The 144,179-nt window shown below is 39.0% G+C and overlaps 7 protein-coding genes across 7 annotated transcripts; all 7 read right to left on the reverse strand.

The window, feature by feature from the left end:
* Positions 1 to 19,042: 19,042 nt before the first annotated feature.
* Positions 19,043 to 25,526, reverse strand: LOC132709367 (vomeronasal type-2 receptor 26-like). Its single transcript, XM_087893426.1, has 4 exons — positions 25,383 to 25,526; positions 23,594 to 24,454; positions 21,131 to 21,257; positions 19,043 to 19,944 (listed from the first exon to the last, which is right to left on the reverse strand). The coding sequence occupies exons 1-4, from the start codon at positions 25,524 to 25,526 to the stop codon at positions 19,043 to 19,045; spliced, it is 2,034 nt and encodes a 677-aa protein (XP_087749552.1).
* A 6,350-nt stretch (positions 25,527 to 31,876) lies between these two features.
* On the reverse strand, positions 31,877 to 46,028 carry LOC148113827 (vomeronasal type-2 receptor 26-like). Its single transcript, XM_087893427.1, has 6 exons — positions 45,874 to 46,028; positions 44,349 to 44,640; positions 42,216 to 43,076; positions 41,188 to 41,415; positions 40,045 to 40,171; positions 31,877 to 33,119 (listed from the first exon to the last, which is right to left on the reverse strand). Exons 1-6 carry the CDS (start codon positions 46,026 to 46,028, stop codon positions 32,218 to 32,220), a joined length of 2,565 nt encoding a protein of 854 aa, XP_087749553.1. The 3' UTR covers positions 31,877 to 32,217.
* Positions 46,029 to 47,556: 1,528 nt separating this feature from the next.
* LOC148113828 (vomeronasal type-2 receptor 26-like) lies at positions 47,557 to 62,399 on the reverse strand. Its single transcript, XM_087893428.1, has 6 exons — positions 62,245 to 62,399; positions 60,724 to 61,015; positions 58,596 to 59,456; positions 55,919 to 56,146; positions 54,782 to 54,908; positions 47,557 to 50,363 (listed from the first exon to the last, which is right to left on the reverse strand). Exons 1-6 carry the CDS (start codon positions 62,397 to 62,399, stop codon positions 49,468 to 49,470), a joined length of 2,559 nt encoding a protein of 852 aa, XP_087749554.1. The 3' UTR covers positions 47,557 to 49,467.
* Positions 62,400 to 64,196: 1,797 nt separating this feature from the next.
* Positions 64,197 to 79,891, reverse strand: LOC117672991 (vomeronasal type-2 receptor 26-like). The gene is made up of 6 exons (XM_087893429.1): positions 79,674 to 79,891; positions 78,333 to 78,609; positions 74,074 to 74,919; positions 68,818 to 69,045; positions 67,641 to 67,818; positions 64,197 to 66,759 (listed from the first exon to the last, which is right to left on the reverse strand). The coding sequence occupies exons 1-6, from the start codon at positions 79,889 to 79,891 to the stop codon at positions 65,864 to 65,866; spliced, it is 2,643 nt and encodes an 880-aa protein (XP_087749555.1). The 3' UTR covers positions 64,197 to 65,863.
* A 5,060-nt stretch (positions 79,892 to 84,951) lies between these two features.
* LOC117673041 (vomeronasal type-2 receptor 26-like) lies at positions 84,952 to 92,807 on the reverse strand. The gene is made up of 7 exons (XM_087893430.1): positions 92,623 to 92,807; positions 91,936 to 92,221; positions 89,864 to 90,715; positions 87,886 to 88,113; positions 87,155 to 87,244; positions 86,880 to 87,006; positions 84,952 to 85,850 (listed from the first exon to the last, which is right to left on the reverse strand). Exons 1-7 carry the CDS (start codon positions 92,805 to 92,807, stop codon positions 84,952 to 84,954), a joined length of 2,667 nt encoding a protein of 888 aa, XP_087749556.1.
* A 32,710-nt stretch (positions 92,808 to 125,517) lies between these two features.
* Positions 125,518 to 127,856, reverse strand: LOC148113829 (vomeronasal type-2 receptor 26-like). The gene is made up of 2 exons (XM_087894456.1): positions 127,749 to 127,856; positions 125,518 to 126,658 (listed from the first exon to the last, which is right to left on the reverse strand). The coding sequence occupies exon 2, from the start codon at positions 126,654 to 126,656 to the stop codon at positions 125,757 to 125,759; it is 900 nt and encodes a 299-aa protein (XP_087750582.1). The 5' UTR covers positions 126,657 to 126,658; positions 127,749 to 127,856; the 3' UTR covers positions 125,518 to 125,756.
* Positions 127,857 to 137,034: 9,178 nt separating this feature from the next.
* On the reverse strand, positions 137,035 to 140,326 carry LOC148113830 (vomeronasal type-2 receptor 26-like). Its single transcript, XM_087893431.1, has 3 exons — positions 140,109 to 140,326; positions 139,649 to 139,934; positions 137,035 to 137,949 (listed from the first exon to the last, which is right to left on the reverse strand). The coding sequence occupies exons 1-3, from the start codon at positions 140,324 to 140,326 to the stop codon at positions 137,035 to 137,037; spliced, it is 1,419 nt and encodes a 472-aa protein (XP_087749557.1).
* Between the last annotated feature and the right edge of the window lie 3,853 nt (positions 140,327 to 144,179).

Consider the following 144,179-nt stretch of genomic DNA (forward strand, 5'->3'; position numbering starts at 1 on the left):
GCACAGCCAAACCCCCAACCAATCAGAACACACCTCCACCCAATCAGAACACAGCCAAGCTCCTACCCAATCAGTTCACACCCCCACTGCCAGTTAAAAGGAAGAAACAGCTGCGATCACACATTGCTCCTAGAAGCACAAAGCTGAAAACCCCAGCCTGAAGATGACGAATGAGACTTCATCAAAACGTCGCCAAATACTTCAAATTTTACGCGGGAGAAAACCAGGTGTCTCGGTAAACACTATATACATACATATAGTGTTTACAGAGATACCTGGTCTACCCCAAAATGTGGGAGGGGGCATTCTGCTCCCCTTTGCCTTTCAGCTCCAATCCAGGAGCCCTCAAGCAGTCGCATTCATGAGAAACCATTTTTATACCAAATATATTTTTCTGATAAAGAAATAAAGGGAGACTAGTATAGATCTATTTCAAGCTTTTTAGTTTTCATCAGCCAGCCAGAATGGGAGCAGAATGCCCCCTCCCACATGTTGGGGTAGAGCAGGTGTCTCGGTAAACACTTAATCTTTCCCCTGGCTCAAGCTGATGAAGGGAGGAGAACTTGTGGCTCAGTGGTTAATACAACTGCCTAAGATGCAAGCAGCCCAAGTTCGAATCCAAGTAATTGTATGGCTGGCTGATGAAAGCTAAAAAGCTTGAAATAGATCTATACTAGTCTCCCTTTATTTCTTTATCAGAAAAATATATTTGGTATATATATATATTTCTCATAAACATACTTAAATGTACAGTCTCTTATCCATAATTAATTGCCAGGATCATACTATCATATGTGGTGGTCATGTAAGGAAGCAAAGAATTATTGGGTTAAAATATGAACATGGTTAGAGGGAATTTTACAACAACGTATAGAGTTAAGACCAGAGATATTTTTATTGGCAATTTTACTGGAGAAATATAGTAAAGAAGGTACATATTTGATTATTCATATAATAACAGCGGCTACAATAGTATTTGCACAAAACTGGAAAGCAGAAAAAATCGCGTCAGAAGGAGAGATAATAAAGGAAAGTTTAGAATGTGCAGAAATGAACATTAAGAATAAAAGATAAAGAGGAGTCAGTGTATTTCAAGACATGGGGATGCTTTTATGATTGGTTAGAAAAGGAATATGAATAAAAGATCAGAGATAAATTGGATAGGGAGAAGGCAAATGAGAGAAAAGACAAAAAAGGAATAGAAATCCAGATGACACCTGGGTAAATGGAAAAGGGGGAAATCGGAAAAAGTGTTATTATATAAATGTACATGAATGATGATAAAGGTGTAACTATTAAATAAAAAAGAAATTGAAATGAAGATGTATGTACTGTAAATAGAAAATCGGGGCTGCTCGAATACCATTTTGAAAATATATTGAATTGAAAATGAAAACAATAATGGAGTGGGAGTGGAGAGAGGAGGAGAGGAATGGAGAGAAGGAGAGAGGAAAGGAAAGGAGAGAGGGGGTAGAATAGCAACCCTGAATATACCTTAATATATGCAATTTTTTTTAGGATGAAGAATTAACTAATATGAAAGTTAAAGGATGTATGATTAATGATGGATAAGAGACTGTACATTTAAGTATGTTTATGAGAATTTGTGCTTTATTAGTCATCAATATTCCTAATTCTATTTCATGGCAGCTGGTGCTGCTAGAGAAAGTGCACAATTTTTAAAATGCAAATGAAATATTTAACAGGATTATACATTTTCATTTCTAAACTGTATTCCATTTTTATTATAAATTTTAACTTTTTCCATTGCACCTTTAGGCCATTTGCATTCAACTTATATTGCTATCACATAGAACTTAGCTAGAGAATAGGAAAATTCTTGAGTCAGTTTGGAACTGAGTGGCTGGTCTTACCTCCAACTTTAAAGAATGATATTGTTAGACTATTTATTCCATTTATATGTTCAAAAAGCTGAAATTACTCCCAATAATTCTGTATTTATTTATTTAAAACAGTTGAGAGGACAACATCTGCATGTTGCTGTATGCTTATGTTGCTTATGTTGCTATACTAGAATCATAAACTAGTATATGTAGTTCAAGAAACTGCAGAAGGCAGAGAGGCAAAAATCAAAATTCATCTGGAAAACACTTTTTCTAAAACTAATCATTAACAGTAGTGCTATGTGCTATACAGTTCATAAGCAAAAGTAATAATTTGTTTTCTACCTCCTTCAAGCAATATATGCTTTCTATAAGACAACTCTTACCTTCCTGGTTGGCAATCTTCCCTTCTGGACACTGAAGACAATCATAGCAGCAAAATGGCTTCCCTTCTAATTTGCTTTTACTATATCCTGAATGACATTTGCTATTACAGAGAGAAAGTGGACGGGACTGTCCATAATGAAGAAAAGAACATTTATGATTGTCAGAAAATGCTTCTGAATGGACCAGACTAGATAGACTAATATTTATAAAATTACCTCATATTGCTTTCCTATTGGTCATGGCATGGTCTAATATTTAGTGTTAATTAGAGAATATTTGGTGTTAATTAGAGAAACAGAATGGTGTGTGTGTGAGAGAGATAGATAGCAAGACAGAGACAAAGAGAAAGAGTGCAGAGGAAGCATGGTGGTAGGATGTTAATGAAAACTTAAGAAATGAAAACTTAATAAAAACTAAGAAATAATGCAGCGATTTAGTAGTTTGCAAGGTTAGACAATGGTATGAACTACTCTGTTTTTGTGTTAACTTTTTATTCTCCCAAAGGTATGATATGTCTGTTAAAGCTACAATGTTATGTTTCCTTCTTCTGCATTACCAATGTCCTCTGATATTGTTATTTCAGTTGAATAATTTACTTTATTAAGTCAAAGCTGGTGTGGTGTGAGGAAGGTGGGCTGAAAACAACTCCACAAAAAGTGGAGCTGAGGATTATGATCAGCGGTGGGTTCTACTTACCTTTACTACCGGTTCGCAACAGGATCGCACACATGAGCCGAGCTTCATCACCTATGATGACATCTGGGGGTGGGTGGGCAGAGCCTCCAGCCGGTTTTACTACCGGTTCTTATGAACCGGTCCGAACCGGGGGCAACCCACCACTGATTATGGTGGAATGAAGAATCAGTGAGTAGACAGGATCTTTGATGATTCCTCTCCGGACAAGGAGAGGACTTGAGATCACCCATATTGTACTCATCAGAGACTGACTTGGATACTTTTCCCCCTGTTTCCTTGTATTTTATCTTGTTTTGAAATTTAATTAAGTTTAATTAAAATGTGAAATGATGCACCTTTATAGATTTATTACACTTGTGATGAAGAGGAAAGTCTCTTTATATATTTCTTATTTTTTCTTTACCATATATATCTTTTCATTTCTACTTCTATTGTTTCCCATGCCTTCTACTTTTTTCATCTTCTACTTTTTAGTCTACTTTTAGTTTTTATTGTTTTAACTGTGATTTTAAAAGGAAAAGATGAATACATGTGCTATAAGATGAGGAAAAAAGACACAAAACAATGTTGACAAGCATTCTAAAGAAGCTTTTTGGATTAAAAGAAGAATGCACTAGAATTTCTCACTGACCAACTTATGAAAAAACCATTTAGCATTAGACTGCATTCAACCACATATTCCTTAACCCCTTGTTCCCGTTTGACATCTGTCCACACTATAAGAAAACATGTCTAGTTATTACAACTAAATGACAAATTATGTAGGGTTATCCAAATGGGGAATAAGAAAAGTGGTTAATGATGTTGCATTAACTATTTCTACTCACATCCTAAACTTATTCTTAAATAATCAGAATGAGATATTGTATTGCAAATTCAAGTAAGAAAAACCATACCCTGATGTTTTCCTATAACTCAATCTGTCATTAACACAATATCACACTAGCTGATAATCATTAGATAGTTGGGAAAATTTTCTAAAGATAACCATATGGCCTAGATAGAAAATCAGAAACCATTTTGTTTCTCAATGTAAATATTGGTAAAATCAGTACTTCCTGTGTGGTTTTACTGTATTAATGGAATAATTATCAGACATAGTTGAATTTAACTTCCGTGGCATACCTGGTTAAACCTCCTTGGCCACACAATCGATTTCTCAGAAGATAATATTTCTCTTTTGGATATCATGGGATCTATCCCTCCAACTCTGACTCGCTGGAAAGACCGGTTTGGGAAAGTAATCCAATTTACAAGGTCAAATCCAATCTCTAACTCACCATTCTGATTGAAGGAAATCATATCTCCTGCATCATTGTTAAAGGAGATTCTTCTCACAAAGTGATTGAGCTAAGTTGAAAAACAAACAAATAAATTTAAATTAAAAAAAAAACAGATTAATATACCAAGAAGTACAAAAAATAATGTAATTTTCCCTTTGAGGAAGACAGGTAATAAATCCTTTCAAGCTTTAAGAAGGTTATCAGTGTAACAATAGTTGACAAAGCATATCATAAGTTAATTCATCTTAATTGAGTTATTTTTTAAATACAGTAAGACGTACAGTTACAAAATAATAAAAAGCCATGGGACTACCTATCTATCTTAGTCTCCCAATGGGCAGCAAAGGGTCTGCTGGCTGCCAGAAGAAAAAAAAGCCCAGAAACTAGTGAATTGTGAATTCACTGAACTAGGGCTGCATAATATCTTGGTTTACGTAGGTAGAACCTGGCTAAAGAGAAATACACATAAAACCTACGAAAAAGAAAGAAAAGCAGATATAGATATAGATAGATATAGATATAGATATAGATATAGATATAGATATAGATATAGATATAGATATAGATATAGATATAGATAGATATAGATATAGATGGATGTAAATCTGAAAAAGCTTTTGAATTCTGTTGGTTTAGGACAGTGGTGTCAAACTCAAGGTCCGGGGGCCAGATCCAGTCCATGGGGTGCTTAGATCTGGCCCATGGGGCCACTCTGAAAACAGCAAAGGACCGGCCTGCGTTGCCTATGCCAGTGAAAATGGAGCTCGGGAGGGCCGCAGGCAGCCCTTGCAAGCTCCATTTTCATTGGCAGAGGGTTGCAAGAGGCTATTGTAGCCGAAAATGGAGCTAGGGAGCCCGTTTTTGCTGGCAAAGCACTCGGGCCACCACGTGTCCCGACATGAGTGATGTCAAACTGCCCACACCCACCCTGGCCATGAACACCCCGGTCCTCCAAGGTCAAACACAATCCTGATGCAGCCCTCAATGAAATCGAGTTTGATACCTCTGGTTTAGGACTTTACCTTCCAGAATTGCTGTTTCACAAAGGAAAGTTTGGCTTTGTGGTTTTCTGTTCTGAATGTGACTGCAGATGACAGCATGGCATGCAAAGCATGTGCTACCAAGTAGACTGCATTGTAGATGCTGTAGCTGTGGCCAGTCATGTCCATTTCAAACACAGATGTCGGAAGAGTCTCCAGTTTCTCTTTTCCAGTGCACATGACTACTTCTTCTTCATCATTTATCACAGAGTTGGAGAATGAACATTCAAATGCATTTTTCCAGAAGAGCTTGACAAAGCTATCCTCTTTGTCAAAGTCAGGGTTTCTCATCTGAACAAATTCCCGGAATCCGAACACTTTGTTTGAATGAATTGCAGAAGTGAGAGCACCATGGATGAAGTCTATGTCCTCATTCCTTATGAAGGGAAGTGAAATGAAATCTATTTGTGCTGTCATAACCCAGACTTTAACTTTTGTCCATAGCTCTATTCCCTGCAATCTGGAAATAATGGGGAATGTTCTGAAAAGAATCATGTCATCAATTTCCCCGTGGATTATTACTACATTAGTGGTGCTTCTCATAATCACCTTGTATGTTTTAATTCCATCTTCCATAAAGTCAAAAATGCTATTTGAATATGTTGTTTCTGGAATGCCTTCAATGAAATCAAAGCAAATACCTCTTTGGGAAAACATGGCAACTACATCATGTACAAAATTCTCACTATTCTCATTCTTTGAAGAAATTATACCAATCCATGTCCATTTAAAGTGCAGTAGCAATTGGAGAATTCCTTTGTACTGATAGTTGATATTTGGGAACATTTGTTGGTATAAAACAGCTTCCTTTTCCCCTCTTCTCTCTGGAGTATAGCTATATATGATCTAAACACATAGAAATAATGAGTTGGGAGGATGCATGCTCAGTCTCATATTTTTTAAGTGTCCCAAGAATATAATTTAAACTCAAATTCCAATTTCAAAGTTTGAATCCAGCCATACTTTACTTAGGAATTTAGGGCATGTTAATGGACCAGAATGTTCCTACATTCTTTCTAAGCTTTGATGATTTGGAATTCACCTGGAAAACAAATGTTTTACTAGACCTAGTCTAGTTTGTTTTTGCATTGGAGAATTTACTCTACAATAGTGCATTGCTCCTTAGGCAAAACTGAATCAACAAAACTAATCTTCTAGATAGTTTGCCCCAGACAATCTATTAAATTGTCCAATATGCATTTCATGAACGTAATTTTTTTTTTGCATTATACGAATAAGGCAGAACACACACACACACACATATATATACACATACACATATACATATACATATACATATACATATACATATACATATACATATACATATACATATACATGCTCCTGGAAGCACGAAGCCAAGAACACCAGCCTGAAGATGACGAATGAGACTTCGTCGAAACGTCGCCAAGACACTTCCAATTTTACGTGGGAGAAGACCCGAATAACCAAAGACCTACATACAAACACCCGCGAAAACCTGAGAAAACATTATATATATATATATATATATATATATATATATATATATATATATATATGTAGGTCTTTGGTTATTCGGGTCTTCTCCCACGTAAAATTGGAAGTGTCTTGGCGACGTTTCGACGAAGTCTCATTCGTCATCTTCAGGCTGGTGTTCTCGGCTTCGTGCTTCCAGGAGCAATGTGAGATCGCAGCTGTCTCTTCCTTTTAACTGCTAGTGGGGGTGTGAGCTGATTGGGTGGGAACTTGGCTGTGTTCTGATTGGGTGGAGGTGTGTTCTGATTGGTTAGGGGCTTGGCTGTGCTCTGATTGGATGGGGGGTTGGTTGTGCTCTGATTGGCTGGGGGTGTGTTCTGTTTGGGTGGGGGCTTGGTTGTGCTCAGCTTAGTCTGAGTTGCAGGGGGATTTGAGCTGGTGAGCTGCATTGTTGTTTGGCTTCGTGTTTGTGGCCGTGCGAGCTCTTCGTGGTGGGTGTCAGTCTGCTTCATGTATGGATTGGAGGGGTTTAAAGTGGCTAATGATGCAGCTGCGGTCTGGCTTCTGGTCCTTGGTCGTGGCTCATTATCAGTGTGGGTTTGAGTCTGCTTTCTGCGTGGATGTGTGGTGGTGACATCCTGTGTGGCTCTCGTGAGTGTGGGTCTGGTGTCATTCATCGTGTTAGGGACTCGTTTGTCAATAAGGGCGGGTTTCCAAATGGCTGGTAGGCGGGAGGTATCGTCTCGTTTGTTCATGCTGTGTGGGCGTTTTTCTATCTCGATGGCTTCTCTGATTATTCTGTTGTTAAAGTGTTCAGTTTTGGCGATAGTTCTGGTCTTTTTAAAGTCAATATCATGTCCTGTGGCTTTAAGGTGTTGGACCAGGGAAGAAGTTGGTTCCTCTTTTCTGACTGAGTTCTTGTGTTCTTCTATGCGTGCACTTATTCGTCTATTGGTTTGTCCGATGTATGTGGTGGGGCAGGCGGTGCATGGGATTTCATATACTCCTTGATTTTCTAACTCAATTTTGTTTTTGGGGTTCCTTAGGATGGTGGATATTTTTCGGTTTGTGCAGAATGCACAATTATAATTATAGATGATGGACAGAAATACAAACAAACAGAAGGAGCATCCATGGGATCACCCCTCTCACCTGTCATTGCCAATCTCTATATGGAATACTTTGAAACCCAAGCTCTAGAAAAATCCGATCACAAACCCAAACTCTGGCTCAGATATGTGGACGACACCTTCATAATCTGGCCACATGGGAAAAAAAAACTGGACAACTTCCTCACACACCTCAACAGCCTACACCCCAAAATACAGTTCACCATGGAAACAGAAGTAAACAACCAGCTTCCCTTCCTGGATGTCTTAGTCTACAGAAAATCCAATGGCTCCCTAGGACACACTATATACCAGAAAAAAACACACACAAACCGCTATCTGCACGCACTCTCACACCACCACCCTGCCCAGATCAACTCTGTAGCCAAGACACTCATTTCTAGAACAAAACGCTTAGCTGACGAACAACACCTAAAAACCGAACTACACACCCTCACTAACGTACTCACATCCAATGGATTCCAAAGAAATAAGATCACCAACCTAATCCAAAAAGAAACCCCCACTAAAATCCAAGACAGAGAACAAGAAAACGGCAAGGCCCTCCTCCCATACATAAAAGGCACCACAGACAGAATAAGCAAAATCCTCCACAAACATAACATCAAGACAGCATTCTGCACAAACCGAAAAATATCCACCATCCTAAGGAACCCCAAAGACAAAATTGAGTTAGAAAATCAAGGAGTATATGAAATCCCATGCACCGCCTGCCCCACCACATACATCGGACAAACCAATAGACGAATAAGTGCACGCATAGAAGAACACAAGAACTCAGTCAGAAAAGAGGAACCAACTTCTTCCCTGGTCCAACACCTTAAAGCCACAGGACATGATATTGACTTTAAAAAGACCAGAACTATCGCCAAAACTGAACACTTTAACAACAGAATAATCAGAGAAGCCATCGAGATAGAAAAACGCCCACACAGCATGAACAAACGAGACGATACCTCCCGCCTACCAGCCATTTGGAAACCCGCCCTTATTGACAAACGAGTCCCTAACACGATGAATGACACCAGACCCACACTCACGAGAGCCACACAGGATGTCACCACCACACATCCACGCAGAAAGCAGACTCAAACCCACACTGATAATGAGCCACGACCAAGGACCAGAAGCCAGACCGCAGCTGCATCATTAGCCACTTTAAACCCCTCCAATCCATACATGAAGCAGACTGACACCCACCACGAAGAGCTCGCACGGCCACAAACACGAAGCCAAACAACAATGCAGCTCACCAGCTCAAATCCCCCTGCAACTCAGACTAAGCTGAGCACAACCAAGCCCCCACCCAAACAGAACACACCCCCAGCCAATCAGAGCACAACCAACCCCCCATCCAATCAGAGCACAGCCAAGCCCCTAATATCTTTTTTCTTTTTCGTAGGCTTTTATGTGCATATTCTTTCTAGCCAGGTTTTACCTACGTAAACTTAGTTGTTCTACAACCCTAGGTTCTGTGAAATCTCATTCACAAGTTTCTGGGCTTTTTTTTGCTGACAAACTGCAACTCTGTGTTGCTCTCTGGGAGACTCAGATAGCTATTTCTGCCTTTTAAGGCGTCGTCAGTGAGCCACACCCACTTCTCAGATATCCTTCCTGTAAAGGTACAATGTATCTTTTTTCTTTTTCGTAGGCTTTTATGTGCATATTCTTTCTAGCCAGGTTTTACCTACGTAAACTTAGTTGTTCTACAACCCTAGGTTCTGTGAAATCTCATTCACAAGTTTCTGGGCTTTTTTTTGCTGACAAACTGCAACTCTGTGTTGCTCTCTGGGAGACTCAGATAGTGGGTGTGGTTCACTGACGACGCCTTAAAAGGCAGAAATAGCTATCTGAGTCTCCCAGAGAGCAACACAGAGTTGCAGTTTGTCAGCAAAAAAAAGCCCAGAAACTTGTGAATGAGATTTCACAGAACCTAGGTTGTAGAACAACTAAGTTTACGTAGGTAAAACCTGGCTAGAAAGAATATGCACATAAAAGCCTACGAAAAAGAAAAAAGATATATTGTACCTTTACAGGAAGGATATCTGAGAAGTGGGTGTGGCTCACTGACGACGCCTTAAGAGGCAGAAATAGCTATCTGAGTCTCCCAGAGAGCAACACAGAGTTGCAGTTTGTCAGCAAAAAAAAGCCCAGAAACTTGTGAATGAGATTTCACAGAACCTAGGGTTGTAGAACAACTAAGTTTACGTAGGTAAAACCTGGCTAGAAAGAATATGCATATATATATATATATGTGTGTGTGTGTGTGTGTGTGTGTGTGTGTGTGTGTGTGTATGTATGTATATATGTTTTCGTAGATTTTCATGGGTACAGGTATGTTGTCCATGGCAATGTATCCCTAACCTGGTCCTTCAAGTCTTCCAATGGTGTACCTATTGCAACTGTGACAGAGTCTATTCCACTTGCTTGTGGTCATCTTATTTTTCTCTTGTCTTCCATGTTATCCAGCATTAGAATCTTCTCCAGAAAGGTAGCTCTTTATATAATGTGCCCAAAATAGGATATTTGAATCTGATCATTTGAACCCAATTTCTTTTGATGATCCATTTGTTTGTTTTCTTGACTCTCCATGTTATTCACAATATTGGCATTGGCATCCTTCAGTCTCAAAAGACTATGGTATTGTGCTCCGGAAAGAGGTCCTGAAACAGCATCTAGTGTGACTAAAAAGGCCAAATCGAGAGTGGCAATCCCTTCCACATTGAGGGCAGATACATTCTGTCCCCTGCCCAGCCCCCAGATTTCGCTGGTTCCGGGACTGCCTCTTTGCCTCAGCCTGCCAAACAAGTGTCTCTTCGAATTGGAGAAGGCTGTGCTGCGTCTTTAGCCTCCAAGCTAAACAATTGGAGGTCAAGGTTTCCCAGTTGTTAATGTCCATTCCCAGGGCCTTTAGGTCCCTCTTGCAGATATCTTTATATCGCAGCTGTGATCTCCCTCTGAGGCGCTTTCCCTGCCCTAATTCTCCATACAGGAGATCTTTTGGAATCTGACCATCAGCCATTCTCATGACATGCCCAAGCCAGCGTAGACATTGCTGTTTCAATAGTGTATACATGCTAGAGATTCCAGCATGTTCCAAGACTATGCTATTTGGAACTTTGTCCTGCCAGGTGATGCCAAGAATACGTCGGAGACAGCGCATATGAAAGATGTTAAACTTTCTCTCCTGCCATGCGTAAAGGGTCCAAGACTCACTGCAGTACAAGAGTGTGCTCAGGACACAGGCTCTATAGACCTGGATCTTGGTATGTTCCGTCAGCTTCTTATTAAGCCATACTCTCTTTGTAAGTATGGAAAATGTGGTGGCCGCTTTATCAATATGTTTATTCAGCTCAATATCTAAAGAGAGAGTGTCAGAGATAATTGAGTTGAGGTACACGAAGTCATGGATGACCTCCAGTTCTTGTGCAGAGATTGTAATACAGGGAGGTAAATCCATGTCCTGACCCATGACTTGTGTTTTTTTCAGGCTGATTGTTAGTCCAAAGTCTTGGCAGGCCATCCTAAATACACACACACATACACACACACACACACACACGCACACACATATGCAAGTCTTGGCGTATTCTGGTCTTTTCCCATGTAAGATTGAGAGTATCTTGGCAACATTTCGACGAGGTCCCACTCGTCATCTTCAGGCTGCTGTCTTCAGCTTCGTGCTTGTGCGAGCAAAGCGTGATCGGAGATGCTGTCTCTCTATAAATACTGGTGGGGTGGAGTGCTGGCTTTGTTGTTGTAAGCAGGTTGGTTGGCTGTCTACATCTTGATTAGTAGATGGAGTTGATGTTTGCAGATTAGTCAGCTGTTTCGTAACATCCTGTGTGGCCAAGGTCCTAGCTGTGTGCCCCAGAAAGGGGAGTTGGTTGTTAGCTTCTATTTCCATAGTAAATTGTATTTTGGGGTGTAGGTTGTTGAGATGTGTGAGGAAGTTGTCCAGTTTTTTCTTTCCGTGTGGCCAAATTATGAAAGTGTCATCTACATGGCTCCCTAGGACACACCATCTACCGGAAAAAAACACACACAAACTGCTACTTAAATGCTCAATTACATCACCACCCTGCACAATCCTAGGTTGCATTAACAGAGGGATAGAATCAAGATCATGTGAAGTATTAGTACCACCTTATCGAGCTTTAGTAAGACCACACTTAGAATACTGCATGCCGTTTTGGTTACCATATTTTTTTTAAAAAGGTGTAGAGACTCTGGAAAGAGAGCACAAAAGTGCAACAAGGATGATTAGGGGGCTGGAGGCTAAATCATATGAAGAACGGTTGCAGGAATTATGTGTCTAGTCTAGTCTAGGAGTAACATGATAGCAGTGTTCCAATATTTAAGGAGTAGCCACAAAGAAGAGGGGATCAAATTATTTTCCAAAGCATCAGAAGGCAAGACAAGAAACAATGGATGGAAACTAATCAAGGAGAGAAGAAACCTGGAACTAAGGAGAAATTTCCTTAGAAATTTGTGAGAACAATTAATCAGTGGAACAGCTTGCCTTCAGAAGTTGTGGGTGCTCCATCACTGGAGGGTTTTAAGAAGAAACCAGACAGCCAGTTGTGTGGAATGGTATAGGGTTTCCTGCTTGAGCAGAGGGTTGGATTAGAAGACCTCCAAGGTCCCTTCCATCTCTGTTATTCTGTTAAATTTCTTTTCAGTACATAGAGATATCACTTCTAAGAAAGGCATCCTTTTAGTTCATTCACAGCAGTATACAATATTATATTATTATTATTAATATTATATATTATATAATATTATATATAATATATAATAATAATATTATATATTATTAAAGCAATTACTATTGCTTTTTTAGATGTGCTTGTCAACAGACAAGAAAATAGAAGCCTAGAAATCACAGTTTATTGCAAGGTCATCAACATCCCATACAACAGCAACCGTCCACTGTCACACAAAAAGAGTTGCATCAGAACACTATACAGCATGTCTTGTGCTTCAGTGGTGAAATCTCCACGATTTGCCACCAGTTCACTGCCTGCGCATGCACGGTGCATGCCAAATGCGCCTTGCATGCATGTGCATGTGCAGTGCATGCCAAACACATGCTGCACGTGCATACACATGTACGTCAAATGCATGCTGTGTATGCATGCATGTACAGTGAGCACCAAACATACATTTCATGTGGAAAAAGGAGCCTTAAGAAGGTAAATAGAACAGCGAGGAGGGGTGAACAGCTGTGCTGTGCAATTTAGATTCTAAATTTAGAATATAAATTGTGCAGCACAGCTGATCATTGGAAATACCGGTTCAGACAAACCAGTAGCATTTTTTTACTACCAGTTCGCTTGAACCAATAGCTTTTATTACTACTGGTTCACCCAAACCGGTGCAAACCAGTAGCATTTCATCCCTGTTGTGCTTTGTTTCTTCCTTTCTCTCCCCACTGTGTTGCACAGACATCTTGTAACAAATGATTGTAGATACCCATTCTGCCTGAATTGTTCCTGTAGGTACTTGCTCTCCAATTGTTTGGCTTTCTGGGTGCTACAGTGGGTTCTCAGCCTGCTGTATAGTGTTCTGTTATGCCATACCCTGCCATACATCAAAAACATTTTGGAAGCAGTAGAACACAGCTTCCGATATCTGCAAGTGGGCACCACACACCGCCCGGAGGCTACCATACAAGGACAAATTATGCACTGTAATGATTGCTTGGAGGTGGGAGATACTTCCAATGTAATCTACCAGATCCCCTGCATGGATTGTGACTATGTAGGATAGACAGGGAGGAAGCTAACCACCAGACTGCAGAACACAAGGGAGCGGTTAGACAAGGAGACCCAAATTCATTGGAAGCCTCACCTTGCAATAAACAAGGGGATACATTCAATTTTGCAGCTACTAAGATTGTTGGAAGAGCAGGCACAAAAACAGCCCAAAACAGAAGTGATTGAAACCTGGGAAGCAGGCCCTTTGTCAATCAACAGGAGTGCTGCTTTACCCCCAGCTTATCAAATACTTAGGAGTGGCAGCTTTGCAGCCCAAGGAAACAACAGCCAATAACTTAATAGTCAGCAACAACTCGATCTACATCTAAAAAGCTACACACAATAGCCACCATATAAATACCACACACAGAACAGCTCAAAGCAGCCAAATAAATTCCCTGAAGATGGGCTCCAGCATGAGTCCAAAAGCTCAGAAGACAAAATCTCTGGTCCCGGTCACCAACCCAGATTGCGTCCTGCATCATAAAATAACTATATCCATTTAAATACTGAATGAATAAATAAAAGTCCAATGTTCCAAGCAAGCAGTATACCTGTGACATTTTGTAAAGGGACAGGATGGTTGACATATGAGCCCCAACTGCAGCAGTTGGTCCTCCAATGACGGCAATTGGCCTATTCTGCATGTCACAGCTGTAGTTAGGGATGAATCTGTCCTGAGTAGAGAACAGTTCCAATGAGGCACGATAGGTCCAACTTGGACTAAAATAGCCATTGTAGATATTGAAGCCCAAGGTATGGTTAGGTAAGATTTCAGGATTTTCATTGATTTCCTTGACTGCAAATTGTAAAGCCAGAAATTGCTGATAGATTGATGTGATTACTCTAAAAAGAGCAGTACATATTATTTTACAGCATTTGTAGTTTAAAATAAAATACTTGGCGTATTGATGAATGTCTGAATTAGTGAGATTAATGAATCCCATGAAACGGTTAATAAATCCCATGAATAGAAGAGAATAGAATTCTTTATTGGCCAGGTGTGATTGGACACACAAGGAATTTGTCTCCGATGCATAAGCTCCCAGTGTGCATACAAGCAACAAGGCTCATTTTAATGAACTAAAGCAGAGTTTATGAGTTTATTATCCTTATAATAATAAACTTAATCATAATAAAAATGCATTCATCATAAATCATAAGATACAACACTTAGTGATAGTCATAGGATACTAAATAAGCAATCAACATAAATCATACTAGATACAAAATAAAACAAATAATATAAATTGTAAGATACAAGCAACAAAGTTATACTCATAAGTTATACTCATAAGTTATACTCATAAGAAGATAAGGAAATAGGTAATAGTAAAGCTGAGAAAGATAATAATAATACAGCCCTCCTAGGTAGTTTGACAGTGTTGTGGGAATTAGTTGTTTAGCAGAGTGATAGCATCGGGGGGGGGGCGTGGAAGTGTCCTTGTGTCTAGTTGTCTTGGCATGCAATGTCCTATAGCAGTGATGGCTAACCTTTTTGCCATCGCGTGCCAAAAGTGGGGTGAGCCTGGGGAGGGTGAAAACAGCCTTCCCCACCCCCTTGGAGGCCCTCCGGAGGCTGGACACTGCCCATTTCCCGAGTTCTGATGAGACCAGAAGGGCCGTTTTTCACCCTCCCCAGGCTCCAGAGGCTTTCTAGAAGCCTGGGGAGGGTGAAAACAGTCTTCCCCACTCCCTGGAGGTCCTCCAGAGGATGGAAACAGTGTGTTTCCCGACTTCCGTTGGGCCCAGAAGGCCTGAAAAGCAGTTGGCCAGCATGCGCATGTGCGCTGGAGCTGAGCTAGGACAATACTCATCTGCCCACAGATATGGTTCCATGTGCCACCTGTGGCACACGTGCCATAGGTTTGTCATCACGGCCCTATAGTGTCATCTTGAAGGAAGATGTTGAAACAGTTTATGTCCAGGATGTGAGGGGTCTCTAGACATTTTCACAGCCCTCTTTTTGACTCGTGCAGTATACAGGTCCTCAATGGAAGACAGGCTGGTAGAAATTGTTTTTTCTGCAGTTCTAACTATCCATTGAAGTCTGTGGTCACTTTATTTACATTTGCACTATTTGAAGTGATATTTCTATGGAAAAATAGGGTAATTCGTTCCAGTTTCATTGAAATAGGCAATGAAGAATTTTAAGTCAAATTTTTATATTTCATTAATGAACTATTACAGTAATTCAAATTTATTGCAGTCATAGAAAACTAAATACCTGTACTGAAATTGAAACTATTACAGTAAAAGATTAAAAGACATTTACAACCTAAATTTATTTTTAACAATCACAGAGCAGTTATAGAAAGCAAAATAAAAAGAAAACTATTCCAAACATTATTCCTATCTATCTTCTCAATATATAGAACTCATAAATATTTAAAAATAAATAAAGTGAACAAAGGGCAAGTTGAAGGATAATAAACTCATAAACTCTGCTGTAGTTCTTCAAAATGAGCCTCTTCCTTTTTTTGAGCTTTCCACACATAGAAACTTCCTCTTCTCCATTTTGCAAACACAACAATTGACATCTAAAACCCCATCTGTGCCTATACTAGCCTCATACTAACTGAATTTTGACTTACATTATAAACAACTTGGTATCTGCATTAATATCACCCTGTTCAACAAGTGATTATTATCTACTTATACTGTTTTGTTCTTTTAAAAAATGTATATTAACGCAAGCAAATAGGATTCTGATTCTCATTTAAAAGCTATTTATAAATTTTGAAACATAGAGAGACACTACCTATTTTGGAGAAATCAGTGTTTTTCTTTAATGCTATTCCCTTCGGATTATGGAAATAAATTTCAGATAACATTGCAAATGTCTTATTTCTATTCTATTAGTTGCATAATTTATTTAAGATTTGACCTAATAGATTCTTCATTATACACATGACATGATTTTTTGCAGGTAAGAACCTTATTAGGAGAAAAATCTTGTTATGGGAATAAAATCAGAAATTGAGAATCAAGAGGAGAATTTTCATCACTGCTTTTTGTCAGTAGAAGTTCTAATCCTTGTTCAGAAGACTTGGTCGAATAAGATGACCATCTTACTCAACCCAGCTGTCTCCTTAACTCAATATCAGAACCAGATACATGGAGTTTTGTGATGTACAATACTACTAGTTCTATCATTCCTTCTTAGTCCAGGTTTTAGACATTTCAGCATAATATTACCCCACACTTGAGAGAGTGTGTCACTCTCTTGTCTCACTTTTCCTATGGATGTGTTGTCTTCTAAAGAAATGTTAGCATTTGTGCTAATAAAATACTTAAAAGAAAATAAAATGTTTGTTCTCGACCTATAGGTGTTTAAAATGAACTGCCTAATTAATTATTCTGAAGAAAGTGGTAGAAAAAGAACACAAATATATAGGATATCATTCAGCAAAGACTGGATAATACTCAACAATGATTTAATTTTTTTTAAATGGAATACAATTAACAGCAAACAAAGACAGGTCTGTCAATACAAATTATTATGTGACACATATGAATCATACAGAATCTTAAATTGAGCTTAACTTTTGGTGATTGCATTCATGCAGGGTTTTTTTCAAAACCTTACATGAATTGAATCTTCTTCTATGATTTTGATTTATATTTTGCTCCTCAATCTAGTCAATAGCCACAAAATTCTCAGGTTGCCCCAAATCAAGTTAGATCCTGCTTAGATTTCCAGATCAGACAAGGCTGGCTTGGTGCTGCCAGATATATTTGTTGGTATGTATGTTTGAAAGAAACTTACAGAATGTCATCAAAAAGATGACCAGACGGTGCTTCACTGAAGTCCATCATGGAATAGAATATGTAGATCTTAGATAAAATACCTACAATGATCACATCTCCTGATTGGTATTGCTTATGAAGAAAAGGCAGAGGCTCACCAATCCTGCATTTAGCACTGGGAAATTTGCATACAATTTGGGGCAAAAGCACTAAAACCAATGTTTCAAACACCACCATCCTGGATGAAACAGTTCCTTTTTAAGCCATTTCTACTGTGCCAGCATCCCCCATCAGTCAGTTTACAGAAAAGCCCAGGTGCTGACTGAGTAAATAACTCTTTGAACTAAAAACTGTCAGGTGATGAGATTTACAGAATCCTTTCTAGCTTATTCCCAACTTAGAATACTTCAGGGAATATTAATGGCACTGTATTTTTTTTAAAATACTTTTGCTTTTCTCATGTTGTGTTTCCATTCTAGTGGCTCTAGAATTCATGTGGGATATATTTCAGAATAACTCAGAAGTTATTCTGCTTAAATGAATAATTGCAATTAGTATAAGGGGGGTGGGGGGAACCCTAAATCATAAATAAGGAAATTTATTCATGTTGTTGATCACATAGGCCATTGGTCTTGTAGAAATGTTTTACACATTTTAGAAAAATAACAAGAATTATAAGGGATTATTGAAGTTGTCAGAATGAGTACAAGTGTTCCCTTTGTGTTATGAGATGTAGTGGAAATAAACCTAGTCAAATTGCTAAGTACAATGGAGAAATCAAAAAGCCGAATGGAATAGGCTGTTTACATTTATGCAAGCATTGTACCAAGAGTTTCAGAAATCGGTTGTTTACTGACAGCATGATAGTGATCCACAATCTAGTTGTAACTTCAAAAATAAAGGGAGAGGAAGGGAAAATTTCTTCAGATTTCTTTGCATGAATATTGCTTTTACTATATATTCATTATGACTTGGAAATGAGATTCTTTTGAAAATACACAAAACTGACATGAAGCAACAAGAGACAAATCAGCTTGCCCCAACCTTCACTGCCCAATAAAATATATCTACTTTTTCTAAAACCTTAGCACATCGAGCAATGAAAAGATCAAGAACACGAATATTTAAAGACAGAAATAACATTATTGATTCCTAAAATATATGGTTAATAGGTAAAAACTATAAATATTGGAACAATTTTTTTCTTATCTCTTTACTTTCCAATTTGCTTACTCACAAAATTTGACTAAGTTCAAGAATGTCAGTGTTTGGGTCAAATTTTGGAGAAATTCCAAGCACATTGTTTTGGCTTCCTTTTAAAACAAATTTTAGATTTCTTAACATTATATAAAAAATAAAGAACTACACTTTTCAGTGACACCTAAAGGGAAATTTTGCTTTCATTCATGTTTTATTCTTGAAATATGTTGAACAGGTAGAATTTTCCATAGTGCTGTTGTTTAAATAATTAAATAATTAAATAATTAATTAATTAATTAATTAATTAAATAAATAATCACTAAACATTTCAACTGAAGACAAAAGAGTTATTATCTTCTTATAGGGATTTGGCTTTAGGTCATCAGACTTTTCAAGAACTGAACAAAAATACCCCAGGCACTTGTTTTCTTTTAATTAAGAAATTATATTCCTTTTCAGTTATAGAGGATGGAAATTATTCTTATGGCAAACTGTTTAGTTTTTTCCCCCTTTTAGCTGTTCCTTTTTATTTAAATCAGGCCTCAACAGAATAATGTAACATTTTGGGAAGAAGATGAAAGCCAACAACCCCCCACTGGAGCACAAAATGGAGAAGATCTCTACAGCCACCATATATTTCCCCTTTGTGCTCAAGTAGGTTGGAACAAAGGACAGCCAGACACTGCAAAAGACCAACATGCTGAAGGTGATAAATTTGGCTTCATTAAAGGTGTCCGGTAACTTCCTGACCAGGAAAGCTACCACGAAGCTGATAATTGCCAAGAGACCCATAAAACCAAGGACACAGTAGAACATGACGGTTGACCCTTCCTTACATATCAATACAATTTCCTTTGGCATGGAATACATGTCAACATCTAGGAACGGGGGAGAGGTTGATAGCCATACTGTACAAATAATGGTTTGAATAAAAGAGCAAGAAAGGACAATAGAAAGACCCAGTCTCTTCCCCATCCATTTTCTAATTCTGGATCCTGGCTTGGTAGCCATGAAAGCAAGAATTACAATGATAGTCTTGGCCAAAATGCTAGAAACTGCTACAGAGAAGATGATACCAAAAGTAACTTGCCGAAGAAGGCATGTCCATTGACGAGGCTGACCAATATATAGCAAAGCACAGAGAAACGAGAGCAGGAGAGAGATGAGAAGAATGTAGGTGAGGGTCTCGTTGTTGGCTTTCACAATAGGGGTGTCATTGTTTTTAATGAAGAGCCAAAGCAGCAAAATAGTAATAATAGAAAAAGTAAGAATAAAGCTGATAAAAATGTTCCCCAGCATTTCTTCATAGGATAAAAATGTTACATATTTTGGAAGGCAGAAATTTTGCTCCTCGTTTGGATAATGATCTAGTGGACACTGAAAGCAGTTGTCCATGTCTGTGGGGAAAGAGAAACAGGCTTTTATTCTATACTGTATATAGTTTTCATGAAAATGATACTGGAATAATCAGATCTGTTTTAGTTGTAAATCCCTATAGACAGCTGCATGATGGACAACCTGAGTACCTCAGCAGATCATCAATCATGATCCCAGACCACAACTGGGGCACCACACCTCTGGGTAGTATCTTTTACCCTTCTGATTAGTAATCTTCTCTGTTGGACGGCAATCCGTCGGCAATCATCTGTTGGACGGCAAGGAAGGCAATCAAAGCAGCAAAATGGTTTCCCTTCCTTTTTAGCCTTCTAAATTTGATAAGAATTTGATAAGGGCCCTGTTACTTGGTTTTACTGTAAATTGGTTCATTATGAGCTGAGGTGGCACAGTGGTTAGTGTGCCAGTACTATAGACTACTTCAGCTGAGTGCTTGCTGCAGTTTGGCAGTTCAGCAATTCAAATTCCACTGGCTCAAGGTTGACTCAGCCTTCCATCCTTCCGAGATGGGTAAAACGAGGACCCAAACTGTTGGGGGCAATAGGCTGACTCTGTAAAACCACTTACAGAGTGCTGTAAAAGCACTATGAAGTGGGAAATAAGTCTAAGTGCTATTGCTATCACAGATGCTGTTTGTACTTATTTATTTTATGGATGTTTTTATTGTTTTAATGTTTTCTAACTTTTTTTAATTTTTTTTTTAATTTTAGAATTGTAAGCCACCAGAGTCACTTGGCTGAGTTGGGCAGCTATAGAAATTGACTCCATCAATCGATCTATCAATCCGAGTAACTCAACAGAAAATCAGTTGTGATCACAGCTACCAAATGGGCAACCATTCCTCTAAGTATTACCCTGTTTTACTGAAAATAAGCCTCCCTAGATAATAAGCCCAATCAGGCTTTTGAGTGCATGTGCTAAAATAAGCCACCCCTGAAAATAAGCCCTCCCTGAAAATAAACCACCACCACCCCAAAAATATTAATATGCATGCACAGATGGTCCCTGCCATTTCCTCTGGTTAGGGTTAGGGAGACAGAGCTGGAAATCAGGTAAGATGGCAAGGGGAATCCCATCTTGTTCCATGTACCCCAAAATAATAAGACTTCCCCGAAAATAAGGCCAAGTGCCTTATTCAAAAAAATATAAGACAGGGTCTTATTTTCAAGGAAACACAGTATCATTTACCCTTCTGATTAGAAATCTTCTCTGTTGGACAAGGAAGGCAATCATAGCAGCAAAATGGTTTCCCTTCCTTTTTGGCCTTCCTGTAACCTGGATGACAATTTTCATTGCAAACAGAAAAAGGCTTTGTCTACAGAGAAAAGAAAGAGAAGGTTCTCTATCTTGCAAATGTATATATCTACAAATAACCATAGGAACATGTGCTTTCATAGATGAATAATTCAGAAAAAAAAATCATATATGACAACTTATTGTGAAGACTCCTCTAGGGGAAAGTTGTTTTTCAATTTTGCTTATGTGTATCCAGAAATTCATATAGAGAGTGATAGCTAGGTAGTGAGTCAGATTAAAAGAAAAGTGACATGATGTATTTCTGCACCAATCAAATGTCATTTAAATGTCATACTTTGAATTTATTAGCATTTCACAGTGATATTTTATTTATTATTGATTTTCCTCTTACAAGTTTTCAATTAGAAATACTTCAATTTGAGATAATAACTCAAATGAATGAATATAGCTCCCAAATATATTTAAGTCATGATTTTGGATGGAAAACATGGTATAAATGAATGCAATCAAATAAATATGGTATTAACACATGAGCATATTAAGGAAGAAGAGATGACATTCTTGTCCTGGAATATATGATTCCTGAATATTGATATTCTGTGCAAAATGAAATATTTGAACATTTCATGTTTTGTTGGATTCTTTCTCCTATATCTTGTGATCTGATACTTCTTTCTACATTTTCTCTGTATTTTCTGAGGTAGTTGAAGAAAAGTTAATTCAAAACATATATATTTTTAAGTTTGAAGATGTATAGGTCCTACCTGGTTAAACCACTTTGGCCAAATTATGGTTTCCTCTGAAATAGTAAATGTGTTTTCTGCGAGAGACAAGGGTTGTATGTCTCCAACTTTGACTCTAAGGAAGGAAAGGTTTGGGAAGGTTACCCAGTTGATAATATCAAATCCAGTTTCTACTTCTCCATTTTGATTGAAGAAAATTGTTTCCCCAACACTGTTGTTAAATGAGTTTATTTTCACAAAATGGTTGAGCTGAAGAGAGGAGATGAGATTGCAATTCATCAGGATATATTTAAGGATACTGCTGTTTTCCATTTGAGTTTTTTTTTTCATGTATAACAAATAGACATAGACAGAAAACAGGAATTAGAATAGCGTTCTAGAGAAAAAGGAGAAATTAGGATGAATAGATTCATTTTCTGAGAAGGCCTCAAGTATTTGTTTGCTGGACATATGTTGCTATGCAATCTCATGCCTATTTGTAAAGGGGTGTGATCTGTGCCTGTATGGTTAGGTTTCAATACAGAGTAACTCTTAGGCAAATAGCCTATGAGAACCAGGGGTGCTATTCAGCAGGTTCTGACAGGTTCTGGAGAACCGGTAGAGGAAATTTTGAGTAGTTCAGAGAACTGGCAAATACCACTTCGGGCTGGCCCCAGAGTGTGGTAGGAATGGAGATTTTGCAATATCCTTCCCCCAGGAGTGGGGAGGGAATGTGGATTTTGCACTATCCTTCCCCAGCCATCCCACCAAGACATGCCCACCAAGCCACACCACGCCCACCAAGCCGGTAGTAAAAAAAAATTGAATTCTACCACAGATCAGAGCTCTTTGGGAAGATGTATCAGTGACTGGTCTTTCTACAACTGATCCAACATATTTCTAATTGTAAAATTGTGGTTGTTTGGAACATATAAAAATCACTATGACATAGAATAGCCATGAAAGAATTAAGTAGAAATGCAGCCTATTTAGGAAGGCACATCCCACCATTGTGAAAAAAGTGATCACTTGACAAAGGCGCTTTTTCAAGAGGCAACTGGACTTTCTGGTTTTCTTTGAAGAAGTTTCACTTCTCATCCAAGAAGCTTCTTCAGCACCTTTGGGACAAGCATGACCTAGATGACTGAGGCATTGATCACCTGACAGTTTATGAACCAATACTAGCTTTCATAGCTCACATTTTGGGGGGTAATATTAAGCTTCAGTGATTAGTAACTATGTTCAAGACAATAGAGTTCCTGGTGTTTCAACAACAACTGCTATGAATTAGACCCAACGTGCCTCTCAAGATACAGTCTATATTAGTAAACCAGCTTCCATTCTTGTTTAGCCGATATATACTTTTGAAATTTTAAACCACGTGAGCTATAGTGGTATCTTTGTACTCAACTACTTTGAAACTCATCAGATTTGGTACTCATTGCATTTTGATGCAAAAAAAAAAAAATTGTCCTGATACTCATTGTTTGTTTAGTACTCAATGCACAAACTAGAACTTCTTGTTGTCTGCTGCCTTGTGACACACTACATTATTTATTATGGGGAAAAAATTTCCCATTGATTTTGGTGCTCATCACGCCTACTGGAATCAATTAACAAAATGATTCCAGGTAAAAAAGAAATATAACACAAAGCAATATGTTGACATTACCTCCCATAGGTGTTGAGCCAGCAAGCTATGGATTGCTTCAATGACATTCTCTGTTTTTTTCAATTGAAATGAAAGCATGTTGTGCAAAGCATATGCCACAGCATAGACTGCATTGTAGATGCTGTAGCTATGGGAAGTCATGCTCATTTCAAAAATAGATGCTGGGAGATTCTCCAGTTTCTCCTTACCAGTGCAGGAGACCCTTCCTTGCCTGTCTATTGTGGACTCAGGAAAGAAACATCCAAAGGCCTCTTCCCAAAAACCCCGAATGAAGCCATCTTCTCCTTCAAAGCTAGCATTTATCAACCGAAGAAAGTCAGTGAATCTCAGGACCTCCTTTGAATGAACTGCTAAGGACAGGGCACCATGGAGCAAGTCTATGCCTTCCTTCCTTTGAAAGGGGAATGATGTGAATTCCATCTGAGCTGTCATAAGGTAAACCCTTCCTTTTGCCATTATTGATACATCCTCATATGTTGACAATGTAGAACACATTCTGAAAAATATCATGGTCTCAATTTCACCATAAACAATGGATACATTAGCAATGCTTTTAATTATAACATCATACTGATTTATTCCCTCTGTCACCATCTTATCAATTTCACTAACTGATGTCATTATTGGGAATCCTTCTATATAATCAAAGCAGATTCCTCTCTGAGAAAACATAGGAAGAGCTTCTTGAACAAATCTCTCTCCATTGTTATCATTGTCATAGAGTATCCCAATCCATGTCCACTGGAAATGCAACAGTAACTGGAGAATCCCTTTATATTGTCTGTGTACATCTGGAAACATCTGGTGATAGAAAACAGCTTGAGTTTTCCTATTCATTTCAGAAGCAGAGCCATAAGTGAACTATAGCACATAAACAAAAATTGTTTTAGAAAATTAGTAACTAGATAAATCGATTTTTTAATACTTTTTCCATGTGTGAGTAAAATATCATTTCTTTTTTACACACAGGAGTTTATGAAATCAAATTCCCTAATCCCATAGAAACAATGTGCTGAAAAGCAGATGCCTTGCTATGTAACAATGAGAACATACCACAGAAATGTGAAAATATGCTTTGGAAAAAGTTAAACAAAGAATCTCCAGTAGACTGAACTCAGTTCATGTAATGTCAGTAATGACATTTTTTGGGATGAGTTCAGTCAGTATAGCATGTGTACATGTTGGAACATCAAACAAAACTATTCCCCTACTATTTTCATTTCTCCTGAAAGGGAAATCTGTATTCTTCACAGGTTTTCATTAACAGTTCGTAGTAAGGAGAAAGGGAATTACTATATATTTTTCAAAACTATTTTTTCCCCAAAGGGAGAAACTTAAATTTAAAGGAAAACCTGGACCCATGATGGCGAAACAATGGCACGCATGCCAGAGGTGGCATGCAGTGCCCTCTCTGATGGCATACGAACCATCACCCCAGTTCAGCTCCACTGTGCATGCACACGCCCCTCCTGCTGGCCAGCTGGTCTTCAGGTCTCTGCCATGCATGCACCGGGGGTGGGGCACATGCATGCACGGGGGCGCATTCGGGGGTGCATGCAGGGGGTGCATGCACAGGGGGTGGGGCATGTGTGGGAGGCTGTGTGAGCATATGGGGGGTGGAGTGCATGCAGGGGGCTGCATGTGTATTGTATTTTGGTGGTTCGGGCATGCACATTCACACGCATTTGCACACGCATGTGCACACTTTGGGCACTCAGTCCAGAAAAGGTTAGCCATCACTGACCTAGACAGATAGCTATAGATTTAAAATCTGGGAGGAAACTCTTACTTGTGGAATCTTGTAAATAGAGAGAATAGCTGCCATGTGGATACAGACTTCAGAATTAGGTCCTCCAATGACTGACACTAGATTGTTCTCAGTTTCACACTTGTAGTTAGGGATTAACTTGCCTTCTGTTGAAAATACTTCCATTGAGGCATGATATGTCCAGCTTGCAATAAAATTGCTGTTATAGATATGGAAGCCCAGGGTGAGATTGGGCAAAATCTGGTGATTTTTATTGATTTCTTCTATAGCAAATGCCAAAGACAAAATGTGTTGGTAGAGCTGAGTCACCACCCTGAATTGAAATGAAATGTTGATTATAGCTCATTGGTTTCAGGACATTTGTTCAACTCATAGCTTTAAATATATTGTTCTCAAAGCTACCCTCAGATGAGATTGCATTGATCAGATGAGACTGTATCAAAATTGCTGCTAAGCAAAATTTTTCCTGTCCACAGAAGTCTTGCAAGACTAAAATAACTAAGCAGTATATTATTGTGAATAACTGAAGTTCTGGGAAATCAAAACTATTCATAATAACACAGAGATAATCAGTTTCTCCGTTGATATTCATTTTAGAAACAGTAAAAATAAGAACAGCTTATACAGTAGTGGCCAAAATTGTGGAAACCTTTTGAGAAAAGTATATTTTCTAAAACTAGCTAATAACACCACTTTTTTTTTTGGAGTAGTACCATAAAATTATATATCAATGGAAAGATAATTTAATCAAGAATGTAATGAAATAACTTTTATGAAGGATTTGCTATTAGAATAGAATGTACAGTATAAAGAAGAAAAGTGAAACACATAGAAAAGAACGAGATATGCAAAATTATCACCATACAAAAAATGAGATATACACAAAATTATCACCATGTCAGTTAATACTTAGTTGGGTAACCTTTAGCATGAATTATGGCCTTACAACATCTTCCAATGGAGTAAACCAAGTCTTTTAGTTCTGCAGCTATTATAATATGAAACCAAGATTGAATGATTGCTTCTATTAACTGGGTTTTATTGCTGAGTCGCGTCTGACTAACAAGTTTCTTTAGTCGGCTCCATAGATTTTCAATTGGGCTATTCCCAGGGGATTTCAGCAGTGGAATATGATTATCTTGAAACTCCAAAAACAAGTGGTGTTATTAGCCATCAAACCTCAAAAATATACTTTTCCCAAAAGGTTTCCACAATTTTGGCCACTACTGTGAATACAAATAACTAGATAATTTTTTTAAAAATGGGGAAACTCTTATCTTACATTATATACAGGCATTTTGCAATTCAAAAAAAAAAAAAAAAGATGGGTTTTTTTATGAGTTGACCAAAACAAATTTATTTTGCCATGCCATTGAATTACTCCAATTCTTTTTAAGGAATAGGGGGATCTTGAAATATAATGGGATATTTCTTTACTTAAAAACAAAGAAAAAGGAAAAAAATATTGTAGGAAAGATTTCAGGAAAGAAATTTAGCAAATGGATTTATGACTATTCTTCATGAAACTTTATTAAAAATAAATATTTCATCAACATATCATCCTCATGCAACAAGCTACAAATACAGTACAAAACAGTATTTTATTATGTGGGATTCGTAAAGCTTCCGCCAAAGTAATTTACAGATAAATTAGTTAGTAAACTGCAGAAAAGTAGATACATATAAAACATGTATCTTCCACAGAATTAACTGAGAATATGATCTGCCAAAATAATGAACTCAAAATCATGAACTCATCCATATAAATGAGATTAAGCAGAACTGTTGATTCCCAATGCATTGTTAATGGACCTTGACATCCAAGGCATCCTTGAACAATTCCAGTCTTCATGGGAAAAGGGATAGTATAATACAGACCCAGCACCAGACATCAAACTCAGTTCCGAATAATTAGTTTTAGATTCATGAGTATCTTACTCAACATCATAGAAAAGGTCAGTAGAAGGCTTTTCATGAAAGTGTATTGTGTTTGAAAATATATAGATTTGGGACAAAATAGCAGCAACAATGACATCTCCTGATTGATAGTATTTATGTAGAATTGGAACAGGATCACCAACAATGCAGTTCATGTTAGGAATCTCTGAGAGTACCCTAGACAAAAGCATTAAGACAAATACAAAAAGCTTCATCAATTTGCATGATAGAATTCCTTCTTTGCAGTCTTTCATTTGTCCTATTTTTTCTTTTAATGAATTCTTGGCTGAATAGCACAGCCTAACTTGAATGACCACTTGCTTAGCTTGTGGCACCAGCCAAGAACATTAAGAACAACACCATCAAATATATATACAGTAGTCTGCTTCTTTGCATTATAGAGCAAATAATGACTGAATTATTTCTGTCTTAGGTTTTAGTTTTGCTGGTGGTTAATGAAGCTCCCTTGAGACAGGAAGATGAAAGGAAAATAACTGGGGTTAATTTGATAATTGCCTGAAAAAATAACCACCTGTTCAGGATTACAATTTTTACTGACTTATCAAAGGAATATATTCAATATCTTTCATCAAAACTCACCTCCATCCATATACAGGCCTTTTTGCTAATAAAAAGCCTCAAGTATGTGTGTGTGTATACACACACACATACACAACAAAGGTGAAATCCAGCAGGCTCTGACAGGTTCTGGAGAACCGGTAATGGAAATTTTGGGCAGTTCAGAGAACCGGTAGTGGAAATTTTGAGTAGTTTGGAGAACCAGCAATACCACTTCTGGTTGGCCCCAGAGTGAGGTGGGAATGGAGATTTTGCAATATCCTTCCCCCAGGAGTGGGGAGGGAATGGGGATTTTGCAGTATCCTTCCCCTGGAGTGGAGTGGGAATGGAGATTTTGCAGTATTCTTCCCCTGCCATGCCCACCAAGCCACGCCCACCAAGCCACGCCACACCCACCAAGCCATGCCCACAGAACCAGTAGTAAAAAAATTTGAATTTCACCACTGATACACACACATACATAAGGTATTCCTTAGTGTTCCTTATGAAACTGTTGGAGAAAAAAATCTGGGAGAAACATTCTGTCCATTAGATGCAAGCTAACATAGGATTGAATGATTGGATTTTGTTGTCTGGTCTCTGGACGTGGGACTGACAAGGAAAGGTATTTGAAAGACTGTGACACTTCAAACTGTTGTGCGTTTGCCAAAATTTCAATTGAAATGTACAATTTTTCAAAATAAATCTGTCAGTTTTTGCATCTGTGGTCTTCGAATATACATTTTAAAATGTGGCAGGAATGGAATACCATGAACTTTGATGTGATGGACCTAATTGTGCAGTTACAATGAGCAGGATAATTAATGGATTGTGTGCCATGAAACAAAGTAATCCTCAATTTATGACACAATCTCTTCTGCTGCTAAATTATTATTTTTTTTAATTTGATTTATATGCCGCCCTTCTCCGAAGACTCAGGGCGGCTTACAATGTGCTCAGCAATAGCCTTCATCCTTTTGTATATTTATACAAAGTCAGCTTATTGCCCCCACAAACTGGGTCCTCATTTCACCTACCTTAGAAAGGATGGAAGGCTGAGTCAACCTTGAGCCTTGGCGAGATTCGAACCCTGCAGTAATTGCAGGCAGCTGGTCTTAATAACCAGCTTAATAACAGGGTGCCTTAAACCCCTGTACTACCAAGGCTGCCATGTAGCTGCCATGCTCAATTTTAAGTCCTTTTTTTTTTACCACAGTTGTTAAACAAATCACATTAATGTTTGTTTATTTATTTTATTTATTTGTCAATAATGTAGTAGGTAATATATATAAGTATAAACATGGATTGGATACATAAAATAGATACAAATAGAGGAAACATTAGGACAGGGACAGTAAGCATGCTGGTGCACTTATGCATGCCCCTTACAGACCTCTTAGGAATGGGGTGAGCTCAGGGCTGAAATGCTCCGGGTTCGGACCGGATTGCCCAATCCAGTAGCGATGGCGGCGGGTGGTTCAGAGAACTGGTAGCAAACATCCCTGCCCATCCCCCCCCTATGCCCAGCTGAGCCACACGATCATCAGAGGCTTTTTTAAAAAACATTTTTTCTACAACCTCTTCAGCTGAAAAAATGCTTTTAAAAGTAAAAAAAAAAAAAAGCCTCTGATGATTGGGCGGCTCAGCTGGGATTGTCAGAGGCTTTTAAAAGCATTTTTAAAAAATGCCTTAAAAAGCCTCTAATGATCCCAGCTGAGTTGCCTGACCATCAGAGGCTTTTAAAAGAGGTTGCAGAAAAAAATGCTTTTAAAAGCCTCTGATAATCCCAGCTGAGTTGCCTGATTGTCAGAAGCTTTTAAAAGCATTTTTTACTTCAACCTCTTCAGCCGAAGAGGTTGTAGAAAAAATTGCTTTTAAAAGGAAAAAAAGCCTCTGTTGATCAGGCAACTCAGCTGGGATCATCAGAGGCTTTTAAAAGCATTTTTTTACAACCTGTTCGGCAAAGAGGTTGTAGAAAAAAATGCTTTTAAAAGTAAAAAAGCCAAAAAGTTGGCCATGCCCACCCAGTCACATTAACCCCCCCCCCCACATCAAGCCATGCCCACAGAACCGGTAGTAACAACTTTTACATTTCACCATTGGAGGTCAATAGTAGACAGTCTTAGGTTAAAAGTTTGGGGGTTTCGGGAGAAAATCACAGAGTCAGGTAGTGCATTCCAGGCATTGACCACTCTGTTGCTCAAGTCATATTTTCTGCAATTGAGTTTGGAGCAGTTCACTTTAAGTTTGTAGCTACTGTATGCTTGTGTATTGTTGTGGTTGAAGCTGAAGTAGTCATTGACAGGTAGGACATTGTAGCAGATAATTTTATGAGCTATGCTTAGGTCATACCAAAGGCAGTGTAGTTCTAAGTTTTCTAAGCCCAGAATTTCAAGTCTGGTGGCATAAGGTATTTTGTTGCGAGCAGAGGAGTGGAGGACTCTTCTTGTGAAATATTTCTGGACACGTTCAATTGTATTAATGTCCAATACGCTAAGAAAATATGTTAAGAAATATGGTTTTTCCCATTGATTTGGCTTGTCAGAAGCCCAATGGGAAGGTTGCAAATGGCAGTCATGTGACTCTGGGATACTGCAAGTATCATAAATACATCCCAGTTGCCAAGCACCCAATTTTAATTACATGATTGTGGGGCTGCTGTTATGATTATTATGTTCAAGGACCGGTTGTAAGCCATTTTTGGAGGACTGAGAACTTTACTATTTTTACTGCTAATTATTTCAGACTGCTAAATGATAGATCTTCTGTGTTCATTTCAGTGTTCCTAATTGATAATCCTGGATAACAGGTTTGGTCAGGGTTTGCTTTTATTTTATTTTTGGAGACTTGTAATAAAGGATTGGATCCAATTCCTTTTTGCTGCTGGAGGTGCAGTTTCAGCATTAGAGCATACATTTATACAGTCCTGACTAATTCTACAATTGTAATATTTTATGCTAATGACATCATTGATTTAAAATATATGGTCTATTTTTGCTAGACCTTTGGCACTTCAAGCAATCAAAAAATCAAAAACACTAAATCTTGCAAACACAGAAATGACATTATTCATTCTTAAAGGAAAATGAATACAATTGATAGGTAAAAACTGTAAACCAGAGGTGTCAAACTCAAGACCTGAGGGCTGGATCCCACCCTCGGGGTGCTTAGATCTGGCCAACGGGGCCGCCCTGGAAAAGTAAAGGACTGGCTCGCAGTGCCTCTGCCAGCGAAAATGGAGCTTGGGAGGGCTGTGGGTGGAGGGTTTCAGGAAACCATTGTGACTTAAAACAGAGCTTGGGAGGGCTGCAGGTGGCCCTCCTGAGATCCGTTTTCGCTGGCAGAGGGTTGCAAGAGACAGTCACAGCTGAAAACGTAGATCGGGATTTCATTTTCTCTGGCAGAGCGCTCGGGCCACCACAGATGCCCCCGACATGAGTGACATTGAGCTGGCCATGCCCACCCTGGCCATGCCCACTTTGCCCCTCCCCAGGTCAAACACAGCCCTGATGCAGCCTTCAATGGAATAGAGTTTGATACTCCTGCTATAAACATTAAATTGGAGCATATTTTTTCTTAAATCCTTACCTTCCAATTTGCTTACTCACAAAAATTGACAAAGTTCAAGATTTTGAAGAAATTTCGAGAACATTGCTTTGTCTTCCTTTTTAAACAAACTAGATTTCTTAACATTATGTTTTTAAAAAAGGAACATCGAAAGTGACACCAAAACAAAAATGTTGCTTTCATTCATATTTTATTCTTGAAATATATATTGAACAGATAGAATTTACAATAGTGCTTCTGCTTAAATAAATAAATAAATATTTATTATTAAACATTTCAACCGATGACAAAAGAGATACCATGAGCCATGGTGGTGCAGTGGTTAGAGTGAAGTACTGCAGGCTATTTCTGCTGACTGCTGGCTGCCTACAATTTGGCAGTTTGAATCTCATCAGGCTCAAGGTTGACTCAGCCTTCCATCCTTCCGAGGTGGGTAAAATGAGGACCTGAAATTGTTGGGGGCAATATGCTGACTCTGTAAACTGCTTAGAGAAGGCTGTAAAGCACTGTAAAGCAGTATACAAGTCTAAGTGCTATTGCTATTGCTATCTTCTTATAAGTATTTGGCTTTAGATCATCAGACATTTCAAGGATTGAACAAAAATCTCACAGACCTAGGGTGGACAGTTTTTTATGTAATTAACAACTTTAGTTCCATTTTAGTTGTAGAGGAGTGAAATAATATAATGGGAACAAAGAAACCAAGCTGTATAAAATACAAAGTGGTTACTTGAAAATGAAAAATCTTGGTGCAAACTATTTACTTACTTACTTATGGTTAACTTTTAACTCTTCAGTTTTTCCCCCTTTTTAGCTGTTCCTTGTTATTTAAATCAGGCCTCAACAGAATAATGTAACATTTTGGGAAGAAGATGAAAGCCAGTAACCCCCCACTGGAGCACAAAATGGAGAAGATCTCTACAGCCACCATATATTTCCCCTTTGTGCTCAAGTAGGTTGGAACAAAGGACAGCCAGACACTGCAAAAGACCAACATGCTGAAGGTGATAAATTTGGCTTCATTAAAGGTGTCCGGTAACTTCCTGACCAGAAAAGCCACCACGAAGCTGATAATTGCCAAGAGACCCATAAAACCAAGGACACAGTAGAACATGACGGTTGACCCTTCCTTACATATCAATACAATTTCCTTTGGCATGGAATACATGTCAATATCTAGGAACGGGGGAGAGATTGAGAGCCATACTGTACAAATAATGGTTTGAATAAAAGAGCAAGAAAGGACAATAGAAAGACCCAGTCTCTTCCCCATCCATTTTCTAATTCTGGATCCTGGTTTGGTAGCCATGAAAGCAAGAATTACAATGATAGTCTTTGCCAAAATGCTAGAAACTGCCACGGAGAAGATGATACCAAAAGTAACTTGCCGAAGAAGGCATGTCCATTGATGAGGCTGGCCAATATATAGCAAAGCACAGAGAAACGAGAGCAGGAGGGAGATGAGAAGAATGTAGGTGAGGGTCTCATTGTTGGCTTTCACAATAGGGGTGTCATTGTGTTTAATAAAGAGCCAGAGCAGCAAAATAGTAATAATAGAAAAAGTAAGAATAAAGCTGGTAAAAATGTTCCCCAGCATTTCTTCATAGGATAAAAATGTTACAAATTTTGGAAGGCAGAAATTTTGCTCCTCGTTTGGATAATGATCTAGTGGACACTGAAAGCAGCTGTCCATGTCTGTGGGGAAAGAGAAACAGGCTTTTATTCTATATATAGCCATGATGTCAAACCTATAGCACATGTGCCCAAAGTGGCACATTGTTGTGGAATTAATAAAATCAATGAACCATGAACCTTTATCTCTATGAAATTCTACTTAAACAAATGAGCCTCTGAAGCAGTTAAAAGTAAATGTTTTTATTTACATAATAAAAACATAGCAATATCTATTCAGCTATATAGTCAGCTGGTGCCATCGCTGACTATTGGGGGTGAATCATTGGCCCCCACAGAAAGGGCTCGCAACTTGGGCGTCCTCCTGGATTCACGGCTGTCTTTAGAAGAGCATTTGACGGCCGTGACCGGGAGGATTTTTCATCAGGTTCACCTGATCCGCTAGTTGCGTCCCTTTCTAGATCAGGACTCCCTACACACAGTCACTCATGCCCTCGTCACCTCTCGTCTGGACTATTGTAACACTCTCTACGTGGGGCTCCCCTTGAGGTGCACTCGGAGGCTCTAACTGGCACAGAGTGCGGCCGCGCGGGTGGTGATGGGAGCAACGTGGAGCTTCCATGGAACAACTCCCCTGCGCGAGCTGCACTGGCTCCCGGTGGTCTTCCAAGTGCACTTCAAGGTTTTGGTTACCACCTTTAAAGCACTCCATGGCTTAGGACCTGGTTATCTACGGGACCGCCTGCTACCACCAATAGCCTCCCACCGGCCAGTACGCTCCCATAGAGAGGGGCTCCTCCGGGTGCCATCGGCCAAACAATGTCAACTGGCGGTCCCTAGGGGGAGAGCCTTCTCTGTGGGGGCACCTACGATCTGGGACGAGCTCCCCCCGGAGATACGGAGGATCCCAGATCTTCGCACCTTCCGTCACGCGCTTAAAACATTTTTATTTCATCAAGCTGGCCTGGCCTAAATCTTCTCCTTTTTTAAATTTAAATTTTAAACACAAATTTTAATCTGTTTAATTATGGGGTATTTTAAAATTCAGCCTAAATTATTTAATTTGTTTTAATCTATTTTAAATTTTGTATCTCTGTGTTTTATCCTCTGGCTGTTCACCGCCCTGAGTCCTTCGGGAGAAGGGCAGTATAGAAATTTAATAAAATAAAATATAATAAATAAATAAAATAAATTAATAAACAGCACTTAGTTACTATGATAAATTATACTGTCATCTATCTATCTATCTATCTATCTATCTATCTATCTATCTATCTATCTATCTATTCTCTCTAAGCTATTTTATCTATGACTATTCTTCCTCAGAAGAAATATTATTATATACCACAGAACTGTTTTTCTAACGAACTTCCAAACTGCTCACAGTTATCTAACGGAAGATCTTAGAATACAATACAGTATTAGACAGAAGAGTAAACTGAAGAGTAAACTGAAGATCCAGAGCCAGAGTCAGAGCAGGGGTTTCTGTTAAGAATCTCCTTTTATACTGCTAACTGTGACAGTTAGGGGAGGACCCTGGAGATTCAAACATATTAGCTGCCCTCTGATTGGCTTATATATCTGTACATTCTAAAAGCCATTAATAGGCACAGCTATAGAGAAATATTTTTTTTCTAACAATCCCCTTCTCTGTGTCTATTGATGCTAATTATATATCCTTTACATACAATGTATCATACACAAATACATTCTTTACATCACCAAACTTATTTTACCCAATAGATATTGGTGTTGTTCCCAGGGCAATGGTTTAGTTAGTATGTCTGCTATCTGTTCTTTTGTCTCACATAATAATAAAACCCAATTTGCTTAGCTGTCTCACATGCTTGTATTTAATATCAATATGGCGTGACCTTTGCCCGACAGCGTCAGCCTTTGATATTTTAATTGTGCCATATTATCTTTGTGAATTCTTACTGGATATACAGGTTCTTCCCATAAATTCATTAAAAGATCATCAAACCATACTAAATTGTTTAAAGCCTTGGATAGACATATATATTCTGCCTCAGCAGTAGAAGTGGCAATCAACTTCTGTTTCCCTCAATACCAGTGGACTGGGCTTCCATTCAGTAATATTACATACCCTGAAGTACTCTTTCTGGATTTGATGTCCCCTGCTCAATCTGCATCTGTATAACAATATAATTTAGGTTTTTCTGATACATAAGGTTCTAAAATAAGTGAGCAATTTACAGTACTCTTCAGATACCCGAGGACTCTTTCTACCCCATTCCAGTGAAATTGAGTGGGGTTTTCAGAATGTCTGGACAATACATTTACAGCTAGACTAATGTCTGGCCTTGTCCATCCGGCAATGTACAATAGTGATCCTATTACAGATTTGTAGAATGTCTTCTGATCAAATTTGGCACTTTCAATATACACATATTTGCATGTTTGCATGGGAGTGTCACAGGGCTTGGCCTCTGCCATGTTGCATCTTTCAATTAACTCTAATATTTTATCCCACTGAGAAAGCTTAAACCCCTTCTCAGTCTTAACAAATTTAACCCCCCAAAATTTGTCAATTCAGCCTAGAGGCTTTAGGGCAAAATTCTGGCCTAATTCTTCAGAGAACATCTTACATCTGCTCTCTGATTTACATACATACAAAATGTCGTCTACATAAACCAAAATGGTTTCTTTGGTGCCCTGGTTACTTCTGATAAATACACATTCATCAGCCAATGATGCAGAAAACCCCATCTGCTTTAGATGTTTGGTAAGACATTTATACCACCTTCTGTCCGATTGTTTAAGACCATAGAGGCTTTTATTTAATAGCCAAACATCACCTTCCTTATGATCTACGCCTTGAGGAGCCTTGACATATATCTCTTTGTCTAATTTAGCATGTAAATACGCAGTTTGTATATCAAACTGGTATACACTCTCCCCTTTTATGGCAGCTATGGTGAGCGCAGTTTTAATGCTCTCAGGTTTAACTGTAGGTGAGAAGGTATCAACATAGTCATCAGGGAATCTCTGAGAAGCCCTGTGCAACCAACCTTGTCTTATAAATAAATTCACCTTTTTCAACTGGCTTCTTCTTGAAGACCCATCTAGTGCCAATTACCTTTTTACCTTTTGGTAATGTTGTGGTTGTGTATACATCTAATTTCTTTAGACTTTTCAATTCTGTATCCATTGCACTACGCCAATTCTCCTGCTCTTTTTTAGATAGCTTTAACACATCCTCATATCTTTTAGGTTATATAGTCATTTGATAAATAAATAAATAAAATAAATAAATAAATAAATAAACAAACAAACAAACAAACAAACAAATAAATAAATAAATAAATAAATAAATAAATAAATAAATAAATCTGTAACCCCTCTTTTCTTGGTTACACTCAGTCTCATCATCTGATTCTGGCTTAGATTCATCATCACTATTAGAATCAGTGACCTGGTTGCTGGTATCATATTCATTATCTCTTATAATTGGTGAATAATAAGGCAGACCATTAATTTTTAAAACTTCCCCAATTACTTGGTTATCATTTGCTACAATGGCAATACCTTTTTATATAGTACCTCTATCTTAGAGTTTTCGCTTATTTTTTACTGTGCTGAGCAAATTATAATCAATTTCAGGTACATACAAAACACCATTTACTTCCCCAATCCCAGGGATTAATACCTTTCCAATTCCAGTTACCTTAGCCCTTATGCCATTTGCAACCTTGACCATAGAATTATGGTATTTTAATTCGTAAAACAGTTTTCTGTCACTCACAATGTGTTTATTAGCCCCACTGTCCAACAGCCACAGTTGTTCATGTTATTTCTTAGATATTTTTGATTCTGCAGTCTCTATTACAGTAGCAAAATTATTATTAAAGTTGAATCTGTCCCTTTTTTCATTTTTCTTTGACCATTTACCCCTTCTCTGGCTGGAAGGTTTATCTTGTGGCTGTCTATTTAATTTATTTTAATTTAATTAATTCAATTTATATGCCACCCCTCTCCGAAGACTCAGGCCATCTATGTGGTGTAGGTGATCTCCTTCTGTACCTGTCACCAGAAGGTGCCCTTTGACTTGCCCTGGCATTGACATTACGTGGGCAGTCTCTTTTGTAATGGTCCCTGGACCCACAATTAAAACATTCCCCAATAGTGTTTACCCTTTCAGGACTATTAGACCTCCTAGTTGGTCTTTCCTTCCTGTAGAAGGCTGCCCTGTCTTTTCTCAGATTGTCCTCTGCAATAAGTTTATCAGACAGGACTTCCAGGGACATACCCTCATACCTGGTGTTATCCAATTGGGAAATAAAATTATTCCAGCTAGAGTCTAATGAATTAATAATTATGCTTATTAAGCTCTGTTCTGACACAGGCTCCCCTCTTAAAATTAATTCCTCCCTCAATTTATTGAGCTCATAAAGATGCTCATTCATATTCACCCCTGCCCTCAATTTAGCGGAATGGAATTCTCTGGAAATCCTTCTAGTTGCATTATAATTCTTCCAACAAAACAAATTAAGTATTTTTTCCCATACTTCACTTATAGTTAAATTATGTGGAATACTAGGATACAATGCTGGGTCAATAGTTAGTAATAAAATACAAAAAGCCTTATGATGTAACAAATCAATTTCCAGAGTCCAGGGCTTAGGGGGAGGTTCTAATAATAAAGACAATACATTTTCCTTCATTAGTACCACCTGTACCCCTTTCACCCACTCTTGTAAATTCTTTCCGTTTAAATTTAACATTTAAAACCAGGCGGCAATACACTTGTATTTTCAGATCCTGAAAAAGATAGCTGTTGCTGTCCATGGTGCTGCAATTTCTTAAAGGAACAGAAAGGCATGTGTATAGAAGCAGCCATCTTGAATCCCATTGGCCGGCTGTTTGACAGTTGCTCCTCCCTTATGAGAGGGGTTGAGACACCGAACTGCGCAGGCACGTAGCTCATTTTCGTTGGGACTCCGAGGAGTGAGGATCTCTTCATCTGCTCCTCAGCAGAAGGCCTTGGGCCTGCCTCTGGGACCTCAGCCTCGGCTGGAGTAGTCCCAGAAATGTCCCCAAAGACTGGATACACCGCAGAAGAGTCCACCATCATGGAAGCAGTTAAGTAGTGGGCCGCAGTCATCAGAATGGTTTTAGGTTGGGCTGCTTTCGCACGATAGTTGTGAGGGAGCTGGAAGTTGGATCTGAAGGCTGCTGTCAATATTTTGACTGGTTCTTCTGTCTCAAGCTCGGTAGGTGAGCTTCTTGTCATTGTTGCTTGGGCCTCTGCGACGGGGCTGATCGTCTGGGCTCGGGTCCATTCGGCCAGTGCCGGTGTCATGCTCGGCACGGCTGGGACCAGTGGTGCTGCTGATGCCGGCAGAGCTAGCTCTTCAGCTGGCTAGTCTCTTTGTGTCACCGCAGCATTGTATGCTGACAATTGGGTGTCTTCGATGCCGGTGCCTGCTTGCCATTGTGGGTTGCCAGTAGCTGACAATTTGACAGGTGACACCATTTTATTTTGTCAAATTTCAATTGTTAACTGGCTTGGTGCCATTTTTGTTATTTGAAGTAGTGCATTTAGATCTACCACCAGGTCTTCGCTTGCTGCCTGCAAGCCGAATGCTTGTAATATTGCAGACCTCATTTCGTCCCTCTCTGCAGAATTTAAATTTGATATCAGAAGTGGCGTTCTTTTGCTCTCAACATCTGCACGTGGATTACTGTCACTAGTGACTGCGAGGCTTTCTAGTACTGGCATACATTCTTTAGGACCTGTCATTATCCAAGCCTCCTGTGTTATAGAAGCATGGTGTGCTTCAGTCAAATTCGCCCTGACCCTTGGTTCTGTTAATCTGCTTTTGGTTGCCATTCACCTGGTGAAGGCTCTGGTTGAGACTCTTGCTTTCCTAGTAGACTTTAGTGTGGGCATATTTGTTAAGTAGATAGAGATAAGGTTCAATAAACAACCATCCTCTGCTACCAATTGTTGTGGAGGTTAATAAAATCAATGAACCGTGAACCTTTATCTCTATGAAATTCTATTTAAACAAATGAGCCTCTGAAGCAGTTAAAAGTAAATGTTTTTATTTACATAATAAAAACATAACAATATCTATTCAATTAATAAACAGCACTTAGTTACTATGATAAATTATACTGTCATCTATCTATCTATCTATCTATCTATCTATCTATCTATCTATCTATTCTCTCTAAGCTATTTTATCTATGACTATTGTTCCTCAGAAGAAATATTATTATATACCACAGAACTGTTCTTCTAACGAACTTCCAAACTGCTCACAGTTATCTAACGGAAGATCTTAGAATACAATACAGTATTAGACAGAAGAGCAAACTGAAGAGTAAACTGAAGATCCAGAGCCAGAGTCAGAGCAGGGGTTTCTGTTAAGAATCTCCTTTTATAATGCTAACTGTGACAGTTAGGGGAGGACCCTGGAGATTCAAACATATTAGCTGCCCTCTGATTGGCTTATATATCTGTACATTCTAAAAGCCATTAATAGGCACAGCTATAGAGAAATAAATTTTCTCTAACACACATGAAGCCATGACCGCTAGCATGTGTAGTGTCGCCCGATCCTCTTCCGGGTTTCTGGGGTACATGCAGTATGGTAGTGCTGGAAACCGGAAGAGCTGGTCTTCTGGTTTCCATTGTGCGCATGCGTGCTGGGCAGCTGATCATTGTACATGCGTGCGTGCCAGTAACCAGAAGACAAGCTGAAACCGGAAATTCATTTCCTGGCATGCGCATGCCTACTAGGTAGCTTTACTTCTGGGGCGCATCAGCACTCAGTGCCAAAAAGGTTCCCTCTTACTGATATATAGCTTTCTTGGAAATGATATTGGAATAATCAGATCTGTTTTAACTGTTTATCCATATAGACAGCTGCATGATGGACAACCTGGGTACCTCAGCAAATCATCAGTCATGATCCCAGACGACTAGTGGGCAACCATTCCTCTATGTACTATCTCTTACCCTTCTGATTTGAAATCTTCTCTGTTGGACAAGGAAGGCAATCATAGCAGCAAAATGGTTTCCCTTCCTTTTTGGCCTTCCTGTAACCTGGATGACAATGGTCATTGCAAACAGAAAGAGGCTTTGTCTACCGAGAAAAGAAAGAGAAGAAGGTTTTCCATCTTGCAAATATGCATATCTACAAATAACCATAGAAACATGTGCTTTCGTAGGTGAATAATTCAGGAAAAAAAAATCATATATGACAACATATAATGAAGAATCCTCTAGGGGGAAATTGTTTTTCAATTTTGCTTATAGGTATCAAAAAATTCATATAGGAAGTGATAGCTAGGCAATGAGTCAGATTAAAAGAAAGGTGACCTGATGTATATCTGCACCAATCAAATGGCGTTTAAACCAGGGGTGGGTTCTACTTACCTTTACTACCGGTTTGCACATGTGCAGATCATCCATTATGATGTCTGGGCGGGTGGGTGGAGCCTCCCACCACTTTTACTACTGGTTCACAAGAACCGGACAGAACCGGGAGCAACCCACCACTGGTTTAAACGTCGTATTTTGAATTTATTAGCATTTCTCAGTGACATATAGAGAGTGATAGCTAGGCAATGAGTCAGGTTAAAAGAAAAGCAACATGATGTATATCTGCACCAATCAAATGGTGTTTAAATGTTGTATTTTGAATTTCTTAGCATTTCATAGTGACATTTTCTTTATTATTGATTTTCCTCTTACAAGTTTTCAATTAGAAATGCTTCAATTGGAGATGATAACTCAAATGAATGAATATAGCTCCCAAATATATTTAAGTCATGATTCTAAATGGAAACCATGGTATAATTGAATGCAATCGAATAAATGTGACATTCCTGCATGGGCATATTAAGCAAGAAGAGGTTGCATGCTTATCCTGAAATATATGATTACTGCATAATGATACTTTATGTAAAAGGCCATAGTTGAACTTTTCATGTTTTATTGGATTCTTTCTCCTATGTCTCATGATCTGACATTCCTTTCTAAATTTTCTCTGTATTTTCAGACAACTTTCTGAGTTAGTTGAAGAACAGTTACTCAAACAAATTATTTTCTTAAAGCTTTCTAAGTCTTGAATAGAACTCAAAGAGTTACAGGACCTACCTGATTAAACCACTTTGGCCAGATTATGGATTCCTGTGAAATAGTAAATGTTTTTTCTGCGAGAGACAAGGGTTGTATGTCTCCAACTTTGACCCTAAGGAAGGAAAGGTTTGGGAAGGTTACCCAGTTGATAATATCAAATCCAGTTTCCACTTCTCCATTTTGATTGAAGAAAATTGTTTCCCCAACACTGTTGTTAAATGAAATGATTTTCAGAAAATGGTTGAGCTGAAGAGAGAAGAGGAAATACAGGATATATTTAATGACATTGTTCTTTTCTCTTTAAGTTTGTTTCATGTAAAACAAATAGGCAGAAAACAGGACTTCGAATAGTGTTCTAGGGAAAAAATGAAGAAATTCGGATGAATAAATTCATTTTCTGAGAAGGCCTCAAGTTTTTGTTTGCTTGATACATGTTACTATGCAAGCTCATGCATTTCACTAATTGGTTGCGAATTGTGCCTGTGTGGTTAGATCTCAGTAAATAGGAACTCTCAGGCAAATTTCCTATTGCTGGCCAGATGCCCTCCCTGAAACCACATGGAGTCTGCAACATATTTTTTTTCTTTGCTCCCTAGGAGAGAATCATCTGTCCTATCCAGAGGTGGTATTCAGCCGGTTTGGACTGGTTTGGGCGAACCGGTAGTGGCAATCTGCGGGTGGGCCCAGCCCCCCCCCAGCCCCCTGACTGGGTGCAATCCCGTCCTATATCGCTGTGTTTTTGATGCATCATGCATGTGTGGACGGCAGGTGTGAGTGAATTGCTGTGTTTTGTGATGCCGCATACATGATATGCATGCTCATATTTCCGGTGCTGCGCGAACTGGTTTTTTTTTCCTATTTTCCTCCCCAAAAACTAAGGTGCATCTTATACTCGGGTGTGTCTTATACTCTGAATAATACGTTACTTTAAAAATTGTCTGTCTCACAAAGGAAATATAATACAAAACCATATTTCTACATTTAGTATAGAATGTCTCTCATGAGACACACTGATCTAATTGAAATCAGTTTGTCCAAGACATTACCTCCCATAGATGTTGAGCCAGCAAGCTATGGACTGCTTCAATGACACTCTCTGTTTTTTTCAATTGAAATGAAAGCATGTTGTGCAAAGCATATGCAACGGCATGGACTACATTGTAGATGCTGTAGCTATGGGAAGTCATGCTCATTTCAAAAATAGATGCTGGGAGATTCTCCAGTTTCTCCTTACCAGTGCAGGAGACCCTTCCTTGCCTGTCTATCGTGGACTCGGGAAAGAAACATCCAAAGGCCTCTTCCCAAAAACCCTGAATGAAGCCATCTTCTCCTTCAAAGCTACCATTTATCAACCGAAGAAAGTCGGTGAATCTCGGGACCTCCTTTGAATGAACTGCTAAGGACAGGGCACCATGAAGCAAGTCTATGCCTTCCTTCCTTTGAAATGGGAATGATGTGAATTCCATCTGAGCCGTCATAAGGTAAACCCTTCCTTTTGCCATTATTGATACATCCTCATATGTTGACAATGTGGAAAACATTCTGAAAAATACCATGGTCTGAATTTCACCAGAAACAATGCATACATTAGCAATGCTTTTAATAATAGCATGATACTGATGTATTCCCTCCGCCACCATCTTATCAATATCAGTAACTGATGTGATTATTGGGAATAGTTCTATATAATCAAAGCAGATTCCTCTCTGAGAAAACATAGGAAGAGCTTCTTGAACAAATCTCTCTCCATTGTTATCATTGTCATAGAGTACCCCAATCCATGTCCACTGGAAATGCAACAGTAACTGGAGAATCCCTTTATATTGTCTGTGCACATCTGGAAACATCTGGTGATAGAAAACAGCTTGAGTTTTCCTATTCATCTCAGAAGCGGAACCATAGGTGAACTATAGCACATAAACAAAAATTGTGTTAGAGAATTAATAGCTAGATAAATCTATATATCTATATATATCAGGGATGTGGTGGCTCAGTGGCCAAGATGCTGAGCTTGTCAATTGAAAGGTCGGCAGTTCAGCAGTTTGAATCCCTAGTGCCGCATAACGGGGTGAGCTCCTGTTACTTGTCCCAGCTTCTTCCAACCTAGCAGTTTGAAAGCACATAAAAAATGCAAATAGAAAAATAGGGACCACTTTTGGTGGGAAGGTAACAGCGTTCCGTGCGCCTTTGGCATTTAGTCATGCCAGCCACATGACCACGGAGATGTCTTCAGACAGTGCTGGTTCTTCGGCTTTGAAATGGAGATGAGCACCGCCCCCTAGAGTCGGGAATGACTAGCACATACCTTTACCTTATCTATATCTCTATATATCTATGTCTCCATGTCTCTATCTATCTATCTATCTATCTATCTACCTACCTACCTACCTATCTATCTATCTATCTATCTATCTATCTATCTATCTATCATCTCATTTCTTTCCTATATGAAGGACATTATGAAATCAAGTTCCCTAATCCTGTAAACTGAATGTACTGAGAAGCAGATGCCTTGCTATGTTAAAACAGAACATACAACAGAAATGTAAAAAAAAAATGCTTTGGAAAAAATAAAGATAACCTTTATTGACATTTTTTTTCTGTGAACACATTGGTACATATTAAAAAATGAAATTCTGATGGCCACTCTCAAAAGAAAATAATGAAAGATAAACCAAGAATGTCCAGCCGACTGAACTGAATTAAAAATGAACGTTTTATTTGGGATGAGTTCAGTTGGTATAGCATTGTGTGTGCTGAAAATGAATCATGTAATGATTTTCTTTGCATGTTGGAAAACAAAAACAAAACTTCTCCATACTATTTTACATATTTGTTCATTTCTCACTAAAGGAAAATCTACGTTCTTCACAGGTTTTCATTAACTGTTCATAGTAATGAGAAAGAGAACACACACACACACACACACACACACACACACACACACGTGTCTCTGTGTGCATCTATTTATCTATCTATCATCTATCTATCTATCTATCTATCTATCATCTATCTATCTATCTATCTATCTAGATCTGTATATCTATATCTATATCTGTATATCTAGATCTAGATAGATAGATATAGATATATATTTAACCTATTTGTTCTCAAAAGGATAGAATTTGAACTTAAAGGCTAGATAGATACAAATTTAAACAATGGGAAGAAACTCTTACTTGTGGAATCTTGTAAATAGACAGGATGGCTGCCATGTGGATACAGACTTCAGAATTAGGTCCTCCAATGACTGACACTAGGTTGTTCTCTGTTTCACACTTGTAGTTAGGGATTAATTTGCCTTGTGTTGAGAATACTTCCATTGAGGCATGATATGTCCAGCTTGGAATAAAGTTGCTGTTATAGATATGGGACCCCAGAGTGAGGTTGGGCAAAATCTGGGGATTTTCATTGATCTCCTTTATAGCAAATGCCAAAGACAAAATGTGTTGGTAGAGCTGAGTCACCACGCTGAAATGAAAATTACATATTGATTTGAGCTCATTGGTTTCAGCACAAGAGCTGCAGGACTTTTGTTCAACTCATAGCTTTAAATATATTATACTCAAAGCTTCCATCGTACTAATGAATGTTGTTAAATAAAATACTTCTATTTCAGTCTTCATCACATAGTAATGGTACTACTTTAAAGGATACTGTTTAATATTAGAAAATATCCAAGAATGCAAGCATACAACTAATCCTATACAGAATTCAATAGCAATCATATTATTGTCTTTGTGCCTCCTGGTGTGATTATATCTTCATTCTACAGAACCATTCTGCATGTGTAGAAAAAAAATCAATTATAAATTCAGGGATAACCTCCATGAGGTTGTTGTCTCCCACACCCCTTAATTTAGTTCATTGATTAAAATTTAGCATCATAATTCTCAAGATTGTATCTTAACAAGGGTTTTCCTGTCCACAGAAGTCTTGCAAGACTGAAATAACTAAGCACCATATTATTGTGACTAATTGGATTTCAGAGAAATTATTGACGATCAGTTCAACGATTGATATTCATTTTAGAAACAGTGAAAATCAGAACTTTAAATGACAAAAATAACTTTAAGAAAATGGGGAAATTGTTATCTTCACAAATATACCGATATTTCATTACTCAGAACAAATTTATTTAGCTGTGCAGCTTAATTACTCCATTTCTTTTTAAGGAATAGGGAAATCTTGAAATAAAACAGAATACTTCATTAATTTAAAAAATACTGTCAGGAAGATTTTAATTAAAAAAAAAACTAGGACATGAATTTATGACTGTCCTTGGTGAAATTTAATTAAAAATAAATATTGGATCAACATCTCATTCTCAGGCAGTAAGCTTGGAATATAATAGAAAACAGTGTTTTATTATATGGAATTCCAAAAACTTCCTCCAAAGTAATTTACAGATAACTTAATTAGTAAATTGCAGAAAAATAGATACATGTAAAGCATTAAACCTCTTCCACAGTATTAACTGAGAATTTGACCTGCCAAAATCATGAAGTCAGAATCATGAACTCATCCCTATGAATTAGATTAAGTAGAACTGTTTATTCCCAATGCATTATTAATGGACCTTGACATCCAAGACATCCTTAAACAATTTCAGACTTCATGGATAAAGAGATATACAATATAGACCCAGCACAAAACATCAAACTCATTTCTGAGTAATTAGTTTTAGATACATGAGCATCTTACTCAGTATCATAGAAAAGGTCAGTAGAAGGTTTTTCATGAAAGTTTATTGTGTTTGAAAATGTATAGATTTGAGACAAAATGCCAGCAACAATGACATCTCCTGATTGATAGTATTTATGAAGAATTGGAATAGGATCACCAACAATGCAATTCATGTTAGGAATCTCTGAAACTGCCCTAAACAACAGCATTAAGAGCAATAGAGAGAGCTTCATTAATTTGCATGATAGAATTCCTTCTTTGCAGTCTTTCATTTGTCCTATTTCTTTCTCTTAATAGATTCTTGGCCGAATAGCACAGCCTAACTTGAATGACCACTTGGCTGATTTACAGTACCAACCAAGAGCATTAAAGAACAACACCAACATATATATATATATATATTCTGCTTCTTTACATTGTAGAGCAAATAAGAACAAGGTCCTTCTATCTTACATTTTAGTTTTGCTGGTGGTTAACAAAACACCCTTGAGACTTGGAGATGAAATGAAAGTAATTGGGGCTAATTTGATAATTGCCAGAAAAACAACTACCTGCTCAGGATTACAAGTTCTATGAGATATAGAATAGAATTGTTTAATGGCCCAAGTGTGATTGGACACGAAAGGAATTTGTCTCCACTGCATAAACTCTCAGTGTACATGTAAACAACAAGTGATAGGTGATAGATCATAAATCATAGTCACAATCCTTAATCATAATTAATAATTAATTAATTAATTATCATAATTATTCATTAATCGTAAGATACAAACAAGGTACCAAATAGGAGAAGGGAAATAAATAGAATAGAATAGAATAGAATAGAATAGAATAGAATAGAATAGAATAGAATAGAATAGAATTCTTTATTGGCCAAGTGTGATTGGACACACAAGGAATTTGTCTTGGTGCATACGCTCTCAGTGTACATAAAAGAAAAGATACATTCATCAAGAATCATAAGGTACAACACTTAATGACAGTCAGAGGGAACAAATAAACAATACAGCTATCAGGCCTGGAAGCCATCTTTTTCATTGGAGCTTCAGGTCTGCCACATTTACTACTGTGAGAAACTGGGATGGGAGAATTGTGTGGAGCTAGGGTGATATATAATAGTCATAATAACATTCCTTTCTCAGAGAGTCAAGGACATCTTACCCTGCACCTGGAAGGCTGGAACTGGGAGGCATCTTCAGTTGGGAAAGTGCTTTGAGTGGACCATGTCATGGACTTGTGGGTCTTGGGCAGGGAATGGAACTTTCTTTTGGGTGGGGAAAACCTGGAAACTTTAAGATTCGGGTTTTCCCAGATGTGCCAATATGACATCTCTAATAAAATGGAACTGAGGAACTTCAAGCCTTGGAGTCTTATTTCGCTGGGGGTGTTACTTGGAACTCTGACAACAGCTAGTACATGGGTAAATATGTTTAGGCCTAATTAGGTGTTCAGCAGAACGATAGAATATATCACATAGTGATATAGTCATAGAGTCAATATATCTCAGGAATATATTCATCATCTTTCATCAAAAACCATCTCCATCCATGCTCTCTCGATAAGGAAAAAACCCAAAGGTCCTTAGAAATAAATAAGTATACAAAGTATTCCATAGTGTTCCATATCAAACTTTTGAGATTTTCATTTCTTTTCAATTGGATTGGAGTGAAAACAGAATGTTTCATCATGTAAAGTGTGACAGAAACGACACATTGAGGTCTAACTGTTGGCCATAGCCAGTAGCAAATCAAGTATGTAGTCTATAAGGAATTGGAGAATGTGGCCAGGATTTCAGCTTTAATCTTTCAAAATCCACCAGGACATTTCTCATTATTTGCTGTTTTTAATCTGTATATTAATAAACTATATTAGTAATCTGATCCTTTGTTTATTCTATTCTTTGTGTTACTTTGTTCAGTTAAAAGGAAGGAAATACTTTGTGGAAAATATATCTATCTCAGGATTGGTGTCAACACGCAAAACATCCCTAGCCTGCTCTTAAGTTGCCATAGGCAAGGGAGATGGGAAAATGGCGAAGCAGCACAGCAGCCAAAAACAAAAGCACATTCCAGACATATCTCTCTCAAGACTGTCTCCCAGGGATACCCACAGCGGCCAGACGGGAGTGATCTCTACAACCTGCAAAATTGCTCCATTGATGAATGTGACTGATGACACACCCTGGGGGGGGAGTGGGGAAACAGGGTCAAGCCAGGGCTGTAAATTATGTGGGGTCAGAGTTGGTTTCACTTGGAACATGCCAACATGAAGCTCCTAATAAACAACTGGATTTCTTTTGAAGCTTGGCTCGAGACTCATGATTTCATTAAGGCATCTGTCAGAACCTTGACAATTAAATTATCTGAACTTCTTTCTTTTCCTGCAGATAAAGATTTGGATACTCTGTCTCAGTCTAGAACAAGAACAAAGGTTTGACGACAATCGCACAAGACATCACCACCGAGAAAATCATGTACTATGCAAAGAAAGAAGATGTGTTTATCCACACATGAAGGAGGGGGATATTGAAGCACAGAGAAAAGACATATCTAGGGCACCTATCGGTTTGGAGAATCTGAAGTTTTGAAATGGATTAATGACTGGCAGTATAAAATTATAATAATTTCAGTAGGAAGGAGATGTAGTTTGACAGTAAGTCGGCATCATGTATTGAATATACAGTAGATAATGATTATCACAGCTATGGCATAATGGTTGCTGTAGCTATAGCCCCGTATGTCTAAATGGTAGATTGTGAAAAAATTGGATACAAGAGTCACTGTGAGTTGAGAAGCCATTAAATTTGTTTAATAAATGAATAACAGGATATGGGTTGTTTTTTGTTTTTTCATCCAAAATCAAAGTTTAAAGTGAGAGAAAGCTCAGAACACATGAGAAGACACTTGAGCTTGAATATATCAACAACATCTCCAGTAATAATTTAAAGGAGAGCAATTCACCTGGTCCCCAATGTGTGAAGTGATTTGATTGTGTAAAATACAGATCTATGATTTTCAAGGAATTAAAAACTAAATTCTCGTATTGGAGGTTGAAGCTAGAAGGCAGAAAAATGCAATAGTGTTCTCTTCCCTACATGTCCACATAACTGCATTTTTTTTTTTTTGAGGTTTGCTTAATACCCAAAGAGCTAAATTAATGGAAAAAGACTCTCAGGCAATGACTACATAAGTAGCTTTATTGCAGCCAAAAATAAAATCATATAATAAAAATTATTTTCCTATTGCAATGCATAAATATCACAGATATACCTCACAAATTCTGCACAAATTCCTCCAATATTTCAGGCCCAGAAAATAAAAGTTTTTGTGCAGCACAACCTCTAGAGTGACATGAGAATTCAGTCAGACCCGGAAAATACCTTACTATCTTCATTACTTAAAATATGGCAAATAAATTTAAAAACTTTTAAAGCAGTCATGTTATTCTACTTAATAACAGAGCTGATCCATATTTTCTAAAAGCACTTTGGTTTGTATTGATAAGATACTTTGTGCCATGATGACAAGGTGATGGACTTTGAGTTGTTTAACCTCATCCTATTCCAACAGAATCTGCATTAGTTACTGGGAATAATTTTTCAGGATTTAAAAATTATCTTTTCATGAGCAAATGCTTGCTGTTCAGTTCAGGTCCGAACAGGATGATAAAACATTTGGGGGCAAAGATACAACCCAACAAGCAAGCACTGGAAGATAACATGGAGAAGATCTCCACAGCCACCATATATTTCCCTTTGGTACTCAAGTAACTTGGGACAAAAGATAACCAAACACTGCAGAAGACAAATATGCTGAAGGTGATGAATTTGGCTTCATTGAAACTGTCAGGTAATTTCCTGGCTAGAAAAGCTGCAGAGAAGCTGATAGTGGCCAAAAGGCCCATAAAACCCAAGACGCAATAAAACATGGTCACTGAACCTTCATTGTATTCTAGTATGATTTCTTGAGAGACTGAATGTTTATCAGAATCTGGGTATGGTGGGGATGTCATCAGCCATGAGGCACAAATGATGACTTGAACAAGAGAGCAGGAAAGTACAATGGAGCTCACCATTCTTTTCCCTACCCATCTCCTCATTTTGGACCCAGGCTTGGTGGCCATGAATGCTAAGACAACCACAATGATTTTGGCCAATAAACAGGAAATTGCCACTGAGAAGATAATGCCAAAAGCTGGTTGTCGAAGAAGACACACAATTTCATTTGGTCTCCCAATAAATAACAAAACACAAAGGAAAGAGAGCAGAAGGGAGATGAGGATAATGTAGGTGAGATTTCTGTTGTTGGCTTTTACAATGGGAGTGTCCTGGTGTTGAATGAAGATCTTGAGCACATAAAATGTGATGAAAGCAAAAGAAAGAACAAAAACAGCCAGACTGATTCCCAGAGCATCTTCATATGATAAGAAGGTTATTACTTTTGGAATGCAGGAATTTTTGTTGTGGTTTGGGTATTGATCTTCAGGACACTGAGAACAGTCATCTTTATCTAAAACCAATCAGCAAAAATCAATTTATAATCAGTTCCACTAATCAATACATTCACAAACCGAACATGAAAACAAAGCAAAAGAACCAAGTTAATTAATGCAAAGCAATACAAGTAGGCCTATATTGGGATCTGTTGTGATATGGGAAATAAACTATCAGCTTACTAATATCCCTGGGAACCTCTGGGAGAAATAAAAATAGTAACTTATTTCATTGTCGCAAACTGTACACAACCACACATGGAGGTAGTTCAATTGGCAAGGGATCTCTAACAATGAAACTCTCTGATTCGAAGACATTTTGGCTAGGGATGATTGAAAAAAGTCTGTAGTATTAGAAAGCCATGCCCACTCTGCCTCTCCCCAGGTCAAACACAACCCTGATGCAGCCCTCAATGGAATCGAGTTTGACACCCCTGCTATAAACATTAAATTAGAGCATATTTTTTTTCTTACATCCTTACTTTCCAATTTGCTTACTCACAAAAATTGACAAAAGTTCAAGATTTTGGAGAAATTTCAAGAACATTGCTTTGGCTTCCTTTTTAAACAAACTACATTTCTTAACATTATGTTTTTTAAAAAAGGAACACCAAAAGTTACACCAAAACAAAAATTTTGCTTTCATTCATATTTTATTCTTCCCCCCCCACATTTATTAATTATAAAAACACACAAAATACACATACACATACACATACAAGTACAAGTAAAACAATGCACAACATTAATAACATTAATGACATCTAAACGTAATGTCAAATTTCTTACAACATCGATAACCTATATTCCTCAATATATATTCCTTCCTCTCACCTTATATAACGATATTATTTTATTGATATTTAGTTATTCGTCGTCTCATTTGGTACGGAATTCTATTTTACTCTTTTAGGATCCTCTTTTTGTTTGGTTTCTTTATCTCCAACCATTGATACCACCTTTGCCAAACCAGATAGTAGTCAGATTCTTCCTTTCCTTGGATTTCCTTGGTGATTATGTCCATCTCAGCATGTTCCATGACTTTGGATGTTATTCTGTGTTGTGTTGGGACTTCTTCCAGTTTCCAATTTTGTGCATAAGTGATCCTTGATACAGTCAGAATATGTGTGATTAAATATATTATTTCTTTTTCATAATTACCTGTAAATATGCCTAATAGGTATGTTTCCGGTTTTAATGGTACTTTTTGAGTTGTTATTTCTTCCAATTGGGTTTTAATATTGTTCCAGAATTGTTTGGCTTTGGGACACGACCACCACATGTGGTAGTATTTCCTTTTTTGTGCTTTGCATTTCCAGCAGAGTGAGGATGTATTGGGAAACATATTTGAGATCCGTGCCGGTGGGAGGTGCCATCTATAAAACATCTTGTAAGCATTTTCTTTGTACGGTACTGATAGTGTTAGTTTGCTGTTAATTTTCCATAATTTTTCCCATTTATTTAATTCTATAGGGTATCCGAAATTCGTCGCCCACGTGATCATGTTTTCTTTAACTATTTCCTCTTCTAATTTATATGCCAATAGGAAGTTATAGATTTTTGTTATTAATTTCTCATTGGCGCCCAATAAAATTTTGTCTAACTGATTTAGTTCTTTTTGGATTCCGAATTTTTTCCATATCTGTTTTATATCTGGATTTTAATTGTAAGTATGGCCACCAGTCCATTTCCACACCATGAGTTCTTAATTCTTCTATTGTTTTTAGTTTTCCTTCTTCATTTAAGAGATCCTGGTATGTTTTCATTTTATTTGTGTCCATTGTATGGAGTCAGCGGAGAAATATAAGGCTCAAGCCGACAAACATCAAGGTCTCCAGTCGCCTTTCCGAATAGGTGATAAGGTGTATTTGTCAACCAAGTACCTAAAATTGAGAGTGCCCAGCAAGAAGTTTGGACCCAAATCCATAGGTCCCTTTCCTATAGTGAAAGTGATTAACCCAGTGACTGTCCAATTTAGGCTCCCTCGCATATTAGGGAAAATACACCCCATTTTCCACAGCAGCTTATTGAAACCTGTCAGAAAATCCACTCTCAGACCTTTGTCAGCTGCTCCACCCCCTCCTTTAGTAATACAAGGGGAGACTCATTATGAGGTGAAGAGAATCTTGGACTCTAGACTTTACAGGGGCCGATTGCAATATTTAGTACACTGGAAAGGCTACCCTTTGACTGAAGCTACTTGGGTTAAGAGTTGGGATGTGAAAGCTGATGTGCTCGTGAAACAGTTTCATGACACATTTCCTGACAAACCGAAAGGTCCTCCTGGGGGGGGAGGGGGGTTAAAGGGTTTGGTGCTAAATGTTAACCCCTTCTTTTGTGTTTTGTCTGTTTTGTTTTCAGGATGTGATTCTTTCTGCGGGGGGGATGCCTGTCAGCCTTGGAAGCCATATTAGGCCAGAAGCTTCAATGCTGCCACCTCCTCATGTGTGGGAAAGTAGGAGGGGGGATTTAGGAGAGGGGAGTTAGTCGACATAATAGCGTTCTTCCTATTGGTCAAGGTCAGGGTGAGCCAGCACCTGGAGGAGGAGTGGTCAGGGGGTGGCTTGAGGTGGAACGGATGATGATTGGAGCATGTGACCGAAAGGGGAGAAAGGGGTTGGTTTTGGAAGCTTTGTATTATTGAAAGAAAGCCCGGGTTTTTCAGATTCGGGATTTCCCAGATGTGCCAGTTTCCCTATTGCTAGTAAAGAGAACTTTGGAAAATGCCTGCTTCAGTGTCTTTACTGGGAGTCGGGGGGTTTCTGGAATGCTGACACTAAGTGCTATTGCTATTGCTATCTTCTTATAGGTATTTGGCTTTAGATCAGCAGACATTTCAAGGATTGAACAAAAATCCCACAGACCTAGAAAGTTTTTTTTATGTAATTAATAACTTTAATTCCATTTCTGTTGTGGAGGAATGAAATAATATAATGGGAACAAAGAAACCAAGCTGTATCAAATACTTGAAAATGACAAATCTTGGTGCAAACTATGTACTTATGGTTAACTTTTAACTCTTCAGTTTTTCCCCCTTTTTAGCTGTTCCTTGTTATTTAAATCAGGCCTCAACAGAATAATGTAACATTTTGGGAAGAAGATGAAAGCCAGTAATCCCCCACTGGAGCACAAAATGGAGAAGATCTCTACAGCCACCATATATTTCCCCTTTGTGCTCAAGTAGGTTGGAACAAAGGACAGCCAGACACTGCAAAAGACCAACATGCTGAAGGTGATAAATTTGGCTTCATTAAAGGTGTCCGGTAACTTCCTGACCAGGAAAGCCACCAGGAAGCTGATAATTGCCAAGAGACCCATAAAACCAAGGACACAGTAGAACATGACGGTTGACCCTTCCTTACATATCAATACAATTTCCTTTGGCATGGAATACATGTCAACATCTAGGAACGGGGGAGAGGTTGATAGCCATACTGTACAAATAATGGTTTGAATAAAAGAGCAAGAAAGGACAATAGAAAGACCCAGTCTCTTCCCCATCCATTTTCTAATTCTGGACCCTGGCTTGGTAGCCATGAAAGCAAGAATTACAATGATAGTCTTGGCCAAAATGCTAGAAACTGCCACGGAGAAGATGATACCAAAAGTAACTTGCCGAAGAAGGCATGTCCATTGATGAGGCTGGCCAATATATAGCAAAGCACAGAGAAACGAGAGCAGGAGGGAGATGAGAAGAATGTAGGTGAGGGTCTCATTGTTGGCTTTCACAATAGGGGTGTCATTGTGTTTAATGAAGAGCCAGAGCAGGAAAATAGTAATAATAGAAAAAGTAAGAATAAAGCTGATAAAAATGTTCCCCAGCATTTCTTCATAGGATAAAAATGTTACATATTTTGGAAGGCAGCAAATTTGCTTCTCATTTGGATAATGATCTAGTGGACACGGAAAGCAGTTGTCCATGTCTGTGGGGAAAGAGAAAAAGGCTTTTATTCTATATATAGCCATGATGTCAAACCTATAGCACGTTTGCCTGAAGTGGCACATGGAGCCATGACCGCTGACATGCGTAGCGTCACCCGATCCTCTTCCGGGTTTCTGGCGTGCATGCAATGTGGCAATGCTGGAAACCGGAAGAGCTGGTTTTCTGGTTTCTGTTGTACGCATGCACGCTGGGCAGCTGATAATTGCACACGTATGCGCGCCAGTAACCGGAAGACAAGCTGAAACCAGAAGTTCATTTCCTGGCATGCACATGCCTACTAGGTAGCTTTACTTCTGGGGCGCATCAGCACTCAGTGCCAAAATATTACTGATATATAGCTTTCTTGAAAATGATATTGGAATAATCAGATCTGTTTTAACTGTTTATCCATATAGACAGCTGCATGATGGACAACCTGGGTACCTCAGCAAATCATCAGTCATGATCCCAGACCACTAGTGGGCAACCATTCCTCTATGTACTATCTCTTACCCTTCTGATTCGAAATCTTCTCTGTTGGACAAGGAAGGCAATCATAGCAGCAAAATGGTTTCCCTTCCTTTTTGGCCTTCCTGTAACCTGGATGACAATGGTCATTGCAAACAGAAAGAGGCTTTGTCTACTGAGAAAAGAAAGAGAAGAAGGTTTTCCATCTTGCAAATATGCATATCTACAAATAACCATAGAAACGTGTGCTTTCATAGGTGAATAATTCAAAAAAAAAAATCATATATGACAACTTATAATGAAGAATCCTCTAGGGGAAAATTGTTTTTCAATTTTGCTTATGGGTATCCAGAAATTCATATAGGGAGTGATAGCTAGGCAATGAGTCAGATTAAAAGAAAAGTGACCTGATGTATATCTGCACCAATCAAATGGCGTTTAACCAGGGGTGGGTTCTACTTACCTTTACTACCAGTTTGCACATGCGCAGATCATCCATTATGATGTCCGGGCGGGTGGGTGGAGCCTCCCGCCGCTTTTACTACCGGTTCGCAAGAACCGGACAGAACGGGAAGCAACCCACCACTGGTTTAAACATCGTATTTTGAATTTATTATCATTTCTCAGCAACATATAGAGAGTGATAGCTGGGCAATGAGTCAGGTTAAAAGAAAAGTGACATGATGTATATCTGCACCAATCAAATGGTGTTTAAACGTTGTATTTTGAATTTCTTAGCATTTCATAGTGACATTTTCTTTATTATTGATTTTCCTCTTACAAGTTTTCAATTAGAAATGCTTCAATTGGAGATGATAACTCAAATGAATGAATATAGCTCCCAAATATATTTAAGTCATGATTCTAAATGGAAACCATGGTATAATTGAATGCAATCAAATAAATATGACATTCCTGCATGGGCATATTAAGCAAGAAGAGGTTGCATGCTTATGAAATATATGATTACTGCATAATGATACTTTATGTAAAAGGCCATACTTGAACTTTTCATGTTTTATTGGATCCATTCTCCTATGTCTCATGATCTGACATGCCTTTCTAAATTTTCTCTGTATTTTCAGACAACTTTCTGAGTAGTTGAAGAACAGTTACTCCAACAAATTATTTTCTTAAAGCTTTTTAAGTCTTGAATAGAACTCAAAGATTTACAGGACCTACCTGATTAAACCACTTTGGCCAGATTATGGATTCCTCTGAAATAGTAAATGTTTTTTCTGTGAGAGACAAGGGTTGTATGTCTCCAACTTTGACTCTAAGGAAGGAAAGGTTTGGGAAGGTTACCCAGTTGATAATATCAAATCCAGTTTCCACTTCTCCATTTTGATTGAAGAAAATTGTTTCCCCAACACTGTTGTTAAATGAAATAATTTTCAGAAAATGGTTGAGCTGAAGAGAGAAGAGGAAATACAGGATATATTTAATGACATTGTTCTTTTCTCTTTAAGTTTGTTTCATGTAAAACAAATAGGCAGAGAACAGGACTTCGAATAGTGTTCTAGGAAAAAATGAAGAAATTAGGATGACTAAATTCATTTTCTGAGAAAGCCTCAAGTTTTTGTTTGCTTGATACATGTTACTATGCAAGCTCATGCATATCACTAATTGTTTGCGAATTGTGCCTGTGTTGTTAGATCTCAATACATAGGAACTCTCAGGCAAATTTCCTATTACTGGCCAGATGCCTTCCCTGACACCACATGGAGTCTGAAATATATATTTTTTTTCTTTGCTCCCTAGGAGAGAATCATCTGTCCTATCCAGAGGTGGTATTCAGCTGGTTTGGACTGGTTTGGGTGAACCGGTAGTGGCAACCTACCCCCCGCACCCTGCCCCCTGCCCACCTGCCCACCTGCCCAGGCGCAATCCCGTCCTATATCGCTGTGTTTTTGATGCCTCATGCATGTGTGGAGTGAGTGTGAGTGAATTGCTGTGTTTTGTGATGCCGCATACATGATATGCATGCTCACATTTCCGGTGCTGCGCAAACCGGTTGCTACAGTATGTAAAGCCCACCTCTGGTCCTACCTAGGGTTGAACTCTTAACTTTCTGAGTGGGAGGTGAGAATCTTCACCACTAGGCCACCACACAACTTATTATCTATCTACAGCTGGTTCAACATATTTCTAAATGTAAAACTGAAGTTGTTTGGAATCTACAAAAATCACTAGTATACTCTCCGCTGAACAACCATGGAAGAGTTAAGTAGAAATGCACCCTATTTAAAAAGATACATTCTACCATTGTGAAAAAAAAAAGAGTTTGAGAACCAATACTAGTTTTCATGGCTGTGTTGTGGCCCCGCCCTCTGAGCCTGTCCCATCGGAGGAAGAAAGCTCCGAGCATGAGGAAGACGAGTCAGCCAGGCCTCCCTCTCCAGGCCCCTCCCCTCTGGCACTGTCTCAGGTGCCGGCCGAGGGAGAGGAGATTAACAGAGAGACAGGTGGCTCGGATGAGAGCGAAGGAGAAACATCATTCCTGGACGCACGCCTCCGAAGGCATGATAAACTATTGCAGCAGCTCAGGAGGCATGCTAGGGATTAGAACTGAGTCAGAGACTATATAATAGAGGGTGGTGGCCAGTGATCCTTGTGACGAACAAAACTAACCTTGGATAGTCACTAAAGCCTTGTCCGGAACTGCTGAGGGAAATATTATTCTGCTTGGACTTTTTGTACGCTAAGTATCTTATCTTTCTGTTTTGTGGAAATAAACGCACTTGGCAGACGGTGTGTAAATCGCTGCCAAGTTGGAGATAAGGCCTGGGTGTGTGCCAAAGTGTTTCCTTAACCCTCGGCTGGCTGTGTTTGTGTGTGTGTGTGGACGGGGACAGATCAGGCTGGTATTTATTAGGTAATATTGGGTTTCAGCGATTAGTGACATGGTCTAGACAACAGATTTCACCTGATGTTTCACCAACAATTGCTATGAAGTAGACCAGTTTGTCTCTGAAGATATATGGCACATTTGTAATCAGCTTTCCATTCCTACTCAGCCCATATATACATCTGAAATTTTAAACCACATGAGCTACTGTATTTTTGGAGTATAAGACACACTTTTTTCCCATCTAAAAGAGGCTGAAAATTTGGGTGGGTCTTATACTCCGAATGTAACCATACCTACCTGCCTCTGCTTGTCTTTTTCCTGGCTGCAGAGATTGCCACCATTGTCGGTGGCTTGTGTTTTTGGGCTCTGCACATCGCATTTTCAGCCTCCAAATGCTCCATTTGAGAGGCCTTCAAGGCTGCGGAGATTACCAAAGCACATCACTGCCGATCGCCGCCCAAAAACGCAATGCGTTTGACGGATGAAAACGTGATGTGCAGCACCCAAAATGGCTACCCGAACAGCTGCTGCCTTCTCTTACCCTTTCTGCGCTTTGCCTGCTTTAGTCACTGGAGCTCCCTCCGACAATCAACTGTTTTTTTGAAGCTGTTTTTCAGCCCCAACATGAGCAAAGTGATCTTCTGTGTTTTGCCTGCTTTTCTAATTGCTGTTCACTCCAACGATTAGCTGTGCTTTAGAAGCTGTTTTTTAGCCCCAACCAACCCCAACCTCAAAACTAGCTAGCCAGCTAATGTGCTGAAGCTGACCAGGCTAAGAACGCTAGCTAGATGAATACCTGGAAGGCAGATTTTTCTTCTTATTTTCCTCCCCAAAAACTAAGGTGCGTCTTATACTTAGGTATGTCTTACACTCTGAATAATATGGTACTTTAAAAATGGTTCTTGTCACAAAGGAACTATAATACAAAACAATATTTTTACGTTTAGTATAGAATGTCTCTCATGAGACACACTGATCTAATTGAAATCAGTTTGTCCAAGACATTACCTCCCACAGGTGTTGAGCCAGCAAGCTATGGATTGCTTCAATGACACTCTCTGTTTTTTTCAATTGAAATGAAAGCATGTTGTGCAAAGCATATGCCACAGTATAGACTGCATTGTAGACACTGTAGCTATGGGAAGTCATGCTCATTTCAAAAATAGATGCTGGGAGATTCTCCAGTTTCTCCTTACCAGTGCAGGAGACCCTTCCTTGCCTGTCTATCATGGACTCGGGAAAGAAACATCCAAAGGCCTCTTCCCAAAAACCCTGAATGAAGCCATCTTCTCCTTCAAAGCTACCATTTATCAACCGAAGAAAGTCAGTGAATCTTGGGACCTCCTTTGAATGAACTGCTAAGGACAGGGCACCATGAAGCAAGTCTATGCCTTCCTTCCTTTGAAATGGGAATGATGTGAATTCCATCTGAGCCGTCATAAGGTAAACCCTACCTTTTGCCATTATTGATACATCCTCATATTTTGACAATGTGGAACACATTCTGAAAAATATCATGGTCTGAATTTCACCATAAACAATGGATACATTAGCAATGCTTTTAATAATAGCATGATACTGATGTATTCCCTCCGCCACCATCTTATCAATATCAGTAACTGATGTGATTATTGGGAATCGTTCTATATAATCAAAGCAGATTCCTCTCTGAGAAAACATAGGAAGAGCTTCTTGAACAAATCTCTCTCCATTGTTATCTTTGTCATAGAGTACCCCAATCCATGTCCACTGGAAATGCAACAGTAACTGGAGAATCACTTTATATTGTCTGTGCACATCTGGAAACATCTGGTGATAGAAAACAGCTTGAGTTTTCCTATTCATCTCAGAAGCGGAACCATAGGTGAACTATAGCACATAAATAAAAATTGTGTTAGAGAATTAATAGCTAGATAAATCTATATATCTATATATATCAGGGATGTGGTGGCTCAGTGGCCAAGATGCTGAGCTTGTCAATTGAAAGGTCGGCAGTTCAGCAGTTTGAATCCCTAGTGCCGCATAACGGGGTGAGCTCCTGTTACTTGTCCCAGCTTCTTCCAACCTAGCAGTTTGAAAGCACATAAAAAATGCAAATAGAAAAATAGGGACCACTTTTGGTGGGAAGGTAACAGCGTTCCGTGCGCCTTTGGCATTTAGTCATGCCAGCCACATGACCACAGAGATGTCTTCAGACAGTGCTGGTTCTTCGGCTTTGAAATGGAGATGAGCACCGCCCCCTAGAGTCGGGAACGACTAGCACATACCTTTACCTTATCTATATCTCTATATCTCTATATCTCTATGTCTCCATGTCTCTATCTATCTATCTATCTATCTATCTACCTACCTACCTACCTATCAATCTATCTATCTATCTATCTATCTATCTATCTATCTATCTATCTATCTATCTATCATCTCATTTCTTTCCTATATGAAGGACATTATGAAATCAAGTTCCCTAATCCTGTAAACTGAATGTACTGAGAAGCAGATGCCTTGCTATGTTAAAAGAGAACATACAACAGAAATGAAAAAAAAAATGCTTTGGAAAAAATAAAGATAACATTTATTGACATTTTTTTTCTGTGAACACATTGGTACATATTAAAAAAATGAAATTCTGATAGCCACTCTCAAAAGAAAATAATGAAAGATAAACCAAGAATGTCCAGCCGACTGAACTGAATTAAAATGAACGTTTTATTTGGGATGAGTTCAGTTGGTATAGCATTGCGTGTGCTGAAAATGAATCATGTAATGGTTTTCTTTGCATGTTGGAAAACAAAAACAAAACTTCTCCATACTATTTTACATATTTGTTCGTTTCTCACTAAAGAAAAATCTACGTTCGTCACAGGTTTGTATTAACTATTCATAGTAACCAGAAAGAGAACACAAACACAAACACACACACACACACACACGTGTCTCTGTGTGTATCTATTTATCTATCATCTATCTATCTATCTATCTATCTATCTTAGATCTGTATATCTAGATCTAGATCTGTATATGTAGATCTAGATAGATAGATATAGATATATATTTAACCTATTTGTTCTCAAAAGGATAGAATTTGAACTTAAAGGCTAGATAGATACAAATTTAAACAATGGGAAGAAACTCTTACTTGTGGAATCTTGTAAATAGACAGGATGGCTGTCATGTGGATACAGACTTCAGAATTAGGTCCTCCAATGACTGACACTAGGTTGTTCTCTGTTTCACACTTGTAGTTAGGGATTAATTTGCCTTGTATTGAGAATACTTCCATTGAGGCATGATATGTCCAGCTTGGAATAAAGTTGCTGTTATAGATATGGGAGCCCAGAGTGAGGTTGGGCAAAATCTGGGGATTTTCATTGATCTCCTTTATAGCAAATGCCAAAGACAAAATGTGTTGGTAGAGCTGAGTCACCACGCTGAAATGAAAATTACACATTGATTTGAGCTCATTGGTTTCAGCACAAGAGCTGCAGGACTTTTGTTCAACTCATAGCTTTAAATATATTATACTCAAAGCTTCCATCGTACTAATGAATGTTGTTAAATAAAATACATCTATTTCAGTCTTCATCACATAGTAATGGTACTACTTTAAAGGATACTGTTTAATATTAGAAAATATCCAAGAATGCAAGCGTACAACTAATCCTATACAGAATTCAATAGCAATCATATTATTGTCTTTGTGACTCCTGGTGTGATTATATCTTCATTCTACAGAACCATTCTGCATGTGTAGAAAAAAATCAATTATAAATTCAGGGGTAACCTCCATGAGGTTGTTGTCTCCCACACCCCTTAATTTAGTTCATTGATTAAAATTTAGCACCATAATTCTCAAGATTGTATCTTAACAAGGGTTTTCCTGTCACAGAAGTCTTGCAAGACTGAAATAACTAAGCACCATGTTATTGTGACTAATTGGATTTCAGAGAAATTATTGACAATCAGTTCAACTGTTGATATTCATTTTAGAAACAGTGAAAATCAGAACTTTAAATGAAAAAATAACTTTAAGAAAATGGGGAAATTGTTATCTTCACAAATATACAGATATTTCATTACTCAAAACAAATTTATTTAGCTGTGCAGCTGAATTACTCCATTTCTTTTTAAGGAATAGGGAAATCTTGAAATAAAACAGAATACTTCATTAATTTAAAAAATACTGTCAGGAAGATTTTAATTAAAAAAAAAACTAGACATGAATTTATGACTGTCCTTGGTGAAATTTAATTAAAAATAAATATTGGATCAACATCTCATTCTCAGGCAGTAAGCTTGGAATATAATAGAAAACAGTGTTTTATTATATGGAATTCCAAAAACTTCCTCCAAAGTAATTTACAGATAACTTAATTAGTAAATTGAAGAAAAATAGATACATGTAAAGCATTAAACCTCTTCCACAGTATTAACTGAGAATTTGACCTGCCAAAATCATGAAGTCAGAATCATGAACTCATCCCTATGAATTAGATTAAGTAGAACTGTTTATTCCCAATCCATTATTAATGGACCTTAACATCCAAGACATCCTTAAACAATTTCAGTCTTCATGAATAAAGAGATATACAATATAGACCCAGCACAAAACATCAAACTCATTTCTGAATAATTAGTTTTAGATACATGAGCATCTTACTCAGTATCATAGAAAAGGTCAGTAGAAGGTTTTTCATGAAAGTTTATTGTGTTTGAAAATGTATATATTTGAGACAAAATGCCAGCAACAATGACATCTCCTGATTGATAGTATTTATGAAGAATTGGAATAGGATCACCAACAATGCAATTCATGTTAGGAATCTCTGAAACTGCCCTAAACAACAGCATTAAGAGCAATAGAGAGAGCTTCATTAATTTGCATGATAGAATACCTTCTTTGCAGTCTTTCATTTGTCCTATTTCTTTCTCTTAATAGATTCCTGGCCAAATAGCACAGCCTAACTTGAATGACCCCTTGGCTGATTTACAGTACCAACCAAGAGCATTAAAGAACAACACCAACAAATATATATATATTCTGCTTCTTTACATTGTAGAGCAAATAAGAACAAGGTCCTTCTATCTTACATTTTAGTTTTGCTGGTGGTTAACAAAACACCCTTGAGACTTGGAGATGAAATGAAAGTAATTGGAGCTAATTTGATAATTGCCAGAAAAACAACTACCTGCTCAGGATTACAAGTTCTATGAGATATAGAATAGAATTGTTTAATGGCCCAAGTGTGATTGGACACGAAAGGAATTTGTCTCCGCTGCATAAACTCTCAGTGTACATGTAAACAACAAGTGATAGGTGATAGATCATAAATCATAGTCACAATCCTTAATCATAATTAATAATTAATTAATTAATTAATTAATTATCATAATTATTCATTAATCGTAAGATACAAACAAGGTACCAAATAGGAGAAGGGAAATGAATAGAATAGAATAGAATAGAATAGAATAGAATAGAATAGAATAGAATAGAATAGAATAGAATAGAATAGAATAGAATTCTTTATTGGCCAAGTGTGATTGGACACAGAAGGAATTTGTCTTGGTGCATACACTCTCAGTGTACATAAAAGAAAAGATACATTCATCAAGAATCATAAGGTACAACACTTAATGACAGTCAGAGGGAACAAATAAACAATACAGCTATCAGGCCTGGAAGCCATCTTTTTCATTGGAGCTTCAGGTCTGCCACATTTACTACTGTGGGAAACTGGGGTGGGAGAATTGTGTGGAGCTAGGGTGATATATAATAGTCATAATAACATTCCTTTCTCAGAGAGTCAAGGACATCTTACCCTGCACCTGGAAGGCTGGAACTGGGAGGCATCTTCAGTTGGGAAAGTGCTTTGAGTGGACCATGTCATGGACTTGTGGGTCTTGGGCAGGGAATGGAACTTTCCTTTGGGTGGGGAAAACCTGGAAACTTTAAGATTCGGGTTTTCCCAGATGTGCCAATATGACATCTCTAATAAAATGGAACTTTGAGGAACTTCAAGCCTTGGAGTCTTATTTCGCTGGGGGTGTTACTTGGAACTCTGACAACAGCTAGTACATGGGTAAATATGTTTAGGCCTAATTAGGTGTTCAGCAGAATGATAGAATATATCACATAGTGATATAGTCATAGAGTCAATATATCTCAGGAATATATTCATCATCTTTCATCAAAAACCATCTCCATCCATGCTCTCTCGATAAGGAAAAGACCCAAAGGTCCTTAGAAATAAATAAGTATACAAAGTATTCCATAGTGTTCCATATCAAACTTTTGAGATTTTCATTTCTTTTCAATTGGATTGGAGTGAAAACAGAATGTATCATCATGTAAAGTGTGACAGAAATGACACATTGAGGTCTAACTGTTGGCCATAGCCAGTAGCAAATCAAGTATGTAGTCTATAAGGAATTGGAGAATGTGGCCAGGATTTCAGCTTTAATCTTTCAAAATCCACCAGGACATTTCTCATTATTTGCTGTTTTTAATCTGTATATTAATAATCTATATTAGTAATCTGATCCTTTGCTTATACTATAGCTCTTTGTGTTACTTTATTCAGTTAAAAGGAAGGAAATACTTTGTGGAAAATATATCTATCTCAGGATTGATATCAACACGCAAAACATCCCTAGCCTGCTCTTAAGTTGCCATAGGCAAGAGAGATGGGAAAATGGCAAAGCAGCACGGCAGCCAAAAACAAAAGCACATTGCAGACATATCTCTCTCAAGACTGTCTCCCAGGGATACCCACAGCGGCCAGACGGGAGTGATCTCTACAACCTGCAAAATTGCTCCATTGATGAATGTGACTGATGACATACCCTGGGGGCGGGGGAGTGGGGAAACAGGGTCAAGCCAGGGCTGTAAATTATGTGCGGTCAGAGTTGGTTTCACTTGGAACATGCCAACATGAAGCTCCTAATAAACAACTGGATTTCTTTTGAAGCTTGGCTCGAGACTCATGATTTCATTAAGGCATCTGTCAGAACCCTGACAATTAAATTATCTGAACTTCTTTCTTTTCCTGCAGATAAAGATTTGGATACTCTGTCTCAGTCTAGAACAAGAACAAAGGTTTGACCACAATCGCACAAGACATCACCACCAAGAAAATCATGTACTATGCAAAGAAAGAAGATGTGTTTATCCACACATGAAGGAGGGGGATATTGAAGCACAGAGAAAAGACATATCTAGGGCACCTATCGGTTTGGAGAATCTGAAGTTTTGAAATGGATTAATGACTGGCAGTATAAAATTATAATAAATTCAGTAGGAAGGAGATGTAGTTTGACAGTAAGCCGGCATCATGTATTGAATATACAGTAGATAATGATTATCACAGCTATGGCATAATGGTTGCTGTAGCTATAGCCTCATATGTCTAAATGGTAGATTGTGAAAAAAATGGATACAAGAGTCACTGTGAGTTGAGAAGCCATTAAATTTGTTTAATAAATGAATAATAGGATATGGGTTGTTTTTCGTTTTTTCCTCCAAAATCAAAGTTTAAAGTGAGAGAAAGCTCAGAACACATGAGAAGACACATGAGCTTGAATATATCAACAACATCTCCAGTAATAATTTAAAGGAGAGCAATTCACCTGGTCCCCAATGTGTAAAGTGATTTGATTGCGTAAAATACAGACCTATGCTTTTCAAGGAATTAAAAACTAAATTCTCGTATTGGAGGTTGAAGCTAGAAGGCAGAAAAATACAATAGTGTTCTCTTCCCTACATGTCCACATAACTGCATTTTTTTTTTTGAGGTTTGCTTAATACCCAAAGAGCTAAATTAATGGAAAAAGACTCTCAGGCAATGACTACATAAGTAGCTTTATTGCAGCCAAAAATAAAATCATATAATAAAAATTATTTTCCTATTGCAATGCATAAATATCACAGATATACCTCACAAATTCTGCACAAATTCCTCCAATATTTCAGGCCCAGAAAATAAAAGTTTTTGTGCAGCACAACCTCTATAGTGACATGAGAATTCAGTCAGACCCGGAAAATACCTTACTATCTTCATTACTTAAAATATGGCAAATAAATTTAAACACTTTTAAAGCAGTCACATTATTCTACTTAATAACAGAGCTGATCCATATTTTCTAAAAGCACTTTGGTTTGTATTGATAAGATACTTTGTGCCATGATGACAAGGTGATGGACTTTGAGTTGTTTGACCTCATCCTATTCCAACAGAATCTGCATTAGTTACTGGGAATAATTTTTCAGGATTTAAAAATTATCTCTTCATGAGCAAATGCTTGCTGTTCAGTTCAGGTCTGAACAGGATGATAAAACATTTGGGGGCAAAGATACAACCCAACAAGCCAGCACTGGAAGATAAGATGGAGAAGATCTCCACAGCCACCATATATTTCCCTTTGGTACTCAAGTAACTTGGGACAAAAGATAACCAAACACTGCAGAAGACAAACATGCTGAAGGTGATGAATTTGGCTTCATTGAAACTGTCAGGTAATTTCCTGGCTAGAAAAGCTGCAGAGAAGCTGATAGTGGCCAAAAGGCCCATAAAACCCAAGACGCAATAAAACATGGTCACTGAACCTTCATTGCATTCTAGTATGATTTCTTGAGAGACTGAATGTTTATCAGAATCTGGGTATGGTGGGGATGTCATCAGCCATGAGGCACAAATGATGACTTGAACAAGAGAGCAGGAAAGTACAATGGAGCTCACCATTCTTTTCCCCACCCATCTCTTCATTTTGGACCCAGGCTTGGTGGCCATGAATGCTAGGACAACCACAATGGTTTTGGCCAATAAACAGGAAACTGCCACTGAGAAGATAATGCCAAAAGCTGGTTGTCGAAGAAGACACACAACTTCCTTTGGTCTCCCAATAAATAACAAAACACAAAGGAAAGAGAGCAGAAGGGAGATGAGGATAATGTAGGTGAGATTTCTGTTGTTGGCTTTTACAATGGGAGTGTCCCTGTGTTTAATGAAGATCTGGAGCAGTAAAATTGTGATAGCAGAACAAGACAGAGCACAGATAGTCAAACTCATCCCCAGTGGTTCTTCATATGATAAGAAAGTTATCACTTTGGGGAGACATGAATCCTTGTTGTGATTTGGGTATTGATCTTCGGGACATGGAGAACAGTCACCTGTATCTAAAAGCAATCAGCAAAAATTTCTGTTACACTCATCAATACAACATCAACACACACACCCCATTACAGAATATGGCTAGGAGGAACTCAGCCTGAGATGAAATGAGATCAAAGAAACAAATCTGTTAAATTGAAAGGATTTTATTTTCCCACAGATTATTCCTAGTGGTACATTGAATTTAATATCAGCCCCTGATCATCGTTTGTATCATCTGGAAGGAATGAAAATGCCTTTGTCTAATTATCTCATTATCCCAAATAATTCAATAATTCAATATTGAATAATTATTTATTTTATTTATTTTATTTTATTAGATTTATATACCGCCCTACTCCCGCAGGACTCAGGGCGGTGAATAATAATCCATTGAACAATAATGAATTATTCATTATTGAATAATGAAAGAATAATAATTCATTATTGAATAATTGATCAATTAACTACAATTAGGGAACAGGGCCTACTTTTTAGATAGCCCTGTTGCAGATATCTTATAATTAAACTTAGATGTAAGCTTATTCATGTACTACTAAATGGTGTTTAGTTTCACCCAGTTTGAAATAGAGGTTAAAGGCTTTCAACTAGGATTTGGGAGATTGTGAGGCCACTTTTATCTGACAATGGTCTTGGTAGCAGCTCCTCCACCTGTCTCTTAAGAACATCACTCAACACTTATGATAGCATTTTACTTAGTCCCTCGTCTTACATGTTTATATCTGAACTCAGTGTATCTTTATTCACTCATATTGCTTTCATCTTGTAAATACTTTCACAACTGAAGAGTTTACATATCCAGGCACACAACTCTTCACCAGCAGATTCATTCTCATTACTTTGTTTTGTTTTGTTTTAGAAAACCTCTGTGCATAGTACTTCTTACCGTCTTCAGTTGAAATCTTCCCTTCTGGACATAGAAGGCAATAATAACAACAAAATGGCTTCCCTTCCTTTTTGGCCTTCCTATATCCTCTCTGGCAATGATTATTACACAAAGAAATGGGGAGTGACTGATCCAGAAGTAACAAGGAGAGAGAGAGAGAGAATAGATTTACTTCATGCTGAAAAATAAACAGTTTTGATAGAAGATAATATTTGTAGCTAAGGGTTGGACTCAGGGATCCTTGGTGCTCTGTGAATCTGGTTGTTTTCTTGCAGATGTTTCTTTACCAGACTAAGATAACATTATCAGTTCTAGCAGGGAGTGGGGTTTGATCTCATTTTATATCTTAATGGCTTGCCCTATCAGTTTTGTGGAGAGTGGTCTTTGTGGTTCCTTGATTGGGCTGTTTACTATTAGCTTGTTTGTCTGAGTTGTTGTTTGCATCTTAGTTGTTACTCTAACATTAATCTTGGTGTCAGTCTCTGCTCATCTGGATGTTGATTGCTAGGAAGGGAATGTTTGGGTCTTTGTTTCCTTTTTGGCCTGTATGATTGTCTCTTTTGAATGGTATGTAGATGTTGTTCATCTCTATTTGCCTATTGATGGTCAATTTGTCCAAGTGCCAGGCTTCCAGGAATTCTCTTGTGTTTTTGCACTCAATTTGGTCTAAGATGCTCACAGTTTCCCAATTGAAATTATGGTTTCACAGTTACTGTGAAATTAATGAGTTTTCATCATGTCTTCTGACTGCTAGTTGGTATTCATGGATTTCAAGTCCAAAAGCACTGGAAGATTTTAGTCTGGAATTATGGCTATAAATGCCCTTATCTGAGGGGATCAGAGATATTCATTTTTATTTGCAGACTACAAAGATTACAGATTACTGAGGAAGATCTACTCAGAGACAACCACCATATTAATTTTGAACTTTACTCCTGTCTATCTGGAAATACAAATCCAAGAATCACTCTTTAATCTTTAGAAGTCTTTTCAAACAAAAGAATTAAGAAGTAAGATGACAGACTACAATAAAACATAAGTCTATTTGTTTCTCGATAAGGATATAAATACATAAAAAGTAATTGAATGCAACTCAGAAATGAAAAACTTTTCCAGAAGTTTGCTCCCCCCCCCCAATGTTGATTAACTGAATCAAAACAAAGACAATATCACTCACCTGATTAAAGCTTTCTGGCCATGTGATGGAATCCAGATGAATACTGAAGGCTTTGTCTGGAGAAGCAAAGGGATCTATGCTTCCTACTTTCACTTTAGAAAATGACTGGTTGGGAAAAGTGACCCAGTTTATAATATCAAATCCTCCAATAAATTCTCCATTTTTGTCAAAGGAAATCTTTTCACCCACACTATTGTTGAAGAAGACACTTCTCAGAAAAGGATGCAGCTAAATTTGAGAGGCACAAAGAGAAAATTTGTAAGGGGTGGGTTAAATCATTATTTGTTTATTTGTTTATTTGTTTATTTGTTTATTTGTTTATTTGTTTATTTGTTTATTTGTTTATTTGTTTATTTGTTTATTTGTTTATTTGTTTATTTGTTTATTTGTTTATTTGTTTTTACCTTGCCTTTATTATTTTCTATATACTTCTTCCAGTGGTGGGTTCCAACCAGTGTTATCACCTGTTCTCTTTGTGCATGCACTTTGTGCGTGATCCCCAAACTTGCGCTCCGTGCAAGCGTGTTAGGCCAGCTGAGATGCAGCAGTCAACTCTGTTGCGCCTATCAGCTGGGCTAAAAAACCAAAAATAAAGGTAGGAATAAAGTGGGGACGGGCGGGAGGGCCCAGCTCCCAGTCAAAGAGAATCGGTTTGGTGACATCACATCGTCACCACTACCAGCTCGGCCAAACAGGGCCAAACCGGGAGCAACCCACCACTGACTTCTTCCTCCACCTATTCTCCCCATAACAACACAACAATTGAGAAAAACAGACCCAAGGTCACTCAGCCGGCTTTCATGCCTAAGGTAATACTACAACTCTCCTGGTTTCTAGGCAAGTGCTTTAACCACTACACCAAATACCTTCAGAAGATATTTTACAGTACTGCACAGTGGTGGTATTCACTTACCTTCACTACCGGTTCGCAAATGTGAAACACGTGTGGGTGTGCGCTTGCTTTGCGCACCACCTCCGTGCATGCACAGGGCCTTCTGCACATGCACAGAGAATCTAAAATGGGATGTGATGACGTCCAGGTAGGTGGGCGGAGCCTCCCACAGCCGCCGCTACCAGTTCACCTGAACCGGATAGAACCGGCTGAATAAAACCACTTGTTCTCCATCATAAACAGTGCTCTCCCATTCAGGTAGAAATAGAAGGTTTTCTAGTTTAACAATTGGCACATGACTGGCTTGCTGTCAGACAGCTATAGCTAAAACCAACACTTTTGTAGAATTTCAGAGGGTATACCATGGTTTGCATGATTTTGATTTTTTTTCTAGATATAGGCACATCATAACGTTTGAATACATTTTCCAATTTCTTCATTGTTACCCTACCGAGTGCTGCTCACTTCTTCCATCACTAGACTACAAGAAGGAAGGAGGAGAGAACCCAGTCAGTCTTTCAAGCAGTGGTGAAATGTAAAATTTGTTACTACCGGTTCTGTGGGCATGGCTTGGGGGGGTAATGTGACTGGGTGGGCATGGCCAACTTTTTTTTTTTTTTTACTTTTAAAAGCATTTTTTCTACAATCTTAAGAAGTTGCAGAAAAAAATGCTTTTAAAAGCCTCTGACGATCACAGCTGAGCTGTGTGATCATCAGAGGCTTTTCTTTTTTTAAAAAAAGCATTTTTTTACAACCTCTTTGGATCTGTCCTGTAGGGACAGGGAAGAAAGAGAGGCATCTTGGAAGACCAAGAGGAACAGGCAAGTTCTTCGGAGGTCATAGGAAATTCTCTCTGACTCTACAGCGGGGGGCGACGGCCATTACGACTGCCAGGAAGCTGGGGCAACCGGACCAAGCACTGTGTCAGCACTTCAAGCTGCATTTACTCTAGTGCAGTCGAAACCTGACACACTGTGCAAGCATGGAGAATTGAGCAGAATATTGATGCCTGATGAGTGATATTTAACTCATAGGCAGAAAGAAAAAAAGAGGATTTTTAAAACAATTATAAATGCCCTAGCGTGATAACAGCGGCTAATAAACATGGGAAAGGACAAAAAAAGAAGATTAAGGCAGAAATTATAAAGTAATAAAACCCGATCTGAAAATTGTGGGTTTTTTTGGGGGGGGGATTTAAGTATTTGGAGAACTTTAAAAAAAATCAGAAGAATTGAGAACCCGAAAAGACCCTTTTTTAATTTGGGAACTATAAAAGGAGGTGTTCTGTCCCCGTCTACACACACACACACACACACACACACACACAGAGCCAGCCGAGGGTTAAAGGAAGCACTTGGCACGCACAGTTTGTTATCAAAAACTTGGCAGCAAGACGAGCACCGACTGCCAAGTGCTTTTTACTTAATATCCCTTCACCAGATAAACAGAAATACACACAGTTTGCAAATAGTCCAGTTCAAAACAAGAAACCTTCGGCAGATTTAAGCATTGTTCAAAGTGACTAGCCAGAGTTAGTTTTTGTCCGTCACAGAGTCTTAAATGGCCACCACACTCTCTTATATAGTCTCTGGGGTGTGGTCCAGTGACTCAGCCTAATCCCTGGCATGCCTCTTCAACTGCTGCAACCGTTTATCACGCCTTCGTTGGCGTGGATCCAGGAACGACAGATCGCCTCCATCGCTATCATCGGAGACACCTGGCTCCTGGCTAATCTCCTCTTCCTCGGCCGGCACCTGAGGCAGTGCCAGATAGGAGAGGCCTGGAGAGGGAGGCCTGGCCTACTCCTCTCCTTCATGTTCGGAGCCTTCTCCCTCCAATAAGATAGGCTCGGAGGATGGAGCAACAATAGGAGGAAGGATAAAGAAGGAAGAAAAACTTGTAACAGAAAGGACTGGTTAATGACTTTAAAATGAAACTAAATTGGAATGTAACATTGAATTTGGATTATGCAAATCTGGACTGAATTTTAAACTGATTTGGTGCATATAAAGGTGAAAAAGAAGAAAAATTAAATAAGTAAAAATTGTTTAAAGCTGACAGCAAACAAAATGGATACTTTTCCAGCTTGCTGATTGTAATAGTGGATTGCAGAGAGCCATCTTCAGGAGAAAAAAAAATATTGCAACACTGAATCCTTGTTTTGGAAAAGAAAAAAAACTTGAATCTTGAAAGGGATAACAGCATGTGAGAATTTTTAAGGAGGCTTTGTTTGTTCACAAGTGTCTTGGCTTTGGAAACAAAAGAGGATTACAATGTAACTTCAATTGGAATAATTTTAACCTAGAAAGAATAAAATGGTGCAGGAACTTAAAGAAATGATGAATACGATGTGCTTATCATTGAAAATGGAAATAAGGGAAATGACCACAATCTTGCATGGAAAATTGAAACTTGATGATTTAGGATACATTCAAGCTGACAAAGAAACAACTAATGAGAAGCAAGAAAAAGAGACTGACAATAAAGAAGAAGGCAAAGACAAGGAGATTGATTGTAGAAAATTAAATGATTATGTGGGTAGCAATAATAAAAAGGAGAATTTCAAAAATTACATTGGGATTAACAATGGAAGAAATAGAAAAAGGGGAAACAAACAAAGAAAGAAAAGAGGGAGGAATAGAAAGAATATAAAAACATAAATGATTACATTGGGATTATCAGTGAGAACATAAGAAAAAAGGGTTGGAAAAGAATGGGAAAGATACAGCAAAATAGAAGAGTGTATGCTCTTAAAAAACAAAATGATTGTATTGGGATTAACAGTGGAAAGATAAAAAAAAGAGAAAAGAGAGTTCAGGACTTTAAAATACAAAAGAAAAGTAGGGGAAAGAAAAAGAAAAGAAAATATAAAGATAGAAAGGGAGAGAGAAATGGAAGAGGAATATGGTAAATGAAATGAATCTTAGAGAAAAGATGAAATTGTATTTTTAATGAAATTATTTCAAACTATATGGATGTATGATGAATGTAATAATTGGAATATTTTTAATTAATGAAGGGGATTGTAATAACTGGAATATTTTCAATTGTATATTTGGAATTTAACTAAATAAGTTAAGAAAGTTGAAATGATATTGGATTATTAATTAATTAGATATAATTAACTGGTTTTTATAAAAATGTTGAAGTGTACTATTTGGAACAGTTGATAAAGAAAAAATTATTTGAGACTGGAATAAGAGATTCTAAGAAAATAATTAGGAATTGTATTATGTTGTATGAGTTTAAATTTAGGGATATTGGAGTAAGATTGATATTTAATTGATTTTTCATTGAATATGTTTCATTAATTAGTGAAATTATGATAAATGGATTACCTTTAAAATAAGAGATAAGAATATAAATAATTGATGAAATAATATAATGGTAATAATGAATTATTTAAATCAATATGAAGACATGACAAAATGTAGGGATGTTTAAGACTTGAAAATAAGACCCAGAAATAAGAAGTTTAATACATGAAATTGCAGTAGTCGGAACATTTGGGTTAAGATATATAGTTAATTGGTCTCTACTAATATGTTGAATTGTATTATTTGGAATAGTTGATAAAAGAATCATTGGTGATTAGAAGAAGACAATTTAAGGAAATAATTGGGGATTGTACTATGTTATGTGAATCTAAATTTAGGGGTACAGATTTTAAGGAGGTAAAAGAAAAATTGAGCTATAATAGGATGAGAAGTCAAGATGAAGGGTAATATTGGTTTCTTAAAATTAAAGAGAATAAATGCTATGAGAAAAATTGAACATATAAAATTATGTTAAAGATGAACAAAAATCTGTACAAATTTAAGACCGGGCCAATATTCTGTTGAGAAAAGATGTATTGTATGTTTGTTTGTGTGTGTGTTTAAAAAATAATAATAAAAAAAAAACTTTACAAAAAAAATACAGGTAGAAAAATAGGGACCACCTTTGGTGGGGAGGTAACAATGTTCTGTGTGCCTTTGGCATTTAGTCATGCCAGCCATGACATGGCTTCGGACAGCGCTGGCTCTTCGGCTTTGATACGGAGATGAGCACCGCCCCCTAAAGTCGGGTAAAACTAGCACATGTGTGCGAGGGGAACCTTTACCTTTACCTTACTTATATAAGTTTATTGTGTTCTTTGAGATTGTTCTATAAATACTGGAGGTCCCTGCTCTCTCTAATTCTCTCTCCTTTATATACAGTAGCCTTCCATATACCAGTGGAATTCTTTTGCAGATGAAATATTACAAAATTGACCATGTAAATACTATAGCACCCTGTTGTTTAGGAGGAAAATGTTTTCTAACTTAGAATTGACAACCATAGAGAATATAAGTTTTCCTGAAGTTCTCTGCTCTAGATATTACCTGCCATGATTGTAGGTCCTGAAACGACTGTTTCCCCAAGTTCATCCAATTTCTTTGCTGGGATTTAGAGGAGTGCATTGACTGCAAAGCATGTGCCACAGCAAAGACAGCATTGTACATGTTGTAGCTGTGGCCACTCATCCTAAGTTCAAAAGCAGAAGTAGGGAGTCTCTCCAGTTTCTCTTCTCCAGTACAAATTCTCTCAGTGCCTTTACTCTTCCTAGAGTTGAGAAATGAGCAATCAAACACCTGCTCCCAGAAATCTCTAATAAAGCCATCGTGCCTTTCTGTGGTTGGATTTCTGCTCTGAAGAAACTCCTGAAATCCCAATACTTTCTTTGAGTTAACAGAGAGAGATAAAGCACCATGGATGAAATGTATATCCCAGTGTATGTTAAAGGATACTGTTGCAAAATCCATTTGTGCTGGCATAAGCCAGATTTTGGGGCACAAGGGTATGTCTTCCACTTCTGCAAAACGGAGAAACGATTTTAAAAATGTCATCGTCTGGATCTTGCCATACACAATGATCACGTTGGCCATGCTTTTCATGATGATTTTGTATACTTCAAGTCCTTTATCCATCACTTCCATAAAATCACTGTAAAATGCCAGGCTAGGGAATGTTTCTATAAAATCAAAGCAGATTCCTAGCTGAGAAAACATGGGGAGTATATCCCGGATGAACTTTTCTCCTGTATCATCTTTCCCAGAAAGAACACCAATCCATGTCCACCTAAAATGCTGCAGTAACTGGAGGATGCCTTTGTGTTGTAGGGCCTCATTTGGGAACATTTGTTGTAAAAAAATGCCTTTATTTGTTACTGGAGCAGAGCCATATGTGAGCTAATGGAATTTAAAAACAACAAACAACAAGAACAACTGTGCTTCTTTGTCCCTCTCCTTTGGTTTCAATAATGATGCACTTTCCAGATTCTAGTAATTTTTCCCTAAATATTAGGCATATTCCAACCACCAGGGTTTCAAAAAGTAATCTTTTAACAAGTACATATCAGGATTGTATGAGGCCACAGACAAGAGTTCAGGGATTGATTTGATTGAAAGATTTAGGAGCCAACAGATTTCTAGGCTTGGCTCCTCCCCACAGCATGCTTTTTTTCTCTTTCCTGCCCTCAATCCTTATAAATTTTAATAGAATAGAATAGAATAGAATAGAATAGAATAGAATAGAATAGAATAGAATAGAATAGAATAGAATTGGAAGGGACCTTGGAGGTCTTCTAGTCCAACCCCCTGCTTAGGCAGGAAACCCTACACCACTTCAGACAAATGGTTATCCAACACCTTCATGTTCCACTGTTGGAGCATTCACAACTTCTGGAGGCAAGTTGTTCCACTGATTAATTGTTCTCACTGTCAGGAAATTTCTCCTTAGTTCTAACTTGCTTCTCTCCGTGATTAGTTTCCACCCATTGCTTCTTGTCCTACCCTCAGGTGCTTTGGAGAATAGCTTGACTCCCTCTTCCTTGTGGCAGCCTCTGAGATATTGGAACACTGCTATCATGTCTCCCCTAGTCCTTCTTTTCATGGTGTTGCCTTCTAGTTCATAGCCTGACATAATCATTAAAAGCAGCAAACGTTTTGCATATGCATCCCTCTATATTGTTTAATGCTATACCTACTATTCCATGGATTTACTTATGATCTCAGAAAGATCAATTTTTGGCAATCTTTCTTCCATCTATCTTCTGACACCCTCTGTATGTCACCTTTGTTGATGAATTCTTGTGAAGCTTCTTCTCCAGAAATATTGTACTGCAAACTAGGGCACACAAAACCTTTCCTAGACCAATTCTCAAATACAGCTCATCTGCCTGAAACCCGCACTGTACATTGGACATTAATACAATAGAGCGAGTCTAGAGGTATTTCACGAGAAGAGTACTCCACTCCTCTGCTAACAACAGAATACCTTATGCCACGAGGCTTGAAATTTTGGGATTAAACAATTTAGAACTACACCGCCTTTGGACTGATCTAAGCGTAGTACACAAAAGTATCTGCTACAACGTCCTACCTGTCAATAACTACTTCAGCTTCAACCACAATGATACATGAGCACACAATAGATACAAACTTAAGGTAAACTGCTCCAAACTCGATTGCAGAAAACATGACTTCAGCAACAAAGTGGTCAATGCCTCCCATAACTTTAAACTTAGACTGTCTACTGTTGACCTCACCCCATTCCTAAGAGGTCTGTAAGGAGTGTGCATAAGCACACCAACGTACCTACCGTCCCTGTCCTACTGTCCCCATTTATTTATATCCTTATCCTGTATTCATAATCATGTTTATACTTATATCTATTATCTTATATGTGTTTGACAAATAAATAAAAAAAAAATGTTCTTCACTTAGTACTCTCCTATGCCTTTCCATCCAATAATTTAGTAGTTTCCAGAAATAGATGAGCCTTTGTCTTATAAAAATTCCAAGAAATTTTAGGAACATGAGCCTCACTTTATCTGGATTTAGAGAAAGGCTACAGTGAAAGCAACTAGAACTGTATAAGTCCATTGCAGCCATCTACTAGTCATTCGCATTACAGCCAAACTCTTTCTCTTTGAATTGTCCCCAATGATAATTAAGTCAACACAGATGTTTTAGGGAGCTGGAGGTTAAAACATATGAAGAACAGATGCAGGAATTGTTTATCTGGTCTAGTGAAAAGGAGGACTAGGGGTGACATGATAGCACTCCAGTATTTGAGGGGCTGCCATAAAGAAGAGGGAATCAACCTATTTTCCAAAACACCAGAAAGCAAGACAAGAAACAATGAATGGAAACTAATCAAGGAGAGAAGCAACCTAGAAGTGAGGAGAAATTTCCTAACAGTGAGAATAATTAACCAGTGGAACAAGTTGTCTTCAGAAGTTGTGAGTGCTCCATCACTGGATGCTTTTAAGAAGATACTGGACAGCCATTTTTCTGAAATGATATACGGTGGTCCTGCTTGTGCAGGGCATTGGACTAGAAGACCTCCAAGGTCCCTTCCAACTCTGTTATTCTGTTAAGATTTCTCTTCTTTTGCCAATTTCACATCTGCTGCCTATGAATCTTTAGAACTATTTCCTACAGGAATCCAAGTCATCACTTATTATCAGTTCCTGATCAGCAAACCACATAGTAGAGATTTAGTAAAAAGCTCATTGTGGTGTCTCCATAGATGTAGGAATACATAAAAATCTAGTGAAATGCTATAGCAAAGTTTCATCACAAGGATGCTTCAGAATGATACTATTTATTATGAACATGAGTGTTTTACATTATACATATTGATTGCAGCATGTTTTAAAATTAGAGGGGGGCCAAATGCAGTATGTGTAACCCAGGTAGGAACCAATTGTTAATCTGACATTTTACAGATATTCTAAATGTCTTCTGACACTTAATCTAAATTCTTGGGGAAGTCACTCCCTCTGAAACAGGTGCTGAGGATGAAGGAGGAAAAAGGAGCACCTCTAGACTTGTAGATACCAAAGTCAATCTCCACATACAATTCCTAATCACCTTTTTCGAAAGCTCCCTTCTCCTGTCACAGAGAGGCAGACATGTGGTCTATCATATACTTTAGATTAATATTAATGAAACCTGGGATGGAAAAATGAATGATTCATTTCTGAAACCTAATTTATTTCTGAACCATAATTTATTTCAGAAATATGAAGTCATGTACTGTATCGATTAAAGGGACGTGGTGGCTCAGTGGCTAAGACGCTGAGCTTGTCGATCAAAAGGTCGGCAGTTCAGTGGTTTGAATCCCTAGCGCCGCGTAATGGGGTGAGCTCCCGTTACTTGTCCCAGCTTCTGCCAACCTAACAGTTCGAAACACGTAAAAATGCAAATAGAAAAAATAGGGACCACCTTGGTGGGAAGGTAACAACGTTCCGTGTGTCTTTGGCATTTAGTCATGCCGGCCACATGACCATGGAGACATCTTCAGACAGCACTGCTCTTCAGCTTTGAAATGGAGATGAGCTCTCCCCCCTAGAGTCAGGAATGACTAGCACATATGTGTGAGGGGAACCTTTACCTTTACCTTACTGTATAGATTCAGTAGAAATCTTTCAAATCTTACTTTTTCAGATGGCAGGATCTCTAAACCCTTAATGCCTATCATCATATTAAAACATTTCCCATGCTCCTTTACTTTCCCATTTTCCAAACACAAGAGGGCTTCCAAAGAATGACAATCTCATGAAAACTGACATTTAATATTCTGAATCTTGGATTACCTGTGGAATTTTGTAGGTGCTCAAAATGCTTGCCATGTGAAGGCAGATGTCAGGTCCTCCAATTGCTGCTACAGGAATGTTTCCAAAGCCACACTTGTAGTTTGGGATGAGTGTGAAGAGAAGCTCCATTGAGGCCAAGAAAGTCCTGCTTGGACTGAAATTACTGTTATAGATATTGAACCCAAATGTGAGGTTAGGTAAGATCTGAAGGCTTTCATTGATCTGATCCACAGCAAACACCAGGGCTAGAATATTTTGGTAACTCTGAAAGAGAACCCTGTCATGAATAGAATAGAATAGAATAACAGAGTTGGAAGGGACCTTGGAGGTCTTCTAGTCCAATCCCCTGCCTAGGCAGAAAACACTAAGCCACTTCAGGCAAATAGTTATCCAACATCTTCTTAAAACTTTCCAGTGTTGGAGCATTCACAACGTCTGGAGGCAAGTTGTTCCACTGATTAATTTTTCTAACTGTCAGGAAATTTCTCCTTAGTTCTAACTTGCTTCTCTCCGTGATTAGTTTCCACCCATTGCTTCTTGCCCTACCCTCAGGTGCTTTGGAGAATAGCTTGACTCCCTCTTCTTTGTGGCAGCCCCTGAGATATTGGAACACTGCTATCATGTCTCCCCTAGTCCTTCTTTTCATTAAAATAGACAATGAAAATTAAGTAATGTTTTATTAAGTAATTTTAATAAGTAAATGTAATACTTGTTTCAATTTAGTTTCAGTATTGTTTGATGAAGTGTGTTTTACTATGCTATGAACATATAAAATTAAAATACGAAAAGAAAATATTGGTATGATTCCAGGAAATAAATAAAATATAAATAAATAAATAAAATCAGCAAAGATGATTTTTGTTTTCTCTGCATTCCAGGAAAAAAAATGATTTTGCCTTGAATTCTACACTTTGCTTTAGATGCATTCATGTTCCCCAAACCAACTTCAAAATGGAGATTTCTGTTTAAAGCAGTTTTGGTAGCTTGTAGTTAGAGAAAAAAGTGACTTCTGACAATGGGATCTTTAGATTACAGTGACTATTACAGTTAACTTCAGATGACCACATTTGTTCACTGATTATTCTAAGATTAAACGTATCACTTAGTAACCTGACATTTGTTAATAATAAAAAGTCACACTGCAAGTTGGGCAGCGAGAAATCAATAATGAATAAATCAATAAGAATTAGCTAAGCAACCAAATGAGAAAAGAAGATATTTTAAAGTAGATGAAGGCCCACGTGAATGTAATATATTCTGACCGTTTAAAGTAAATTACCCTAGATCGTGTGAATGACTGTTGGAGCAGAATTCATTTCTCAGAATAAAGGAGAAGCTTACATCACTTCATCTTGAAGTTCATTTGAAGGATGACGGTCAAAGAGAATTGGACTGGAAAAAGTGTAGACTTGAGAGATAATTCCAGCAATGATGATATCTCCAGGATGAGTGTACTTGTGAAGAATAGGGAGAGGCTTAATAATGTTGCAGTTAAGAAGAGGAAGTTTGCACGTTGCTTCAGGCATTGATACTAATATTGACATCATGGTCATCACCATCTTGCATGACATTCTTCTGTTGCATACTAACTTTATCTTTTGCATTGGCATTCAATTTTTGTGCCTTTGTGTTTGCTGTCACTCGGTGCTGTTATAGAACCTTACTTGACTTGTTTGCCTTTTCTAAATATCTGGCAGAAATTGTTGCAATTGGAAGTTGGGTATAGAAGAACACCAACAACCAGTGTTGAGCAGAGTTTTATAAATGACATAACCCGATATCTACAATTTGAGCATCCCCAAATACAATGTCTTGACCAGCTTGGTTGAAAACAGAAGGTTACTGTCTTCTTTATCAGTGGTGAAACTGGTAGAGCATTCAGATCCAGGGTTGATTTTTGTTGTAAATAATAGACTCAACTTGACACCTGAATAATATGGAGAAGATCTAGTGGGAATCATAGTTAATTTGATAATTATAGAGAAGATAATCATATGTAGCTCTTCAGCTAAAGGAAATAAGTAACATGAAAAGAAATTTCTCAGGTCTGCTTTAGATTGGCAGAGAATGGTCTATAAAAAGTAGGGAAATATTTTAAATATATACATGCTTAGATAAAAGCTCAGAGATAGAAAAAAATAAGAAATAGAATGTGTGATTATTTGTTAATTTGATACAGGTGAGCCATGATTAGTGTGAGTTCAAATAATCTGATATATGAATTAGTGTGAATTATATTTTTAAAAACATTTCTATTAAAGTTCATTATAGGACAAAATACAAATAGAAACTAAAGTCAAGACAAATAGACAAAGAAAAAGAAAAGGTGTTAAAATTAAAAAAAAAAACAGTGACTAACAATTTTTTGCAGTGCAGTAGAATAAAAAAAAAACTTTGACATTTTGCCTTACATTTGTAGTTAATTCAAACTATTTGTTTAACAACAAAGTCAACCTAATTATTAAAACTTTAAAAAGTTTCTAATTTAATGGAGGAATTTACAAAATGACACAAATAGAATTATAATTTTTTTTTTTTGATTGGCCAAATGTGATTGGACACACAAGGAATTTGTCTTGGTCTATGCTCTCAGTGTACATAAAAGAAAAGAAAAGATACGTTCGTCAAGAATCATAAGGTACAACACTTAATGATAGTCATAGGATACAAATAAGCAATCAGGAACAATATCAATATAAATCATAAGGATGCAAGCAACAAAGTTACTTGCAGTCAAAAGTGGAAGGAGATGGTGGGAACACTGAGATGGTGGTGGGAACACTGAGAAGATTAATAGTAGTGCAGACTTAGTAAATAGTTTGACAGTGTTGAGGGAATTATTTGTTTAGCAGAGTAATGGCGTTCGGGAAAAAACTGTTCTTGTGTCTAGTTGTTCTGGTGTGGAGTGCTCTATAGCATCGTTTTGAGGGTAGGAGTTGAAACAGTTTATGTCCAGGATGTGAGGGGTCTGTAAATATTTTCACAGCCCACTTTATTATTAGGACATTTGAAATACTCTAAGAAATTTTTGAAGACTAGAGTCAGAAATTAGTAGGTATAGTGTCAGCAATGATGTCTTTTTCTATGACTATACGACATCCAAAAGATATTAACAAAATAATGAAACTGCAAAAGAGAATATTTTGAGAGATTTACATGATAAAGTGGTGAAATGAATTTTGCCTGATGTAGAAATATTAGAATCAGAAATACTGGACAATTTCAAATGTATGATTATAAAACAGAGAGAACCATTTTTTTTATTTTTATTTTGATTTATATGCCGCCCTTCTCCGGAAATTCAGGGCGGCTTGCAATTCGTTAAGCAATAGCCTTCATACTTTTGTATATTTATAGGACGTCAGCTTATTGCCCCCCACAATCCGGGTCCTCATTTTGCCTACCTTAGAAAGGATGGAAGGCTGAGTCAACCTTGAGCCTGGTGAGATTTGAACTTGCAGTAATTGCAGGCAGCTGATGTTAATAACAGTGCTTTAGTCTGCTGCACTACCAGGGCGCTACCAGTTGGAAACACAAATGATCTGGATAAAGACTTCATACAAATTAAGTCTTGAAAAATAAATTGAAAATACAAATGATAAACCAAGAGAATGGCCTGGATAGTAACTTTATGGAGATGCAAAAGAGATTTGTTAAATCCTCAAAGAAGTTCTTGTGATAGGAAATTAAAGAGAGATCAAATCTTATAAAAATATCTGAAAGCACCAAAGGCCAAAGTTTTTAAAAATAAAAGGAAGGACTATAAATTTGATTTGTTTGACCAAGGTTAAAATAAGATCTCTAGTAAATATTTATAGACTTTTTGCTAACAGCTGGACTGAAATGTTGATGATTTCTGGATTTATGCCAGTAGTGGGTTTCAAATCCCAGTGCTACAGGTTCACTATCGATAGCCTATGGGCACGGCACTTCTGCGCATGTGCAGAGCATTTTTGATTGACACCTGGGCAGATGGGTGGAGCCTCCAGCTGCCGCCACTATCGGTTCACCCGGGAAGCAACCCCCCACTGATTTATGCATATAGAAAAGAAATAGGTTATGAAACAAAGAGTAGCCTTCTAGGGGCTGAAAAGTTATTAAGTTTGCTTATACTGTGATGGAAATTGGAAGTCATTTCTTTTCTTTTACTTGTTCTTTTTTTCTTGCTCTTTCCTTGTGCTTTTGATAGTTTCTTTCCCTCTCTCTTGCTCTCTCTGAGTTTAGTTGATATTTGCTTTTACTGTTGTAATCAAAATCTTAAATATATATTTTTATTTTTATTTTAAAAAAAGAAGAAGATGGTGATCTAGCATATGTCTCTTCCTAAATTGATTAGATGGGCAAAAAGGAAAAGACAAACCAAATCAAGCCAGTTTTGTACAATTACCAAACATTGGAAGATTGACAATCTAATGCTTCCTTGGAATTGAAGGGCAATAAACGCAAATATTTCTCTTCCTCTACATAACAGAACATAACTCTACATAACTGAAGACAGACCCGGACTCCCTTTCCCCCTATATCTGGGCATTAAAATGACTCTTGAAAGCCCCACTCATCACAGCTTTCCCTTGCAGCCCTCTTCCAAATGGAAATATTAGCAAAATATTATTGGCAGTCTATATATCAATTGGCATTGATATTTCTATCAATGAAACATTTGTTTTGTTCCATAGAACTTTACATCTTATATTTGTTGCTGTGACCACACAAAGAATAGTTTTCTATATGTTGCAATTGTCATCTAGTGTTTACCCAGAAAAATTAGAATAATTTCATCTGCTGACATTCTGAATTACTTTTTTTTCCCTCTTAATCAAGTGTTTCATAGCCATAAATACACCAAACAGATTTATGACCATGCAATGTGCTGTGAGTTGTTGATGTGATCTGTGATATTTTCAGTGATCATACTCCAGCATATTGACCAGAAAGGGGAAAGCACATAAGTTGGATACTACTGGTATCATGGATTGGACCGCAATTCAATGTATTATCCTTTGCCTTATAAAATATGTCATTGGCTCACTGATGTTTGCTAGAGAGACAAGGTCAGCTAGGAAGCCAGCTGGAAGATCTTTTCAATTTGTCCCTCTGACCTCCACACATGAAGTTGCCTGGGAATTCTCAGAGCCACATTGCTTCAGAAACAATTCAGAGATCTCTTTGTTTAAACCCCAAGGTTCTTTGTGTAATATCTCCACTCCTTTAGACACATTCTAATCTTCATATGAAATAAGATGAGCAGTAAAGCCAAATTTATAATTCTCATTAAATTGTATAGCTTGTTTATATTTATCATATTATGATAGGCATTGATTGAGAAAATGAAAGAAAGAAATTATACCCAAATAAATATAAATTAATTATGCTAATCAGTTAACCAAAGTATGTAGGAATCACACCACAGTAATAAAGGGTGATTTTAATTACCTGATATCAACTGGAAGACAAACTCTGCATCAAGTGGGAGATCAACAAATTTCGGACCAACTAACTGACAACTTTGTCATCCAAAAGATAGAGGAGGGAACTAAGGGGCTGCTATAATGGACCTCATGAGCCACAGTGGCGCAGTGGTTAGAGTGCTGTACTGCAGGCTACTTCTGCTGACTGCCAGCTGTCTGCAATTTGGCAGTTCAAATCTCACTAGGCTCAAGGTTGACTCAGTCTTCCATCCTTCCAAGTGGGTAAAATGAGGACCCAGATTGTTGGGGACATTATGCTGACTTTCTAAACCACTTAGAGAAGGCTGTAAAGCACTGTGAAGTGGTATATCAGTCTATGTGCTATTGCTATTGCTAATTCTTACTAACAGAGAAAAAGTGATAGAAAGGTTGAAATTATCAGAATTTTGGGTGAACATGACTGTGTCTTGTTGGAATTTAATATAATGCAAACACAAGCAACAGAACATAAACCATTGTCTTAGACTTTAATTCAATATAAAGAAAAAATCCAAGGTACCCATGCAATAAATATATGTAACAAATTAACATCTAGGAGAAAACTCAGTTCTGCACATTCTTGAAGAAGATAAAAGGATCAGAGCCATCTAAATCATACTGAGAAAGCTTTTTCATAAGATAGACACTGAAACATAGAAGTCCTATGTAATGGGCTAGAACCAATTGCCACAGCCAACTTGCCATGGCCAATTCACCACAGCTAACTTGCCACAGACAACTTGCTGCATGGGAAAACTCACAGCAGAACAAGAATTGCACTAATATTGAAGAAAGAGTGAAATAGAATCATTAAAGAAAGGAGGGATAAAATGAAATGTGAATGATAAAAATTAAAAGATTTTAAAATTATTTTAAATATTGAAATTGAATACTTGAATTGCCCCCAATGAACTGTCCTGTGGTGAGTTGATCATGGTGAGTTCTCTCACAATGAGTTGATTGTAATGAGTTGGCTGTGGTGAGTTGGCTGTAGCTACTTTTTTAAAAAAAAAATTGATTTATATGCCGCCCTTCTCCGGAGACTCAGGACGGCTTACAATGCATTAAGCAATACTTAACCCATTCTGCTATGTAATTGAATATGTTGTATACTCTCTGGCTTAAATGTATACTTGGAAAAATAATTAGACAGGTATATAAAGAAAGATCGTTTACAATTTTCTTTTCATTAGCTGATGTTTGTTGTTCAGTTCAGGTCTAATCACAATGATAAAACACTTGGGAAGAAAGATACACACTAATAAGCCAGCATTGGAGGAAATCATGGAGAAGATCTCCACAGCCAACATATATTTCCCCCTTGTGCTTAGATAAGTTGGAACAAAGCAAAGCCAAACACTGCAGAAGACCAACATGCTGAAGGTGATGAATTTGGCTTCATTGAAGCTATCAGGTAACTTCCTAGCTAAAAAAGCAGCAGAGAAGCTAACCAGAGCAAGAAAACCCATAAAGCCCAAAACACAGTAGAACATGATCGATTCCTCACTGCACTCCAGGATGACTTCTTCAGACATTGACTGCATATCAAAATCTGGGTATGGTGGAAAAATTGTCAACCATACTATGCAAATAGTGGTTTGAACAAGGGAGCAGGAAAAAAGAATAAAAATGACCATTCTCCCACCCACCCATTTCCTCATGTTGGAGCCAGGTTTGGTGGCCATAAATGCTAGAACCACTACAAAGGTTTTGGACAATACACAAGAAACTGCCACAGAGAAGATGAGTCCAAAAGCTGGTTGTCGAAGGAGACACAGAATTTTGTTGGGTCTCCCAATAAATAGAAACACACAAAGGAAAGATAGGAGGAGAGAAACAAGGAGCGTGTAGGTGAGATTCTGGTTGTTGGCTTTGACAATGGGAGTATCTTTATACTTAATGAAAATTATAAGCACCAAAATTGTCTTTAAACAAAAACAAAGAGAAAGGGCGGTAAGACTGATCCCCATGGGTTCTTCATAGGATAAAAAGCTAATCTGCTTTGGAAGGCATGTATTTCTGTCAGGGTTTGGATAATGATCATCTGGGCACCGAAAACAGTCATCCATGTCTGAAAAAGAACAAAAGAGAGATTTATATCCTGCACACAAAAATCTCGTGACACCGAAAGGCAGAGCAAGAGCTGCCTGTAAGAAGCCAGTTGGACTGGGAGTTGATAATACCCTCCATCCCCTGCCCCACCTCTCTCCACCTTCCACACTCCCAAATTGCATCAAAATAGGGGTGGGTTGCTAAGTGAGAAGCAGGAAGCCTCTCCCCCCCCCTGGAGAGGGGGAAAAAAGAGATGGCAAAAGGAACTCTGTCTTGCTCCATGTGCCCCAATGATAGGCAGCGGCAGCCGAGCCTCTTTTTTTCCCTGCCCTCTCCGGCACTGGAAACCAAGCATTAGCCACATGCCCAGTCACCCATGGAGAGATCAGCTGGGCTGTGGTACCAGGTGGGAGGCCACAGGAATGGCAGGCAAGTGGGCTGGGCTGTGTGGCCCACATGGGAAGCCACGGGGAAGGCACGCAAGCGGGATTGGACGTGCATTATATGGGAGGCCACAGGGAAAACAGGCAAGTGGTCTGGGCCATGGGCCCCTGTGGGAGGCCGCAGGGAAGGCAAGCAAGTGGGCAGGGCCATGGGGCTGTGTGGGAGACGGTGGGGAAGGCAGGCAAGCAGGATGGGCTGTGGAAGCCCCATGGGAGACCACGGCGAAGGCAGGCAAGCGGGCTGGACTGCAGGGATTGTGTGGGAGACCACAGGGAAGGTGGGCTGGGCTGGGGGCCATGGGGGTGGCAGCAGGGTGAAGGGTGAAGGAAGGCTCACTAGGCAGAGATCAACTGAGCCACATGGTTGAGGCAAGTGAGGGAACCAAAGAGCAGCAGCTCTAGTGAGTGGGCGAGGCAAGAAAAGGAGTGACATGGGTGGGGAGGGGAGGCATGGGTGGGGCCAGCCAGTGGTGGGATCAGCCAGTTCTCCGAACTGTGCAAAAAGTTAACAACCCATTCACCTGAAGCAGTGTGAACTGGTTGAATCCCTCCTCTGTATAATAGGTACTATATGCTTAGCCCCATTATATCTTTAATCTCCCTACCCTTCTCCTCTGATATTTTCCCTTCTGGACATGGAAGACAATCATAGCAGCAAAATGACTCCCCTTCTTGCTTGACCTTGCTGTATCCTGCCCTACAAGGATCATTACATAAAGACCAAGGTGGTGCCTAACAAGAAATTAAAAAAATAATAATATCTTTGATATAGGAATTTCAAGCATTATAAAAATTAAAATGCAAAGCAGCCAAGAAATATCAAACCTATATCATTCATACATGTAAGTAGGATTTCCTTTTTCACAGTAAGAGCCCTAACCCTGGTCGTGGTACCAGGTTTTAGAGTCTCACAAAAGGTGAGCATGATTGTGGCCATCTTGACCTCCAGAGAAGTTCCAGTCAAAGTGTTCTAGAGCATAAAAGGAACATTTTATAGGCTTTAAGCATTCTTTGGCAGGTGGAACCTGAAGCATATTCCACCTGCCTGCCTGCCTGGAATGGACTGGAAGTGAAGTGAAGTGAAGTGAAGTGAAGTGAAGAGAAGAGAAGAGAAGAGAAGAGAAGAGAAGAGAAGAGAAGAGAAGAGAAGAGAAGAGAAGAGAAGAGAATGACAGAGTTGGAAGGGACCTTGGAGGTCTTCTAGTCTAACCTCCTGCTTAGGCAGGAAACTCTACACCACTTCAGACTGGCAACCTATTTAACACAGAGAATAGTCATATTACATATGCTAAATAACCTAGTAGTCATTTACTAGATGCTCTGTTGAATTCTACACTAGTTAAACTCTCTCTCAGACTACACTAGTCTGAACTCTCTTCAAAGGCAGCTCCATGTCGATACATAATCCATATGAGAGGTCAGAAGGAAAACTGACAAATATTTTTATACAAATATTTCAAATGTAAACATTCATGCACGTCTTTTTTTCCTTTCCCCATGAGATTTCTACAGAGGTTAACCAAGAGATGATGCTATGGATTTTCTATCAATAGAGAGACATTTTTATGTTGTATAAACAAATACAGACAAACCTACATTCATACATCTAACCTGAGGAAAGCCTACTGGCCAAGCAATGGAATCCCCAGAGATATTGAAGAATTTGTCAGGTGGAGCTGTGGGGTCTATTCTCCCAACTTTGACCCTAATAAAGGACTGGTTTGGGAATGTGATCCAGTTGATAATATCAAATCCGCCAATGAATTCTCCATTTTTGTCAAAAGTGATCTTTTCACCAACACTGTTGTTGAATGAGACACTTCTTAGAAAGGAATTAAGCTATAATAGAGGATTAGAGATAAAAAGAGGGAGGAGGGAGGGAGGGAGGGAGGGAGAGAGGGAGGAAGGAAGGAAGGAAGGAAGGAAGGAAGGAAGGAAGGAAGGAAGGATGAAGGATGGATTTATACTGGATATTGCTTGTTTGCTTTAATTTTAGTTTTAGATTAGGACCAAACAAATAATACAACAATCATTTGAAAACAAGAATAGAAGCAAAATATCATATTAATACAATAAAATGAAAATGTATAAATATTGTGTGTGTGTTTACACAGACACAAACTTACATACAGTATATACACACACATACACACACACACACATATCTTGATTTAGCTCACAATCACCTCACTTAGAGGTTATTTGTGTTCAATCATAATTCAGATATAGAAGGTCAGGTTCAGCTAGTAAGAATACAGGTATTTCTAATTCTAGAAACAGGAGTTTCTAATTCTTTCTATTGCCTGGCTATGGTGTTATAAGTGTGGAAATATATACCTACACCTCAGTGGTGAAATGTAAAATTTGTTACCACCGGTTCTATGGGTGTGGCTTGGGGTGGGAGGTTAATGTGACTGTTTTCTTTTAAAAACTTTTTTTTTTTTTGCTTTTAAAAGAAAAAAAGCCTCTGACGATCAGGCAACTCATCTGGGATCATCAGAGCTTTTTAAAAGCATTTTTTCTACAACCTCTTTGGCTTTTAGAAGGCTCTGACGATCCCAGCTGAGCCCCGTGATCATCAGAGCCTTTTTAAAAAAAAACTTTTAAAAGCATTTTTTTGGCAGAAGAAAAAATGCTTTTAAAAGTTAAAAAAAAAAGCTTCTGATGATCATGCGGCTCAGCTGGGCATGGGGGGGTGGGCAGAGATTTTTGCTACCGGTTCTCCGAACCACCCACTGTCATCGCTACCAGATCAGGTGATCCAGTCTGAACCGGGAGCATTTCACCCCTGCTACATCTCAGAGATGACCCAAAGTGACCCAAAATTTCCATTTACTATGTCATAGAACATTCCCTACAAATGGTTAGAAAGGACGACATTATAACAGGCAAACTCTTCTAGTGCCTTTAGGGACTATCTGTATTGATAAACTGCATAATTTGAAGATGGTTCTGTTGTAATTTTCATTACAATACAATACAAAAATTTGACAATTAATCAGGATTTTTTCAGGTTGCAATTGGAGCAAATATGTAAAAGCATTTGAAATAATCAGATAAATCAATATTTTCCATGACTTTCCTAACTCTTGATTAACTTGATTAATTTTTTTTAAAAAAATGACTTCTGAGTGTAGAATAACCCTGGCAGTGAATAAAGCAGAACAGCAATGCAAGTGAGCCTTAATAGAAGGTCTATGATGAAATTCATGAAGAACATCATCAGGATATGCCTTGAAAATTGGGCATACAAAAAGGTCTGTATTATTCATTGCAAACATTGCAATCAAATCATCTAGAAAAAAAAGGTTACCAAGCCTCTGATCCAGCCCAAAATGGAGATAGAGTGGACCATCTACATCCATCTGCTTGTAGACTCATCTTTATGACTGTTAATTTGATGGATTGAAGAATATTCAAAAGATTGTTGCAGGAGTTTTATACGAGCATATAAATATTCCAGTTCAATAAGTCACAAGTTTATTTCACTTTTATAATCATATCAATGTCCTAAAAATATTATTCATTAAGGTTGATGGACAGATGTTGCTACTACATATATGGTACATTTCTCTGCTTTAGATTTTACCTGCCATAACACTTGGTTCGGAAACTGCTGCCTTCTTTCTTTCACTACTATCTTTTGCCTGGACTTTGATAAATACAGAGATTGCAAAGCATGTGCCACAGCATAGACTGCATTGTAAATATTATAGCTCTGGCCACTCATGCGTGTTTCAAACACGGATGTAGGAAGGGTCTCAAGCCTCTCCTGTCCAGTACATTTCTTCTCAGACGTTTCTGCTTCAGGATTGGTGAAGAAACAGTTGAATGCCTGTTCCCAGAAATCTTTCCTAAAATAATCATGCTGGTTGTTGATTGGACTTATACTTTCAAGAAACTTTGGAAAGTCTTCAATGTCCTTTGTGTGAACTGCAAAGGATAAAGCACCTTGCAGGAAATGGATATCCCATGATCTATGAAAGGAATTGGAAGTGTAATCTGTCTGAGCTGTTGTAACCCAGATTTTTGTCTTCTTTGGTATATCTTCCACTTCTGACAATTGCAAATACATTCTCAGAAAAGTTATGGACCTACTTTCACCATATAAGACTATGACATTGGCTGTGCTGTTCATGAGAACTTGGTATATATGGAGTCCTTCAGCTACTTGAACATTAAAATCAATGTAAAACGCTACATAAGGAAAGTCTTGTATGAAATCAAAGCAGATGCCATGCTGGGAAAACATGGGAAGCACCTCCTGGACAAATTTCTCTCCATTGTCATCATTCACGGCCAGAACTCCAATCCAGATCCATCTAAAATGCAACAAGAGCTGGAGAAGAGCACTATGCTGGTGGGATTCATCTGGAAACATTTGTTGGAAGAAAACTGCTTGAGTCTCTTTATTCATGAGTGGAGCAGAGCCATAGGTCAGCTAAAGGAAGCAAAAAACAAAGATTGTTGGGAGCTCCTGAAAATGTGTACATGCAATTGAATCTTTGGGTGTCTAGATTCAGCAGTCCATCTGCATTTAAAAGACAAAGGCCACTCTTTTGAAAACAGCAAAATCCACATTTTGGACAGTGAGAACCACTGATTTGAAAGAGGGGTCAAAGAGGCCATCCATGCCAAAACTGAATAGCCCTCTCAACAGAGGGGAGGAGGGATGCAACATCATCTGTCTCCAGTCTACAACACAATCCTTTCAACAGTTCCAAGAAGACTCCACACCCATTTGCTCCAGGTCACCTTAATGACTCACGAAAAGAATGAAAATGACCAGCTGTCTGCAAGGAGTATACATCCTTTCATTCCCCAGCATGCAGTAAGAGCTGAAGAAGCTTCTTGGGTGAGAAGAAAAATGTATTTTAAAAAACCCAGAAAGTCCAGTTACCTCTTGAAAAAATAACTTTGGGACATTTATTTCCAAACATATCCACGATACAGGAGTGAAAGCAATATTTTTGTGGAAGAACTCTCATTGTGTTTGTTGTCTTTGTAAAGAAATGCAAAACACATGCAGGCACACACACACACATAGCAGAACTGTACTAGAAAAGGAAAAAATAATGCTGAATTTAAATTTGGTGTATGGAATTGAAGAATATTTACATATTGCGAAGACATTCTGGACAAAGTTGTTGTTGTTAGTCATTCTAAATTGCCTATCCAATCAAACAGAGATGAATGTCTCTTCCAAGTCCAAAATATCTTTTCCTTCTTCCTACTCCAATCTTTTCAGAATATTTTGGAGATGCTATTGGCCTACAGAAGGAAGCATCCATGGATGCCCAAGACATTTAAAACACCATAGCTATTGTCTTCTTCAAAATGTCAAATTTCTCTGCTTTTCTACTGGAGAAGAATACAGACTTGTTGGATTAGAAATGAAGGGAGGTTTCTCAATGTTTAGAGGACATAGAGACTTTATTACAACTGGAGGAGGATCCCTAAGTACTGATTTTAAGCAGGTTGATTTCCTTATTATTTTGAAATAGACATACAGGCCAGTTCTTCTCTCTACTTACTATTTAGATAAATCTTCAAAACTTCCTTAATGGGTATCTATCAAAAAGTTGTATATAATCTGAACATGCTCTTCATCATAAAAGCTATCACTCTAAGCTTGTTCAGGTAGTCAGTCATCACTCTTACCTGAGGAACTTTGTAGATGTTTAGAACAGTTCCCACATGAAGACAGATGTCAGGTCCCATAAGGACAGCAGCCAGGTTTTGGGGGACCCCACATTTGTAGTTAGGAATGAATTTACCCTGGGTGAAGGGAAGCCCCATGGAAGCAAGGTAAGTCCAACCTGGACTAAAATTGCTATTATAGATGTGAAAGCCCAGTGTGACATTGGGCAGGATCTGAGTATTTTCATTGATCTCCTTGAGAGCAAACACTAAAGCCAGAATGTGCTGGTAGTTTTGATAAAATATTCTGTAACAAGAATTACATAACACATTTAAAAGAGTCTGCTTCAGATGATGGCATGTCCAATATTCCAGACTTATATCTCAAAGAAAGAAACTCTATTTTCCTACACTAATAGCAATTTAAACATTAATAATAGGTAATACAGTTCCCTCAGATTTTACTTGTACTTACATCATGTACACAAATCTATATTTTTTACCTAGAATGAATTAGATATAATTTGTCATAATGGACTTTTGATCTGCTTTCATGTGGCAGCATTAAAATGTACATTGAAAATAAATCCAGGTATCCTATGTTTGAAAAAAAGGTGTTTCTGGGTTTTGTTATTATTGCTCAGAGGGAAGATTTTTGAGCATCGTATAACTAAACAGCTGCAAAAAATCAATCTATTAGGAACGTACATAAGTCCGTCTTGAAGCTCCTCAGAAGGATGTCGACTGAAATCAGTGGGATCAGAAAATGATGAGAATACAGAAATAATGCTACCAATGCTAACTTCTCCAAGCTGATGATATGTGTGACGAATAGGAACAGGCTCATCATGGTCACATTGAACATTAGGATCCTGGCATGCCACCTGAGGCATTACTGTCAACAGTGATGCCATCAGTGCTAACATCATCCACATAAGTCTTCTTTTGCTATACAAATGTCCCTGTCTGCAACATGATTCTTGAAGGTGCCCAAGTAAAACAGTCTGACATGACTTCATCAGCTGTTTTTCAGGCAAAATAGACAGTAATATCTACCACTGTTTATACTCATAGAGTTCTAAGGGCTTCTAGTTTGAATGTCATGGGAAACATTAACAATGCTGTCATGGTCAGGTTATTTTTTTTGCCTTGGTGTCCCATAGGATTTGGAAGACACAAACAGGCTAATTTCATAATGATAGCGATAGAGAAGCTCCTCTATAGAGATTTTTTTACATTCACAACTAAAAAAAACCCTGAGGGCTTTCTGAGAGAAGAAGTGATGGAAAAAATTGAAATCACTATATATCTCAGTGTAGAAATATGGAAAGAGAAATAGAAGTATATAATAATAAAAGTAGATAAAAACATGATAATCCACCAGATGGATTCATAACTGGCTGACCAACCACATTCAACGTGTAGTCTTCAATGGGACTGCTTCTACATGGAGTGAGGTATGTAGTGGGGGACCCAAGGGCTTTTCCATTCATCTCCCTCCTTTATGCGGACTCATTAGTAGGCTTCCCTTAGATCTAGCTTGCTGAAGATCTTGCCTTTTGACAAGTGGTTCAGCAAGTCATTCATTAGGGGTAAGGGGTAGGTATTTGGTATGCAAATGGCATTCGCACCCCTAAAATCAATGCATAATCTCAGCCCCTCCTCTTCTCTTTGAACAGTACAGGGGCTGCCACTCTAGATTTTGCAGTCTCGATGAATCGTCTGGCTAAGTTGGTATCAATGTACTTCCTCAATTCTGTCATTTCCGCAGGCGTCATGGAGTACATTCTGGGTTTTGGTAACTTGGCCCCAGGTTCTAATTCAATGGCACAATCCATGGCTCGATGAGGGGGGAGGATGTTACATTCCTCCTCACTAAATGGCTCGGCTATGTTTCTATGTTCCTTAGGAATCTGGGGGTCGCCTGGAGGTAAGTCTGAATCGGCGGCTGCTGTTTCTGGAGGTTGGCAGTCTCTTGGGAGGAGGGACCGGGGGAAGTGGGTCAATTATGATCTTCCTGTATCTATCTTCCCATTTAATGGTAGGGGCCCATTTTTCAAGCCACACAAAGCCTAATATGATGGATTTAGACATCTTGGGAGCTACTATAAATTGTATAAATTCACGATGCATTCCAATTTCTAATTTAACCAGTTCTGTAATTTGGGTGGCTGGTACCCCTCCAATTAATGTTCCATCCACCTGTTCGAACTTAATTGGGCATTTCAGGGCTCTAGTTTGTATCCTTAATTGTTCAACAATTGGATGCCCAATTAGACGTCTGGTACAACCTGTATCTATTACTGCTGATACTTCTCCTTGCTCTCTAGTCTCAGGCACCACCAATCTCACTTTAATTGAAAAGGGAGGGGTGGCTGCACTCACCATCAGTCATCTTCATCGATAGCCTCGCTGGGAGGAGCTCCTTTGGCCAAAGGTTCCTCACTCTCCTCGGTGGGGAGGGGAACCTCTATGGCTTGTTGGGCAAATCGGCTGGTGTCTGGGGGCTTTCGTGAAGCCCTACTGCCTCTGGTGGCCATGACGGGATATTGTTGTGGAACTGGTGCAGGTGCTAGGCACTTGGAAGCTCGATGACCCATTTGTCCACAATGGTAGCATTTGATAGTCCCTGTAGGTTGAGAAGGAGGGGCCTCAACTGGCTTAGACAGAGGACATCTAGCCCAAATCCTCTGGGGTGGCTTCTCTGCTGAGGGTTTGTGGTGTGGGTTGATTTCTCTATCCAGAGCTATGGACATGGTATACCAGTCCTGTAGCCACTCTGGCATTCCTCGAATACTACATGCTTTTCTGACTTCCTGATAAATGACTTCTTTAAAATAGTGTAGGACTATGCAGTCCGGCCAATGGCCAAGGTTTGCTGTGACCCATCTAAAGTCCCATACAAAGTCTTTTATGGGTCAATTACCTTGCTTCATCACTTTTATTGTGGCTTCATTCTCATTGATTCAACCAAGGTCTTTGAATCTGGTATGGAACAGCTCAACAAAACCTTCAGCATCAGTTCAGCAGCTCCCTCATTGTGCAACTGGACTATCCAGTCCAAAGCGTCTCCTTCATTCATCCCCTCTGAAATTGCAGATACTAAGTTGCAATCTGTTTCATATTGTTCTCCACATGGCTCTATATGGGCCCAGACTTGGCTGAGGAAGTAAGCCAGGCTTACCATAAAATGTGGCTCTAAAATGGGGTGGTGGCGGCTTTTCTGTGGAACGGCCATGGCAACGGGCAGTGGGGCTGGGACCTGCTGTTGAGCTGCGGCAGGTGGTAGGGTGAACATCGGCAGCTGAGCTGGAAACTGTGGTGGCACTGCTGCTGGCTGCTGGATTGTGACTGGTGGTAGGACAGGGACCAGCTGCTGTGCTGGTTGTTGAGCTGCAGAAAGGAGGGGCGCTCCAGCCGGCTGCTGGATCAGGCCCCACTGCTGTGTCGGGATTATTGGGGCATATTGAGCACATGGGGATCCCGGAAAAATTGGAACAGAAGGTGCTGGCATCCACTGGCACTGGACCCACCCCTGGTCTGGATAGAATCCCCAGCCTGGGGGGATATATTCCACAGGGGGTAGCATGAAGGCAGGTTGCGGGGGGCAGCTGGAGGGGATAGCGGTCCCCATGCTGGGTGCATCTGCTGTCTCCCTCCTGCCGCATGGCCTGGTTGTGCCGATCGATCCCCCGGTCATCCCTGGCTGCGTGGAGAGTTGCCAGTGCCACCCTAGTTCTACTGCCAGGTCCTGGATCAGGAAAAGTGAATGTAGGTTGTGTTAAGCTCCATCACACTTGAGGATGTTGGGGCCATGGGGCATAACTTCCACTTCAAGTTACTCAAAACGCTCTGGGAGCCAGGTCAACAATTAGCTCCAAGACAAAGGCAACAGTTTCCAGTCTCATGACTAGACTAATTGTGAAAAATATGACAAACCTACAAACGAAAGAATTAGAAGACTTATTAGGCCTCCAGGTAGTTAAGAAGATAAAATATCTGGGAATATGGATTACGGCAAGACTCTCTTCTTTAAAAGATGATAACTATATCCCTTTATTGCAGAAAACTAATCAAGACCTTGATAGGTGGAGGAGGCTTAAATTGTCCCTGACTGGTAAAATTGCGGCGATCAAAATGAATATTTTACCGAAATTTCTATTTCTATTTCAAAATATACCGATATCACTAGATAAATTTTTTTTTTCGGATATGAATAAACATATCAGGAATTTTTTGTGGGAGGGTGAGAAATCGAGGATTTCTCTCAAGACACTTCAAGGGAAAAGAAATTTGGGAGGGTTCGGGCTCCCTGACTGGGAATTATATCAAAAGGCAGCAAAAATAATTTGGATAAAGGAGTGGATCAAATTACAAGAAGGTAGAATCTTGACACTAGAAGGACACGATCTCCTTGAAGGATGGCACGCTTACCTCTGGGACATAAAGGATAGGAAGAAAACTCATTTCTATAAACATAAAATTAGAGAGACATTGATTCGTACGTGGCTGGAAATTAGACAGAAGATATATACCAAGGTTCCTAGCTGGTTGTCGATTATGGATGCTCTAGTGGCCCCAAATAGAAGAGGGAACTATAAAATGGGCACATATAAGGATATCTTGGATGAAGAAGGGAAGCTCAAACCCTTGGAAGTACTGAGGGACCAGGGGTTTATTCTGGATTGGTGGAAATATCTTCAGATTAAGTCTAGATTTCAAGAAGATAGAGATAAATGTGGTATTGAAATGAAATATGGATATTTTGACAAAATTATTTGGGGACCAGATAAGAAAATGCTATCGAAAATCTATAACTTTATATTAGATGAGGATAGAGCCGAGAAGATAGCTAAAAATCAGCTAAGCATTTGGGAGAAAAATTTAGGATATGGCCTTAATTTCAATGACTGGGAGATAGCTTGGAACAGAAATCTCAAAATAACGAAATCGGTAACATTCAGGGAAAATCACTACAAAATGTTGCATAGGTGGTACCTAGCCCTGGACAGGCTGGCCAAAATATTTCCAAATTCTTCTGCTTTATGTTGGAAATGTGGAAAGACGGTCGGCACCTTTTACCATCTGTGGTGGACTTGCCCTGAGACCAAAAAGTTTTGGTTAAAGATCCGACTCTGGCTCTCGGAAATAATGGGACAAGAGATAGCCCTGGCCCCGGAATCCTTCCTCTTAGGTATGATTGAAGATGGTCTCAACAACAATAAAACCCAACTGGCAATTCAAATTATTACTGCGGCTAGATTAGCCTTTGCGAAACTCTGGAAATCCAACTCTACCCCCTCTGAAGAAACATTAATAAATAAAATTCTAGAGTGCGCAGAGATGGCCAAATTGACGAGCGAGCTAAAAAATGAAGAGAACTTTAAGTACTACGAAGTATGGGGAATTTGGTATAACTGGTTAAAGAACAGGATAAAAATATGATAATAGGCTACGATTTGTTAGACACCCGAAATGGACTTAATTGTATAGAAATGTAGAGAATTGTATAGAACTGCATATTGTATAGCTATGGATGGAATTCATTTAATGTTTGATCTATGAAATGTGTAAACATTGCACCTCGGATCAAGATTGTGATTGTACATTGTCTTTTTAAAAATTGGAAAATTCAATAAAGTATTTAAAAAAAAAAAAAGAATGACTAGATCAACAAAGCAAATAAATAAATAAGAAATAGAAGAAGACATTAAAATAACATCATTGAATATAAATGGATTAAACTCAGCAATAAAGAGAAGAAAAATATTCAATAAATTAGAGAAGTTAAAATTAGAAATTATATGTTTACAAGAAGTGCATATTAGAAAGCAACATACAAAATTTGGAGCAAATAAAACTAGGGACATTGTATACAACTTTGGCTGGTCAAAGCAAAAGAAGAGTAGCATTTTACATCAAACAGACAATACAATCCTCATATACAAATATATGAGGATGAGGAAGGAAGAGTATTAATGGTAGAAATTGTAATGAACTATAAAAAATATTACTTGGGTATATATGCTCCAAATGAAAATCAAGAAGAATTTTATGCAAACATTATATGGAAGTACCAATGTGGCTTTCAACAATAGAAGTGTTGACACATTCAAATATGATTAACATGGACAAGATTGTAAGATATAAAGACATTTTAACAAAGAAGGGAGAATTAAAACAGAAACAAGACTTAGAAAAACAAGGGATTGAGACTGACTGGTAAACATGGCTGCAGATACAATCAAGATATGATAAAGACTTGAAACAATATGGTTTTAATTTGGGGAAATCAGAGTTGGATAAGATAATGATTGGAAAGGATTAAAAATGATTAAAAAACTGTATAATTATTTGTTGCAAATTAAATTGGAAGATGAAGAGACAATGATAACATGGGTGAAAAATTTTGGATATGCAATAGAATTAGAGAAATGGCAACAACTATGGGAAAGGAATTATAAATTGACAATGGCAATTGCATATAAAGAAAATCTTTATAAAATGTTTTATAAGTGACATATGCCACCAGAAAGATTAGCAAAGATGTTTAAGGATAAATCAGCCAAATGTTGGAAATGTTTGCATTTGCTGGGATCATACTATCATATGTGGTGGTTATGTTTAGAAGCAAAAAATTATTGGTCTAGAATACAGAAATGGTTGGAAGAAATATTACATAAATCTTTAGAATTAAAACCAGATGTTCTTAATTGGGTATTCTCCCAGAGAGATATAGTAAAGAAGATGTGCATTTAACTATACAAATAATAACAGCAGCAAGAATTGTGTTTGCACAAAATTGGAATACAGAAAAAATTCCGTCAGATGGTGAAGTAATAAAAAAGATTTTAGACTGTGCGGAAATGAATAGATTAACTCTAAGAATAAGAGATGAAGAGGAATCAGTGTATTTCAAGACATGGGGAAGATTTTATATATGGTTAGAAAAGAAATATGAAGATAAGAAGATAGATAAATTATTTAGATAATAGGAAGTTAAACGAGGAAGAGGATAAAAAAGAAATAGAAACCCAGATGACACCAGAGTAAATGAAAAAGGGGGATGAGAGGGGTGGAAGAAAGAAGATAATAAGAATAAGTGTACAATTATGATGATAATACTGATAGAATAAATCTGAAAAGAAATTGAAAGAAAATATATACTATTAGATTACAGGAGTTGTTCGGATACTAAACAAGGAGAATATTCCACAGCAAAGAAGATAGAAAGGAGAGAGGAGTAGAGGGTAGGAAGAGGAGAGGGAGGGAGAGGAATGGAAGAAAGGGGAAAGGAGAGGAAGGAAGGGTAGGGGATAGTAGTAGGAGAGAAGGTGAGTAGGGGGAAAAGAAGAGAGGAGTGGGGGAAAGGAAGGGGAAGTAGGATGAGGGAGGAGAGGAAGGAGAGAAGAGAAAGAGGAGAAAAAGAAGGGTTGTTGCAAAATGAGGAAAGAAAAGGTAGAAGAGCAACTCCGAATGTAATTAAAATGCCTTATTTTAATGCTTTCTTTAAGGAAAAGAAAGCATTAAAAAGAGAACATCCTTTATGTAGGATTAATTATGTATAAGAAAATGTACATTTTATATTATGTGTATAAGAAATAAAACTGAAAAACTTTTCCAAAAAAAAAAAATATATCTCACCAAGCTCATAGTTGACTCAGCCTTCCATCCTTCTGAGGTGAGTAACATGAGGACCTCAAATTATTGGGGGAAATATGCTGACTCTGTAAACTGCTTAGAGAGGGCTATAAAGCAGTATATAAGTGCTATTGCTATTGCAAATTCTTACTAACAGAGAAAAGACGATAGAAGGGGTTGAAGTTACCAGAACTTAGGGTGAACCTGACCATGTCTTATTGGAATTTAATATGATGCAAACACAAGCAACAGAACAAAAACCATTGTCTTAGACTTTAATCCAATGTAAAGGGGGAAAAAAATCCAAGGTACCATGCTATATATACATATACATATACATATACATATACATATACATATACATATACATATACATATACATATACATATACATATACATATACATATACATATACATATACATATACATACATACATACATACATACATACATACATACATATATATAACTAACATCTAGGAGAAAACTTAGTTCTTCACATTCTTGAAGAAGATAAAAGGGTCAGAGCCATCTAAATCATACTGAGAAAGCTTTTTCATGAGGTAGACACTGAAACATAGAGGTCCTATGTAATGGACCACTTGCCGCAACCTACTGTCCATGGCCAATTCACCACAGCCAATTTGCCACAGCCAACGCTGTGTGGGAAAACTCACAGCAGGGCAAGAATTACACTAATATTGAAGAAAGAGTGGAATAGAATCAATAAAGAAAGGAGGGATAAAATGAAATGTGAATGATAAAAATTATGATGAGTTGACTGTATTGAGTTGGCTGTGGTGAGTTGTCTGTAGGTACATTCTGCTATGTAATTGCATATGCTGTTACATATGGCTTAAATGTGTACTTGGAAAAATTATCAGACACATATATAAAGAAAGATCATTTACAATTTTCTTTTCATTAGCTGATGCTTATTGTTCAGTTCAGGTCTAATCACAATGATAAAACACTTGGGAAAAAAGATACACACTAATAAGCCAGCACTGGAGGAAATCATGGAGAAGATCTCCACAGCCAACATATATTTCCCCCTTGTGCTTAGATAAGTTGGAACAAAGCAAAGCCAAACACTGCAGAAGACCAACATGCTGAAGGTGATGAATTTGGCTTCGTTGAAGCTGTCAGGTAACTTCCTAGCTAGAAAAGCAGCAGAGAAGCAAACCAGAGCAAGAAAACCCATAAAGCCCAAAACACAGTAGAACATGATCGATTCCTCATTGCACTCATGGATGACTTCTTCCGACATTGACTGTGTATCAAAATCTGGGTATGGTGGAAAAATTGTCAACCATACTATGCAAGTAGTGGTTTGAACAAGGGAGCAGGAAAAAAGAATAAAAGTGACCATTCTCCCACCCACCCATTTCCTCATTTTGGAGCCAGGTTTGGTGGCCATAAATGCTAGAACCACTACAAAGGTTTTGGACAATACACAAGAAACTGCCACAGAGAAGATGAGTCCAAAAGCTGGTTGACGAAGGAGACACAGAATTTTGCTGGGTCTCCCAATAAATAGAAACACACAAAGGAAAGAGAGGAGGAGAGAAACAAGGAGCATGTAGGTGAGATTCCGGTTGTTGGCTTTGACAATGGGAGTATCTTTATATTTAATGAAAATTATAAGTACCAAAATTGTCTTTAAACAAAAACAAAGAGAAAGGGCAGTAAGACTGATCCCCACAGGTTCTTCATAGGATAAAAAGCTAATCTGCTTTGGAAGGCATGTATTTCTGTCAGGGTTTGGATAATGATCGTCTGGGCACCGAGAACAGTCATCCATGTCTGAAAAAGAACAAAAGAGAGATGTATATTCTGGCTTATACACAATGTCATACTGGACCGTCAATTCATTCTCCATTGAAATTATCCAATTTGTTCTTCATAAATTTGATACTTTCATCAGGGACATTAGAGGTGGCAATTGGTGTAACTATAACAGCAGTGGTGGGATTCAAATAATTTAACAACCAGTTCTCTGCCCTAATGACCGACTGAGTTGGCATGGTCATGAGACTGGATGGGCGTGGCCAACTTGACTCACTCACATCGAAGGGGCCTTGCCTCACGCAGTCCCTTACCTGGCCTCCCCACTGCTCGCCTCACCTCCAAAATGTTTATGCAAACAGGAGGATCAGGGAGAATAGAAGGCCAATTTGTTGCCCATTTTGCCATTGCTGCCCCGCAGAACCCACCACCACTCAGATCCCTCACTTCTCCCAAGCATTTCTTTGCCCATCTATTTTCCAGCTCCATCGTGTTTCTCGCCATCATGTGCAGGCAAACAAAAGTTTGTGGAACTAAAAAAAAAATTAATTAATTCCAACTTTGTGAGATCTTTTTCTTACATGAGAAGTTGAAATTGATTGATTGAACTTTTTTTTTAGTCCCACAAACCTGCACATATCAGGGAGAAATGTGATGGAGAAATGTGATGGAGCTGAAAATAAGGTAGGCAAAGAAGTTTGGGGAAAGCGAGGGCCTGGGTGTGGGTGGGTTGGGGAAGCTCTTCTGCCCACAAAAATCTTGTGACACCAAAAGCCAGAGCAAGACCTGCCTGGAAGAAGCCAGTCAGACTGGGAGTTGGTAATACCCTTCATCCCCTGCCCCACCCCTCTCCACATGCCACACTCCCAAATTGCATCAAAATATGGGTGGGTGGCTAAGTGAGAGGCAGGAAGCTTTCTCCCCTGATGAGGGGGGAAAAGAGATGGCAAAAGGAACTCCGTCTCGCTCCATGCACCCCAATCAAAGGCACTGGCAGCCAGGCCGCTTTCCTTACCCGCCCTCTCCGGTGCTGAAGCCGAATGTCAGCCACATGCCCAGTCGCCCATGGAGATATCAGTTGGACTGTGGTGCCAGGTGGGAGGCCACAGGAATGACAGGCAAGTGGGCTGGGCTTTGTGGGCCATGTGAGAAGCCACGGGGAAGGCAGGCAAGCAGGATTGGACATGTGCAATATATGGGAGGCTGTGGTGCAAACAGGCAAGTGGGCTGGGTCATGCGTACATGTGGTAGGCTGCAGGGAAGACAGGCAACCAGGTTGGGCCACGGGGACTGTGTGGGAGGTCACGTGGAAGGCAGGTAAGCAGGCTGGGCCATGGGGACCATGGGGATGACAGCAGGGCGAGGAGTGAAGGAAGGCTCACCAGGCAGAGATCAACTGAGCTGTGTGGTTGAGGCAAATGAGGGAACCAGAGACCAACAGCAGTTATGCCATGGACATGACTCCAGCAAGTGGGCGAGGCAAGATAAGGAGTGACTGGGAGGGGAGGGGTGGGTGGGGCCAGCCAGTGGTGGGATCAGCCAGTTTTCTGTACTGCACAAAAAGTTAAAAACCCATTCGCCCAAACTGGGGCAAACCGGCTGGATCCCACCTCTGTATAATAGGTATTATGCGTTATTGCTTAACGCATTGTAAGCCGCCCTGAGTCTCCGGAAAAGGGCGGCATATAAATCGAACCAATAAATAATAATAAATATGCTTAGCCCCATTATATCTTGAATCTCCCTACCCTTCTCCTCTGATATTTTCCCTTCTGGACATGGAAGACAATCATAGCAGCAAAATGACTCCCCTTCTTGTTTGACTTTGTTGTATCCTGCCTTACAAGGATCATTACATAAAGAACAAGGTGGTGCCTATCAAGAAATAAATATATATATATCTATCTTTGATATAGGAATTTCAAGCATTATAAAAATTAAAATGCAAAGCAGCCAAGAAATATCAAACCTATATCATTCATACATGTAAGTAGGAGTCAATCAGAGCCCCAAGCCTGGTCATGGTACCAGATTTTAGAGTCTCACAAAAGGTGAGCATGATTGTGGCCATCTTGACCTCCAGAGAAGTTCCAGTCGAAGTGTACTGGAGCATAAAAGGAACATTTTATAAGCTTTAAGCATTCTTTGGCTGATGGAACCTGACGCATATTCCTCCTGCCTGCCTGGTATGAATTGAAATAACTGGAGAGAGATGATACTTCCATGAATCTTGTTCTAACACATGAAGGGCTTTAAAGGTTGACACCAGCATCTTGAACTGCACATGATAGCACACTAGCAACCTATTTAATACAGAAAATAGTCATATTGCATATGCAAAATAACCTAGTAGTCACTTACTAGATGCTCTGTTGCATTCTGCACTAGTTAAAACTTCTGAACTCTCTTCAAAGGCAACTCCATGTCAATACATAATCCATATTAGAGGTCAGAAGGAAAACTGTGACAAATATTTCTATACCAAATATTTCAAATGTAAACATTAATGCAGGTCTTTTTTTCCTTTCCCCATGGGATTTCTACAGAGGTTAAGCAAGAAATGATGCTATGAATTTTCCATCAATAGAGAGAGATGTTTATGCTTTATAAATGAAGGAAGACAAACCTAGATTCATACATCTAACCTGAGGAAATCCTACTGGCCACGTGATGGAATCCCCAGATATATTGAAGAATTTGTCAGGTGGAGCTGTGGGATCTATTCTTCCAACTTTGACCCTAATAAAGGACTGGTTTGGGAATGTGATCCAGTTGATAATATCAAATCCGCCAATGAATTCTCCATTTTTGTCAAAAGTGATCTTTTCACCAACACTATTGTTGAACGAGACACTTCTTAGAAAGGAATGAAGCTATAATACAGTGATAAAAGAGGGAGGGAGGGAGGGAGGGAGGGAGGAGGGAGGGAAGGAAGGAAGGAAGGAAGGAAGGAAGAAAGGAAGGAAGGAAGGAAGGAAGGAAGGAAGGAAGGAAGGAAGGATTTATAGTGGATATTGCTTGTTTGCTTTTATTTTAGTTTTAGATTAGAACCAAACAAATAATACAACAATCATTTGAAAAAAAGAATAGAAACAAAATATCATATTAATACAATAAAATGAAAATGTATAAACGTAGTATATACGTAATATATAAGATGATTTCTAATTCTCAAAACAGGTGTTTCTAATTCTTTATATTACCTGGCTGTGGTGTTACAAGTGGGGAACATCTCAGATATGACTCAAAGTGAGTCCATTTCCTCCAAAATTTCCATTTCCTACTCACCAAGTTATTTTAAAAAAAAAAATTAAACATTTTTTTAAAAAAACAAGAAGAGAACTTTAACAATTTTTCCTTTTCAACAGTTTCGCATCAGTAAAAAAAAATACTCTTACATTTTTTCTCCCTTATTCTAATGTATCTTTTGTACATATACTTCTAATATTAATTTAGTTATTTACATATATACGTATAAATTACCTGTGTACACAATTTCATTTCTACAGTTTTTGTTTCCTCATATTTGTTATTGTACTTCTACTTCTATTTCAACCATTATTTAATTTTTCACCAAGTTATTTTACTATGTCATAGAACATTCCCTACAAATGGTTAGAAAGGAGGACATTATAACAGGCAAACTCTTCTAGTGCCTTTAGGGACTATCTGTATTGATAAAGTGCATAATCTGGAGATGTTTCTGTTCTCTCTTAACAAAAACAAAAAAAATCATTACAAGAAAATTTATCTGGGGCGGGAAAAAACCTAGGATTGCGATAAGAAATCTGCAAGATAAAAAGGATAGAGGTGGGCTCGGACTCCCAGTATGGGAAATGTACCACAAAGCAGTGAATTTGGTCTGGTTGAAAGAGTGGGCAACTCTGGAAAATAAAAGATTCCTGATCCTGGAAGGGCATGACCTACAGAGGGGCTGGCATGCCTTCCTCTGGGACATAGGGAAAAGAGCGAGGACATATTTTCATAGTCATAAAATAAGGGGTACACTAATACAGACATGGGGTGAAATAAGACGGAAACAATATACAAAAGTCCCGAGATGGCTCTCCACAATGGAGGCCATGATATATCCTAACTTATTGGAATTGGGGAAAATGGTCAAATATAAAGAGATATTAGATGGGGGAGGAAACCTTAAAACAAATGAAGAGCTAGAAGAACAGAGCATCTACATTGATTGGTGGCCATATGCACAAATAAAGTCCCGGTACAAAAAGGACAAAGAGGAATTTGGCATTGAGATAGGTACGAACGGATTCGATAAGATTTGGATGGGAACAGATAACAAAATATTAGTGAAATTATACAACTACCTGTTGGAATACGATATGATGGAAGAGATGGTTAAGGAACAGATGATAGCATGGGCCAAAAATATCGGACAGACTATAAACTTAAATGAATGGGACACAATCTGGAATAACAACCTTAAAATGACCAAGGCGGTGACCTATAAGGAAAACCAATATAAGATGATGTACAGGTGGCACCTAGCCCCAGCTAGGATAGCTAAAATATATCCCAACGTGAGTCCCAATTGTTGGAAATGTGGTCACCACCAAGGCACCTACTATCATTGCTGGTGGACCTGCCCCCTAGTGAAAAAATTTTGGAAAATGATCTGGAAATGGCTTATGGAAATAATAAAAGAAAATATTGATTTTGAACCAAAGACCTTTCTCCTGGGAATCCTAAAAACAGAATATGAAAAAAAAGAAGTACCTTATTACACATATAATGACAGCGGTAAGAATAACCTATGCTCAATATTGGAAGGAGAAAAAACCACTAACCGAAGAACAAGAAATCAAGAAAATATTAGAGTGCGCTGAAATGAGCAAGCTAACATTAGAACTTAACGAAAGAGAGAACACGGAGTATTATAATATGTGGGAGTTGTGGTACGAGTGGTTAGAGAAAAGAATCAAAAAATGAAATCTGAGAAGTATCAAGGTTAATTAATAATGTTCATAAAGAGTTAACTATTACCATGTACATTACTGAACTAAGATTGCAATCTACGTAAATAACAAGTAAACAATATGTATATAGCTGTATATAATTAACTGTATATAATTACCTGTAATAATACCCAAAATATATACAAGCGAAGATACAATACTATGTAAATAATATGTAAATAATTTAACACCTCGAAACCGAAAAATGCAGAATTGTATTTCTATATTTTCACAATAAAAACCAATAATAATAATAAAAAAATTATTATGATATTCATAAATTTGACAGTTACATCAGGACTTTTTCAGTTGGCAATTGGAGCAAATATATATATATAAGCATTTGAAATGATCAGATAAATCAATATTTTCCATGAATTTCCTAAACGTTGTCCATAAATTATAATTTTAAATCATGATTGTTTTCTTCAATGTATCCCACTACCTCCTTCATTCCCACTTATTGAAGTATTGTTCAAGGAAAAATAAGAGTAGCAGTTACTAAATACGTTATAATAATGAGAACAGAGAACGTGAAAGGAACACAGTTTCATTCTAGAATAAACAGGAGTTAACAAGGACCTTTAGAGTAAACATATCACAATGGATTTTAGTGGCATAAAAGCAGAGTTTTATTTCCACCAATTGACTTCTGAGGGTAGAATAACCCTGGTAGTGAGAAATAATGAGCAGAACAGCAATGCAAGTGAGCCTCAATAGAAGGTCTATGATGAGATTCATGAAGAACATCTTAATCAGGAAATGCCTTGAAAAGTGGGCATGACAGTCCTTTGAATAATTAAAAAAGTTGGTATGATTCACTAGAAACATTCCAATCAAATCTTCTAGAACAAAAAGTTACCAAGCCTCTGATCCAGCACATAACACAGAGGTGAGGGGGGGGGGACCAGGGGTGAAATGCTACCAGTTTGGATCGATTTGTCGGTACCGATAGTAATAAATGTTACCGGTTCAGGAGAACTGGTATTTCCGACGATCAGCTGTGCCACATGAAATCCTGCTTTCTAGGGAATCTAAATTGCGCAGCACAGCTATTTCACCCCCTCATTGTTCTACTTACCTTTGTAGACTCAAAAAAGGCTTCTTAATCCTCCTTTTACAGCACTGTATAGCACCTGTGGTGTACATGTGCGTGAAGCATGCATTTGGCATGCACCGCGCATGCATGTGTAAAGCAAACCGGTAGCGAAGCGAACCAGTACAAACTTCAGAGCATTTCACCCCTGTGGGTGGGGGGGACGGACCATGTCCTTCCATCTATTTATAGACTCATCTTTATAACAGTTAATTTGAGGGACTGAAGAATATTCAAAAGGTTGTTGCAGGAGTTTTGTAAAATGCCTATTATACCATACGAGCATATAAATATTCCAGTTCAATAAGTCAGCCGTTTATTTCACTTTTAGAATCATAACAATGTCCTAAAAGTATTATTCGTTAAGGTTGATGGACACATGTTGCTACTATACATATGGTACATTTCTCTGCTTTAGATCTTACCTGCCATGACACTTGATTCGGAAACTGCTGCCTTCTTTCTTTCACTAATATTCTTTGCCTGGACTTTGATGAATACAGAGATTGCAAAGCATGTGCCACGGCATAGACAGCATTGTAAATATTATAGCTCTGGCCACTCATGTGTGTTTCAAACACGGATGTAGGAAGGGTCTCAAGCCTCTCCTGTCCAGTACATTTGTTCTCAGACGTTTCTGCTTCAGGATTGGTGAAGAAACAGTTGAATGCCTGTTCCCAGAAATCTTTCCTAAAATAATCATGCTGGTTGTTGATTGGACTTATGCTTTCAAGAAACTTCGGAAAGTCTTCAATCTCCTTTGTGTGAACCGCAAAGGATAAAGCACCTTCCAGGAAACGGATATCCCACGATCTATGAAAGGAAATTGAAGTGTAATCTGTCTGAGCTGTTGTAACCCAGATTTTTGTCTTCTTTGGTATATCCTCCACTTCTGCCAATTGCAAGTACATTCTCAGAAAAGTTAGGGACCTACTTTCACCATATAAAACTACGACATTGGCTGTGCTGTTCATGAGAACTTGGTATATATGGAGTCCATCACCTATTACTTCATTAAAATCAACGTAAAAAGCTACATAAGGAAAATCTTGTATGAAATCAAAGCAGATGCCATGCTGGGAAAACATGGGAAGCATCTCCTGGACAAATTTCTCTCCATTGTCATCATTCACGGCAAGAACTCCAATCCAGATCCATCTAAAATGCAACAACAGCTGGAGAAGAGCACTATGCTGGTGGGATTCATCTGGAAACATTTGTTGGAAGAAAATGGCTTGAGTCTCTTTATCCATGACTGGTGCAGAGCCATAGGTCAGCTAAAGGAAGTAAAAAACAAAGATTGTTAGGAGTCCCTGAAAATGTGTACATACAATTGAATCTTCGGGTGTCCTTGAGCTTAGATACTAAAACATGTTCCAAATATTTTTTTTTAAAATTTGATTTATATGCCGCCCTTCTCCGGAGACTCAGGGCGGCTTACAATGTGCTCAGCAATAGCCTTCATCCTTTTGTATATTTGTACAAAGTCAGCTTATTGCCCCCACAACTGTGTCCTCAATTTACCTACCTTAGAAAGAATGGAAGGCTGAATCAACCTTGAGCCTTGGCGAGATTCGAACCTGCAGTAATTGCAGGCAGCTGGTCTTAATAACCAGCTTAATAACAGGGTGCCTTAGACCACTGTACTACCATTTGCATTTATTTCAAAATGTCTATGGAGATTCTCAGTCATCCAGGTCATGGTTGTCCCAAAGTTGCTTTTTCAAAAGGCAACTGGATTTTCTGGTTTTTCTTTGAAGACATTTCGCTTTTCAGCCAAAAAGCTTTTTCAACTCTGATTGGATGGTGGGGCCTGGATGGTGGGGAATATACTCCTTGCAGACAGGTAACACATGGCACAACATAGGAGAAGAAACCCATCAGGACTAGATTCTGCAGTCCATCTTCTTTTAAAAGATAGAGGCCACTCTTTTGAACACAGCAAAGTCCACATTTTGGACAGAGAGAACCATTATTTTGAAAGAGGCATCAAAGTGTCCATCTATGACAAGATTTGAACAGTCCTCTCTCAACAGAGGGGGAGGGATATGACATCATCTGTCTCCAATCTACAACATTCCTCTCACCAATTACAAGAAGGTTCGACACCTATTTCCACCAGCCAGGTGGTCTTAATACCTCACTAAAAGAATGCAAATGACCAGCTGTCTGCAAGGAGTATAAATCCTAGTCAGTCATCACTCTTACCTGAGAAGAAGAATACAGACTTGCTGGATTAGAAGTGAAGGGAGGTTTCCATGGTTTAGAGGACATAGAGACTTTATTACAACTGGAGCAGGATCTCTAAGTACTGGATTTAAGCAGGTTGATTTCCTTCTTATTATTTTGAACTAGACATACAAGCCAGTTCAGTGGTGAAATCCAAATTTTTTTACTACTGGTTCTGTGGTTGTGGCTTGGTGGGTGTGGCAGGGGAAGGATACTGCAAAATCTCCATTCCCACCCCACTCCAGGGGAAGGATACTGCAGGTTCGAATCCTATCAGGCTCAAGGTTGACTCAGCCTTCCATCCTTTCTAAAGTAGGTTAAATGAGGACCCAGTTTGTGGGGGCAATAAGCTGACTTTGTATAAATATACAAAAGTATGAAGGCTATTGCTTAACGCAGTGTAAGCCACCCTGAGTCTCCGGAGAAGAGCAGCATATAAATCAAATTAAAAAAAAATCCCCATTCCCTCCCCACTCCTGGGGGAGGATATTGCAAAATCTCCATTCCCACCCCACTCTGGGGCCACCCAGAGGTGGTATTTGCCAGTTCTCCGAACTGCTCAAAATTTCCACTACCGGTTCTCCAGAACTTGTCAGAACCTGCTGGATTTCACCCCTGAAGTCTTTTCTCTACTTACTATTTAGATAAATAGTTAAAACTTCCTTAATAGGTATCTATCAAAACGTTATATAAAATCTGAGCATCTTCTTTATTGTAAAAGCTAAATACTAAGATTGTTCAGGAAGTCAGTCATCACTCTTACCTGTGGAACTTTGTAGATGTTCAGAATAGTTGTCCCATGGAGACAGATGTCAGGTCCCACAAGGACAGCAGCCAGATTTTGGGGGACCCCACATTTGTAGTTAGGAATGAATCTGCCCTGGGTGAAGGGAAGCCCCATGGAAGCAAGGTAAGTCCAACCTGGACTAAAATGGCTATTATAGATGTGGAAGCCCAGCGTGACATTGGCCAGGATCTGAGGATTTTCATTGATCTCCTTGATAGCAAATACTAAAGCCAGAATGTGCTGGTAGTTTTGATAATATATTCTGTAACAAGAATTACATAACACATTTAAAAGGATCTGCTTCAGATGATAGCATGTCCAATCTTCCAGACGTATATCTCAAAGAAAGAAACTCAATTTTCCTACACTAATAGCAAGTTAAATATTAAACATAGGTAATACAGTTCCTTAAAATTTTAGTTGTACGTACATCATGTACACAAATCTATATTCTCTACCTAGAATGAATTAGATATAATTTGTTATAATGGACTTCTGACCTACACTGAAAATACATCAAGATATTCTATGTTTGAAAAAAAGGTGTTTCTTGGTTTTGTTATTATAGCTCAGAGGAAAAAATTTTGAGCATCATATAATTGAACAGTTGGACTCAGAGCTGAAAAATCAATCAATTAGGAACTTACATAAGTCCATCTTGAAGCTCCTGAGAAGGATGTCGACTGAAATCAGGGGGATCAGAAAATGACGAAAACACAGAAATGATGCTACCAATGCTAACTTCTCCCAGCTGATGATATGTGTGACGAATAGGAACAGGCTCACCATGGTCACATTGAACATTAGGATCCTGGCATGCCACTTGAGGCATTACTGTCAACAGTGATGCCATCAGTGCTAACATCATCCACAGAAGTCTTCTTTTGGTATACAAATGTCCCTGTCTGCAACATGATTCTTGAAGGTGCCCAAGTAAAACAGTCTGACATGACTTCATCAGCTGTTTTTCAGGCAAAATAGACAGTAATATCTACCACTGTTTATACTCACAGGCTTCTAAAGGCTTCTAGTTTGAATGTCATGGGAAACATTAACAATGCTTTCGTGGTCAGGTTATTGTTTTGCCTTGAAGTCCCATAGGATTTGGAAGATACAAACAGGCTAATTTCATAATGATAGAGAGACCAGCGTCTGTATAGAGATTTTTTACATTCACAACTAAAAAAAAAATAAAAAATAAAAAAAAATAGTGAGGGCCTTCTGAGAAAGGAAGTGATGAAAAAAATGAAATTACTATATATATCTCAGTGTAGAAATATGGAAACAGAAATAGAAGTAGATAATAATAAAAGTAAATAAAAGTAGATGATAATCCACCAGATGGATTCGTGCCCAACTGACCAACCACACTCAATGTGTAGTCCTCAATGGGACTGGATCTACATGGAGGGAGGGATGCAGTGGGGTAGTATTTTTTTTCCCCCAAGGTTTATTGGGTTTTTATTTTTAAACATATATCAAGATCAATACATGAACAGTGTGGCCTCTGGGTATGGTTCATGTTAATACAAATAGCAACAGTCAATTGTTACATTAATCAAACTTATATAATCCTAATATAAATGTACTTTATTATTTTAAAATAGTTATTCAATATTTCAATGTTCCATTCTAATGTCAATAATCTTCTTGAACGTACATTGTAATACCATCTTTCAACCTCTCATCTTTCCATCTAATTATTGCTTATATTCAATTTATATAGAAATTATAACTACTAATATTCTCCCTAATTCTTATTTCTACCTCTATTATGGCTTCTAGCCAGGTCACTCTTACTAAGCCTAATGTTAATACATATTTACGTTAACATAAATATGTTAACATATTTATGTTAAGACATAATCTTTTATATAAAGGTGTATATTCTTATTTCTACCTCTATTTCTAGTTTTTAATCAGACCATCATTTTATTAGAAAAAAGAAGAAAGAAAAAAGGGGGAAAATGTTATTGTCCATTTTATTACTTAAATTCTTATTCGTTTTTTGGCCTTCCTCCCATATTCCTCTCTTGGATCTTTGTCACTGTCAGCATCTGTATCTTCATTATTCCATCTCTATCCTCCTAAACTCGCAAATCTCCAGAATATCCACCCATACTCTTATCTCCCTTTCAGAAATATCTTCCAGATTATCCAATTCCAATTCCAATTTTATATCTCTCAAAAAGTTTTTCTCATCCTCTTGTTTTATTTGGTGATTTGTCTGTTCTATATTTTCCTCCATTCTTTCTGCTGCCTCCTCTCTTTCCTGGCCTCTTTGATCTTCATTCATTGCCAGTTGTATCATATTTTCTACTTTGTCACTTATGTCTTGGATTAAGTGTTTTATCTCTCTTTGGTTCTTTGTCATGGTATCCCTAATGCTTTGAAACATCCATGACATTTCTCTTGAAATCTCACTCATTTTCCCCTGAAAGGGCATCTTGTCTTAGTTTAATAAATCCACTTTTAGTCAGGACCACAAACAATATATTTAGTTTTAGTTTGGTCATCAAAGAGTTCAATAATCATAGAACTTTACATCTCAGGGTTATTAATCAATTCCATTTAAATAGTCCAGACAGTTTCCACACAACAAAAGTCACTTTACTTCACTTAAAAGTCATACTTATCCTCACAATAGTAAAACAATTAATTATAGGACAGTTAGTATCACCACAATCCTTCAAAAAGATGTTGCTTGTTTTTTCTGTCAAAGTTTTCCTAGATTTGTAGCGGTGTAGTATATTCCATTCACCAGTAGATGGCAGCATCAACAGAGGTTTCAGCTTTGTTTCAAACATGGTAAACTAAAATCAAAATTTAATTCAGTTTATAGAGACAAAATTAAATACTCAAATCAATTCAGGTACATAGTTCCAGCATATTATAATGCCTTTCCATAACAACGTCTACCCAGTTTAAAATCCAATTTTCTTTTATTAAAAAGTCTTTAGCTTTTCTCCCCTCAGTTCCTTTTATTCAGGTCTAGGATTTTTCTCTCTATGATAGTTCACCACTTTGAAAAAGGTAATTCTAAGAGTCTCTTTTCTTCTCTGGATTTTCTTCTTTTTTCCTTTAACTTTAGGGACTAAATGCAAAAAAAATAAAAAAATTAAAAAGAATCTTCTCACCCAGTTCCAATCAACTGTTCACTAACTCCACTCCAGCATCAGTCTTAGGTATTACTCGGTGGTCCTAGCTTTGTGGCAGCCATGTTTAGACTGCCTCTTCTCCTTGTCATGGCTGAGAGGGAAAGAAAAAAACCAGTGTCAGGCAGGAGAGTTGTGATTCTCCGCAACCTCGCAGGGCACCCTTCTTTGCTTCATCTCCCCTACAGAGTGGCTTTGGCTCCTTTCGGAGCCCACTGATGGAGAGAACTCAGCATGGGACCATGGAGACCTGCTTGATGTGTCCGATCCCACTGCAACTTCAACCAGAAGTCTGTTCCAGTACTCTTCAATATCTTCATAAATAATTGGACAAAGGAATAGATGGGGAACTCATCAAATTTCTTGATCGGGATTCCCTGTGCACAGTCACTCACGCCCTCGTCACCTCTCGCCTTGACTATTGCAACGCTCTCTACATGGGGCTCCCCTTGAGGAGCACCCGGAGGCTCCAGCTGGTCCAGAACGCAGCAGCGCGGGTAGTGACGGGAGCAGCATGGCGCTCCCATGTAACACCGCTCCTGCGCGAGCTGCACTGGCTCCCAGTTGTCTTCCGGGTGCGCTTCAAGGTGTTGGTTATCATCTTTAAAGCGCTCCATGGCATAGGGCCTAGCTATCTTCGAGACCGCCTGCTGCTACCAACGACCTCCCATCGACCCGTGCGCTCCCACAGAGAGGGCCTCCTCGGGGTGCCATCAGCCAGACAATGTAGGCTGGTGACCCCCAGGGGGAGAGCCTTCTCTGTGGGGGCTCCCACCCTCTGGAATCAGCTCCCCCCAGAGATAAGGAGAATCCAAGACCTCAGTGCCTTCCGTCGCGCCCTTAAAACCCATTTATTTAAACAAGCCGGGCTGGCTTAAGATGAAATTTTTAACTGTTTTTAAATGTTTTAAACGTTTTTAATTGGTAAATGAGTTTTAATTGGGCCAAATTTATATATCTTTTAATTGTTTTTAATATTTGTTCTGCATGTTTTTTAATCTGGCTGTACACCGCCCTGAGTCCTCAGGGAGAAGGGCGGTATAGAAATCCAATATAAAATAAAATAAATAAAAAAATTTGCAGATGACACCAAGCTAACAGGAATAGCCAACACTCCAGAATATAGGCTTAAGATACGGAAGGATCTTTTACAGATTTGAACATTGGGCCCTATCTAACAAAATGAAATTCAATGGTGAAAAAAGTAAGGTTCTACATTTAGTCAAGAAAAACAAAATGCACAGGTACAGTGTTTGTTTGTTTGAATTTGTCAAACAAAAATGAGAACAAGAATAAAAAAATAAAAATCCAGTGACAGGGATGATAGGCACATTAGTGCACTTATGCACGCCCCCTCTATAACCACTTAAGTATGATGTAAGGTCCACGGAAGTCAATTTGTGACTGAAACTATGAAAATTTGTGGCTGAAACAGCTGAATCAGGTAGAGCATTCCAGACTTTGACAACTCTATTACAGAATCATACTTTTTACAGTCATGTTTAGAACGATTTATATTACGTTTGAAGCGGTTGTTAGTGCATGTATTATTGTGATTAAAAGAAAAATTGTGATTTACAAGTAAAACATTACTACATATAATTTTGCATGCAATACCTAGGTCTGACTGCAAATGACACAGTTCTAAGTTATCCAAACTGAGAATTTTGAACCTAGTAGCATAGGGAATTCTTTTGTGTACAGAATAGTGCAAGACTTTTCTTGTGAAATACTTCTGAACCTGCTCAATTGTACTGATGTCAGATATATGGCAGGGATTCCAAACAGTTGAACAATACTCTGATTGGTCTAGAATAAGTTTTATAAATTCTAATTAGCAATTCAATGTTTACAAAAAAAAAAAAAAAATCTGTGCAAAATTAAATTTACAATTCTTAAATTCCCTCCATCTCAGGGAGGCGGAGCTGATTAAGTGGTCCCACCAAAGGTGCCTAATGGACCCTAAAGGGTTCCAGAAGGAGCTTGGGGAGATACCTGACTCCCTTGTCCACAGTCCAGCCAAGACCGTGGTGGCTGCCTGGAATAGGGCGGCATCCGGGGCACTGGACCGGATTGTGCCTTTGTGACCTGTCCGTGGCGGTGGATCCAGGAAAGCTCCCTGGTTTACCGAGGAGCTCTGGGACATGAAGTGCCAGAAGAGACGTTGAGAGCGACGCTGGAGGACCAATAACTCCGAATCTGACCGAACACTCTTAAGAGCCTTTATTATTTAGTGGCGATACAGGTGGCAAAATGTTCGCATTTTTCTGCACTTATTGCATGCACTGATTAGCGCCCAGCTGCCCTGTTTAGGGTGACGCGCTCTCTCCTTGATGTAGGGGGAGTGGAAGAGCCCTTGCAGGGTAGAGCTGAGGAGTTTGTGCAGTTTATGTCGGATAAAGTCGCTCAGATTCGGATGGACCTGGACTCTGATTGGGCAATTCCTACTGAGATGATGGGGGCAGGTCTTAATCCTATTGTGTGGGATGAGTTTGAGCCTGTGACTCCTAAGGAAGTGAACAAGGCTGCAGGGGCAATGAGTTCCTCCACTTGTTTGTTGGACCCGTGCCCCTCCTGGCTGGTCTCAGCCAGCAGGGAGGTGACACGAGGCTGGCTCCAGGCTTTAGTTAATGTGTCCTTGAGGGAGGGGTCCTTCCCGCAACCATTGAAGGAAGCGGTCGTAAGGCCCCTCCTCAAGAAGCCTTCCCTGGATCCAGCAGAATTAAAGAACTGTCGTCCAGTCTCCAATCTACCCTTTGTGGGAAAGGTTGTAGAGAAAGTGGTGACACTTCAGCTCCTGTGGTCATTGGATGAAATGGATTATCTGGACCCTTTTCAGTCTGGCTTCAGGCCTGGCTACAGCATGGAAACTGCTTTGGTCACACTGATGGATGATCTCTGGCAAGCCTGAGATTGGGGTCATTCCTCCATCTTGGTGCTACTTGACCTCTCAGCGGCTTTTGATACCATTGACCATGGTATCCTTCTGGGACGACTAAGGGAGTTGGGAGTGGGAGGCACCATGTTACAGTGGTTCTCCTCCTATCTCTCTGGTCGGTCACAGTCGGTATTGGAAGGAGGACAGAGGTCAACCCCTAGGCCCCTCATTTGTGGGGTGCCTCAGGGCTTGGTCCTCTCTCCCCTCCTATTTAACATCTGCATGAAGCCTCTGGGTGAGATCATCCAACGATACGGGGTGAGATATCAGCAATACGCTGATGATACCCAGCTGTATATCTCTACCCTGCGTCAATTCAGTGATGCAGTGGATGTGATGTGCCGGTGCCTGGAGGCTGTGAGGGTCTGGATGGGAGACAACAGGTTCAAACTTAACCCAGACAAGACTGAGTGGCTGTGGGTATTGCCTCCTAAAGACCATTTTGATTGTCCATCCTTGGTTCTGGGTGGGGAAAGAAATTGTCCCCTCAGAACAGGCTCGCAATTTGGGTGTCCTCCTAGACTCACAACTAAGATTAGAGCAACATCTGACAGCTGTGGCTAGGGGGATCTTTGCACAGATTCGCCTGGTGCACCAATTGCGACCCTACTTGGATCGGGAGGCTCTCCTCACATTCACTCATGCCCTTGTCACCTCATGGTTAGATTATTGCAATGCGCTCTACATGGGGCTACCATTGAAAAGTGTTCGGAGACTACAGTTGGTCTAGAATACAGCCACATGAGCTATCGTGGGTGCGCCTAGATACACCCACATTACACCAATTCTCCGTGAGCTGCACTGGCTCCCTATTGGTCTCCGGGCACAATTCAAGGTGTTGGTTATTACCTTTAAAGCCCTACATGGCTCAGGGCCAGGCTATCTTCGAGACCGCCTTCTACCGCATAGCTCCCAGCGACTGGTAAGATTCCACAGAGTTGGTTTCCTCCGGGTCCCGTCAGCTAAACAATGCCGGCTGGCGGGCCCGCGGGGGAGGGCCTTCTCTGTGGCTGCCCAGCTCTCTGGAACCAGTTACCTCCTGAGGTCCGGGCTACCACCACCCTATTGGCGTTCCGGAAAGCGATGAAGACCTGGCTTTTCCGGCAGGCCTGGGGCCATTGATCTCGCTGTTCAATCTTGTGAGATCCAGCCATGGATGGTGTGCATGTGTTTTTAATGTTTTTAAAATGCTTTTATAATTTTTTTTTAAATTTTATGTTCACTGTTTGTATTATTTCTGTTGTAAGCCGCCCAGAGTCCCTTGGAGGCATAGAAATATGATTAATTAAATTAAATTAAATTAAATTAATGCTTTTTAAGCAACACTGTTACAGTGAACTTTGCAGCATAGATTGTCAGAGATAAGTACACCTAGATCCTTGACAAAGTGAGGGTCATCAGGTAGTTCAATGCCACCTACCATATTTTTCAGAGTATAAAACGCACTCCCACCCCCCAAAAAGGGTGAAAATTTGGATGCCTCTTATACACTGAATGTAGCCCTGCCCATCCGCTGGCCCCCATCCTTTGGCCTCTGCCTCCCAGCAATTTACCTCCTTGCAGCAAGCAGCAAACAGCCTGTTTCAGCTTCAGCACAGCCTGATTAGCACAAGCTGTTTGCTTCAAGGAGGCAAATTGTTGGGAGACAGATTTTTTTTCTTGTGCTAATCAGACTGTGCTGAAAATGAAACTAAAGCAGGATGTTTGCCATTTACTGCAAGGAGGCAAATTGCTGGGAGGCAGAGGCAGAGGCAGATTTTTTTTTCTTGTTTTCTTCTCCAAAAAAGGTAGGAGTATCTTATACTCCTTCTCCAAAAAAGGTAGGAGTATCCGGAGCGTCTTATACTCCAAAAAATACAGTAGCTTATACTTGACATTCTGGTTATGTTTACCAATATGTAAAACAGAGCATTTATTGATTGAAATTTGAAGTTGCCAAATAGATGACCATTCAGACACATAGTTGAGATCATTTTGCAAAACAACAGAATTATCTGTAGTATTGAATAATTTTACATCATCAGCAAAAAGGACGCAATTGCTTTTAAGTTGATCACATAAATTGTTGATATAGAGCAAGAAAAGTGTGGGACCTAAGACGCTGCCTTGCAGAACACCACTGTTAATTGATGCAGGATTAGACAGCGAGTTTCCTATTTTGATTTTCTGCATTCTATTAGACAGGAAAGCAGCAATCCACTTGTGCAAAGGACCAAAAATGCCTTAAGAGTTTAATTTCAACAGCAGTTTACCATGTACTACTGCCTTACAAAAATCTATGTAAATTGCATCTACAGCTTTGCCTTGATCAAGACATGTAGTCCAGATGTTTTTACAGTGGAAAAGTTGTGGGTTACAGGATGAGTTTTTTCTAAAGCCAAACTGTTCGTCGGGTAACAAGTTGTTTGTCACTAAGTGGTGAACAATGGATTGGTTTATAATTGATTCCATAACTTTGCATGTAACACAACACAAAGAGATTGGTCTATAATTTTCAACTGAACTTGGGTCAGCATTTTTAAAAATTGGTATAACTATAGCTGATGACCATAGATCAGGCAGATAATAGTTTGAAATGATACTTTGAAAATTGTACAGAAGGTTCAGCTAGGACAGTAGCAAGCTTTTTCAAGAAAAAAGCACATAAAACATCTGGTCCTGTGGATAGTGATGATTTTAGATTACATAATGCTAATTCAACATTATCTACCCTAAATTTAATATTCAGCAATTTGCTACAATTATTTGTGATTCGACTTGTGAATGAGGGACTGCAACTATTGCTATCCACAAAAACTGAACTAAAAAATGAATTGAAGAGATTGGCCTGACCAACATTGTCATTACAATCAACCCTGTTTTGCTATTTTAAGGGTGGAATCACTTGTGAGTCTTTTAAGTTTCAAGTTAACAAAGTTGTAAAAGGCTCACCTAGAATTTGAGATTAATAGTTTTTCCTCCTGTTTGCAGAGTTGGTGCATTCATCTTTAATTTGATGACATAAGGTTTTGTAGTGGCTTTTGAAGTTGGCAATGTAACCTGTTTTGTTGTTCCTCCAAAGAGATTTTTTTCTTTGATTGTAATTTTCTTATTGTTTTGGGTAATTTATTCTTTATAACTTTTTTGGTACTAAACATCTTTTTTCATGGTACTATAAATGTATGGCTCAATTAATTTCAAGCAAACAATGTTATAAAATCTTCTACATTTTTACAACCTGAAAACAGATGGTGCCAATTTAAAGATACAAAATCAGCAGCAAAATCATAGTTTGCCATTTTAAAATTATAATTCAAAGAATAGTCATTAAGACCCAGGAGGATGCAGATTAATGCAAAAGGTAATCATATTATGATCACTGTTAGAAAAGGGTTCTTTAATGTGTAAGCCATAAATTAAATTTAAACTATTACAGAGAATTAGATCTAGACAATTGTTTAGCCTATGTTGTCAACAACTAACTGCCCCAAGGTTGTAACAACATTGTAAAAAGTTACATGTATCAGTTCATTTGTTGACTTGTTTAAGGCCCAATTAAATAATGGCAAATTAAAATCACCAAGAAGAACAAAGGGATGTGGGCAAGGAGCCGCCCAGGTTAATAGTTCAATTAACTTATTCATATGGCCAAGATCATAATCAGGTGCTCTGTAACATAACAAGAAGTGAACTGTAGTATTTAGAGTCAGGTCGCAAACAATGGACTCTGGGAAAGCAAGCTCAGGAATAGCATTAATCTTTTTCAATCCTAGGGACTTTTTCTAAAAAAATTGCAACACCACCACCTCTATGATTTTCACAGTCAGATTGAAAAATGTGATAATCACTTGAGATTTAAAAAAAAGTGTCTAGAAAAGACGCACTCAACCAAGTCTCGCAAAAAAAAAAAATGAGATCAAAAAGAGACTTTTGCTCAAGAGCAAAAGTAATTCAGACATATTGTTGTGAGGCTTCTTGCATTAAATAGTTTACACATTAGACCAATAGAAGTGGACATTAAGGAGATGGAGGGCATGCATACATAACATTGGTAAACAGGAGCACGAATGTTAGGCATGGACCAATGTTCTTATGTTTAATACAGTCAGCACAGTAGTCGACATATAGATTTGTTTCACCTTTGTCCAAACGAACTTTAAGCTCTGCAAGGAGGTCTTGGGCACGGATACGTTGTAGGATAGAAAAATCAGGCCACAAACATAATTTCTTGAGGTTTACACTGTTTTTGGCAAATGAATTTATCGTGGATATGAACTCCCATTTACAGGCTTCACTCTTGCAAAGTACTTTGCAAAAATGCAGTGACACTGAGCTATCGTTATTCTAATACTTGGGTCCTGCACAGAAAACATCTACAATTTTACCAATAGTGGTGACTGTGAGCGGGATCTTGGAGTCCTAGTGGACAATCACTTAAATATGAGCCAGCAGTGTGCAGCAGCTGCCAAAAAAGCCAACACAGTTCTAGGCTGCATAAACAGAGGGATAGAATTAAGATCACGTGAAGTGTTAATACCATTTTATAATGCCTTGGTAAGGCCACATTTTGGAACATTGCATCCAATTTTGGTTGCCATGATGTAAAAAATATGTTGAGATTCTAGAAAGAGTGCAGAGAAGAGCAACCAAGATGATTAGGAGATTGGATGCTAAAATATATGAAGAATGGTTGCTGGAACTGGATATGTCTACTCTTATGAAAAGAAGGACTAGGTGTGACATGATAACAGTGTTCTGATATAACAGAGGCTGCTAAAAAGAAGAGGGAGTCAAACTATTCTCCAAAGTACTTGAGGGTATGACAAGAAGCAATGGGTGGAAACTAATCAAGGAGAGAAGCAACTTAGAACTAAGGAGAAATTTCCTGACAGTGAGAACAATTAATCAGTGGAACAACTTGCATCCAGAAGTTGTAAATGCTCCAACACTGGAAGTTTTTAAGAAGAGATTGGATAACCATTTATTGGAAGTGATGTAGGGTTTCCTGCCTAAGCAGGGGGTTGGATTAGAAAACCTCCAAGGTTCCTTCCAACTCTGTTATTCTATTCTAAGATTGATTCTATTCTAATAAAGCTGACACATCTTTAAGAATAGAACTAAGAATTGCAAGGGTAGAAGACAGGATGTTTATTGAAATGTGTTTGAATATTAATAGCTTGGTTTGGTCAATAGGCTTTTGGTTTGAACTCTGAGCTTGGCAATTTGGTTGCAAACATTTTGTCTCCATTACAGGAGACATACAATGTAAAGAAACTCAAATGGTGATGAAACATTTGCAATCAAATTGCCAAGCTTGGAGCTCAAACCAACAGCCTAAGGATGATTATTTTAATTATAAATTAAAACTACTCTTTCACCTCCCCAGACCTGACAGCTCATATTAACAGAGATAACTTTCAATTTAACTGCCATATATACATAGAAAGTCATTCTTCCAGCCTATCTGTTGAAGTGAAGTAACTCTTCCAGCTTAAAATATTATATATTTAGAAAATTAGAAAATTATGATAGGTATTGATCAAGAAAAAGAAAGAAAGAAATTATAGCCAAATATAATTAATTTTGCTAGTTGGTTAACCAAAGTATGTAGGAAACGCACCACAGTAATAAAGAGTGACTTTAATTACCTGACATAAACTGGGAGACAAACTCTGCATCAAGTGGGAGATCAACACATTCCTGACTGACTGACAACTTTGTCATCCAAAAGGAAAAGGAGGGAACTACAAGGACCTGACACAGTTAATTCATGGCCCTACCCACACGGGTAGGATCTGGTTTTTGTCTCTGGACAGTGGTTGAGTGATCTCAAGATAGGGGATATAGTCACCGAGCCCTTGTCATGGTCTGATCACTCTCTCCTTCGTCTCGACCTTCGAACCGCTACACCCTGCCGCAGGGAGGCGCAGCCGATAAGATGGTTCCACCCCAGGTGCCTGGCCTGATAGGTTCCAGATGGAGCTTGGGCCATTCCCTGAGGCTCTGGCACACACCTCGACTGGAGACCTAGTGGCTGCCTGGGATAGGGTGGCCACTGGAGCTCTGGACCGGGTCATGCCTTTGCGGCCTCTGACCCGGCGCCGATCTCATTTAGCTCCTTGGTTTACTGAGGAACTGAGGGAGTTGAAGCGCCAGAAAAGACGCCTAGAGAGTAGTTGGAGGGCCAGTCGTTCTGAATCTGACCGGACACTGGTAAGATCTCATATTAGGAATTACCTAGTGGCGATAAAAGCAGCGAAATGTAGTTACTTTGCTGCTCTTATTGCATCATCAGATAATCGCCCGGCCGCCCTGTTTAGGGTGACCCACTCCCTGCTCCACCAGGAAGCGCGGGAGGACCCCTTGGAGGGTAGAACCGAGGATTTTGTTCAATATCTGTATGATAAAATCACTCAGATTCGGGAAGATCTGGACTCTGACTGGGTAGTCTCAGGGGGAGGGACTGGGGCAGGTCTTGAGTATGTTATCTGGGATGAGTTTGATCCTGTGACCCCTGAGGAGGTGGACAGGATTCTGGGTAGACTGAACGCGACCACTTGTTTATTGGACCCGTGTCCCTCCTGGTTAGTGCTGGCTTCTCGGGAGGTGACATGAGGCTGGTTCCAGGGGATTATAAATGCTTCGTTGGGTGAGGGTGTCTTTCCTGCCGCCTTGTAAGAGGCGGTGGTGAGGCCTCTCCTCAAGAAGCCTTCCCTGGACCTGGCAATGTTGGTGAATTATCGTCCGGTCTCCAACCTTCATTTTGTGGCGAAGGTTGTTGAGAGTGTGGTTGCGCAACAGCTCCCCCAGCACCTGGATGAAACGACGTATCTGGATCCGTTCCAGTCGGGCTTCAGGCCCGGGTACAGCATGGAAATGGCATTGGTCGCATTGGTTGATGATCTCTGGAGGGCTCGGGACAGGGGGTGCTCCTCTGTCCTGGCCCTGTTAGATCTCTCAGTGGCTTTTGATACCATCGACCATGGTATCATGCTGCACCGGTTAGAAGAGTTAGGGGTGGGAGGCACTGTGTTGCGGTGGTTCTCCTCCTTTCTCTCTTACTGGTCACAGTCTGTGTTGACAGGGGGACAGAGGTCGACCCCGAGGCCCCTCATATGTGGGGTGCCGCAGGGGTCAGTCCTCTCGCCTCTCCTGTTCAATATTTATGTGAAGCCGCTGGGTGAGATCATCCATGGTTTCAGGGTGGAGTACCATCAGTACGCTGACGACACCCAGCTGTACATCTCCACCCCGGATCACCCCAACGATGCCCTTGAAGTGATGTCCCGGTGCCTGGAGGCCGTATGGATCTGGATGGGGAGAAACGGGCTCAGGCTCAACCCATCCAAGACCGAGTGGCTGTGGTTTCCGACGTCCCGAAATAGTCAGTTGACGCCATCACTGACTATTGGGGGTGAATCATTGGCCCCCACAGAGAGGGCTCGCAACTTGGGTGTCCTCCTGGATTCACGGCTGTCTTTAGAAGAGCACCTGACGGCCGTGACCGGGAGGATTTTTTATCAGGTTCGCCTGATTCGCCAGTTGCGTCCCTTTCTGGATCGGGACTCGTTACGCACGGTTACTCATGCCCTCGTCACCTCCCGCTGGACTATTGTAATACTCTCTACATGGGGCTCCCCTTGAGGAGCACCCGGAGGCTCCAACTGGTGCAGAGTGCGGCCGCGCGGGTGGTAATGGGAGCGTCATGGCGCTCCCATATGACACCTCTCCTGCGCGAGCTGCACTGGCTCCCGGTGGTCTTCAGGGTGCGCTTCAAGGTTTTGGTTACCACCTTTAAAGCGCTCCATGGCTTAGGACCTGGTTATCTACGGGACCGCCTACTACCACCAATAGTCTCCCACCGGCCAGTACGCTCTCATAGAGAGGGACTCCTCTGGGTGCCGTCAGCCAAACAGTGTCAGCTGGCGGCCCCTAGGGGGAGAGTCTACCGTCTGGAATGAGCTCCTCCCAGAGATACGGAGGATCCCGGATCTGCGCACCTTCCGCCGCGCTGTGAAGACCTTTTTATTCCATCAAGCGGGCTTGGCCTAATCTCCTCCCTCTTTTAATATGTAAATTTTAATCTGTTTTTAAATTATTGGGGTGTTTTAATCTGCCCGGGCCAAAATGATTTAATTTGATTTTATCTGGTTTTTAAATTTTGTGTATTTATGTATTTTATTGCTTGGCTGTTCACTGCCCTGAGTCCTTCGGGAATAGGGCGGTATACAAATCAAATAAACTAAACTAAACTAAGGGCTGCTATAATGGACCTAATGAGCCACAGTGGTGCAGTGGTTAGAGTGCAGTACTGCAGGGAACTTCTGCTGACTGCTGGTTGAAATTTGTCAGTTCAAATCTCACCAGGCTGAAGGTTGACTCAGCCTTCCATCCTTCCAAGGTGGGTAAAATGAGGACCCAAAATTGTTGGGGACAATATGCTGACTCAGTAAAGTGCTTAGAGAGAGTTGTAAATCACTGTAAAGTGATATATAAGTTTAAGTGCTATTGCTATGGCTAATTCTTACTAACAGAGAAAAGGTGATAGAAGGGGTTGAAGCTACCAGAATTTTGGGTGAATGTGACCATGTCTTATTGGAATTTAATATGATGCAAACACAAGCAACAGAACAAAAACCGTTGTTTTAGACTTTAATCCAATGTAAAGGGGGAAAAAATCCAAGGTACCATGCAATATATATATATTAACATCTAGGAGAAAACTCAGTTCTTCACATCCTTGAAGAAGATAAAAGGGTAAGAGCCATCTAAATCATACAGAGGAAGCTTTTTCATAAAGTAGACACTGAAACATAGAGGTCCTATGTAATGGACCACTTGCCACAGCCAACTTGCCGTGGCCAATTCACCACAGCTAACTTGCCACAGACAACTCAGTGTGGGAAAACTCACAGCAGGACAAGAATTGCACTAATATTGAAGAAAGAGTGGAATAGAATCATTAAGAAAGGAGGGATAAAATGAAATGTGAATGATAAAAATTAAAATATTTTAAAATTATTTTAAATATTTAAATTGAATAGTTGAATTGCCCCCAATGAACTGTCCTGTGGTGAGTTGACCATGGTGAGTTCTCCCATGATGAGTTGACTGTAATGAGTTGGCTGTGGCAAGATGCCTGTAGCTACTAGTCCCATTCTGCTATGTAATTGCATATGCCATATACTCTTTGGCTTAAACGTATACTTGGAAAAATTATTAGACACATATATAAAGAAAGATCATTTACAATTTTCTTTTCATTAGCTGATGCTTATTGTTCAGTTCAGGTCTAATCACAATGATAAAACACTTGGGAAAAAAGATACACACTAATAAGCCAGCACTGGAGGAAATCATGGAAAAGATCTCCACAGCCAACATATATTTCCCCCTTGTGCTTAGATAAGTTGGAACAAAGCAAAGCCAAACACTGCAGAAGACCAGCATGCTGAAGGTGATGAATTTGGCTTCATTGAAGCTGTCAGGTAACTTCCTAGCTAGAAAAGCGGCAGAAAAGCTGATCACAGCCAAGAGGCCCATAAATCCCAAAACACAATAGAACATGATGACTGATCCCTCACTGCACTCCAGGATAACTTCTTCAGACATGGAGTGCACATCAAACTCTGGATATGGTGGAAAAATTGCCAACCATACTATGCAAATAGTGGTTTGAACAAGGGAGCAGGAAAAAAGAATAAAAGTGACCATTCTCCCACCCACCCATTTCCTCATTTTGGAGCCAGGTTTGGTGGCCATAAATGCTAGAACCACTACAAAGGTTTTGGACAATACACAAGAAACTGCCACAGAGAAGATGAGTCCAAAAGCTGGTTGACGAAGGAGACACAGAATTTTGTTGGGTCTCCCAATAAAAAAAAACACACAAAGGAAAGAGAGGAGGAGAGAAACAAGGAGCGTGTAGGTGAGATTCCGGTTGTTGGCTTTGACAATGGGAGTATCTTTATATTTAATGAAAATTATAAGCACCAAAATTGTCTTTACACAAAAACAAAGAGAAAGGGCAGTAAGACTGATCCCCACAGGTTCTTCATAGGATAAAAAGCTAATCTGCTTTGGAAGGCATGTATTTCTGTCAGGGTTTGGATAGTGATCGTCTGGGCACCGAGAACAGTCATCCATGTCTGAAAAAGAACAAAACAGAGATGTATATTCTGGTTTATAAACAATGTCATACAGAACCCTTAATTCATTCTCCATTGAAATTTCCAAAATTTGATGCTTTTATCTGGGCCATTTGAGGTGGCAATTGGTATAACTATAATAGGTACTATATGCTTAGCCCCATTATATCTTGAATCCCCCTACCCTTCTCCTTTGATATTTTCTTCTCTGGACATGGAAGACAATCATAGCAGCAAAATGAGTCCCCTTCTTTCTTGACCTTGCTGTTTCCTGCCTTACAAGGATCATTACATAAAGAACAAGGTGGTGCCTAGCAAGAAATGAAAAAAAATAATATTTTTGATATAGGAATTTCAAGCGTTATAAAAATTAAATTGTAAAGCAACCAAAAAATATTAAACTTACAGCTCATACAACAAAGTAGGGTTTCCCTTCACACAGTCAGAGCCCCAAGCATGGGCATGAAATCATAGTTTTAGGGTCTTAGAAAAGGCCAGCATAATTATGGCCATCTTGACCTCTAGAGAGAGAGATTCCAGTTGAGGGTTACTAAAAGGAGGAAAGGGACATTTTATAGGCTTTGAGCATTCTTTGGCTGATGGAAGCTGAAGCATATTCCTCCTGCCTGCCTGGTATGGATTGAAATAATTGAGGAGAGATGATATCTCCATTAATCTTTTTCTAAGGCATGAAGGGCTTTAAAGGTTGACACCAGCATCTTGAACTGCACATGATAGCAGACTAGCAACCTATTTAACACAGAGAATAGTCATATTGCATATGCCAAATAACCTAGTAGTCACTTACTAGATGCTCTGTTGAATTCTGCACTAGTTTAAACTTCTGAACTCTCTTCAAAGGCAACTCCATGTCAATACATAATCCATATTAGAGGTCAGAAGGAAAACTGTGACAAATATTTTTATACAAATATTTCAAATGTAAACATTCATACGGATCTTTTTTTTTTTCCCCATGGGATTTCTACAGAGGTTAACCAAGAGATGATGCTATGAATTTTCCATGAATAGAGAGACATTTTTATGCTGTATAAATGAAGGAAGACAAACCTAGATTCATATATCTAACCTGAGGAAATCCTACTGGCCAAGTAATGGAATCCCCAGAGATATTGAAGAATTTGTCAGGTGGAGCTGTGGGATCTATTCTTCCAACTTTGACCCTAATAAAAGACTGGTTTGGGAATGTGATCCAGTTGATAATATCAAATCCGCCAATAAATTTTCCATTTTTGTCAAAAGTGATCTTTTCACCAACACTGTTGTTGAACGAGACACTTCTTAGAAAGGAATGAAGCTATAATACAATGATAAAAAGAGGGAGGAAGGAAGGAAAGAAGGAAAGAAGGAAGGAGGGAAAGAAGGATTTATACTGAATATTGCTTGTTTGCTTTTATTTTGGTTGTAGACTAGCACCAAACAATACAACAATCATTTGAAAACAAAAGTAGAAGCAAAATATCATATTAATACAATAAAATGAAAATATATAAACATAGAATTACAAAATAAACAAAATCAGTGAAAAATCTACAAAATTACACTTTGTAGTGAAAATACAGGAGCCTTGGTAGTACAGTGGTTTAAAGCACCCTGTTATTAACACAGCTGCCTGCAATTACTGCAGATTCGAATCTTACCAGGCTCAAGGTTGACTCAGCTTTCCATCCTTTCTAAGGTAGGTTAAATGAGGACCCAGTTTGTGGGGGCAATAAGCTGACTTTGTATAAATATACAAAAGTATGAAGGCTATTGCTTAATGCATTGTAAGCCGCCCTGAGTCTCCGGAGAAGGGCAGCATATAAATCAAATTATATATATATATATATATATATATATATATATATATATATATATATATATATATATATAAAATAAATATATATATATATATGTTTTCTCAGGTTTTCGCGGGTGTTTGTATGTAGGTCTTTGGTTATTCGGGTCTTCTCCCACGTAAAATTGGAAGTGTCTTGGCGACGTTTCGACGAAGTCTCATTCGTCATCTTCAGGCTGGTGTTCTCGGCTTCGTGCTTCCAGGAGCAATGTGAGATCACAGCTGTCTCTTCCTTTTAATGGCTAGTGGGGGTGTGAGCTGATTGGGTGGGAACTTGGCAAAACCTAGCCAAATTTCCCGCCAAACAACTACAGCCCTATGCAGAATCCATCACCTCATATGTAAAAAACTCATTCCAGTTCATAGACATCATAAAGCAACAAAACTTACAGCCCAGTGACCTACTCGTGAGCTTCGATGTCATATCCCTCTTCACCCAAGTACCAATCAAAGAAGCCTTGACAGTTATCCAAAACAAATATAACCCCCCCAAGCACATCTTAGATCTGACCAACCACTGCCTATCCAACACATACTTCATCTATAATAGACAGAAATACAAACAAACAGAAGGAGCACCCATGGGATCACCCCTCTCACCTGTCATTGCCAACCTCTATATGGAATACTTTGAAACCCAAGCTCTAGAAAAATCTGATCACAAACCCAAACTCTGGCTCAGATATGTGGACGACACCTTCATAATCTGGCCACATGGGAAAGAAAAACTGGACAACTTCCTCACACACCTCAACAGCCTACACCCCAAAATACAGTTCACCATGGAAACAGAAATGAACAACCAACTTCCCTTCCTGGATGTCTTAGTCTACAGAAAATCCAATGGCTCCCTAGGACACACTATCTACCAGAAGAAAACACACACAAACCGCTATCTGCACGCACTCTCACACCACCACCCTGCCCAGATCAACTCTGTAGCCAAGACACTCATTTCCAGAACAAAACGCTTAGCTGACAAACAACACCTAAAAACTGAACTACACACTCTCACTAACGTACTAACATCCAATGGATTCCAAAGAAATAAGATCACCAACCTAATCCAAAAAGAAACCCCCACTAAAATCCAAGACAGAGAGCAAGAAAACGGCAAGGCCCTCCTCCCATACATAAAAGGCACCACAGACAGAATAAGCAAAATCCTCCACAAACATAACATCAAGACAGCATTCTGCACAAACCGAAAAATATCCACCATCCTAAGGAACCCCAAAGACAAAATTGAGTTAGAAAATCAAGGAGTATATGAAATCCCATGCACCGCCTGCCCCACCACATACATCGGACAAACCAACAGACGAATAAGTGCACGCATAGAAGAACACAAGAACTCAGTCAGAAAAGAGGAACCAACTTCTTCCCTGGTCCAACACCTCAAAGCCACAGGACATGATATTGACTTTAAAAAGACCAGAACTATCGCCAACACTGAACACTTTAACAACAGAATAATCAGAGAAGCCATCGAGATAGAAAAACGCCCGCACAGCATGAACAAACGAGACGATACCTCCCGCCTACCAGCCATTTGGAAACCCGCCCTTATTGACAAACGAGTCCCTAACACGACAAATGACACCAGACCCACACTCACGAGAGCCACACAGGATGTCACCACCACACATCCACGCAAAAAGCAGACTCAAACCCACACTGATAATGAGCCACAACCAAGGACCAGAAGCCAGACTGCAGCTGCATCATTAGCCACTTTAAACCCCTCCAATCCATAAATGAAGCAGACTGACACCCACCATGAAGAGCTCGCACGGCCACAAACATGAAGCCAAACAACAACAACGCAGCTCACTAGCTCAAATCCCCCTGCAACTCAGACTAAGCTGATCACAACCAAGCCCCCACCCAAACAGAACACACCCCCAGCCAATCAGAGCACAACCAACCCCCCATCCAATCAGAGCACAGCCAAGCCCCTAACCAATCAGAACACACCTCCACCCAATCAGAACACAGCCAAGTTCCCACCCAATCAGCTCACACCCTCACTAGCAGTTAAAAGGAAGAGACAGCTGTGATCTCACATTGCTCCTGGAAGCACGAAGCCGAGAACACCAGCCTGAAGATGACGAATGAGACTTCGTCAAAACGTCGCCAAGACACTTCCAATTTTACGTGGGAGAAGACCCGAATAACCAAAGACCTACACACACACACACACACACACACACACACACACACACACACACACATATATATATATATATATATACACATACACACACACACACACACACACACACACAGTAACACTCTGTGCACAATTATTAGGCAAGTTATATTTTGGAGGATTAATTTCATTATTGAACAACTACAGTGCTCTCGGTCATTCCAAAATGTTAATAAACCTCAAACCTGAACATTTAAGAAAGTAAAAGTGAGGTTTTGGCTTTCTTGGGAGAATACCTACTGTATGTGTGCACAATTATTGGGCAACTATTAGTGTGCAAAATTATGATGCAACTAAATGAAAAATGAAAATTTGCCCATCTCACTCGTTTATTTGCAGTGAGAATAATAAACAAACAACTCAGAATGTACCAATAAACATTTCTGACAGTTGACAAAAAAAAAAAAATCAATGACCAATATACAGTAGCTACCCTTCTTTTCAGTAACAGTCATAAGCCTTCCATTCATGGAATCTGTCAGTTTCTTGATCTGTTGACAATCAACATTTGTACAGCAGCAACCACAGCCTCCCAGACACTGTTCAAAGAGATTTGAACAGTGTTTTCCTTCACCGTAAACTCCCATTTAAGAAGGTCCCACAAGGGTGTAGGTCAGGTGAGGAAGGGGGCCATGTCATTATTCTTTCATCTTTAAAGCCTTTACTGGCTAGCCATGTAATGGAGTACTTCGATGCATGCAATGGAGCATTGTCATGCATAAAAATCAAGGTATTTTGAAAGATGCAGACTCTTTCCTGTACTACTGCTTGAAGAAAGTGTCTTCTAAAAACTTGCAGTAGGTTTGGGAGTTGATTTTGAGTCCATCTTCAACCCGAAAATGTCCAACTAGCTCATCTTTAATAATACCAGCCCATACTAGTACCCCACCTCCACCTTGCTGGCTGAGTCAAAGTGGAACTCTGTTCCCATTACTGATCCAGCCAGGGGCCCATCCATCTCGTCCATTGAGTCACTGTCATTTGATCAGTCCATGAAACCTTTGAAAAATCTATCTTCAGATATTTCTTGGCCCAGTCTTGCCATTTCAACTTATGTGTCTTGTTCAGTGGTGGTCGAGTTTCAGCCTTCCTTACCTTGCCCATGTCTGAGTACTGAACCCCTTGTACTTCTGGGCACTCCAGGTAGGTTACAGTTCTGGAATATAACAGTACTGGAGGGTAATGGATTCCTGTTAGCTTCACATTTGATTCTTCTCAAATCTTTGGCAGTTAATGTGCATCTTTTTTTCTCAACACGTTTCTTATAACCCTGTTAACTATTTATTTATTTTATTTATTTATGTATTATTGAGATTTATATGCCACTCTATCTCCAGCCAGACTCAGGGTGGCTCACAACAGTAAAAAACATCTAATGAAAAAGTTAAAAAGAAATTGAATCCAAATCTCATAATTTAACAGTTAAAAGTGCAATCAAGACTAACAAGTTAAAAATTAAAACCCCATCAGTCCAGGCCAGCCAAATGAAACAGCCACGTTTTCAGGTCGCGACGGAAAGAGCAGAGGTCAGGGGACACCCAGAGCTCCAGGGGCAGTTGATTCCAAAGGGTAGGTGCACCCACAGAGAAAACTCTGCCCCTGGGAGTCGCCAGCCAACACTGTCTGGCCAATGGCACCCTGAGGAGGCCCTCTCTGTGGGAATGCACCGGGCGATGGGGAGCTGTTGCTGGCTGCATATGGTCCCCCAAATATCCCGGGCTTAAGCCATATAGGGCCTTATAGGTAATCACCAGGACCTTGAATCTCACTAGGAGGGCAACCGGCAACCAATGCAAGTTGCGTAGGAGAGGTGTAACATGGGAGTGTCAAGATACTCCCATCACAACCCATGCAGCCGCATTCTGCACCAGCTGAAGGCTCCGAGTGGTCTTCAAGGGAAGCCCTATGTAGAGGACATTGCAGTAGTCAATATGGGAGGTGACAAGCGCATGAGTGACCGTGCATAGGGCATCTAGGTCCAAATAGGGGTGCAACTGGTGCACCAGATGAACCTGGGCAAATGCCCCCCTGGTTACGGCCGTTACATGATCTTCCAAGTTTAGCCGCGAGTCCAGGAGGACACCCAAGTTGCGCACTATGTCTACAGGGGGCAACACCTCATCCCCTATGACCAAAGATGGAATCTCTTGATCGGACCGGTACCCACAGCCACTCGGTCTTGGCAGGGTTGAGCCAAAGCCTGTTCCTCCCCATCCAGATCGCACCGCTTCCAGGCACTGGGACATCACGTCGATGGCATCGCTGGGTTGGTTTGGGGTGGATATAAAAAGCTGGGTACTGATCATCATCAGCATACTGATGCTACCTCACCCCAAAACCCCGGATGATCTCATCCAGTGGCTTCATATAGATGTTGAACAAAAGAGGAAAGAGGACCAACCCCTGGGGCACCCCACAAGTGAGGTGCCTCGGGGCCGACCTCTGTCCCCCAGCCAACACCACCTGTGAACGTTCCGAGAGGTAGGAGGAGAACCACCGTAAGACAGTGCCTCCCACTCCCAACCCCTCGAGGCGTCGCAGCAAGATACCATGGTCGATGCTATCGAAAGCCTATTAGAGAGATCTAATAGGATCAGGACAGAGGAGTAACCTCTGTCTCGGGCCCTCCAGAGATCATCCACCAGTACGACCAATGCCATCTCCATACTGTACCCAGGCCTGAAACCCAATTGGGATGGATCCAGGTATTCCACTTCATCCAGGGCCATCGGGAGTTGACGTGCCACCACGCTCTCAACAACCTTCGCAACAAAGCAAAGGTTGGAGACAGGACAAAAGTTGTTTAAAATAGCTGGGTCCAAAGCAGGTTTCTTGAGGAGGGGCCTCACCACCGCTTCTTTCAAGGTGGCAGGGAAGCTTCCCTCACCCAAGGATGCATTAATCACTGCCTGGATCCAGCCTCATGTAACCTCCTGAGCTGAATAAATGAGCCAGGAGGGACACGGGTCCAATACATACGTGGCAGCACTCAGCTTACCCATGATCCTGTCCACTTCTTCCAGAGTAACAGGGTCAAACTCCTCCCAAATAACACGACCAGTCATCTCCCCCCCGTCCAACCCTGCCCAGTCAGAGTCCAGACCGGCCCGGATCTGAGCAATCTTGTCCAGCAGATGTTGACTAAACTCCTTGGCCCGGCCCCACAGAGGGTCATCCCCTGCTCCCCAATTCAAAAGGGAGCAGGACACCCTAAACAGGGTGGCTGAATGATTATCCATGGATGCGATGAGGGCAGAGAAGTAAGAATGCTTCGCTGCCTCCATCATCACAAGATAAAACCCCGTAAAAGATCTTAGCTGTGCATGGACTGAATCGGAACAACTGTACCTCCAACAGCTCTCTAGGCTTCAACTCCCAGAGCTCCTCAGTAAACCAAGGGGCCACCGGGATCTGCACTGGGTCAGAGGCCTCAAAGGCACGACACGGTCGAGAGCCCCAGCGGCCACCATTTCCCAGGCCTCCACCAGGGTCTCGACCGGGGCGTGGGAAAGGGAGGCAGGCATCACCCCAAGCTCCATCTGAAACCTATCAGGGTCCATCAGGCACCTGGGACAGAACCAGTTTGTCAGTCCCGCATCCCAGCGGCGAGGAGTGGCATAATGGAAGCCCAACCGGAGGAGATAATGATCGGTCCATGAAAGGGGATGAATAATTGGTATTCCCCCACCGAACTCATCATGCCACTGTCCCGAGATAGATTGGGCGCGTGTCCCCCCCATGAGTCAGGCCCTGAATTATCTGAGTCAGGTCCATGGCCACCATGGAGGCCATGAACTCCCAGGCCACCCCCGATGCCCCACCCAGGAAAGGCAGATTAAAGTCCCCCAGAACAATAAGTCTGGGAAACTCAACCACCAACCCCGATATAACATCGAGCAGCCCGGGCAAGGGCTGCTGATACTCAGCTAGGAGAAAGGTATGCAATCAGCAGGCCCAACTGCCCTCGAGGGCCCCATCTCATGAGGAGGGACTCGCAACCATCTATCTGGGGTACAGTGACCTCTCGCGGACACAGGGCCTCCCTAATAACAACTGCCATTCCCCTGCCCCTACCCTGGGCCCGCGGCTGGTGTAGCACCCAGAAACCTGGCGGGCAAAGTTCAGTCAGAGGGACACCTCCCTCTGAGCCCAACCAGGTCTCCGTAATGCAAGCCAGGTCCGCATTTTCCTCCTCGATCAATTCACACATGAGGGGAGCTTTGTTAACCACAGATCTGGCATTAAAATAAACCAGCCTGAGCCCAGGGGCCTGCTCTCCCAAACCCCCAGGGAAGTGGATGGAGCCAAGAGGGTCGGAGCACGCCACTGCTTGGAGACAGTGGGGGCCTGCTCCCAGATTCCGATACAGCCCTCTGTTCATCCACCTGCCACCATTCCCAATCACCCTAGGGATCAGAGCTCCCACCCTTTCCCTTGGAACCCCGGGGGACCCCAACCCCGCTCCAACCCTGCCTCCAATGGCCTGGACTGCAATTGACCTGGTGGAGCCCCCCCAGCAACCAACCCCACTCCCCAGTCGCCTAAAAAATCTAATTAGAAAAGAATACAATGAAAACCTTTTACAACCCATAACAAACTTAGAGACCTTATTTGTGCTATGCCACCTCTTGGGATCCCAGGACCCCTCATTAAGCATATTTACAACAAAATGTTTGATGGTTCTATGATCATGCCCCAATATCTTAGCAATTTCAAGGATGCTGCATCGCTCTGAAAGACTTTTTACAATTGTTGACTTTTCAGAGTCACTTAAATCTCTTTTTTGGTCTATTTTGCCTGAGCAAAAGAAGCTACCTAATAATTATGCACATCTTGATATAGGGTGTTGATCTCCTTAGGCCACACTCTCCCTCATTACACAAAAACACATCACCTGATATGTTTATATCCACTAAGTATTCAAATTTATACAGCTTGGAGGTAGAAAATATGAATAAAATAAAAATGATGATATGGTCAAAATATTCACTTACCTAATAATTGTGCACACAGTGTATATAGAAACAGTTATTTCTAATTCTTTCTTTTGACTGGCTATGGTGTTACAAGTTGGGAAATATATACCTACATCTCAGAGGTGACCCAAAGTGACCCAAAAATTTCAATTTCCTCCTCACCAAGTTATTTTACTATGTCAAAGAACATTCCCTACAAATAGTTAGAAAAGAGGGCATTATAACAGGCAAACTTTTCTAGTGCCTTTAGGGACTATCTGTATTGATAAAGGGCATAATGTGGAGATGCTTCTGTTCTCTTAACATATTTTTTTCATTATGATCTTCATAAATTTCACAATTTTATAGATGGCAATTGGAGCAAATATACAGGACTTTTACAGGTGGCAATTGGAGCAAATATATATCAGATATACTAAAGTATTTGAAATATTCAGATAAATTATTACTTTCCACGAATTTCCTAAATCTTATCCATAAATTATGTTCTTAAACCATGGTTGTTTTCTCCATTGTATCACACTACCTCCTTCATTCCCACTTACTGAGGCATTATTCAAGGAAAAACAAGAGTAGCTCTTACTAAATATAATAAGGATAATAGAGAATGTAAAAAGAACACATCCAACATATTTTATGTTTCTTTCTAGAATAAATGTCAGGGTTCCAAGTAACACTCACAATGAAAGAAGACTCCGAGTCTTGAAGTTCCTCAAAGTTCCATTATTCAAGGAAAAACAAGAGTAGCAGTTACTAAATGCATACAACATATTTTCTGTTTCATTCTAGAATAAACAGGACTTAACAAGGACCCCTAGAGTAAACAACATAGCACAATGGATTTTAGTGGCACAAAAGCAGAGTCTGATTAAATTCTCAAAAAACTGGCTTCTGAGTGTAGAATAAGCCTAGCAGTAAGAAATAATGAGCAAAACAGCAATGCAAGTGAGTCTTAATAGAAGGTCTATGATGAGATTCATGTAGAACATCTTTGTCAGGAAATGTCTTGAAAAGTGGGCACCACATTCCTTAGAATAATCAAAAAAGTCTGTATGATTCACTAGAAACATTCCAATCAAATCTTCTAGAATAAAAGGTTATCAAGCCTCTGATTCAGCACATAATGGAGGGGGAAAACTATCTCCTTCCATATACTTATAGACTCATCTTTATAACATTTAATTTGAGGGACTAAAGAATATTCAAAATGTTGTTGCAGGAGTTTTGTAAAATGCCTATTACACCATATGAGCATATAAATTTCCAGTTCAATAAATCAGTAGTTTATTTCACTTTTAGAATCATATCAATGTCCTAAAAATATTATTCATTAAGGTTGATGGACAGATGTTGCTTCTACACATATGGTACATTCCTCTGCTTTAGAACTTACCTGCCATAACACTTGATTCGGAAACTGCTGCCTTCTTTCTTTTACTAATATTCTTTGCCTGGACTTTGATAAATAGAGAGATTGCAAAGCATGTGCCACAACATGGACTGCATTGTAAATATTATAGCTCTGGCCACTCATACGTGTTTCAAACACAGATGTAGGAAGAGTCTCAAGCCTCTCCTGTCCAGTACATTTGTTCTCAGACGTCTCTGTTTCAGGATTGGTGAAGAAACAGTTGAATGCCTGTTCCCAGAAATCTTTCCTAAAATAATCATGCTGGTTGTTGATTGGACTTAAATTTTCAAGAAACTTTGGAAAGTCTTTGATCTCCTTTGTTTGAACCGCAAAGGATAAAGCACCTTGCAGGAAACAGATATCCCATGATTTATAGAAAGAAATTGAAGTGTAATCTGTCTGAGCTGTTGTAACCCAGATTTTTGTCTTCTTTGGTATATCCTCCACTTCTGCCAATTGCAAGTACATTCTCAGAAAAGTTAGGGACCTACTTTCACCATATAAGACTATGACATTGGCTGTGCTGGTCATGAGAACTTGGTATATATGGAGTCCATCACCTATTATTTCACTATAATCAACGTAAAAAGCTACATAAGGAAAATCTTGTATGAAATCAAAGCAGACGCCATGCTTGGAAAACATGGGAAGTACCTCCTGGACAAATTTCTCTCCATTGTCATCATTCACGGCAAGAACGCCAATCCAGATCCATCTAAAATGCAACAACAGCTGGAGAAGAGCACTATGCTGGTGGGATTCATCTGGAAACATTTGTTGGAAAAAAATGGTTTGAGTCTCTTTATCCATGACTGGTGCAGAGCCATAGGTCAGCTAAAGGAAGCAAAAAACAAAGATTATTGGGAGTCTCTGAAAATGTGAACATGCAATTGAATCTTTGGGTGTCTAGATTCAGCAGTCCATCTGCATTTAAAAGACAAACACCACTCTTTTGAAGACAGCAAAGTTCACATTTTGGACAGACAAAACCAATGGTTTGAAAGAGGTGTCAAAGAGGCCATCTATGTCAAAATTGAACAGCCCTCTCTCTGTTTGGAGGGATACGTTATCATATATCTCCAGTCTACAAGAGAGTCCTTTCAACAGTTCCAGGAAGGCTCCATACCCATTTGCACTGCTCAGGTGACCCTGATGACCACAGATAAAACTCCAGGTGGTCTTAACACCTCCACTAAAAGAATGCAAATAACCAGCTGTCTGCAAGGAGTCTGAAAGGACCATCTGCAAACCCCTCATGGGGGTTTAAATAAATAAATAAATAAAAACATTGGACAGGGACAGTAGGCACACTGGTGTGCTTATGCACGCCCCTTACAGACTTCTTAGCAATGGGGTGAAGTCTACAGTAGACAGTCTAAGATTAAAGTATTGGGGATTTGGGGAAGAAACTACAGAGTCAGGTAGTGCATTCCAAGTATTGACAACTCTGTTATTGAAGTCATATTTTCTCTTGTCCAGTTTGGATCAGTTTACCATGAGTTTGTATCTATTGTGTGTTCTTGTATTGTTTTGGTTGAAGCTGAAGTATTCATTGGCTGGTAGGACATTGTAGCAGATGATTTTATGTACTATGCTTAGGTCAGACCGAAGATGGTGAAGTTCTAAGTTGTCTAAGCCCAAAATTTCAAGTCTGGTGGCATAAGGTATTTTGTTGCGAGCAGAGGAGTGGAGGACTGTTCTTGTGAAATATCTCTGGACTTGTTCAATTGTATTAATATCTGATACGCACTGCAGGTTCCAGATAAATGAGCTGGTTTGGCAAAAGTTTTGTATGCCCTAGTGTGCAGTTTAATATTACCAGAGAAGAAACTATGCTAGATTAAGTTAACAACTCTTAATGCTGTTTTAGCAATGCTGTGACAGTGAGCTCTGTCACTTAGATCATTTGAAATGAGTACTGCAAGGTCTTTGACAGAGTGAGGGTCGTCTGTTAGGTCATATCCGTCCAGCTTGTATATTGTGTTCTGATTTTTTTTGCCAATGTTATTGGTTGAGATTTGGAGTTGCCAATTGTTTGACCATTCTGGCACATAGTCAAGGTCTATTTGTAGAGTAGCACCATTGTCAGTGGTGTTGAATAGTTTTACATCATCCGCAAAGAGAAGGCAGTTGCTTATAATATGATCTCAAATATAAAGTATAAAGAGTGCGGATCCTAAAACACCCTAGCTATTGTCTTCTTCAAAACGCCAAATTTTTCTGCTTTTCTACTAGAGAAGAATACCGACTTCCTGGATTAGAAGTGAAGGGAGGTTTCCATGGCTTAGAGGACATAGAGACTTTATTACAATTGGAGGAGGATCCCTAAGTACTGGTTTTAAGTAGGTTGATTTCCTTATTATTATTTTGAAATAGACATACAAGCCAGTTCTTTTCTCTGCCTAATATTTAGATAAATCTTCACAACTTCCTTAATGGGTATTTATCAAAAAGTTGTATACAATTTGAACATGTTCTTCATCATAAAAGCTAACACTCTAAGCTTGTTCAGGTAGTCAGTCATCACTCTTACCTGAGGAACTTTGTAGATGCCCAGAATAGTTGCCACGTGGAGACAGATGTCAGGTCCTACAAGAACAACAGCCAGATTTTGGGGAACCCCACATTTGTAGTTAGGAATGAATCTGCCCTGGGTGAAGGGAAGCTCCATGGAAGCAAAGTAAGTCCAACCTGGACTAAAATTGCTATTATAGATGTGAAAGCCCAGTGTGACATTAGGTAGCATCTGAGGATTTTCATTGATCTCCTTGATAGCAAACACTAAAGCCAGAATGTGCTGGTAGTTTTGATAATATATTCTGTAACAAGAATTACATAACACATTTAAAAGGGTCTGCTTCAGATGACGGCATGTCCAATCTTCCAGACTTATATCTCAAAGAAAGAAATTATGGCTTAGAGGAAAAATTTTGAACATCATATAATTGAACAGTTGGACTCAGAGCTGAAAAATCAATCAATTAGGAACTTACATAAGTCCATCTTGAAGCTCCTGAGAAGGATGTCGACTGAAATCAGGGGGATCAGAAAATGACAAGAACACAGAAATGATGCTACCAATGCTAACTTGTCCCAGTTGATGATATGTGTGATGAATAGGAACAGGCTCATCATGGTCACATTGAACATTAGGATCCTGGCATGCCACTTGAGGCATTACTGTCAACAGTGATGCCATCAATGCTACCATCATCCATAGAAGTCTTCTTTTGGTATACAAATGTCCCTGTCTGCAACATGATTCTTGAAGGTGCCCAAGTAAAACAGTCTGACATGACTTCATCAGCTGTTTTTCAGGCAACATAGACAGTAATATCTACCACTGTTTATACTCATAGAGTTCTAAGGGCTTCTAGTTTGAATGTCATAGAAAACATAAACAATGCTGTCATGGTCAGGTTATTGTTTTGCCTTGGAGTCCCATAGGATTTGGAAGATACAAACAGGCTAATTTCATAATGATAGAGAGACCAGTGTCTGTATAGAGATTTTTTACATTCAAAACTCAAAAAAAAAAAAATAAAGAAAGAAAGAAAGAAAAGAAAGAAAGAAAAAGAAAAAAAGTGAGGGACTTCTGAGGAAGGAAGTGATGGAAAAAAGAATGAAATCACTTATGTAGCTATATCAGCGCAGAAATATGGAAACAGAAATAGAAGTAGATAATTAATCTGACACAGCTTTAAGAGTAGAACTTAGAATTACAAGGATAGAAGACAGGAAGTTTATTTTTAATTATTAGCTAAAACTACTCTTTAACCCAACGGGCCTCATATTAACAGAAATAACTTCCAATTTAACTGTAGTATATACATAGGAAGTCACTCTTCCAGCTTATCTGTTGAAGTGAAGTGACTCTTCAGTAACTCTTCTAGTTTAGGAGTTGAAACCGCAAGTGCTCCTACCACCTCTGAACCATGTCGACCTTTTATTTTCTCGTGCTTTCTAATTCCTTCTTCAGGCCCTGGTACTTCTGCAGCTTCTCATACTCCTTGATGTTGCTGCTATTTGGCACTGCTACATCTATCACCATTGTTCTCTTCTGGCCTATGTCTATTACCACAGTGTCTGTCCAGCACCTACATGCCTCCTGTACCTTATAATTATCCAATTAGACATGATCTTCATTTGTTTTTCAAATCCTTGAGAGTATCAGAGGGAAAAAACATGAACAAAGGCTAAGGATGTTAATATTCCTTCAAACACTTAGAGCTGGAGCTATAGACAGACATATGTTCCTCCCCTTGAACACTAATACATTACAATGTCCAGTTTGGTCTTTGAAAGAATTGAAAGAAACATGGCAGACTCTGCCATTTGGAAATATCCATTTGCAACAATCGACCATTTAGCAAGCAAATATGCACTTGCCAAAGTGGAAGCAGACTCATTTGTATACAGAATGAAAACTTTCAGTCAATATGGTCATATTTATTCTTTGTGTAAGGTCCCCAATCATAATTGCAATGTTACTAAACCTCTTCCTATTCATCATAAATATGTTCAGTCTGGAGATCTCAGAATTGTTGGCATTATTTCTCTGCTCTTTGTTTTCTCCAGTCCTTTTGCTTTCATTCAACACCCTAGTCTGGGACCTCTTGATGATTTTGTGTAAGTCTTATATTTTTACCCCAGTGTTGAATCAAATGATTCTTAAGGCAATCCCTGCTATAGCAACCATCACCCAGTAATGAAAAAGGTACCTTAATCTTTTTAATCATTTAATCCATTTGTTTAACAATTAACATTCTGCTGTGAAAACTCTCTGTCTGAGCATACGATCTTCTGTGAATGATAAAGAATGACATCAAAACACTTTGCTAACAGTGTTTTATGTTAGTGTTGATAAACAATCAAAGGATAGCAGAAGGGCCTAACAACAACTATGCTTCTTTGTTCCTCTCCTTTGGTTTCAATAATGATGCACTTTCCAGGTTCTAGTAGTTCTTCCTAAATATTAGGCATATTCCAAGCAGGGTTTCAAATCGTAATCTTTTAATAAGTACATATCAGGATTGTAGGAGGTCACATATTGTTAATATGAATTAGCAATAGCAATAGCACTTAGACTTATATATCACTTTACAGTGATTTACAACTCTCTCTAAGCACTTTACTGAGTCAGCATATTGTCCCCAACAATTTTGGATCCTCATTTTACGCACCTTGGAAGGATGGAAAGCTGAGTCAACCTTGAGCCTGGTAAGATTTGAACTGACAAATTGTAGTCAGCTGGCAGTCAGTAGATATACCCTGCAGTACTGCACTCTAACCACTGCACCACTGTGGCTCATTAAGTCTATTATAGCAGCCCCTCTAGTTCCCTCCTTTACCCTTTGGATGACAAAGTTGTCAGATAGTCAGTCCAGAATGATCTCCCACTTGATGCAGAGTTTGTCTCCCAGTTGATATCAAGTAATTAAAGTCACCCTTTATTACTAGGGTGTGATTCCTACATGCTTTGGTTAACCAATTAGCAAAATTAATTTATATTTATTTGACTATAATCACTTACTTCCTTTTTCTTGATCAATGCCTATCATAATTTTCTAAATATAAATAAGCTGTAAAATTTAATAAGAATTATAAATTTGGCTTTACTGCTCATCTTATTTCATATGAAGATTAGAATGTGTGTAAAGGAATGGAGATATTACTCAAAGAACTTTTGGGTTTAAACAAAGAGATCCCTCAATTGTTTGTGAAGCAATGAGGCACTGGGAATTCCCAGGCAACTTCATGTGGTCAGGGTAATTAAAGTCATCCTTTATTACTAGGGTGTGATTCCTACATGCTTTGGTTAACCAATTAGTAAAATTAATTTATATTTCATATGAAGATTAGAATGTGTGTAAAGGAATGGAGATATTACTCAAAGAACCTTTGGGTTTAAACAAAGAGATCCCTCAATTGTTTCTGAAGCAATGAGGCACTGGGAATTCCCAGGCAACTTCATGTGGTCAGGGAGAGAAATTGAAAAGACTTCCAGCTGGCCACCTAGCTGACCTTGTCTCTGTAGCAAACACCAATGACCCAATTACATCTTTTGTTCTATGGAACACAACAAATGTTTCACTGATACAAATTAGATTTAAATAAATAGAAGCTACAGTGCTTGCCAATAACATTGTGCCAATATTTCCATTTGAAAGAGGGCTGCAAAGGAAGGCTCTGAGGAGTGGGGCTTTCAAGAGTTACTTTATTTGTTTTTTAAAAAATATTTATACCACAGTTGTTTCTGCTGGGTATAGTTACAGACTGTACGGTTATAGAGACTAATTTGATTTTGAATTTAATAACTGCAGCAAGATTGTTGGTGGCACAATATTGGAAGAAGCAAGATCCTCCTACAATCCAAGAATGGGCAATGAAAGTAACAAACCTAGCGGAGATGGCAAAAATTTCGGCGTACATGAAAGATATTTAAGGGACTGGAGAAGATGGATAGATTATATCAAAAAACACCGGAATAAGAAGTTGCAGATAGGTTATGAATAAATATGTAGATATTTGGTGTGTTTTTAGGTAATTAAGCTATCAGGGTAATTAGGGAATTGAAAGAATAAGAGATGCTGAATGTTATAATAATTTAGACTAGGATGGATTATGTTTGTTGAATGTTATACCCTGTAATTTGTTCTGGGAAGAGGGGGGGGAGGTGGGCAGAGGGGAAGGGGAAGGGGTGGGGGGAGGGGTGGTGGTGATAAAGGAGGGGAGGGGTAGTGGTAGGGAAAGGGGGGAATATGTAAACCTTTTGTAAAACTTTTTAATAAAAAAAACAATTATCTTTACTTTTGAATTCAATCTTCCTAATCATTCTCTTATTCTTGTGTAACCTTATTGAGCATTCTTATTGAGAGTAGTCAACAAAGAACAAATGTTGGTATGTCACCAACAAAGGTGACACACAGAGAGTGTCAGAAGATAGATGGAAGAAAGCATGGCAAAAACTTATCTTTCTGAGATCATACATAAATCCATTCAACTGGAATAGGAGAAATAGCATTAAACAATATAGAGGGATGCATATACACGAGTTACATACA

The sequence above is a fragment of the Pantherophis guttatus genome, chromosome 4 (assembly GCF_059756535.1).
Source record: "Pantherophis guttatus breed Tessera chromosome 4, ASM5975653v1, whole genome shotgun sequence".
NCBI classification, from domain to species: Eukaryota; Metazoa; Chordata; class Lepidosauria; order Squamata; family Colubridae; genus Pantherophis; species Pantherophis guttatus.

Excerpts from the sequence above, each read along its gene's own strand:
- LOC132709367 (XM_087893426.1), bottom strand. The coding sequence starts at position 25,526 with ATGGAAGTATTTTCAACAGAAGGCAAGTTAATCCCTAACTACAAGTGT. Across the intron at positions 21,258-23,593 it reads TGGCTCAACACCTATGGGAG|ACAAAGCCTTTTTCTGTTTG; the intron begins GTAATGTCAACA and ends TTTTCTCTGTAG. Across the intron at positions 19,945-21,130 it reads GAAGATTTCTAATCAGAAGG|ACATGGACAACTGCTTTCAG; the intron begins GTAAATGATACT and ends CTTTCCCCACAG.
- LOC148113827 (XM_087893427.1), bottom strand. The coding sequence starts at position 46,028 with ATGAATTGCATTGTTGGTGATCCTATTCCAATTCTTCATAAATACTAT. Across the intron at positions 43,077-44,348 it reads CTATTTACAAGATTCCACAA|TTCACCTATGGTTCCGCTTC; the intron begins GTAAGAGTTTCT and ends TATGTGCTATAG. Across the intron at positions 40,172-41,187 it reads GGCCAAAGTGGTTTAATCAG|ACAAAGCCTCTTTCTGTTTG; the intron begins GTAGGTCCTGTA and ends TTTTCTCGGTAG.
- LOC148113828 (XM_087893428.1), bottom strand. The coding sequence starts at position 62,399 with ATGAATTGCATTGTTGGTGATCCTATTCCAATTCTTCATAAATACTAT. Across the intron at positions 56,147-58,595 it reads TGGCTCAACACCTGTGGGAG|CTCAACCATTTTCTGAAAAT; the intron begins GTAATGTCTTGG and ends TTCTCTCTTCAG. Across the intron at positions 50,364-54,781 it reads GAAGATTTCGAATCAGAAGG|ATAAAGATGACTGTTCTCAG; the intron begins GTAAGAGATAGT and ends GATTGGTTTTAG.
- LOC117672991 (XM_087893429.1), bottom strand. The coding sequence starts at position 79,891 with ATGGTGATGACCATGATGTCAATATTAGTATCAATGCCTGAAGCAACG. Across the intron at positions 69,046-74,073 it reads AGGACCTACAATCATGGCAG|CTGCATCCTTTTCTGAGAAG; the intron begins GTAATATCTAGA and ends TCTCAAATTTAG. Across the intron at positions 66,760-67,640 it reads GAAGATTTCAACTGAAGACG|ATACAGGTGACTGTTCTCCA; the intron begins GTAAGAAGTACT and ends GATTGCTTTTAG.
- LOC117673041 (XM_087893430.1), bottom strand. The coding sequence starts at position 92,807 with ATGCCTCAGGTGGCATGCCAGGATCCTAATGTTCAATGTGACCATGAT. Across the intron at positions 92,222-92,622 it reads GAGCTTCAAGACGGACTTAT|AATATTTTATCAAAACTACC; the intron begins GTACGTTCCTAA and ends TTCTTGTTACAG. Across the intron at positions 87,245-87,885 it reads GGCCAGTAGGCTTTCCTCAG|AACACTTTGACTGGAACTTC; the intron begins GTTAGATGTATG and ends TTTATGCTCTAG.
- LOC148113829 (XM_087894456.1), bottom strand. The coding sequence starts at position 126,656 with ATGGATGACTGTTCTCGGTGCCCAGACGATCACTATCCAAACCCTGAC.
- LOC148113830 (XM_087893431.1), bottom strand. The coding sequence starts at position 140,326 with ATGGTAGCATTGATGGCATCACTGTTGACAGTAATGCCTCAAGTGGCA. Across the intron at positions 139,935-140,108 it reads GAGCTTCAAGATGGACTTAT|AATATATTATCAAAACTACC; the intron begins GTAAGTTCCTAA and ends TTCTTGTTACAG. Across the intron at positions 137,950-139,648 it reads GCATCTACAAAGTTCCTCAG|CTGACCTATGGCTCTGCACC; the intron begins GTAAGAGTGATG and ends TGCTTCCTTTAG.